Source organism: Amphiura filiformis, chromosome 10 (genome assembly GCF_039555335.1).
Source record: "Amphiura filiformis chromosome 10, Afil_fr2py, whole genome shotgun sequence".
Lineage (NCBI taxonomy): Eukaryota > Metazoa > Echinodermata > Ophiuroidea > Amphilepidida > Amphiuridae > Amphiura > Amphiura filiformis.
Genome location: NC_092637.1, coordinates 5,435,453 through 5,557,348, shown reverse-complemented (window position 1 = coordinate 5,557,348; position 121,896 = coordinate 5,435,453). Strand labels below are relative to the sequence as shown.

The window sequence follows — 121,896 nt, the reverse complement described above, 5'->3', positions numbered from 1 at the left end:
TTGATTCAGTTTAGTTAAATCCAGGTGCACATTTGAAGTAATATATTTTAGGTGGCAGAATTATTGGTTTGGAGTTACTTTATAAAAAATCTAAATACTGAAGAATATGGTTTTAAGGGAAGAGTTTCAAGAAATATATGATGTTGAAATATAGAAGTGTTTTGCCGAGTAGAATTTAACTACAGGGTGGACAAAATCAAGTTGAATCTCATCCGAAGGTTGATTCAGTTTAATCCAGTTTGATATATATTCTGATTCAAACCAGCGTGCACTAACGATTACATGTTGCATAGCTCACCACCACACGCCACAACAGCTCATGGCGGATGTACCGGCGAATTAAACATGTAATGATTTTATTCTCTCAAAAATGTCTCACGCCAATGTAATTTTCATTATAATTAGAGAGGGCGGCCTTGAATTAATCTAAGTCAATCTGGTTGTGAAAGCATTATTAAATTACCCCAATATATAGTAGGTTACCATGACAACAAATTGTTTTTTGTACTTGTTTATTGATAATAATAAATAAGAAAATATATAGTGGTGCTGACTGCAGTAGAAATGAAGAGTTTGATATCATGTGATTGTCATTTGTCTGTAGATATATAAACTCATCCCAAAAAGATAGTATCCAGTTTGATTTTGGTCCATATATCAAAGATGGGGTCTTAAATCAAGACCTACCAGAAGTATGTTACAGATCAATTTATTTCACACAGTTTGATACCTCATTTGTCCAAATCGATGTAGAATTAATGACACAGTGACCTTTTAAATGCAGTAATTCCTATTGATGTAGTTTTCCTGCTTCTCAAGATTCTTCATAAAGGTACACAATAACAGTAGGCATGTCCACTAAAAATTGAAGTACTTTTAAATTGATTCAGACTTACTTATTGGCTGGGAATTGATGAAAGAAACATTTTGGCGTTTAAATAATTTTAATCGGACCTTTCATTCCAGAGATATGGCCTTTCGAGTGTCATGCTTTTATATAGGGCTGCTAGAACATGTTAAAAAGTTTAAGTCCATAATGGAATACTAACGGAAAGTACAATTTTAAGGTGCTTTTTCTTAATGTATTTATTAACTAGCGTTATCTAGAACATTATATTTGCTTATAACCACATGAATTAAGATCATCCTGAAAATTTAAACGATTTTGTTGACATACAACAAAAAATATAAGACCTCAAAACCCATGGTTTGTTTGGTGGAACCTCAAGTATGATCATAGATGGCTGCCATGGAAAATATCTCCATAGAGGAGCTGAACAATAAGTGCCTTTTTTCAAATGAATAGCGGCAGTCTTAAACATTGTTCAATCTTTTAATGTCAGGACATTTTATCTTCAAAAATGATTATATTTCATCATGATATAAGTTTGGTAACATTAATCACTACCAATTTTGAGACATTTGCTCCAACTCAAAGGTTATCTTTACTACATTGAGCAATATACTGTATGTGCATGGAAGCCATGCTGTAGCATATCTAAAATGGACATGGTGGTCAGGAGTGCATAATTTGAGATGGGTTTCGGCAGGCCTAAACATTCTTTAATTTCTTAACATCCTGTACATTTTGTCTTCAAAAATAGTTACATTTTATGACTATATAAGTTTGCTTGTCTGAATCAATCCAAAATCGGAGATAATTGCGTTTGAACACCTGATGCACGGAATGGTGTCACTTAAACCTGTTGTAGTTCTCTTCTTATTAAATTTTTCTTTAAAAAACGTTGATCTCTTCATGAAGGAAGGTCCTCTCTATTTACTGACCAATCAGGAAAAAGTTTGGTTAATGTTTTCTGGTGGAATCAGGAATTTCTTGAAACACCCTGATATAGGCCTACATTTGGATCAAAACAAGTATGTACGCCATTTAACAGGCCTGGGATTTCTTGTATCGATCAGTTTCTCCATAGATAATACGTGTGTGAGTGCACGCACACAGTAAATGAAAAATCGTTCTAGTGGCAACTGTATTGACAGTGGGCATCCCTAATAACAGAGACTTCACTTCATGTGTTTTATATACTCTTTTACTCCTTCCTGAATGTTTTACCCTTCACTCTTCACAGTCAATATCTGGTATGTCCTCCTGCTGCATCAAAAACTGCCAGACATCTGCAGCGCATGCTCTCAGGGCGGAAATAACCTCAGTAATTTGAAAGGTCAAATTACCCTAAAATTCCCTGGACTTTTTTGTCTTGCTTCAGTTGTCATTCCCACCAAATTTCATGAACCTGCGACAATCTATGGCGATTTGACCCCGAATAACCCTAATATGACCTTAACATTCTTTGTCTCACTTAGGTGGTCATTCCCACCAAATTTCATGAACCTGTGACAATCTATGGTGATTTGACCTTGGATGACCATAACATTTTTACCTTGCTTCTAATAGCATGAATCTATAATCTATGGAGATTTACCTTGATTTCCCCAGATAACCCAAAATATGATAAATTTTTTTTATCTTGCTTCATGATCATAGGTTCATACCAAATATCATGAACCTATGATCATGAATCTATGGTGATTTGACCTTGGATGACCACAAAATGACTCGAAATTTTGGTGGTTGTTTGCACTAAATTTCTAAAGGCCTTATCACGGTGTCAAAGCAATACAAAAACAGTGCAAAAGAGTTTAGTTTCGTTTAATCTTTATTAATGTCACACTCTCTTAGAGCCCAGCCAATTCTGGCTTACGAGTGACATAACAATGATATTATACAATAAAATATAGCACACAATACATATAAACATATTATAGTCAAGGTTTTTTTAAAACAACTACATATGCATATACATTTTCTTTAAAATAAACACAAGGAAATGTTAGCTGAAACCTCATCAAACGCCCATCATGCCATGGCCTAAGCCAAGAGGGTCTATTGCCATTTGGTCTAATACCATCTCGTCTAATTCCCGTTTAGTCTATATTCAATTGGTCTATTACCAGAAAGGCTAATTGCCACGTAGTCTAATAATCATATAGTCTAATGTCCATTTAGTCTAATATTGTTTGGTCTAATAACCGTATGTCTACTAACCATATAGTCTAATAACCATTTGGTCTAATATTTCTTTAATAACTATTTGGTATAATACCCATTTGGTCTAATAACCGTTAAGTCTAATTCTCGTATGGTCTAATAACCAGTTAGCCTAATACCATTTCGTCTATTTATTAATAAACTAAATGCTTGTAAGAGTAAATGGGTTTGTAGATCAAATGAGTATTAGACCAAATGGCTATTAGACCTATTGGTTATAGACCAAATGGGTATTAGACTAAATGGTTGTTAGACTAAATGGTTTTATACTTATTGATTAGTAGACTAAATGGTTATTGGACCAAATGGTTATAGAACCAAATGATTATTGGACGTAGTGGATATAGACCAAATGGGTTCAGACGAAATGGATGTAGACAAAATGAATATTAGACCAAATGACATTAGACCAAATGGCAAATCCCTGCCAAAAGAACAAAATAATTGCAAAAAGCCGCAAGTGCGCAATATGACAGATGATGTGTACATGAGAAGACAGCTAAGGAATTTACAATTTATCCCTTAAGGGGGGGATCATTTTCTTCAGAAGGGGGGTCCCAAATATACAGGGGGGTCATAAAATTTTTGAAAGAAAATAGGGAGGGTCATACAATTTTTGATGGCCAAAATGTAGGGAGTCACAAGATGACCACAGATAGTGTGTTTATTTTATTCAAAAAGACAAGTTCCACAATAATAAAATACCATGATATAGGGAATGTGTTTCTGCCGATGACCCCATGTTGACAATGGTTAAATATGCTGTATTAATTCTGGAAGGGGTCCTGCGATTTGTCTGCCATTTTTATTTTTCAGATGACTAGTAGATTTAGTAGACTTGCTTATCAGTTGTTTTTGTTATACTAACTACAGTTCGCACATTGAAAAGTGAACTTCGATGTATGTGGTGCAAAAATTCTTGCCGTACCTTTTTTGATCCATTTACATGCATGTTTTAGCTGGGACGGTTATAAAGATGACCAGCTCTAGCTGTATATAAAATGTCTTTGCTGATTATACAGAACCACCCAGCAAATCCAGACGCGTATACAGAACTTCTGCAACTGGGGGGGCCCAAATTTCTTGCTGAGCTAAGAAAGGATCATGAAACACAAAACAAATTGAAGTTTAAATTGTCGAATATGGTTTAATATGGAACAAATTCGTGCGAAGCACGACTAAATTTGCTTTTTAAAAAGCGGAAATAGTCAAATAATTGTGATGCGATCAAGCAAAATGAGTCTGATGTCAGGAATATTGATTTTGAGATATAATCAATAATAGTATTCAACTTCCTTTGTATTTGGTTGTTGTGAGCAACACTAAAATGGCTATATCTCTGGAACCATAAGTCTAATTATGATGGGGTTTTCAGCAAAATAAAACTCTGAGAATGGCACATAAAATTATAATGAGATTGAAAACTGAATTTTGATTTTGATCGTCATCGGATTCATTTTGCTCGATTTTGTCAAAATCAAATGCACACAGACGTTTCTCATCTCTTTTTCTCTAATTTCTATTCTCTTTGTTTTTGATACCAGGGGGCACACACACATTTAAAAAGGGCTGTATACGCTACTGAAATCCAATTTCATATAGCTAAGGGCACCAGATTCTGGTGCAAAACATTTTGTTCTTGACTTGATGTTGTGACTACCACAGACATACTCATTGCATTTTTAATGCTTTTACTTTACATTACATGTACATTGTCCAATTGTATAAATGACATAACATTGTTTGTACCAAATTCACAATTTAAGGTACAGTTTCTAAAAAAGATTCCGCAATGTTACAGACAAGGCACAGAGGGGTGTCTTTAGGGTGTCCAAAATGGTCAAGGGGTGTCTTTAGGGTGTCCAAAATGGTCAAGGGGTGTCTTTAGGGTGTCCAAAATGGTCAAGGGGTGTCTTTAGGGTGTCCAAAATGGTCAAGGAGTGTCTTAAGGATGTCCAAAATGGTCAAAAATACCTTGTTCTACAAAATCAAGGTATCCATTTCCTATTCACTCCATTATAAAAATCAGAATTTTAGGGTGTCCAAATTGAAAACAGGGTGTCCAAATGACACCTGGACACCCCTCTGACTAATGCCTTGGTTACAGGTACAGCATCATCATAGTGTTAATGATGGATGTGGCTCTTCTGAAGATTTCAATGAAGATTTGGTTTCCTTCAATTGCGACTGGAAAAAGAAAAGAAGATAAATAATGAAAAAATGATGTAGTAATGCTGATAATGACAATGCTGATCATGATGATGGCAATGACATTGGGCTATTCCATTTAATATCCACACTACCCTTGTGGAAGATTTAGCTAAAGATTAACACAGAGGGAGTATGAGTTTTGAATACAAGAGACAATTGGGTAACTTCCATTTGAAGTACTTACTTTAGTTGTGGATATAAGATTTAGGTAAAGCTATAATATAGGGGGAGTGTGGGTTTCAAAATGATTAACCCTGACCAATAAAAAATTGCAAATTATATCAATTTATTTTAAAAATAAATAAATATATCCGGAGATCTCCAGATTTAATATAAGATCTTATATTAAATTAAAGCACTTCAGTCTTAGTCTTTCACATGGTATTTTAGTACTCCACTGGGCATTATAATCATACATAAATGAGAAATTTGAGAAAAATTGAGGGCGTCGCTGTGGAGCAAATCACACATAATTTATGGCTTTAAACTTGGTCATGTACAAGTAACTGCTCACTCGGGGGGCACTCATTAAAAATGGATGACAGGGATATGTGGCCACATTGGCCCCCATTTTTCAACTCCCTCTCATCCAATGATCCCTTTTTTGTTTTCCTGTCACCAAAAGACCCCTTTTTTCAAAATAATCTTTAACAGAATGACCCCATTTTGCCATTATTTTTCTTCAAATTTTTTTTCTTGTCAAATTTCAAAAAATTTTGTATCAAATTTTATATCTTGACCCAAAATGTTTCCAAGTCTCACTGAATGACCCCCTTTTTTGGTCAGATTTTCCCCAGTCTCACAAAAAGACCCCCTTTTGTTGGACCTTATCACTAAAAGACCTCTAGTTTGAACTGCTAGCTGTCACAACATCCCCGAAGAGTGCCTCCCCCGGTAACTACTCACCACAAGATTTCTGCCTTTAGTCTCAATAGGAAGGAACATAATAGCCACAGCAGCAGCAAACCCAAAACCTGCATACACAGCTATGGTAGCTGAAGGAGATATATCTAGAAACACCTAGCAAAATAATAAAAACAGTGTCATGGATTATTAGTTATTAGGTGAGGTTTTGGGGGTGAGACTAGATGTAATCCGTATCACCCCTAAACCTCACCTGATAACGATTTTATCATACCGTCCAAATAAGCTCACATAACAAAAAAAAAATTGTGAGCGTAATTCTGGGCTAGAACAATTTTACTGAAACCCGTCTACACGGGTTACCTCGTAAAGTAGGCCTAATTCTCCAGTAAAGTTTGAGAGCTCAACCAGCACTGTCATCTTCCACACCAACTCAACTGTGAGTTGGACACAAGTGAGACCACTGAAACCTGCTTTTCGTTGCAAATTTCGTTCAGAAAATCTCTCTGTATTATTTGGAGTCGCAAATCTCAGTGTAATCTGTGTTTCAATACAGACACACTGACTTTGTGCAGCCTATTATTGAAGCACGATGATTGTTATGAAACAATCTTTGCTGTGCGAGTTGTCATGCAGAGCCGTGCATGCATGTATTCTTACTAACATGATACTGTGCGTCGATACACGCATCTGCAGGTATGAGGCCAGATTTTGCTATTTTTTAGAGACAAATCAAACGTTTTGCAGATTTATGGGGGGTGTATCACCCCACCCGCACCCCCATGTCTACGGGCCTGAACAGTGCTACCCTCCTGCACCCAACAACCCCCAGTCTGAAATGTTCCAGTTGAAATCCACACCCCTATAGAAGACATGACCTTAATCTTCCACACAGGGAGTGTGAATTACAAATGGGGTTACCTGAATGGGTGAATCCATTTGAAATTCACACTCCCTGTGAGGGAGATTAAGGTCATGTCTTCCATAGGGGGTGTATGGATATCAACTGGAATAGCCCATGCACCTTGTACCCCTAAATGGCATAATACATGAAAAAGCTACCATCAGTAGCGGCTCCAGGAATTTTTTCAGGGGGGAGGCAAAGTGAATTTCAGGGGGAAAATCAACAAATTTTGCGCAAAATTACCACAAAAAGTTGAAATGTTTGTAAATTTGGGTTTAACTGGAGGGGGGAAACAGGGGGGAAAGTTTGGACTGGGGGCATTTGCCACCCCCCTTGCCCCCTGTGGTGCCACCACTGGCTACCATAGAAAATAACATGCTTTGATTCTGAACTTCCAGTGTCCCCTGCAAAAGATAAAGAGAACCAATAGCAAGAAAAACACTATTTTTCTTACACAAAATATTGAAATAAGCAACCCTAAAATGTGTACTGTTAAAGCAAGTTCCCCAAAAGCGAGATGCCTTCTCAAAACACCCATTTATGAAAAGTTGGTGTTGCCACCCTACAATAAGACTTTTTTTAAATACGGGTGCATAGCAAATTACATAGTGAGTGACCCCCAAGGATTGCATAGGCAGTTGGCCTGTAACAATAAATACATACATTGTAAAAGATTTTTTACCCCCATGTAAATGATTTTTTTTTTTGGGGGGGGGGGGAGGGGGAGGGAATCAACCAATTTTGTGCAAAATTGCTGCAAAAAGTGGACATTTTGTAATTTTATTTTTTACTGGGAGGGGCAAGAGTTCTGACTAGGGGGCATTTGCACCCCCCCTGTGGTGCTGCCACTGAAGATCAAACATTAATACATAACAGTAATACTCACCTGAGCTACAAATGGAGTTATAATGCACGCGATTCTGGAAATAGATCCACAGGTTCCGAGACCTATACCTCTAACATGGGTTGGGTATACCTGATAAGAGGGCAAAATAAACCTACAGATTTATGGATAATAATTATTGTATATGTCGTTTTTTGCATCACATACTGACGTATCTCAAAAGGCTGCCTGTGTGAATTTTATTATCATTGCTGTATTTCATATTGTTATTTTATATTTCAGCATGCTTCTTTCTTTTTTTGAATGGACATGAGATTGTAATATTGTGATAATGCCTCAAAATTAATATATTAAGTTAATTTTACAGTATCTCATCACAATTAGATGACAATAATATAAAAACCCAGTAAAAACTCAAATTACAAAAATCACTTTTTGCGGCAATTTTGTTCAAAATTTGTTGATTTTGCCAACCTGAAAATAATTCCTGGCGCCGCCACTACTCCCCTTCAAATCTCAAATCTGCAAAATTCAGCCTTTTTTAGCAAAAAATTACACTTTTTGCAGCAATTTTGCGCAAAATTTGTTCCCCCACCCCACCCAAAATTCCTGGCGCTGCCACTGCTCCCCCTAAATCTGCAAAAGTCACACTATTTTAGCCAATAATTTAATCATTTTTAAAATCCTGTATTCAACCTGAAAAACATCACCATCTTCATTTCTGATCATTGTTAAACCAATCCAATCAATTATTCAAAATTAATATCCCTGATATATATTGCTCTAAAATTGGGCTATTCCAGTTGAAATCCATACACCCCCTGTGGAAGACATGACCTTGATCTTCTCCACAGGGAGTGTAGATTTCAAATGGAGTCACCCATTCAGCTCAATGGGCTATTCCATTTAAAATCCACACTCAAGATTTTGGAAATATCTTCTATAGAAGGAATATGAATTTCAAATGGAACCTATTAGCAGCTCCATTTGAAACTCACTCTCCCTCAGGGAAAGATTCAGGTTGAATCTTTATCAGCAGGTGTATGTAATTCAAATGGAGTTACCTAATGTGCTCATGCATTCCATTTGAAATTCATACTCCCCCTGTGGCAGATATTTCCAAAATCTTCCACAGGGGGAGTGTGGATTTTAAATGGAATAGCGCCATCCACCTACCTCAGGTGTATAGATATATATAGCTGCAAATGCACCAGCTATGTGTCCCCTTGCAAGAAATAGAAACACTGTCAACATCATTTGACTGTAGAGAAAAAAATGAAATGTATCTATAATGAAAGACAGAGATAAAAAGACTTTATCGCATCTGATGTCACTGTCAATCAAATTCCCTACGATCCTTGATTAGTTAATAGCGTGTAAAAGGAAGGCTGATTTATCTGGTGCCGATCAGAGAAAAGGAATAGCAGAAAATGGCGAAAAATTACATACTTTTACAAGGCAATTAAAAAGCATCTTTTCGGGCATTGTTGACATGGTGCCTTTGGAAAGAAAGTTTCCTACTATAAAGACCTAACTTTTGAGATGGTTTGTAAAATTAACAATAAGGCGCTCGGTTATCATCACAACACTTGTTGTCGTCAGACGCGATAAAGTCTTTTTATCTCTGTCTTTTATTGTAGGCCTATGTATATCAAGCACACATCTTGTCCCATATTCTATGTGTGATATGCTTGTAAGGCCAAAAAAAAGTATTTGTTTCAAACCATTGAAAAAAAATTGGGTCAACCTTTTCGGGATGTTGAAGGGGGCGGCAAACTTGCACCTTTTCTCCAGCCTCCCGGATAGGAGCAGCCACGGAACGCCACTGTTAAGCATAAATTTGGCTCCCCCACACAATCAAGACAAAGGACACCAATGTGCTCTGTTTACTTAACCATGAACATTACTTTATTTTACTCCGTCGACTTCCAACTTCAAAGCAAAGCTAATACGGCAATCAAGCCTGACACCACCTTAGAAGGCCTTCGGCGCATCCTGCGCAGGAAATGGCGAGACACTGACTAAGGAAAGATAAGTCATCTTGTTCAGAGCATGCGACAAAGAATCCAGGCAGTGACAGACAGTGATGGTGGGCACACCAAGTATTGAGATGTCAGCAGAAAGAGTTCATGAGATAAGTCAGAGATAAGTAAAGGGTAGCAAGTATTGAAACTGGAAGTCGAAGGAGTAACTGGGCGCCCATAACTCGACCAAATGATATCGTAGAGCAATGAAAGAGGTATCAAAATGCGCAGGAGAAAGCTGCGCTTTATATACATTAACTATGTTTTTGCTATATATTTCAGTTCCCGATAAATCTGACCATCTATAATCGTTTTGATACTTTATTGGTTGAGTTTATCTTCCAATTGGTCAGAGCTAATAATTTTGAAACCCATACTCTTATACTCCCCCTGTATTATGGAACAACTGGAGTGAGTATTTCAAATGGAAGTTACCCAATTGTCTATTCTATTCAAAACATATACTCCCTCTGTGGAAGACTTTAGCTAAATCTCCCACAGGGGTAGTGTGGATATTAAATGGAATAGCCCATTTTTATGTAAAAGACGTACCTTTTTGTGCAAATTAATAACAAGAGTATTGATCCTGCACATAGCATGTTGTGAATTGACATAGTCTTTTTACGCCCAGCAAAGTCTATGATGCCCAATGTGATGAGGTGACCTGCAAATAAAGAGGAATTTTTTGGCATAAAAATATTATCCTGTTTTGCCAAATGAAACATAGCTAAATCCCGATCCTTTAGTTAGTCCTAACTGGCAATAAAAGCAAAATTTTAATATAATTTGCAAATTTTTTGGAAATAGGCATTTTGGAGGTGATTTTCTCAAAAACTGCTAATTTTTACTGGAATCTGTTATGCTAGTTGGATTACCCTAAGACAGAGAAATTTAAGAAAAACAATCGGACGCAAAAATTGCATGCATATTGGCAATCGGACACGACAACCATTTATTGACTTTTGTTTAGGACCCGCACCAAGTACCTACACTCTCAGCCGTACTATAGCAAAAGATATAATAGGAGATTCTCTAATCGAGCGAACAATACCCAACCCAAGACTCTAGCGATACAACGACCAAAGGCGCAGAGAAATCTTGTTTTGGATAAACCAACACGTGATCCAAACTTGCATTCGGGTAGCCGCCACCCGAAGCTCAAATTCTGAGCGTTTGACCCCGAACCCTTGGATCATTAAATCAAATATAATGGCTGGAAACTCAACAATAAATTACGGTACTGGTGCATACAGGTCAGACGCTCCCGAGTGTACCAATTCTCGAGACTCTCAACAGGTGATCGACCTGAAGTTACAAAGGATAAAGTATTAATGTTAGCATTCTATGACATGTACATATATCATAATAAATAAATACAGAAAAGATAATTCAAAACCCCACCTTATTTTATTTTGCTTACTGTGTGAAGTCTTTGACCCTATAAAAGAAAGCATATTCTATTAACACCGTCTTTGAAGACACCTGTGCTTGCGTGTAACAATATGATTCTCAATTCCTGTACATATTAAGAAATATATAATTTCGGTGACTTACTTCCCTCTTGAACTGTTATCCTACATCGGTTAATACAGAACAAATATATAAAAAAATTTGTAGTAACATATTGAACACATGATCTATTAGACAGTGTACATTGTACCTTTGAAGATCTGAGAAAGGGAAAATAATTGGCGTCAACACTCCATTCCTTCCTCCTTATCTACATGAATCATAATTCTTGATTTTTAAACTTGCAGACAGTTGAATGCTTTACTTAGCTATTTAACACACTACTATGTAGTAGATGACTGTACCTAAGTAGATAATTTTTTCTGCTGTTAAACGGGTCATTACTTATGACTGTCACACACAATTATATTTTAACTCCTTCTCACACGCCCATATAAGGAGCGGTGGGTGGGAAAATTTGTGTTGTTGTCGAGTCCGATACAAAACCAACAGTGAATAAATCACCACCTAATCACGCCCGAAACCCGCGAAGGTGACAAATCCCATTGGTTCCCGATAGAGCCAATCAACACAAATATCGGCATGACAATGATTGACCTCTGACCCGGTAAACAATAACATGGATCGCCCAATTTCTCAGCGATGGTAAATGAGTTTAACTGGTTGCACGGTGTTAAACTTTATTCCCATACTTTTATATACTTATCATCATTACATTTATAGATACAATGAAAAACAATATCTAAATTACTGCCTCGAGGAAGACATATGGACTTATAATAGCTACTTCATCAATACCAATATCAAGAGTAGATAGCTACTTCATCAATACCAATATCAGCAATAGATAGCTACTTCATCAATACTAATATCAGTAGTAGATAGCTACTGCATTGATACCAATATCAGTAGTAGATAGCTACTTCATCAACACCAATATCAGCAGTAGATAGCTACATCATCAATAACAAAACCAGCAGAGTGTTGCTCACACCAAGTAACTGCATGCACAATTCTCTTCAATGCTCATACTTGTGGAACCCATTATTCACATTTTGACCTTTGCTGATAGATGCAAGAGATACACTGCTTTAGTTCCCATTGAAACAATGAGCTATTCCATTTAAAATCCACACTCCCCCTGTGGAAGATTTTGGTAATATCTTCCACAGAGGGAGTATGTTTTTCAGATGTAATTGGTCAGGGTTAATCATTTTGAAACTCATGCTCCCCATGTATTATGGCTTTACCTATATTTTCCACAACTGGAGTGAGTATTTCAAATGGGAAGTTCTCCAATTGTCTATTTGATTCGAAATTCATACTCCCTCTGTGGTAGACTTTAGCTAAATCTTCTACAGGGGTAGTGTGGATTTTAAATGGAATAGCCCAATCCAATAACCTCCCTATAAAACAACCATGTACATGTACACACTTACCAGGAAATTCAGCCAGTGTTGTGATGATAATTTTACTGTAATCCTTTTTGGTTAATAATTGGCAGCTGTCAAAACAAGTTTCATCTGCATTTGCTGGGGTTGCTGCAAGAAGAAAATTAGACATGAGAATGTGACACATATAACCAGGGTTCAACGATTTTTTTTGCGGTGCGAAATCGCGCTGCAAAATTTTCCTTACTCCGTGCAATTTCATTTGCTCTGCGAAATTCAATTTTTTCCGCTCAATTCACTATGAAATGTGAACAAAAAGGGTCTTATGTTTGTCTATTTTTTTTGAGCATTTTTTGAAGTATCACAGTAATGTAATCATTTGCTAATCTGTCTGTGTTGCTTACTTTTGCGTATTTATCATGTATCATAAAGGTTGTGTGTGAAGAAACATTGAGGCATAATATTTAGGCTATATTGGAAAATCAATGCATCTTTCCTGCCATAACATATGGAAGTGAAACTTGGACATTAAACAAAGATATGGAAAGGAAACATCAGACTACACAACAAAGTATGGAAAGGATGATGCTGGGGTATACAAGGAGAGATCGGAAAAAGAACAGCTGGATGAGGGAACAAACAAGAGTAAAGGATGTGTTAACAACAGCAAAAAGAATTAAATGGAGGTGGGCTGGACATCTGAGTAGGATAACAGATGAAAGATGGAGTCAGCTCACAACAGAGTGGCAACCGTTGTATGGAGTAAGGAAAAGAGGAAGACCTCGAGCTAGATGGAGAGACGAGCTGGTCAGCTACCTGGGAACAACAGCCTGGACAGGAATTGCAGGAGACAGGAGACATTGGCAGAATTTGGGAGAGGCTTTTATCCAGCAGTGGGATGACATGGGCTGATGATGATGATGATGATGATGATGATGATGATGATGATGATGATTGGAAAAGCACACACATGCATTTAATAGTTGGGGATGTATAGTAGGGGTAAAAATAGTGATTCTGTGACCAAATCACAGGGAATATGACTTGAAAGTGTGCTTTTTTTTTGTACTTTGAAGCTTGAAAAAAGTATGAAATGGTCAACTGGTGGGAAAGTCCAGATAGAGGGTGCTGTTCAAAATGGCCACCAAAATGCTTAAAATGGTCAAAAATTGCCATAAATTGTGTGATTTAGATATCATAATGCTAAAAATATATCCTACATGACACAGTGTATAATTTCATATTTTGACATGGTTTTTTTTCTTCCTGTGTTTTTTATATGTGGGCTGTATGTAAAAAACTGTCATTTATAGTAATTTCAGGAAAACAGTGCAAGAAAAAAACTGACAGACCTACTTTTTAGGTCTGCTTTTGTTAACAAACAATATTTTAGGCCAATAATGTTAGTGTATCTATAGTCTATATATCTACCTTAAGTTACCGGCACTAGCTTCGAAGTTCAGCGTGTTCTGTGTTAGCTTAGCGTTACTTGGTGCGTATATATACATACTTTTACGCGCGCGGTGCAACGTGCCACATATGTACACGTAAGGAACCATGCTAAGCCAACGCAACACATGCGAACTTCAAAGCTAGTGCCAGTGACTCGAGGTAGATGTATAGACTATAACACATATTACAATCACACCTTACCTGCACATGAGTGTCCTTTAGAAAACATTTCTGTTGTAAGTAAGACTACACCATAATATATAAAAGCCATTGCAAACCTGGGAGTAATAAAAACATATTTTGACAATTTAACATGCCACATTGTCAACACCCTGTATTATAAATATTTTTTTCCATAAAGATCCATACTCCGTTGAAATCAATATTCTATTATTGACACAGATAAAGAAAGTTTACATATGCATTGTGTTATAGGACTTGCACCTGGAACTTAACTGAATGGGCTAAACGTGTTCCTTTATACCTATAAAGTATAATTGTAATTCTCAAATTTAAATATATCACAATTTTTACGGGCGATTTAAAAATCTTTACGGACAAAATGCAGTAAAACATATACACAACAAACAGCAGTCGCCGCTAATTAGTGTATTGCATTTCAAGTTAGTGTACTGGAAACAAAACCCTGGTTTTACCTGAAAACAAATAGATTTTTCTTGTAATAGCAACTCATATGGGGTACTAGAGCATGCACAAATCGTAATAATGTGTAGAATATAGAAACTCTGTCGTATCTCATATGATAGTCATGGTATGCTTAGCCTGAGTCGCTCGGCCTATCTCGAACAAAATCGCCATGCGTAGCTATTGAAAAACGAGAGGATTCGCTGTACTATCACAGCAATTTTTGACACGAAGATATAGGGATGATGACGATGTGCATGCAAGACAAGCATCAAACTTTTAGTCAATCTCATGACCATTAATTGGGCTATTCCATTTAAAATCCACACTACCCCTGTGGAAGATTTTTGACATATCTGCCACTGGGGGAGTATTAATTTCAAATGGAATGAGCACATTAGGCAGCTCCATTTGAATTTCATACACCTTCTGAGAAAGATGCAACTTGAAACTTCCCCTGAGGGATAGTGAGTTTAAAATGGAGCTGATTCCATTTGAAATTCATACGCCCTCTGTGGAAGTTAGTGTGGATTTTAGGTGGAATAGCCCATTTAAAGTTTAGGTTTCTGACCCATGTCTCAAGACGCACAATAACTAATAAACTTCAAAACTTCTAAGAGGGATTTTGTGGTAATTCATTATGTGGTTATTGGTCTTTTTAAAAAGCATTTCTTGTACATCATACAAGAGGATTTTGCGTTGAATAGACCTTTTCAAATCAAGATCGGAAAAGATTGGAAAACCACAGTATTTATTCAGTAAGCTAGGGGGCCAAATTGGCTCACAATGAATGAAGCGGAATCATGTACCCTTTCGAGTGAAAATACAACATACAGGGTGTCCAAATAAAAACAGAACCCTCATTGCGCCCTCTTTTTCTCCTATTTCTGACAAGTTGATCAAATATATTTTGGTATGTAAAGAAACCCTAAAAATCGTTAGCTTTAATAAACCAACCAAAACAATTATTTCAATTGGCTCACAATATTTGAAGATATGCCCCCTTTAAGAAATGTACCTGTTGTCCACAGATGAGGTTTGGCTACATCAAAGATTAAAATGAAACACACGGTTAATGACATGATAGATAATAGCATTAGGCTTTGGAACACATTCACTATGAGCGAGGATCACCAGCTAGCCTCCAACATCTTCGCAACCGTATTACTGCTGTATTTGCAAGTATACGGCACACAAGGAGGGTACGCAATGCAATTGATGCAATGATGACCAGGGCTGAAATCTGTATTAGTCAAGGAGGCAACCAGGTAGAGGGAAAAGCAGCACAGTAAACTCACTTCAGAAGAACCAAGGACATACCAAACAGCCCTTTTCAGGCTACCTTTTATCCCAAAAAGAAAAAATGACATGTTGTAAATAAAAAGCAAGCAAGAAACAACAAAGTAAGAAACATAATAAAACAAAAAGGCATATATTACCAAGAAAAAAAATAGCTGTAATTGGAAGTATAGCAAGAGAATTAGAATCCCACATCAATTTTGCCGACAAGTTAATGACACTCAACACAATCCATAGCCCATAGGCCCACCGGTAAAGCCCATTCCCTACATAAAGTTACTTTATAAAGTTATCATTGAGGAATGTTTGATATTCATCCATGGACAGAGTGAAACATGGGTACATTTCTTAAAGAGAGCATATCTTCACAAATTGTGAGCTGATTGAAATATTTCTTTCGGTTTATTAAAGCTAACGAGTTTCTTTACATACCAAAATACATTTGATCAACTTTTCAGAAATAGGAGAAAAAGAGGGCGCAATGAGGGTTCTGTTTTTATTGGGACACCCTGTATTTAGCCAAAATCAACATGAGTCATCATACACGCAGAAATATTTTCTAAAGGTATTGTACTGCACTTCACAATGTGACAGTAAATGAAAGAAAAATGCGAATGTTTGTCGTCTGCGGCACATTTGATTTGGTCTTTGTGTGGTCTTCGCAATATAAATATCAATCTCTTGCACAAACCATACCCAACGCTTGATCGTGTCTTTCACGCAGATTTGTGTTCAGATGTAATAGTTGCGTTTGCTTTAGTGTCAATGACCTGGAATTGTAAACAGGGTCATCCATAACAAACTTCGGAAAACTTTGATTTGAAAAGGTCTATTAACACATATTTCAAACACAATAGAGTGCATCTTTATTAGTATCATATACTAGATTTCGCAGTTCTCAGGTTGGGCGGTTCTCGTGATATCAATAATTACCCAACACCTGTTACCATATACCTGCCCTGACCTTTTAAACTACTATATGAGACGTCTCTTAAAGATCAAGACCCAACTTGACACCCTTTAATCCACTCTGTTGCGCAGTTATTTGTCTTTTTAAAAAACTATAAAAAAACTTACTTATTTCTACTAAAGTATAATTATTACTTGCATTTTTTCTTATCGCACAACAAAGGCTACCCAATTTGGCATGGTACATAACTGCACTAGAAGTGCACACAGAGTATACTGTTTACACTTACAAAGTAGGTTATTTACATGTTTTATATTGTTCATATTTGATAGAAATGTCAACTCTACCTACCATATAAACAGAAGTAGTGATGTTGTTATGGAAGTTTTTCTATCACTGTACAAGTCAACAAATGTTCCTCTATCACCCTGAGGGGAAAACATATGAAAATACACATTAATGTGTTACATGTTCCTTACTGATTCAATTCAACAGATACTGAGATTATGGATGTATAGGATAGTACTAACCAATCACGTCGCGCCTTTGCCCTGACGTAAGATGCAAAATAGTCTTTTTAATATGGTCTTCAATTATACAATGTATTTGAGATTGATTTGAACTCACACATTTCGTCGCTGTTTTGACAAACTGTCGTATGACGAAAATGCAGTTTTGAGAAAATCGCATTTAAAGTTTTTCCAATTTTTGAAGACCCACTGGACAGCACCAAAGTAAAATATGTTTATTATTATCAAAGAATATAATCAATAATATATCTGTCTTTGTTCTCAACATATTACAAACTTTTATTCATTCACTAATTAGAAGTAATTAATCTGCAAACTCATACGACAGTAGGCCAAAACATGCACAATTTTAAAACCTATGTATTAATAATGATACGTCATGTGATACGACAGTATGTCAAAACAATAGGCAACTGCAGTTACACGGTGGTCTATGGCAACGTATCATGATACGACTGTATGTCAAAATGTCAGAATGACGTTTGGGGGGGGTTTACATAAAAACCATGTCGTATCACACTAATTAGTGCCATATCTCATTAACTAATTACATTTAGGTCTCAAAACTTTGTGAATATATAGAGTATCATTCACAGATTTTGAAACTCATTTTGCCCAAGAATCGCTCTTACGACAGTATGTCAAAACAGCAACAATTTGTATGCTGCAATTCCATAAAGGGAATTTAAGAGTGATATGCATCATAAATAATACATTGCTCAAACTCAGTACATGATCAAATGGATTCCATGGTGAATTCTAACCGAGATAGTTATCAACGGGTGGTATATTGTTGGTTAAGTACTACTCGTGTTGATATTGATCATAAAAACTATTGGTGTTGATGAGTGGCTATCTACTGCTGACAATGACATTGATGAAGTAACTACCTCCTGCTGATATTGGTGTTGATGAAGTAGCTATCTACTGCTGATATTGGTGTTGGTGAAGTAGCTATCTACTGCTGATATAAGTGTTGATGAAGTAGCTACCTACTGCTGATATTGGTGTTGATGAAGTAGCTATCTACTGCTGATATTGGTATTGATGAAGTAGCTATCTACTGCTGATATTGGTGTTAATGAAGTAGCTATCTACTACTGATATAAGTGTTGATGAAGTAGCTACCTACTGCTGATATTGGTGTTGATGAAGTAGCTATCTACTGCTGATATAAGTGTTGATGAAGTAGCTATATACTGCTGATATAAGTGTTGATGAAGTAGCTATATACTGCTGATATAAGTGTTGATGAAGTAGCTATATACTGCTGATATAAGTGTTGATGAAGTAGCTATATACTGCTGATATAAGTGTTGATGAAGTAGCTATCTACTGCTGTTATAAGATGGCTACATGCAGGTCAAGCAAGGGAATCTATACCAAGTTCCTATCTACCTTATATATCTTAGGTGTGTATACTTACAGAGCCACTGCCTACTTTGAGATCTCCCGGTGGCAATGACTTTCCATTTGTTTTGGCAACAAGTTTCAAGATGTCTAAGGCAGCTTCTTTATTCCCACAGGCAACATGGTAATAGGGACTTTCTGGTAAAAACTACAATGATAACAAAGAGGTATTGGAGAGTGTTCATAATGCTTTAGCATATCAATTTGTAAGCGCTCTTTAGCAAAGTCATTGTTCATTTTGCACAAGATTTGCAATTTAAAGATAATTGTCCATTAAAATGAGGCTAGCATATGGACAATATTGCAAAAATATTGCAAGGAACACTTGAGGTTTTGACTTTTAAAACATACATTTTGGTCAAAAATTGTGCTGGGATAGGTTGTTTTCAACAGATTTACCAAAATTGTTGTGGACAAATTTTATGTAATTAGTAACTACTATAACATTCACAATAGGTCCATTACGTAACAACAGCACAATTTCATAACACATTAATCTTTTATATGACTCTTGCAATTTGCCGACAATCACATAGCTTTGACTACATTTGTCGACAATCACATGGTTTTGACAACAACTTCCCCCCCTAGCATCACCCCTGTATATAGTCCAATTCAAAATATATAATTACAAATATGGGTTTGAGGGCACAAAATGACAAGAATCCATATGTTACATGCCGAAAAAAAACTTTGTCAACTTACATAACAGCAGGCAATGAATATAATCAGTGGCAATGCTGCTATCACCAGTAACCATCTCCAGCCTAGAGTTGGCATGACAAAATATCCTACGGCCACTACCCATACTATACCAATAATCCAGGAAAACTGATAAAGTAAACATGAATAAAATATATTCAAAATAGAACAGAAGAGAATAAAAGAGAACAGAATAGTATACAAATATTGACTGCTATGAGGGGCACAGTTAAAATTATAGGCCCGAGGTGATGTCAAAACCATGACTATGCCCGAAGTGACATCACCGAGGGCCTATAATTTTAAACTGTGCCCGAATATTAAGCAGTCAATATTTGTTTTATATACCGAATAATATAGATTCTTCTCATTTGATTGGTTAAAAGATTTCCTGAGCTGATACAAGCATGCAAGAGCAAGGGTGCAGAATTTGGACCGATATCTACCGATAACATATCTAAAACCCTACCGTTTCTGTGCTAACATCACACAATGCCAAGTCTTCAGGTCATAGTAATTTGTCTAAAAAGTGACATTTGGCAGGTGTAAATCCTTGACATGTAACAGATTGTAAACAAATCACTGCATGTACTCACTATGGCAGTGAAAGGTCGTCGTCTGCAAGGAGAGGTCAAATTCATCGCGAACTGTGACTGCTATAGTCTCTTTTACAACACTGTAATCAACGTCGACCGTATAGTGGGTGCGTAATGTTTACGAGTGATCTGTGTATTCGGGGTTGTGACTATTCAATTATTTATCGGGCACAGTTGAATCTATGCCCCCGGGATAGTTGCTTATGACGTCATCTTGATAAAAAAAAGAGGGCACAGCTATTTTAATGACTCCACTTTTGACCAATCAGATGAGAGGAATCTATATATGAGGTATATAACACAATATACAGGATAGCATAGAGAAAAAATTGTTTAATTATTACGATGGAAACATTGGTCGACCGCGTACACGATTGATTTATAACACAGAGTCACAGTGACGTACATAGTGCGGGATACACACATCAAATGATCGTGCCGTAGCACAACTGACAGAGTGACATGCATTGGCAACATCATTGCTGGGAGTAAATTCCAATTTTCTTTGCTTTACCTCAGTTGTTTGACTCAATATTAAAAAGGGACATACAGGCTGTATCAAAATGATTGGTACCCATCAATGTTCAGTGATATAAATATCACTGCCACATCAAAATGCAACGTAGGATCAACATAATTTGTTGATGAATGTGATAAACAGTTATATTACAACAAATTATGGTCATTTCAAGAAGATCCTACTTTGCATTTGGAAGAGGCAAGCTTTTCAATAACCACCAATTCTGATGGGTACCAATCATTTTGATACAGCCTGTATCTGACAGTAAAAGCTAACCCAGGAAGCTAACATTTTATGGAAAAGAAAGACTAATCTATTTTTATGGATATGTTGCAATATGGCTTTAATAGAATAGAATACAACAGAACACTGAACATAATATCATATAAACACATCACAAGAAATAAGTCCCTCTCTGAAAATTTCATCATAACATCATAAAGTAAAACTTTGTTCCAATAAAACTTACTTAGAAATAATTATATGATTGTTTACTAGGTGTTGTGTGAAAATAAAAGATGTCCATGACTTCATGGCTGAATGAACCCAAATTGAAGATAAAAACTGCTCTTTCCAAAAGTCACAAAGTAGGCCTATGCTTGTTAACTGCAAGGCGTACTGGGACAAGGAATGGAACTTGCCATCTTACAACTCACTGTGCTGAACTCTGCTGTACCAAGGGGATTTGCATGGCTAAATGATCAAGAATCGATACACATTACAGTAAATGTTCACTTAGTGAGGATTTTAAACTTCACTCAACCACATGGGTTTTTCCATTAGTAACAAGCCATGAATCAACTTTTGTGACAAGCATAATTAGCTTACTTTGTGACTTTTGAAAAGGGCAGTTTTTGTCTTCAATTTAGGCTCATTCAGTCATGGAAATCTCTTATTTTCACACAACACTTAGTAAACAGTCATTTAATTATTTCAATGTTAGTTTTATTGGTACAAAATGAACCCTTACAATGTTATATGACAAAATGTTGAGAGGGGGACATATTTCTTGTGCTGTGTTTAGTAGAGAACATAACAGAATGGAACAGAGCAGTAATACAATGGAAGAAATTTAGAACATAACATAAGAATAGAATAGAATGCAATAAAATAATAAAATAGAATAGAATGCAATAAAATAATAAAACTGAGTCTTACCCCAACAAAAGTCATCCAAAATCCACGCACAGTGGAAGGATAAAACTCTGAACTGAGGACCGCTCTGTAAATAAAAACAATTTACAGTAATAAGATCAAATGCAACTTAATCCATTGTTATGAAAAAAAGATAAATCCAAATTGTAGGTTTCTGTTTAGGATAAAAACTCTCACCTGGGACAAATATTCATGTACAGTTATGTAGGTTCATACGTGCAGGTAGTAAACAAGAAGTGAAAAGATTAAAACTTTCAACTGCACTCACCAGGTTATTTTCCCAAATATTTCAGAACCAACTGGTTCCTTCCTCAGTGGGTGATGGTGTGTAAGAAGCTGCTGAGATCAGTGTTTCTAGAAGATCTTCTACTAGAGTTGCCAGTTGGTTTCACTGATTTCAGCAAGCTTCATGTGTTTTGTGACTGTGAAGTTGTTAAACCTATTTGGGACGAGCTTATTTAACTATTGAGAATCGTTGAACAGATGATAATTTACAAAACGGTGCTGCTTCTGCTTTTCACATACCTTCTTTAAGAAACAGGTCTTGTTCCACACTATTCCACTTACTCTTTGGGAATTATCATCTGTGCAAGGACTTTGTTCACATTCTCACAGAATTCTTGTGCTAGATGCCAATTATTGGACTGTGAATGTGGTCCAGGAGGCTGTTCCATGTCAGTGCATTTTGCTGTTGTGTCAGGATTTAAGATATGACCTTGTGAAAAATTATAAGTTTTTTTTTTTTTTGCTTAGTGTAAAAGCTTACGTTTGTGCTAGACCTCCAATACCAAATCCTACCAGACCTCGTAACGACAATATCCATATATAGTTGGGTGAGAAACTGGTGAGAAGACCAAACACAAAAAGCCAAAGTCCTATCATGATCAAAGCCTGTATGGAATTGGAAAAATTGAATGAAATCACTGCAAACATTCCAAAATGGGAATATATCAGAGCTTCTCAGGGGTGTGTAGTGAGCCCACAGAGTGCGCCTCATATAATTATGAGACAGAGATAAAAACAATTTATCGCATCTGACGTCATCTGTCAATCAAATTCGAGCACGGTTTGTTTACAAGTGTCGTGATGATGACTTGCTGAACGCGGATTTATAACCGGGCGCCTTATTGTTAATTTTGCACCTTTCGACATGCAAACCATCTCAAAAGTTAGGTATTTATAGTAGGAAACTTTCTTTGGCGAAGGCACCATGTCCACAATGCTTAGAAAAGCTGCTTTTTGCCTTGTAAAAGTACGTAATTTTTCGCCATTTGCTGCTATTCCTTTTCTCCGATCAGCACCAGATAGATCGGTCTTCCTTTTTTACGCGCTGATTTTAACCTGTGTAAACCAATCAAGGATCGTAATTGACAGTGACATCAGACGCGATAAATTCTTTTTATCTCTGTCTTTAATTATAGTGAGCCCACAGAGTGAGTCTTATAGTTTGGATGGACAAAGCATTGCTTTAGGAATATTTTCAACATTGGGTGCTACTGGCTATTGGGGGGTTATTACTTGAACGCAGAGCATGGAAGCGATGCAGCCGGTAGAAGTCGCTGTAGTGTTCCAGGCCTACGCGATGGCAGGGCAATGGCGGCTTCCATCGTTTTATTACTTTTATCATAGAGTGACACTTCCCAATCTTTATATTACCTGCTTTGGATTAGTGCTGGGGGGGGGGGGGTGCAAAGCAGGTGGTCCTAGCTCCCCAAGTACTTTGATTTTAGAACAGAATTTAATTTTTACAGAAATATATTAATTTCCTATTACCGTTTTCCGTCCATAAAGATCAGCAAATTTTCCCCACAGCGGTGAGCCGAAAAGATATCCAACAAACACTATTGTAGTTATGAGAGCTTGTTGCCATTTTGCCAGATGCCACTTGCATTCTAGTTCAGGACCCAGAATACTCAGCAACATCCATATCCCTGCGGAGCATATCTAAGGAGAGAAATAAAACAAATCAAACCATATAAAATTTAATCAAATCAAATTCAGTGGCAGTGCCAGGAATTTTTTTCCGGGGGGGGGGAGGGGGGGACATTGAGGGGGCAAAGTGAATTTCTGGGGGATCAACAAATTTTGTGCAAAATTGCTTGAAAAAGGTGGAAAAAAATTAATTTTGGGTTTTTACTGGGGGGGCAACAGGGAGGGCAAGAGTTCTGATTGGGGGCATTTCAAATCAAACCAATATATGTCTGATCTTGGTAAATACTGGCATGTTTTTATATCTTGTGAAGAAGATATTTTTGGTGTAGAATGGACAAAGTTACCAAATAAATACATCATTTTCAACCAAATCTCATGAAGATAACACACCAAATAAACGATACAAGAGGATACCTTGAATATAATTGGAAAGAAAAAGAGCAAGGTACACCAACATGATGTGGGAAAACAAGTAAAATACAGACTAGACGGTACGCAGAGGGGAGACAAAACATAGACCCTGGGTCTATGGACAAAAACAGCAAATGTGGGCATTAGAAGTAGGTAAAGTTTGAAAGCCAAAAATTACTAGTTGCATAATTATTTTTATTTTTTTGCCAGTCTATATTTATAACTTACAAAGCAGCAGTAATAAGTTATAATTTATTTATTTATAACAATCGGCTAGAAAGCCTGGACAAATCCAATAGTGAAAACGCTAAATGAAACACCAAAAACAAAAGGTGCCAAGGCAAACAAAAGGACAAGGACAGGTGGAATGGAGAAATAAAAGGAGATTAAACAAAATGGATAAAAAGAAGGAAACCTGACTACACGAGGTGGAGACTAAAGGCTGGTAGGGAAGTACATTTAACAACGTCTTCAAGCAGGTAGTTCCACAAGGTGGGAACATGGGTAAAAAGACCTTGAGGCAGAGCGTGAGGCTTCGGAGAGAGGCTATTGAGATTGCGGAGCAGTGGCGTAACTAGGTTGGTAGCACCCGGGGCAAGAAATAAAATTGGTGCCCCTACCCCCCACCCGAGAATATCTTAGACGCGGAGGTGTGGGAATGGCATCGGCATATTTTTTTAAGTGAGGCCGATTTGACGCTCCCCTAGTAGTAGCACCCGGGGCACGTTGCCCCCCTAGTTACGCCACTGTTGCAGAGAGTGGTCTTGGGGTGAGGCTTGAATGGATTGGGAGAAGAGCAGAGATGGTTGAGGATCTTGAAAAGATGGTTTAAGGCAGCAATGTCACAATGCTTTGACAGGCTTGGGAGATTGCATTTACGGAGGTCTGCATGCACTAGGATCCACAACATGCTCATCTATTAGGGGCACATTTCTTTAACCTTAATACATTTGCACATTCATTGAATGACCTTTGAAAATTTGGGTACAAAAACTCATGCTCTGCAACTTGAGGTCAAATTTTGTACTATGATTGTTTAATTGAGGTTATTGAACTATGCCATTGGGATGAGGCCATTGCGGTCCATAGTGATGAGAGAGATTCTGGATTTATTTCAGGGTTCATAGATTCATGCTGATCTATATTATTTTGTAACTAACCGTCAGTGCAGCATTGATAAGAGCTATTTTCACATGGAATCGTCCAAATCCCATATGATCTATGGCTTGCTCTACAGTAAATTCATCTGTGATTAGGAAAGCAAATTCATCTTCTGTGAATAATAAAGTAATTGGATTGATTGAACTATTAAATAAATAAAATAATTACATGCATTCAAAGGGTAGTGCCTATAGTTCAATTAAGTTCAGTTTTATTGTATCAAAAAAAAAAAAAACATATTTGGGACTATGTAATAATTATAAGCCCGGGGGCGGGGGGAATTTCCAAAAATCGCTTAAAGGGGCTGTGCAATAATTATGAGCCCCCCCCTGGAGGGGGGGATAAAATTTCAAAACAGCTTGTCAAAAATCGCTTGCCCCTCTCGGCCTGCCAAAAATCGCTTGCCCCCCCTCTCAGCATGCCAAAAAATCTTTACCCCCTTTAAATATGCCAAATTTTTAGGATCCCAATTTGCAAAGCTTAAATGGTCTACATGTAGATATATGTGACATGATCAAGGGGAATGAGTCGGACGTCGCTATAAATATTGTTTTTGAGATATTGGCAAAAACGGTGCCGGTGTTCAAATCCTTTTGTTTTATATTGTTTTCAGCCATTGATAAATTGCTCCTAACTCGGTAACCAAATGTCCGATTTTAATGGGGTTTGCATCAAAATGCAGCATTTGTAAACTGCCAGAAAATGATGTAAAAATCTTCAAATTGAAAATTGCCGACATGTGACTCATTCCCTTGATCATGTCACATATGTTGCAAGCGCAGTGAGCAGGAAAATTTGCATTTTAAAGCATTTGCGTACTGTTTTTCTTTTATTTAAAAGGTGCTCCATGAATGTGTGCCAAAACTTAGCCCCCTCTCAGCTGGCCAAAAATTGCTTGCCCTTTTTCCCCCAATTTTACCCCCCCCCCTCAGGGCTCATAAATATTGCACATGCCCTTATGCAATATAAATAATTAATTGAAGGAGGATTTTGTGATCCTAGCATCCTCTTTTTATGACAGTGTTCAGTAGATATCCACGAAAAAAGCTTATTCCCAAATTTTCAGTGGATTCCGATTTTGCGTTTGCGAATTATGCATGATTATGTGTATTACACTGTTCCATAGGCCACTGTTGTAATTTCATTCTGGTATACCAGAACGAAATTCCAATTTGACGATATTTTTGCTAAACGAATTAATCTGCAAGAAATTTTGGTACATAAACATTATGTAGCCAGAGGTTTCAGTGGTATAAAAATTTCAACTTTTTTTGAGAAAAGTAGGGGGATAAGGCTGTGGATCACGAAATGCCCTTTTAATAGATGCAAGGTACATTATGGTTCAAAATGACATGTTGGACGAAGGCTATTCCACTTGAAATCCACACTACCCCTGTGGAAGATTTTGGAAATATCTTCCATAGGGGAATAAGGTTTTCAAATGTTTTCATTTTGCCCTCCAATGTTCATTATTATTTGATCATTCAGCTTAAAATTGGCAATTGTTCCGATAACTTTCTCGCACTTCGCATTTGTCAAATTCATTGGTTCATACTTGATCAAATTTAGCTTCAAATTGGCACTTTGCGCGGAACTTAATCTGGGAGCAAATTTGTGCACGCTTCGCATGCATTTGTCTCCTTCAATGTTCATATTTGATTATTTGCAGCTAGACACGCTACTTTGAACATATATTCAAGGATTTTACACCAACCTTCTTCTCCCATGTCTCAAAGAAATTTACACCACTGTTGTTGCCACCCCCATACACACACACACACAACTATGAAGTCCTACACCATCATCGCTTGGATCCACAAGGGGCCTGTGCATTCATTTTATACCCCAAGGCCCGTAATGGCTCTCGGCGGCACTGCAACATAGATTGATTACCGGTAATGAACAAATGAATGAACGGATGGATGGACGGACAGAATCGGAATGAATGAATGAGTGAATGAATGAATGAACGAAAGAATGAATGAATGAATGAACATATCTTACCATCACTGCTGCCACTATTTATTTCAGTCATTCCAATCATTTTATTATCAGTTGTTGCCATGGTTTATGTCCATTTCTGTAATATATAATAAAAGCAATAATGTCCAATTTCCATAATGAGAATTTTAAATGTTTTCCACAAAATGTTCACTATCAGATACAGATATTATTTATATATCTCCCTTCAATCTCAAGCCAATGAGGTAAAACAGAGAAAATTGCTACTTCGGCCTTAAATTAATATTGCCAATGCATGTGGTCAGCTCGCCTATTGTTTAAAAGTGGAGCTTCAAATAGCTTCACGCAGGAACAAAAAAAATAAGAAAACACAAATCATACAGTATACACACATGACACACGCAGTTTATATGCCGGGTTTATATTCACGTAAGCAAAATATTTCAGCCATCACTATTTAAATATTTCAAATGATGAACATCTGGTGAATTATTCCCAGGATTTAATAAAAAAATTGTATGCAGGCTTTAATAATATAGTCTTTCATAGAGTTTTACTGCACCTGTGAATTACAATCGTGCAATAGTAGAAATTCGAGAAAAACTGAGGTGTCACTAGTGTGAGCACTCACACATTGCTAAGTTCAAGTTCAACCACAAACCTTGACTGAAAACAAACAGACTAATCAGATATCTACACCCAGCATCTGCACTTCCATGATGAGATATCTGAGTACCTGCATACTGGTGTAGATTTGAGCTATATACATAATTTTGTAGGCATACAGTCTAACCTCTCTTATCCGAACCTCTTGATCTCTCTGCACAATGAATTTCCAGTCTGTTCGGGACTGTACCCGGAAGTAAACATAGTAAAGATTAGTCTCCTACACAGCCAGTTTGCGTCAGTCTGACACCACACGTCGGTCTGACAGCTGACACTCGTCGATCGTATAGCCACATACAGTCTGGCCCGAGACTAAGTAAAGATCAAAGATCACAAATTCGCAATAAAAATAGTTTGCCACTCTCTTTCGTTCGCCGACTAGCCTATCCTTACATCTGGATCTGGATCCCCGGGGTGGGGGGGCACTTCAATATAAAATGGATATAGGTGTAGGGCTGGCATTTTCGCACTAAGGGGCATTCGGTGAGAGCAAAATGTAAAACTCTTGGGTAAAAGGGTGAGAGCATGATTTTTGGCATTCGGTGAGAGCAAAATGTAAAAAATATGGGGTCATAGGTATGGGTGAGAACATGTTTTTTTTTTAAATGGAATCTTTGGGTGAGAGCCGAAACAGCGCCAAAGAAACCTCGAAAATCGAATTTCTAGTTCTAAATGGCTTCAAATTTCTGTGTTTTTTCAAAATAAAATCAGTGATAAATGAAAGCTGCTGTTCAAATTGAACTTGGGTCTTTGGGTGACAGATCAAATGGACTTCGGGTGACAGAGCATGTGTTCGTAAAAAAATATGGGGTCTTTGGGTGACAGCGATGCTAAAAAAGGGGGTCTACATACGCGTCACCTCCAAAGTTGGAGTGCCCCCCCGGGTCTGGATCATGGTCGTCAGTCAGCTTCAACTGGTTAAAGTCGGACGGGATATGTTCAGAACTGAAAAAACATAATTTTGCACAAAATTTGTTGATTTGCCCCCCCTGAAATTCACTTTTTCCCTAATGCCCCCCAAATAAATTACTGGCGTCGCCACTGGTTGATATCAGTAGGGCTACTGATGAAGCGCCTATCTGCTGATATCAGTAGGCCTATTGATGAAGTATAGCTAACTGCTGCTGATATCAGTATTGATGAAGTAGCTATCTGCTGCTGATATCAGTATTGATGAAGTAGCTATCTGCTGCTGATATCACTGAGTATTGATCAAGTAGCTGTCTTGATCAAGTAGCTGTCTGCTGCTGATATCAGTCATGAAGTAGCTATCTGCTGTTGATATCAGTATAGATGAAGTAGCTATGTACGCTGTTGATATTAGTTTTGATGAAGTGGCTATCTGCTGCTGATAGCAGTGTTGATGAAGTGGTTATCTGCTGCTGATATCAGTTTTGATGAAGTGGCTATCTGCTGCTGATATCAGTTTTGATGAAGTGGCTATCTGCTGCTGATATCAGTATTGATGAAGTAGCTATCTGCTGCTGATATCAGTATTGATGAAGTAGCTATACGCTGCTGATCAGTGTTGATGAAGTGGCTATAGACACCTATGGTTAAGGGGAAAATTGGGGAATTTTTCGATGATTTGGGCTGTAAGTTGTTGGCAACCCTGATTGAAATACTTTTGTATCAGATCAGCAAAATGAACTTTCATTCTATGTAATGCCATTAGGCTATTCCACTTGTAATCTGTACACCCTCTGTGGAAGACATGTCTATAATCTTTTGTACGTGGGGTGTAGATTTACCCCATTACCAGTCACACTCCCTGTCCCGGTTCCCTGTATGGGAGATTAAGGTTACGTCTTCCATAGGGGGTGTATGGATTTCAACTGGAATAGTCTTATTATGTTTGTAAAATAATCCAAAAACTTGTGTACATAAATAATAATAAACTATATATTTTGTATTTGTTTTATAAAATTTCCTATTGTTAGCATGTTATTATTTTATAAATTTATTGGCTAAACACGGAGCAGTTGAAAGAAAGGTGATGACGAGATGGGGTTTGTATAGGATGCTTTTGGAACCAGATTGATTCAGTTTAATTAAATCAAGATTAGGTACACATTTGAAGCAATATATTTTAGGTGGCAGAATTATCGGTTTGCATGGAGTTACTTTACAAAAAATCTAAATACTGAAGAATATGGTTTTAGGGAGAGTTTCAAGAAATATATGATGCTGAAATATAGAAGTGTTTTGCCGAGTAGAATTTAACTACAAGGTGGACAAAATCAAGTTGAATCTCATCAGGTTGATTCAGTTTAATCCAGTTTGATATATAAAACTGGTGGTAGCTTTTTTATTTTAAAGAAACTAGTTCTCCTCTCATCTCCTCTGACAATCCTGTCAATCAAATTCCCTATTTATCTGGAACCTCCTTTGGGGAAAGGAATCACAGACAAATTGAATTAATCTAAGTCAATCTGGTTTTGAAAGCATTATTAAATTGCCCTAATATATAGTAGGTAACCATGACAACAAATTGTTTTTTGTACTTGTTTATTGATGATAATAAATAAGAAAATATATAGTGGTGCTGACTGCAGTAGAAATGAAAGAGTTATATCATGTGCTAGTCATTTGTCTGTAGATATATAAACTCATCCCAAAAAGAAAGTATCCAGTTTGATTTTGGTCCATATATCAAAGATGGGGTCTTCAAGACCTACCAAAAGTATGTTACAGATAAATTTATTTCACACAGTTTGATACCTCGTTTGTCCAAATCGATGTAGAATTAATGACACGGTGACCTTTTAAATGCAGCAATTCCTATTGACGTAGTTTTCCTGTTTACAATAACAGAGATGGACTTCACTTCATGTGTTTTATTGAATACATATACTCTTTTACTCCTTCCTCAATGTTTTACCCTTCACTCTTCACAGTCAATATCTGGTATGTTCTCCTGCTGCACCAATGACTGCCAGACATCTGCAGCGCATGCTCTCAGTGAGACGTCTGATGCGCCCTTCATCTATCGCTGCCCATATTGAGTAGCAGGACCAAATCAATAGGAATTACTGGAACTTTTAAAATTGAGGTGATTGCATTCAAAGGTCATTGTGTGAACAATTCTGCATCGATTTGGACAAAAGAGGTATCAAATTGTGCGGAATAAATTTATCTGTAACATACTTTTGGTATGTCTTGATTTAAGACCCCATGATCTTATGGACCAAAATCAAACTGGATATTTTCTTTTTGGGATGGGTTTATAAATAAAATATGAAAACCTGTTATACAGTAGGGTCAGTCGAGATTTTTGTGGTTGTTGTTTTTTGAAGAGGTTAAATGACCCCAAGAAATCATAGAAAGCTTGAAAATTCTGAACAAAAATCCCCAAAATGCAAATCTGGCTTAGTTGGACTCATAGTAGAACAGGTTGTTGCTTTTTTCTCTTTTTTGTTGTTGCCTATAAAAAAAGTCCAGTTATGTAATGTTCTGGGAGAAAAAAAACCATCAAGGTCAAATTACACTAAAATTCCCTGGATTTATTTTGTCTTGCTTCAGTGGTCATTCCCACCAAATTTCATGAACCTGCAACAATCTATGGCGATTTGACCCCGAATGACCCTAAAATGACCTTGACATTCTTTGTCTCACATTGGTGGTCATTCCCACTAAGTATCATGAATCTGTGACAATCTATGGCGATTTGACATTGGATGACCCCAACATGACCTTGACATTTTTTGCTTCGGTGGTCGTTCATACCAAATAGCATGAATCTATGATAATCTATGGAGATTTACCTTTATTACCCCAGATGACCCAAAAAATGATTGACTCTTTTTTATCTTGCTTCAGTGGTCATTCATACCAAATATCATGAACCTATCACAATTTATGGTGATTTGACCTTGGATGACCCCAAAATGACTTGACATTTGTCGTCTTGCTTAGGTGGTTGTTCATACTAAATTTCAAAAGGCCTTATCATGGTGTCAAAGCAATAAAAAACGGTGCAGTTTAGTTTAATCTTTATTAACGTCACACTCTCACATAGAGACCAGCCAATTCTGGCTTATGAGTGACAAATCAATGATAATATACAATATTGAAATGTAGCACACAATAACACCTCAAATAAAGAAAGTCTGCAGTCATTTAACCCGTCCTACACCAAAAGCTGATCTTGTTATGACAATTTGATTGAAAAGGTCGTGTGCAGAATCTTGTTAGCGGCAATTTGATACCAAATTTGATACCGAAGACTCCAAATTCACAGGGATTGACACCAGTATATGAAATTTGGTCCATTTTCAAGTTGCAAGTTAAAAACGGACCACGCGACCATTGTGTCCTAGTATTCATCAGTGAAGCACTGTAGCAATCCATGCATTTTAAATTAACAATTGAATAAAGCGCACTTGGGATAGTCGACAGGGGCCCATCGTGGGCAAGCAAGCTTGACCATATTGCCACGCTAAGCAATTTCGACCGCGTGCTTCGTTTTGATTTGCAACTTTTGAAAATGCACCAAATGCCATAAACTGGTATCAATCTTTGTCAACTTTGAGTGTTTGGTAGCAAATTTGGTATCAAATTGGAGCTAACAAGATTCTGCACACGACCGAAATTGTCATAATAAGATCAGATTTTGGTGTAGCACATGTTACATGACTGCGGACTTTCTTTATTTGAGCAGTTTAATATGGTTTATACACCCAGTGTTAAAACATGGTGTTTCATGCTCAGCAATCCTCAGGTGGCTGATTTATACCAAGCTCACAATACATATAAACATATTTCAGTCAAGGTTTTTTAAAAACAATTTCATGCATATACATTTGTTTTTAAAATAAACACAAGGAAATGTTAGCTGAAACCGCATCAAACGCCAATCATGCCATGGCCTAAGCCAAAAGAACAAAATAATTGCGAAAAGCCGCAAATGCGCAATATGACAGAAGCAAGCATGATGTTGATGTGTACATGAGAAGACAGCTAAGAAATTTACCATTTATCCCCCTTAAGGGGGGGGGGGGCGGGGCATCATTTTCTTCGTAAGGGGGGTCCCAAATATATGTGGGGGGTCATAAAATTTTGAAAGAAAATAGGGAGGGTCGTATAATTTTTGATGACCAAAATGTAGGGAGTCACAAGATGACCACAGATAGTGTGTTTATTTTATTCAAAAAGACAAGTTCCATTTAATAATGTTATATCATGAAATACCATATGATATAGCTAACATGTTAGTTTTTTTTTATTAGGAAAATATTTCTGCCGATGACCCCATGTTGACAATGGCTAAATATGCTGGATTAATTCTGTAAAGGGTCCGGCGATTTGTCTGCCATTTTTATTTTTCAGATGACTTGACCCTTTGAGGTCATTTAGTAGACTTGCTTACCAGTTGTTTTTGTTATCCGAACTAAAGTTCGCACATTGAAAAGTAAACTTTGATGTACGTGGTGCGAAAATTCTTGCCGTACCTTTTTTGATTCATTTACATGCATGATTTAGCTGGGACAGTTATAAAGATGACCAGTTCTAGCTGTATATAAAATTTCTTTGCTGATTATACAGAACCACCAAGCAAATCCAGGCGCAAATTTCTTGGTGAGCTAAGAAAGGATCATGAAACACATAACATATTGAAGTTTTTAAAAATGGTCAAATATGGTTCAAATTGGAATAAATTTGTGTGAAGCATGCCTCAATTTGCTTTTTAAAAAGCCGAAATGGTCAAATAATTGTGATGCAATCAAGCAAAATGAGTCGATGTCAGGAATATTGATTTTGAGATATAATCAATAATAGTATTCAACTTCCTTTGTATTTTATTGTTCTGAGCAACACTAAAATTGCCATATCTCTGGAACCATAAGTCTGATTATGATGGGGTTTTCAGTGAAATAAAACTCTGAGAATAGCACATATAATGAGATTGAAAACTGAATTTTGATTTTGATCTACATCAGACTCATTTTGCTTGATTTCTTCAAAATCAAATGCACACAGGCGTTTCTCATCTCTTTTTCTCTAATTTTTTTTTTTTTTTTTGATACCCGGGGGCACACGCACATTTAAAAAGTGCTGTATCTGAAATCCAATTTCATATATGGCTAAGTGCACCAGATTCTGGTGCAAAACATTTTTTTCTTGACCCGATGTTGTGACCACAGACATACTCATTGCATTTTGAATGCTTTTGCTTTATATTACGGTACATGTACATTGTCCCATTTTATAAATGGCATAACATTGTTTGTATCAAATTTACAGTTTAGGGTACAGTTTCTAAAAAAGATTCTACAGTGTTGCAGGTACAGCATCATCACATTGTTAATGATCGATGTGGCTCTTCTGATGATTTCAATGAAGATTTGGTTTCCTTCAATTGTGACTGGAAAAAGAAAAAAAAGAAAAATTATGAACAAATGATGATGATCGTGTAGTATAATGCTGATAATGACAAATGTTGATCATGATGATGGCAATGACAATGGGCTATTCCATTTTAAATCTACAAATGGAATGAACACATTAGGCAGCTCCATTTGAATTTCATACACTATCTGAGAAAGATTTAAACTGAATCTTCGGCTGAGGGAGGGCGAGTTACAAACAGAGCTGCTAATGTGTCATTTGATCTCAAATTCATACTCCCCCTGTGGCAGATATTTCCAAAATCTTCCACAGGGGGGATTTTAAATGGAATAGCCCATTATGACATGATCTGATCCATTGAGGCCAAAGGCAAATTTAAAATTGAGATAATGAAGGCACAGGTATGAGGTACAAAACAATCAAATAGACATCAAAAAAACTTCACACTTTTACAACCAAGTATATGCTAGTATACCTTTGGTGTTTTCAGTATTGATATAGCCTAATTTTTGTATAAGGTAATAATTATAGTAATTCAATTTTTTTTAATGCCTCCTTTGGCCCCCATGGAGCAGATTGTGTCACAATTTAAATGATTTATATAAATATTTTTTAAGGGCCTTGTAAAAATTTGCATAAAGAAAAGATTCCTCTTTAAATGTTACTTTTCACTGATAGTTACTGATTACATTGTCCCTTTTAATTTTGAGTCAAACAAATGAGGTAAAATGAAGAAAATTTCATTCCAGTGCCTAGAATGCATGTGTGTATCAGCTCTCCGATATTGTATTATTAAAATGATTATTGGCGGAGTGCACACACTTTATAAGTCACTAATTCAATGATGTATGCGATGTGTTTAGCCATCACTCAATCTGTGCAACTCTGAATAAAACCGGAGATCTACAGATTTAATATAAAATCTTAAATTTTACTGTAATTAAAGCACTTCAGGCTCAGTTTTTCACATAGTATTTTATTACACCACTGGGCATTATAATCATGCAAAAAGTAGAAATTTGAAAAAAAGTAGAAAATTGAGGGCGTTGCTTTAAACTTGGTCATGTACAAGTAACTACTCACCACAAGATTTCTGCCTTTAGTCTCAATAGGAAGGAACATAATAGCCACAGCAGCAGCAAACCCAAAACCTGCATACACAGCTATGGTAGCTGAAGGAGATATATCTAGAAACACCTATCAAAATATAAATAAAATAGTGTCATGGATACGGGTATATACAATACAGTCAGACAAATTTTGGTACAATTTAGGGTTTATTCAAATATTTTCATGACTAAATGGTTGTTTCAAAAATAGTCATTTCAAAGTGAATTTCAGGGGGCAAAATCGTTCGTAAATTTGGGTTTAACTGGAGGGAGCAACAGGGGGACAAGAGTTTTCCCCCCATGCCCCCCGTGGTGCCACCACTGGCTACCATAGCAAGGATTCTCGAGTACTAATATACTATAGGATAAGCCAGTCGTTTGCGCAAATGAAGTCAGTCATTCAGCCTATGCGCGATATAATGCATGTGATGGCATAGTACCCCTGTACGTGTAGGAGTGTATTACCTGTGGAAGAGATGATGCAATGTTTACGTCATCGTTTCCAAAAAAATTAAATGGCGAAAAACGGCGAACATTTGGTCGAATATTTCTATTACTATCATATCGTGAAAAACCAAATAGCTGAGGAGTTAGCTCAATATGCTAGGAAAATATTCTGTTCGATGACCCTATGACGAGACTGGCTAAATAAGCTGTATTTTTTGCTGGAAAGGGTCCGAAAAATTGGCAGTCGATGGGCGCCATCTTGGATAAATTTGGTGTACTGAAAATGCCCAGCAACTGTCAATCAATTACGAACTAGTCAAACGAATATAGGATAAGTCTGTTCCACCGTGGCAGAAGTACGCACAACGTTGTTGTGCGAACCGTGCGTAAATTTTAGGCTAAAGTGCCTGAGCGTTACCAGGACGTTACTAGGTGTACTGAAAAAGCCTAGCAACTGTCACTCAAACTGATGTGTCAATTAAGTTGCCGTAAAGTGACTTCAATTTTTATACAGGGTTTGAATCACGAGTGTCACAGCCCTGACCATAGCAAATAACATGCTTTGCTTCTGAACTTCCAGTGTCCCTTGCAAAAGATAAAGAGAACCAATAGGAAGACAAAAAACACTATTTTTCTTACACAAAATATTAAATAGGCTGATTTGATACGTCCAAAGTAACCAGTGCAATAAGCAACCCTAAAATGTGTACCGTTTACAGTGGTGTGTCCAGGGGGGTGCTTTAGGGGCTGAAGCCCCCTGCACTTTCTTAAAAATCGTGTAATATCAGCCAATTTTTTGGCAATTTTAGCCATTAAGCCCCCCCCCCCCCCATAACCCTGAAAGCCCCTCTGAGCCCCCCGCAGGAACAAATCCTGGACACGCCGCGCCGGTGGTTTATGCAAGTCCCCGAAAGCGAGATGCCTTCTCAAAACACCCATTTATGAAAAGATGGCAATGCCACCCTACAATAAGACACTTTTTTTAAAATACGGGTGCATAGCAAGTTACATATTGAGTGACCCCCAAGGATTGCATAGGCAGTTGGCCTGTACAGCTCTTTGTTCACATTACGAACAAAGAGCTGTATGGTGACCTACCGAAACTTTCACAGAAGATCAGAGAGAGAAGGACTTGTTTTGCTGGGCACGCATACAGAAGCAAAAATGAACCTGTAGCTAAGCTGATCCATTGGACACCAAAACATGGAAACAGAAAACCTGGTAGACCCCCTCTGACATACGTGGATGTATTGAAACAGGACACTGGACTGGATGTTATGGATTTAGGAATGGCCATGCAGGACAGTGCTGTTGTAGTTTGAGGACACCACTCATCTTAAGCAAGTAAGTAACCAAGTTGGCCTGTACCAATAAATACGAACATGGTAAAAGATCAATAGTGGCGGCGCCAGGATTTTTTCCGGGGCATGGGGGTAGAGTGAATTTGGGGGGCAAAATCAACAAATTTTTGCGCAAAATTGCTGCAATAAGTGGAGATTTTTGTAATTGTGAGTTTTTACTGGGGAGCAAGAGTTCTGACTATACTTTGAACAGCTCGTAATAGGCGGAAATGTTAGGTTTTTAGCAATACGCGGAAAAGTAGACCCACGTTAAGAGAGCTATTAGTTGACTGTCTGGTCTTTATTTTGTGTGCTAAAGAAAGTAGACAAAGTAATGAAAGTATAGGACTTGCATTGATAATTTGTGATGCTTCTAGAGAGATGTGCCAAGAAAATTCTCAAAATAAAATATTTTGATATTGATCCGCCATGTTATAAGGCCCGCCGACACGAGCTGATCAAAGTATAGGGGCATTTTCCTCCCCCCCCCTGTGGCACTGCCACTGAAGATCAAACATAATACATGACAGCAATACTTACCTGCGCTACAAATGGAGTTATAATGCACGCAATTCTAGAAATAGATCCACAGGTTCCAAGACCTATACCTCTAACATGGGTTGGGTAGACCTAATAAGAGGGCAAAATAAAGTTACACATTTATAGCTACTAGAGAGATTGCGAAATTTACGTGAAACGTGACACGGGAACGCGAACAGCAAGCTACATTAGTCGAAAATCGGTTATTATGCCCTCTAGAGAGTGAAATCTATTGTGAATTGGTCAATCGTGGAATTACCGTAAGGCGATTGCGGTTGGTAGCAAAAAATGACGTTCCAAAATGACAAAAAAACGCATTATAAAATGCAGAAAAATGTTATGTTTATCATGTTATGAAACGAATCAAAGTATCCTAATAGAACAAGTAGAGTCCGACATGTAATAAAATCCATTTTGGGGTTAAAATTTGATCTCAGTATAGACAAGAAGAAGTGAACAAATTTCGATTTTTTTTTTTTTCGACGCTGAATTCGAACGGGCAGATTGCCTATTCATTTGTGTGTGGAAAATGCCGTCCAAAAATCAGCTTGCGAAGAGGCGTTTTAGCCAAGATTGTGTCGTGTTACGGCATAAATGCGGTATAATTGTCTGTTTGGGATGGGGAACAGAAGTTCGTGGCAACGCTATTTTTCGCTTTGCTTTTTTAGTTGTGCATTAAACAACTGTCAAGTGTTTTGCTTATGGATACTATTCAGCAAACTCCAAAATGTTTTTAAAACATGATAATGCATGTGTTTTTGGTTTTAGTTAAAATGTTTTGATAACATATCGATGTATGTTTATATAAAAATCATGAAAACTCGTGTTATACTGAAAAAATAATACAACAACATTTTAAGCCAAAATTCGAAATGCTTGAGTCAAATATCATTTGGCAAACATATTTAAGTGTCTATTGTGTTAGAACGTTTATCAGCAAGTTTAGAACAAAGGGTTTTTTGAATGTTATTAAAACTTTTAATGCCCTTGACCCTCACATAACCTTTAACCCGACATTTAACGTTTTCTGTAATATATTTGTGTTTGCTGGGTAGTAATCGAACTAGGCATATTAGATTATCTATTTTCATTTTGCTTTAGAAAGTAAACAGGGTATTAATTATATGATAATGGAGTTTGTTTCTTGTTATTCGAATAATATACACCAAGACTTCCTAGGCATCCAACACCAAACTCTGTTTAGATTATTTAGACAAATAGCATACACGTGTGAACATAGGCCTATACTCATTTTCCAATAGCCCGCAAAACTCAAATATCGCTAATCTGGACTGAATGCTTAGAGCATTATAGATACAGCCAGTCGTATTTGCATATCAATACCGAGGAAAGCAGTTCGATGAAAGAAGATAATCTTCTCTGGTTCGATGCACCCAAGGTGAATCAATGGGTGCTTCATATTACCTTTAGATTATTTGTCTCAGCATAGCGCCATCATGATTGCAATTGCGTTTACACATATAGTCTTGGTTCAGACTCTATGCGGCTATCACGAACATACTAGGAACGACGAGCGTTAGGACCGACACAAACTGGCTGTGTAGGAGGCTAGTTTGGATGTGAACGGGACTATGACGTTCTACCGCAAAATGCAGAAATCCGTAACCCGTATGGCGTTTGCAGTGAACGCCTCTCCGCAATCTCTCTAATAATTTTGACCGGTTCTGACAAAACCAGGAACAAGTCGCATTTTTGACATTGCTGTATTGCATATTGTTATTTTATATTTCAGTATGCTTCTGCCTTTTTTAATGGACATAAGATTGTAATATTGTGATAATACCTCAAAATTAATTATGTGACACGATCTTGTTCATGGGGGCCAAAGGATCGGGCAAAGGATACATTTTTGGAAATTGTGTTACTGTAATTCTTACTTGGTTCTGAATACCAAAGGATGCACTTTTGGAAATTGCGTTACTGTTACTAAATACTTGGTTCTAAAGTTATGAAGTTTTTTGATGTATATTTTCTTATGTATTTTGTTGTTGTTTTTTACTCCATTATTTTTACCTTTATCTCAGTTTCAAATTTGCTGCCTTTGGCCATGCATGTGTTATGAACATCACATATGAATTTCAGGGGGGCGAAATAAACAAAAGTGGAAATTTTCGTAATTTTGGGTTTTTACTGGGGGGGGGGCAAGAGTTCTGACTGGGGTGCATTTTCCCCCATGCTGCCACCCACCTGTCCCAGTGGTGCCGCCACTGGTGCCAGTCCTCCCCTCAAATCTGCAAAAGTCAGCCTATTTTAGCCAATAATTTGATCATTTTTTAAATCCTGTATCCAAGTTGGGATACATCACCATCATCATATTCTGATCATTGTTAAACAAATCCAATTAAATTGTATGAAATTCAAATAGAGCTGCTTAAGGTTAGCCGAGAGTTTTTCATGCGCTTGATTTCAGAGGGGCGTAAGTTCATAACAGAAACAGCCATGCAGAAAATGAACAAGCGTGCATCGGGACGTGAGGCCTACTTACAATAGAATATCGATCCACGGTCAAGACATGAAAAGGCTATGAAACTTGGCTTAGCTCGTGCCCGAGCTCGGATGACGGGGTGGGGTTTGGTGGCACAAGCCGTTTTCGGCAATTTTCACAAGGATTTTATAAATTTTAAAATTGATTGGGGGCACTTCGTCAAGCTACGCCCTGGAAAATGTGTTGATTTTGAATTTATAGCCTTGATATCTTTGATGAAATAAATGCTGCTATTCCCCTGATTACAATGTAAGGGTAGGCAACAACAACAATATCAAAAAGCAATTATTTGTAAATCGAATTTGGGATAAAAATCAACAAGACAGACTTAGCAGGCCTACAAATTTCTGAATTATATAAAGTGAAAAACCGGGGTGAAAAACAATCAATCACGATTCACTGCACTCAGCGAATCAATCAAATAAAACTAAAAAAGAAAGGAGCAAGAAAGAATAAAGAAATAGTGAAAAAGAGAAAGAAAGAAAGAGAGAGAAAGAAAAATGAACGAAAAAGAAAGAAAGAAAGAAATGAAAAAAAAAGAAATGAAAAAAGAAAGGGAGAAAGAAAAGAGGAAAGAAAGGAAAAAAAAATGAGAAAAGAAAAAAAAGAAAATTCAGCCACACGGAGACTCGAACCCACAAAAATAGTTCATATTAGATTCCCAGTCCAACGCTCTATCCACTCGGCCATAGATCAGCTTACACAATTGTCTGTTCTCAAAGCGGATGATATAACTATAATTAGATGCAATTTACATGATTACAATCGCGTCCGCATTATGGCTCTTAGAATAAACACGCATGTCGGCGCTGAAATTTTGAACGAACTGATGGAGGAAAACCTCGTTTTTTGCAAAACTAGCTTCAATTTGGAGTGAAAATCAAATGGAATATCAATTGGCAGAATGTTGAGAAATAATGTAGGTATTCAGATGTCTAAATTAACGCCTCAGTAATCAAGATATCGATAATTTCACAAACCAGCTTTTTCTCAAGCAAATTCTCCAAAATTTTCCCCCAAAACGGGCTTTTAAAATTTAATCGGTACTGTATTTGGTTCTTCCCCATGGCAACATTATTTCTTTGATCGATTTGTAATACAATACTAAAAAAGAAGAAAACAATCGCCGGTGTGGATTTATACGGGAGCGCACATTTGAAAAAAAAACCTCATGGAACGTGTTTTTGATCTTGTGAACATGGTGGGTAAAAATGCTTTAAACGAAGGATTTTCAAATTTATTCTAATAATTTGTATATAACACACACAAAATGTTAAGCTACATCCAATGCACCAACATTTCACTCGCTGCGATATTTGATTACTGAGAAAACTCTGTTTTAGAGAACAACTTTATACGTCTTTTATACGTTTTTTATACGTCTCTTTGTGTAACCTTAATGTGCTCATTCCATTTGAAATTCATACTCCCCCTGTGGCAGATATTTCCAAAAGCTTCAACAGAAGGAGTGTGGATTTTAAATGGAATAGTGCAATCCACCTACCTCAGGTGTATAGATATATATAGCTGCAAATGCACCAGCTATGTGTCCCCTTGCAAGAAATAGAAACACTGTCAACATCATTTGACTGTAGAGAAAAAATGAAATGTATCTATAATGAAAGACAGAGATAAAAAGACTTTATCGCATCTGACGTCACTGTCAATCAAATTCCCTACGATCCTTGATTGGTTATTAGGACGTAAAAGGAAGGCCGATTTATCTGGTGCTGATCGGAGAAAAGGAATAGCAGAAATGGCAAAAAATTACATACTTTTACAAGGCAATTAAAAGGCATCTTTTCAAGGCATTGTTGACATGGTGCATTCGGGAAAGAAACTTTCTTACTATAAAGACCTAACTTTTGAGATGGTTTGTATGTTTGAAGGTGCAAAATTAACAATAAGGTTGGAGAAAAGGTTGACCCAATTTTTTTCAATGGTTTGAAACAGACACTTTTTTGGCCTTTACAAGCATATCATCTGACGCCGAATATGGGCAGGATTTGCTTTTACAAGTGTCTAGATTGAACGCCAGACGTGATAAAGTCTTTTTATCTCTGTATTTCATTATAGGCCTATGCATATCAAGCACACATCTTGTCCCATATTCTATGTGTGATATGCTTGTAAGGCCAAAAAAAGTGTCTGTTTCAAACCATTGAAAAAAATTGGGTCAACCTTTTCGGGATGTTGAAGGGGGTGGCAACATTGCACCTTTTCTCCAGCCTCACGGATAGGAGCGGCCATGGAACGCCACTGTTAAGCATAAATTTGACTCTACTTTTTCAAAATAAGGCAGCCTTTTTCAGTCCTTCCTCCCTACTGTGGGATAAAACATATCAATGACATTGGGCTATTCCAGTTGAAATCCACACTCCCCCTGTGGAAGATTTTGAAAATATCTTCCACAGGGGGAGTATGTTTTTCAAATGAAATTGGTCAGAGCTAATAATTTTGAAACCCGTACTCCCCATGTATTATGGCTTTACCTATATCTTCCACAACTGGAGTGAGTATTTAAAATGGAAGTGACCCAATTGTCTATTCTATTCAAAACTCATACTCCCTCTGTGGCAGACTTTAGCTATATCTTCCACAGGGGTAGTGTGGATATTCAATGGAATAGCCCATTTTTATGTAAAAGACATACCTTTTTGTGCAAATTAATAACAAGAGTATTGATCCTGCACATAGCATGTTGTGAATTGACATGGTCTTTTTACGCCCAGCAAAGTCTATGATGCCCATTGTGATAAGGTGACCTGCAAATAAAGAGGTTTTTTTTTTTTTAAAAAAATATTATCCTGTTTTGCCAAATGAAACATAGCTAAATCCTAATCCTTTAAGCAAAATTTTAATATAATTTGCCAAATTGTTGGAAATAGGCATTTTGGATGTGATTTTCTCAAAAACTGCTAATTTTTACTGGAATCTGTTATGCTAGTTGGATTCCCATACTTTTATATACTTATCATTACATTTACATATACAATGAAAAACAATATCTAAATTACTGCTTCGAGGAAGTCATATGGACTATAGTAAGCCAAAAAATTAAGGTACCAGTTGTGTTCCCTCCTGTATATCCTAAATAAAGACAAATATATCCAAATTAAAACAAGCAGCCAATACCTGTATTCTTTAGCTCTGATTTAAGACCTTATTTGTTGAACTTGGTTGAGAATTAAAGAAACGGTGATCTAAAACCTAATGAAGAAACAAAATCAAAAGTTGCATTTTGTGTTCTAATCAATGAAAGCACGATGCTAGTTTTAACGTGCTATCAATGGAAGCACAGCGCCAGTTCTCTTGTTTCGTAACGCTTTGTGTACAAATCAATAGGGCATGCAATGTGGCAAACTACAACTTTTAAATTGGCATCTTCCTTGGGTTTTTGGATTGTTGTGTCTTTATTTCTTAAACAATTCCAATAAATGAGGTCTTAAATTTGAGCTAAAAGATGCTGCTACTGCTGGTTCCAACTATGACATATCTGTCTTTGTTTAGGATATACAGGGGGTGAACATAACTGGTACCTTAATTTTTTGGCTTATTGTATTATAATAACTACTTAATCAATACCAATATCAGTAGTAGATCTAGCTATTTCATCAATACCAATATCAGCAGTAGATAGCTACTTCATCAATACCAATATCAGTAGTAGACAGCTACTTCATCAATACTAATATCAGTAGTAGATAGCTACTTCATCAATACCAATATCAGCAGTAGATAGCTACTTCATCAATACCAATATCAGTAGTAGATAGCTACTTCATCAATACCAATATCAGAAGTAGATAGCTACTTCATCAATACCAATATCAGTAGTAGATAGCTACTTCATCAATACCAATATCAGTAGTAGATAGCTACTTCATCAATACCAATATCAGAAGTAGATAGCTACTTCATCAATACCAATATCAGTAGTAGATAGCTACTTCATCAATACCAATATCAGTAGTAGCTACTTCATCAATACCAATATCAGTAGTAGATAGCTACTTCATCAATACTAATATCAGTAGTAGATAGCTACTTCATCGACACTAATATCAGTAGTAAATAGCTACTTCATCGACACCAATATCATTTAGTAGTTACATCATCAATATCAAAACCAGCAGAATGTTGCTTAATCACACCAAGTAACTGCATGCACAATTCTGTGCAATGCTCATACTCTTGGAACACATTATTCAAATTTTGGCCTTTGCTGAAAAATCCATACTCCCCTTGTGGAAGAGTTTGGAAATATCTTCCATAGGGGGGAGTATGAATTTTAAATGCAATGAACATATTAGGCAGCTCCATTAGAATTTCATACACCTTCTGAGAAAGATTCAACCTGTATCTTCAAGAGAGGGAGGGCGAGTTTCAAATGGAGCTGCCTAATGTGTTCATTCCATTTGAAATTCATACTCCCTTTGTGAAAGATATTTCCAAAATCTTCCACAGGGGTAGTGTGGATTTTAAATGGAATAGCCCATTCCAATAACCTCCAATAACTCAGTTTTCCCTATAAAACAACCATGTACATATACACATACTTACCAGGAAATTCAGCCAGTGTTGTGATGATAATTTTAGTGTAATCCTTTTTGTCTAATAATTGGCAACTGTCAAAACAAGTTTCATCTGCATTTGCTGGGGTTGCTGCAAGAAGAAAATTAAACATGAAAATGTGACACATATAACCAGGGTCCAACAATATTTTTGCAGTGCGAAATTGCGCCGCAAAATTTTCCTTCCTCCATGCAATTTCATTTGCTCTGCGAAATTCAAATTTTTCCGTGCAATTCACTATGAAATGTTAACAAAAATGGTCTTTTGTTGTCTTTGTTTGAAGCGTCACAGTAATGTAACCGCATTTGCTAATCTGTCTGTGTTGCTTACTTTGCAGTATTTATCATATATTCAGGTTGCATGTGAAGAAACTTTGAGGCATAATATTTAGGCTATGTTGGATAAGTACACACTTGCATTTAATAGTTCTTGAATGTATAGTAGGGTGAGCAAACTTGACTGCTCCATTCAACTGTATTCTTACATGTATAAACACATAATATTATTAATCATTTTGTTAAGTTTCTTCGCAGCAATATTCGGTAGCACAAACTGTCATATGTAGTAATTTTAGGAAGACAGTACAAGAAAAAAAACCTGACAGATCTATTTTTTCTGGTCTGCTTTTGTTAACAAACAATATTTTAGGCCAATAATGTTGATGTATCTATATAGTCTATATATATACCTCAAGTTCAACGTGTTCTGTGTTAGCTTTATGTTACTTAAGTGCATATACATACTTTTACGCGCACAATCAACATGCCGCATATGTACACACAAGGAACCACGCTAAGCCAACGCAGCACATGCAAACTTCAAAGCTAGTGCCAGTGACTCGAGGTAGATATATAGACTATAACACATATTACCATCACACCTTACCTGCACATGAGTGTCCTTTAGAAAACAGTTCTGTTGTAAGTAAGACTACACCATAATATATAAAAGCCATTGCAAACCTGGGAGTAATAAAACATCATATTTTGACAATTTAACATGCAAGACAAGCATCAAACTTTTAGTCAATTTCATGACAATAATTTATTACTTGAGCTATTCGATTTAAAATCCACACATCCACACATTTTGGAAATATCTGCCACTGGGGGAATATTAATTTCAAATGGAATGAGCACATTAGGCAGCTCCATTTGAATTTCATACACCCTCTAAGAAAGATTCAACCTGAATCTTCCCCTGAGTGAAAGTGAGTTTCAAATGGAGCTGCTAATGTGTTAATTCCATTTGAAATTCATTCTTAAGGACCCTGAAAATACAGAAATAGTCTTGTTCTGTTGAAATATGCACCAAAGCCATTAGTAAGGGTATGGATACGGGTCCCAGACCATGGGTACGGGTATGGGTATGGGTCCCTGGCCATGGATACAGGTACGGGACCGAAGCCATAAGTACGGGTCCGAACCCAAAATAGGGTGCGAGTACGGGTACGGGTATGGAGCCATGAGTATGGTTACGGGTACGGAAATTGGGAGTTGAGTACGGGTACGGGTCCCAGTATGGGAACGGGTACAGGCCATGGGTACGGGATATATCCGGGGATATATCTGATAGTAAACGTTAACATTTTACAGCAAACAAATACTAATCTATTTTGTATGAAAATGTTATAATGTGGCTTTAAGTGTAAAACAAAGTGAATGTTCATATTTGATAGAAATGTCAACTCTACATACCATATAAACAGAAGCAGTGATGTTGTTATGGAAGTTTTTCTATCACTGTAAAGGTCAACAAATGTTCCTCTATCACCCTGCAGGGAAAACACATGAAAATATACTGATGTGTTACATGTTCTTTGCTGATTCAGACAATTCAGCAGATACTGACATTATGAAAGGATAGGATATTACTTCGAGAATAAACGATATGAATTTTTGTTTTACTGTCCTCTACCGTGTGATAGAGCGACAGGCAGGTCTAATGATGTGGGGCCGTAGTGGTCAGTGACAACCTGTAAAGTGTGCTGAGGCTTGTGGATCAACGTCTAGGCGTTGTGCCTGTGCGTAGCGCACTATAAATCACTGCGCTTTTTTTCTAATATTTTGAGTAGTGGATGCCGGTGCAACTACGATAAAAATATTTGACCTGCCTGTCATCTATCATAGGTAGGGGATAGTAAAAACAAAAATTCCTATAGTTTATTCTCATTCTTAGTCAGTTAAATATTATTTTAATAACTGTAAACTATTTTTTAAGCAAAAACTAAGTTACCTTCATGAAAACTCCCCTTATTATAAAATGAACGAAACTTGTTTACAACTTCACATATTCTGTTCTGCGTACTGCTAGCATGTGCGTGTATTCCGCACTAGTCTACGCACACCACGCAATACATGCGTGTACCTCTACAAACATGTTACACATTATCAACACTCATGATAACACAGGGTCGTCTATGGCCTGATAGACAGCACCCGAAATCATGCGATTGTCCAATCAGATTATGTGTCTACGAACTATACCACTCCCACTAACTAAGAATAACATTTACAATGTATGTAAGATCGATTTGAACTCACACATTTGTATGCTGCAATTCCATAAAGGAAATTCAAGAGTGATATATACACATTTATAACAGAATTGCATTGCTCAAACTCAGTACACAATCATATGGATACCCTGGTGAATTGACCTTTTTGGTAAATCCCATAAGCCTTTGGGAGTAGCTGCGAGTACACCTGAGATGTCATCATTTGATGTCACATGGACTTGCAATGCGCAGTAACGATATTTGCTAAATGATGTGTGCATTGGCGCAGATCTTCGTGATGTCAAATGACAACATCTTGCAAAGGCTTATGGGATTTACCGAAAAGGTCCATTCTAACAGAGATACGGATGGTATATTTTTGGTTAAGTACTACTCATGTTGATATTGATCATAAAAACTATTGCTGTTATTGGTGTTGATGAGTGGCTATCTACTGCTGACAATGACATTGATGAAGTAACTACCTCTTGCTGATATTGGTGTTGATGAATTAGCTATCTACTGCTGATATTGGTGTTGATGAAGTAGCTATCTACTGCTGATATAGGTATTGATGAAGTAGCTATCTACTGCTGATATTGGTGTTGATGAAGTAGCTATCTACTGCTGACAATGACATTGATGAAGTAACTACCTCTTGCTGATATTGGTGTTGGTGAAGTAGCTATCTACTGCTGATATTTGTGTTGATGAAGTAGCTATCTACTGCTGATATAGGTATTGATGAAGTAGCTATCTACTGCTGATATTGGTGTTGATGAAGTAGCTATCTACTGCTGATATTGGTGTTAGTGAAGTAGCTATCTACTGCTGATATTGGTGTTGGTGAAGTAGCTATCTACTGCTGGAATTGGTGTTGATGAAGTAGCTATCTACCGCTGATTGGTGTTGGTGAAGTAGCTATCTACTGCTGATATTGGTGTTGAAGAAATATTATCTACTGCTGACAAAGATATTGATGAGGTAACTACCTTCTGCTGATATTAGTGTTGATGAAGTAGCTATCTTCTGTTGATATTGGTATTGATGAAGTAGCTATCTACTGCTGATATTGATGCTTATGAAGTAGCTATGTATTGCTGATATTGGTGTTGATGAAATATTATCCACTGCTGACAATGACATTATGAAGTAACTACTGCCTGCTGATATTAGTGTTGATGAAGTACCTATATCTGTTGATATTAAGGGTGTGAGCGAGTCCCGGGAATTCGAGTCCCTACCGATAATCCTATTACCCGCAGGAAATTCCCTGCCCGGTACCAAATTAAAAAAAAAAAAAAAAATTCAATGCATTTTGATATCATTAATAGAGTATGACATGAAAACTTTGTATCAATTTTCATATTAAAATTACAAAACAATGTGCAAAATTCAATTTTTTAAATTTTTTTTTTAGGTCAACCATGATCCTAGCATTTAGGTCTAGGTCCAGAGACACTACAAAACCGAAAAAAAACTTTGAAAAAAAAATTGGAAGAAAAAAAAAAAAAAAAAAAAAAAAAAAAATGCGCTGGTGCCGGGCACAAAATTACCGAAAATCACACCCTAGTTGATATTGGTATTTATGAAATCAGGGCTCAGGCTCACTATATTGCTGATAACTAGATGGATAAAAGTGTAGCATTTAAGTAATTTGGGTGAAAAAATAGGTTCCTGATGAGACTTTTCTCAAAATTAATCAATCAATAACTATTGTATGGCAAATAAGTTACTGCTCTGATCGGTAGACACTGATCATCGCCAAAATTCACCCAAATCAATTAATATACCCTATAATTTTGATGGCTACATGCAGATCAAGCAAGGGAGTTTATACCAAGTTCCTACAATGTATCCACCTTATAAACAGTGGCAGCACCTTTTTTGGGGGTATTAGGGAAAAAAATGAATTTCAGGGGGGGCTAAAAAGTGGAAATTTACATAATTTTTGGGATTTTTGCCTCAAAAGTGAGGGGGGGGGGGGCAAACTGGGGGGCAAGAAAAATATTGGGGGGATGCCACCCTTGCTCCCCCCATAGCGCAGCCACAGCTTATAAAATGTCTTGGTGTGTATACTTACAGAGCCACCTCCTACTTTGAGATCCCCTGATGGCAAAGACTTTCCATTTGTTTTGGCAACAAGTTTCAAGATATCCAAGGCAGCTTCTTTATTCCCACAGGCAACATGGTAATAGGCACTCTCTGGTAAAAACTGCAATGATAACAAAGAGGTATTCAGCGTAGAAGTGACGTAATTAATCGGATTAAAGTCATAATGTACGATCTTATAATATGAATTTGGTTAATTTTTTTCAAACCTGATTTTTTGGCATATTTGTAATGTTTACACATGTCACAACTTGCACCTAAATGGAATCAGCCAAATTTGTTGTGTTTGTAGGTAAACAGAGCAAAGTTCGACATAAAGTCATAATTCAAGAAATTATGACTTTATGTCCGCCCATAGAACTGCGTGTTAAACGGCCAAAATAACAAGCAGTGTTTCTTTCATATTACCTCGTTATTTCAGCTCAAAATGGACAGAAACCATTCCCGATCATTATTACTAGTATTATTTCAGCATTTTGAGTATATAATGACAAATTTAAAATTTGAAGGAAATCGTACATCAAGGCTTTAACTACCATAGCAATAGAGGAATACAATTTCGAATATATCGCACTGCACTACAACGTTCATGCGATACATATGAATAAAGACCTGGATCGTATATCTATAGAATATTCATATCACATTAATCACTTGCAACTCTAAGATAAGTAGCTTTGAAAAGAGTGGTATTGTATTGCTACGGTAGTTATAGGGGGTAACCCTATTGGTTTTGGAAATGGATTGTCTTTAAAATTACATAATAATATCAAATATCGTCCCCTTTATGCTGCTTTGTGGAAAAAACAAGAGCATTTTCAGCGTAATGTGAATAAATAGCCAAATTTGCAATCCAATACCTTGGTATACGTGAATTGCATTATGGGCAGGCAAGCAACAACAACAATTCCCGTTCGTATGACGAATGCTGACATGCTGTAAATGCCCGGCCCGTATTGAACGGAAAATATTAGGGTTTTTTTTCGTACCGTTTCAGAAAAAAAGGAAACAAAATTAATCACACGAAAATTTCCACTTTTAGAGTATGCAATATTGGATTTTCACAATGGGGACAGAAATAGTGTACTATTTTCTGAGCCTAAACCATAGTTTATTGTCCATTCTTAAACACTTGAGAACGTTCCTGCAATCTTATTGGTTCTTACCTGTGTGATATGACACAATATCACACGGGTCAGCTCTGTGCATCAACGCGACACGCTGTATTTTGCTATTTGAACCAATCGGAGGCGCACTGGTCGATTTTAAGCCCTAGGTAGTTTCTGGGTAAATGTAGGATTTTATTTGATTAAAATTTACTGTCTAAGAATCAGAATCAAGGTATTGTTTGTAGCCGCTGTCGTGCATCTATCCTCTCATATAACACGGGCGACATCATTATTTTTGCCGTAAAACAACTCAGCTTTGCCTCTTTTTACTTAAAATAATGACGTCGCCCGTGTTATTTAAGACGATAGATGCACTCCAGTGGCTAAAACCAATACCTTTATTCTCTAAATTTAAAACATATACCGTAATTACAATTCTGGGTTTGAGGGCTCAAAATGACAATAATCCATGTTGCATGTCAAAAAAAAACCCAAAAGACCTAGGGTCCGTATGCACAAAAGAATTAGACTGGTTCTAAAGTTAAACCTGGTCGAAGTGGAATTTAGTCCCAGGAGAAAGTATGTTTAGAATTTGCTAGCTACTCTAGGAAGGAAATACGAGTAAAGGACAATTCCTAATAGAACTAAATTCCAGTTAGACCCAGTTTAACTCTTTTGTGCAAACAAACGCTAGGGTCCAGATGCAAAAAAAACAAGTTAGAACAGATCCAACTTGGGGAAGACCTGGTCTAACTATGGAGGACGTTAAACTTATGATCCATTTCCATTTGGCAATTCCATTTAAAATCAACACATCTCCTGTGGAAGATTTTGGAAATATCTTCCACAGCGGGAGTATGTATTTCAAATGGAATGAACACATTAGGCAGCAACATTTGAATTTCATACATCTTTTAACCTGAATCTTCCACAGGCTAGAGGGAGGGTGAGTTTCAAATGGAGCTGCAAATGTGTTTATTACATTGGAAATTCATACTCCCCCTTTGGAAGAACAGGGGTAGTGTGGATTTTAAATGGAATAGCCCATTAGCCTATGCATTTTACATGCACCAGTAGAATAAAAAAAACCTCACACAGCCATCTAAAGTCTGCACAAAAAGTAACTCAGCTGTTATAAATACGCCTTAGATTCAGAACTAATAATTGTTTTCACAATATTTCAACACAAAAAGAAGGATGATTGATTTACACACATTTTGATACCCCATTTGTCCAATTTTGTTCAATATTGACAATACAGCTGTGTTTTGAAAGAAAAATACCCAAATTTAAAAGTTGCAGTTATTTGTATTGATTTGAAGTAAGCGCAAAGATAATGGCGGGCTTTACGTGTTACAGTGCTGGCATTATAACCATTGATCGCTGTAAACTGCAACATTTAAATTCGGGTATTTTTCTGTAAAAGCACTACTGTGTTGTTAATATTGAATGACATTTGACGAATGGGGTATCAAAATGCATGTAAATAAATCATCCTTCTTTTTATGTTGAAATATTGTGAAAACAATTATTAGTTCTGAATCTATAGGTGTATTTATAACAGCTGAGTTACTTTTTGTGCAGACTTTATCTGAGTATGCACTGGTCTTTACATTCATCTGAAAAGAAACTCTTCAATTGTCAACTTACATAACAGCAGGCAATGAATATAATCAGTGGCAATGCTACTATCACCAGTAACCACCTCCAGCCTAGAGTTGGCATGACAAAATATCCAACTGCAACTACCCATACTATCCCCAGGATCCAGGAAAACTGATAAAGTAATAATGAATAAAATATATTTAAAATAGAACAGAGAGAATAAAATAAAATAGAATAGAATAGAAAAATACATAATAAATGTAAGCGCTACACAATATGCTTTAAAATGATATAAATACAATTAATACATGAATATTTTACACAAGATATGTATAATTTTGTAAATAACCCCTTGATATTTTGCTCCATTAATATTTGGAGAAATGGAACAATATATATGTGACCATCCACCACGAAGTGGTAGTAAAGTCGGCTCTAGATCATTTTTTGTTTATTACATCTTTTGAAAGAATGCACTTTCAGCTTCAAAACGACACCACAACCAGCTTCATTGGACACCTGGAAGTGCAATCATGGTTCAACAAAGGTGAAATTGCTGGTATACTTTACATAGAAATCCGTATACTGTTTTTGATTGTATCTCAAAATGGAAAATGCCGACTTTTACGACCAGTTTGTGGTGGATGGGCACATATGTGATTTCATGCCTATTAGCAAAAAAAAAAAAAAGTTTAGTCTCAAAGCTTGCGGCGCGTTTGTAAAATACCACGATTTGACAAAAAACAAATGCAGAATTTTTTTTTTATTTCAAAAACAAATTTTTTTATAGTTTTTCCAGAAAAAATCGGCGAAAATCAGACTTTTTTCTCAAAATACCATGAAAAAAAGTCGGGAAAAAAAAAAAAAAAAATCGCATTTCGCATTTGTTTTTAAATTTCCCGTGAGCTTTGAGACAAACCTTTTTTTTTTTTGGCCTTATCATGTTGCCTGTGGGAATAAAGAAGCTGCCTTGGACATCTTAAAACTTGTTGCCAAAACAAATAATGGAACAATTAATTTTCTGCTTTACACAAGATCAAATTCACCGTAGAAGTGATGATGTAACAGGATTAACTACCATAGCAATAGGTTAAAACAATTTTTGAATATATTGCCCTGCACTACAAACAGGTTGCACTCATCACATAATCATGGATTGAATACAATATCGTTTTTTTTCTTCAAAAGTGCTATTATGGGACTGTGATCTTTATAAGCCTATAACTCAAAAACATGTCTGGCAAGTTCCATGTTTTTGGTGGGCATAGGTCACATTAAAGCCATATTGTTACATTTGTTGAGGAGGATACCCTCAATATTTTTAAAAATTCTATTTTTTACACGATTGTAATGTACTTTACAACTAGCTAACATACCCTCCAAAAATCAAGACTTTAGGTGCTGTAGCTTTGTCAAAATCTGAGATTTTGAATAAAACGCAGGAAACACCGTTTAATTATTACGATGGAAACATTAGTCAAATGCGTACATGATTGATTTATAACATAGAGTCACAGTGACGTACATTGTGCGGGATACACACATCAAAGGATCTTGCTGTAGCACAACTGATGGAGGGCATGCATTGGCAACATCGGCGCTGGTAGTAAATTCCAATTTTCTTTGCTTGACCTCGGTTGTTCGACTCAATATTAAAAAGGGACATATCTGACAGTAAAAGCTAACCTGGGAAGCTAACATTTTATGGAAAAGAAAGACTAATCTATTTTTATGGGTAGCCCTATGTTACAATTTATGGCTTTAAGGGATGGGGTATGAATGTTTGGACAGTATTTATTGTGGGACATTAGAGCACATCAGACATATCGAATTGCATTCTGAATACGAAGAATGTCCTTCTGATATCAAATAATTTTATTTTTTTGAAATTTGCAATTTAATACACATTTTATGGCAAATGATTAAAAATTGATATTTTTGATATTTAACAGTACTGAAGTAAACTTTATAAATCTGATGATTTATACTTAAAGTGTATGTAGGTGGGATGAAAAGCCGATGATCAATTGAAAATTTTGACCTTTCGTATTAAAGATATGGTTTCCCAAAACACCGAAAAAAATTAAGTCTTTTAGATTTATAGATTTATAAATATTTTAGATTTATAATTTTTAGATTTATAAAATTTACTTCGAGGACTGTTATATATCAAAAATGCGAAAAATATCAAATTGTAATAATTTGTCATATATTTTGTATTATATTGTGAATTTCAAAAAATGAAAATTATTTGATATCAGAAAGATATTCTTCGTTTTCAGAATGCGATTCGATATTTATGATGTGCTCTCATGTCCCACAAAAAATACTGTCGAAACGCTCAAAACGCTCATTCCAGATCCCTTAATAGAATAGAATACAACAAAACACTGAACACAATATCATAATATAGAACATAGTGAACAGAATGGAACAGAGCAGTAATACAATGGAAAAAATTTAGAACGTAGCATAAGAATAGAATAGAATGCAATAAAATAATAAAACTGAGTCTTACCCCAACAAGAGTCATCCAAAATCCACGCACACTGGAAGGATAAAACTCTGAACTGAGCACTGCTCTGTAAATAAAAAGAATTGACAGCAATTACATCAAATGCAGTTTATATATTGTTTTAATCCATTGTTATGAAAAAAGGATAAATCCAAATTGTAGGTTTATGTTTAGGGTAAAAACTCTCACCTGTGTTTTGTGACTGTGAAGTTGTTAAACTTATTTGGGACAAGCTTATTTAACGATAGAGAATTGTTGAACAGATGATAATTTACAAAACGGTGCTACTTTCTGCTTTTCACCCACTTAAGAAACAGGTCTTGTTCCACACTATTCCACTTACTCTTTGGGAATTATCATCTGTGCATGGACCTTGTTCACATTCTCACAGATTTCTTGTTCTGGATGCCTATTATTGGACTGTGAATGTAGTCCAGGAGGCTGTTCCATGTCAGTGCATTTTGCTGTTGTGTCAGTTCGACAACTGCTTGGTTACTGACATGTGTTTAGAGTAGAGTATCATAAACAATCCTGTTAATTTTGATGGACAGGATTTTAAGATATGACCTTGTGAAAAAGTTTTTTTGTGGCTTAGGTGACAAAAAAAGAAAACCTTGTTCTACAGGCCCCACCGACCCAGATTTAGAAATTGGGAAAAAAAATTTCCTGTACAAATGAATGCCGACCCAAATTTCGGAAATTTCAGAAACAATTTTTTTTGTATTTTCTCACATTGCAAATAATTTATGGATTTTGGTTATTTTTTGGGTCATTTCTGCCCGTAGAACAGGGTTTCTTTTTTCGTGGCCTTAGTGTAAAAGCTTACTTTTGTGCCAGACCCCCAATACCAAATCCTACCAGACATCGTAATGACAGTATCCATACATAGTTGGGTGAGAAACTGCTGAGAAGACCAAACACAAAAAGCCAAAACCCCATCATAATCAGAGCCTGTATGGATTGGGAAAAATTGAACAAAGAATGAAATCACTGCAAACATTCTGCGGCGGAAATCCCGGGCGGAAATCTATCTGGTATAACAAGCGTCTAAGGCAACTTGTGGCATATGGCGTGGGCGTGCGGCCAATCCGCACAGTCTTACGAATACTGGTCACACTAATGAGTCAGGCAGGCAGTCGGATCTCTGTTATTGTTCTTGAACATTTATTGGGAGTATGGGCAGATCCAAATGATCGGACCAGAGCGGTTGTAGTAGTGGAATTGATGCTAGAGGCAGAGCTTCACAGGAATCAATCAAAATTGTACATTTTCATGACCATATTTGGAATCAGCATGAAAAATGCATTAAAATGAGTACAAACAAGCCCAGTATTGGTTCAGTGGTTCTTGAGATAACTCTTTTTTTTTCTTTTTTTTTTATTCCCTGTGCTTGGAACTGATGGAGGGAGAAAAGACATACATAATGAGTCATCAGTTCCCAACGATCATGAACAATAATTACATAATCAAAATATTCTTTTTGAGCAACAGGTACAAAGAGAGACAGACGAGGCAAAGACTATGGACGAAGACTCTTGAGATAACTCTTGGTAATTTGAGAAAATATTTCAAAACTTGGACTTTTTATGTTGAAGCCTATCGCCAGCAAGCAGAGCATTAAGCCCAGCATTAAGCTTCAACAAAACTACATTTCTACCTCTAAATAGTGCACTCCAGTACCCCAGTTCATCCTTTTCCTTTCTAAAGAACTGCAAGAGCTATTGTACTGAAAGTGAAATATTTTGGTTCCATATATAATTGAAATTATAAACTGCATGCATATAATACTTCAACTCCTTTGATTTTAGAACAGAGTAAAATTTTTACAGAAATATATTAACTTTCCGTACCGTTTTCCTTCCATAAACATCAGCAAATTTTCCCCACAGCGGTGAGCTGATAAAATATCCAACAAAAAATATTGTGGTTATGAGAGCTTGTTGCCATTTTGCCAGATGCCACTTGCATTCTAGTTCAGGACCCAGAAGACTAAGCACCATCCATACCCCTGCATCACACAGCTACGGTGAGAAACAAAACAAATCAAACCATATAAAATCTAATCGGGGGGGGGGGCATTGAGGAGGCAAAGTGAATTTCAGAGGGGGGGACTAAATCAACAAATTTTGTGCAAAATTGCTGCAAAAAGTGGAAATTTTTTAATTTTGGGTTTTTACTGGGGGAGGGCAAGAATTCTGACTGGGGGCATTTCCCCTTCATGCCCCCCATGGCACCGCCACTGATCAAATTAAATCAAAGCAGAGCAAACAAATTTAACCAAATTATATCAAATCAAACCAATGCGTGTGACCTTGGTTGTTGCAGAAAGATGTAAACTTTTATTAATTTTTTAAATGCAAACCATTTAAATACTGGCATGTTTTTATATCTTGTGAAGAAGATATTTTTGGTGAAGAATGGACAAAGTTACCAAATAAATACATCATTTTCAACCAAATCTCATGAAGATAACACACCAAATAAACGATACAAAAGGACACCTTGAATATAATTGGAAAGAAAAAGAGCAAGGTACACCAACTTGTCGTGGGGATACAAGTAAAATACAGACTAGACGGTACGCAGGGGGGGGGGACAAAAACAGCAAATGTGGCCAAAAATTACTAGTTGCATAATTATTTTTATTTTTTGCCAGTCTATATTTATAACTTACAAAGCAGCAGTAATAAGTTATAATTTATTTATTTATAACAACGCTAAATGAAAGGGATGCCCATTACATCAAAAACAAAAGGTGCCAAGGCAAACAAAAGGACAAGGACAGGTGGAATGGAGAAATAAAAGGAGATTCAACAAAATGGATAAAAAGAAGGAAACCTGACTACACGAGGTGGAGACTAAAGGCTGCTAGGGAGGTACATTTAACAACGTCTTCAAGCAGGTAGTTCCACAAGGTGGGAACATGGCACAGTGTCAACACACTATATTATAAATATTTTTTTCATACAGCTCCATACTCTGTTGGTGAATCAATATTCTATTATTGACATAGATAAAGAAAGTTTACATATGCATTGTGATATACACATGTGATCGAATATTCTATTATACAAGCACCTGGATCTTAAATGTGTTTCTTTATATAATTGTAATTCTCAAAATTAAATATATCACAATTTTAACTTACGATTTAAAAATTGTTACGCTAAAAATGCAGTAAAAATGTATCCAGAGCAAACAGCAATGGTCTCTAATTAGTGTATTTAATTTCAAGTTAGTGTATTTAAAACAAAACCTGTGTTTTACCTGAAAACAAATTGAATTTCCTTGTAAAAGCAACACATGGGATACTAGAGCATGCGCAAATCGTAATAATGTGTAGAATAGAAGTTGGTGTCCTGGGAGTTGGTGGTATCTCATATGATAGTCGTACTATGCTTAGCCTGAGTCGCTCGGCATATCTCGAACAAAATCGCCATGCGTAGCTATTGAAAAACGAGAGGATTCGCCGTACCATCACAGCAATCTTTGACACGAAGATATAGGGATGATGACGCTGTGCTACACGAGGTGGAGACTAAAGGCTGGTAGGGAGGTACATTTAACAACATCTTCAAGCAGGTAATTCCACAAGGTGGGAACATGGGTAAAATGACCTTTGGCAGAGCGTGAGGCTTCGGAAAGGTGTATCAAGAGAGAGGCTATTGAGATTGCGGAGCAGTGGCGTAACTAGGGTTGGTAGCACCCGGGACAAGAAACAAAATTGGTGCCCCTACCCCCCACCCGAGAATATCTTAGACGCGGAAGTGTGGGAATGGCATCGGCATATTTTTTTAAGTGAGGCTGATTTGGCGCCCCCTAATAGTAGCACCCGGGGCACGTTGCCCCCTTATATAAGTTATGCCACTGTTGCGGAGAATGCACTGCAAAAATTGTGTCTAGCATGGAGACATGTCTTAAGTTAGCGTCTTTGTGCAAGTCACATATCATAACCACATATCTTGTGGTTAGTCATGACTTTATGCATATGAGTCATGTCTAGTTTAAGTTTAGAGACATAGGAAATTGTGATAAGACACAACTCGAAGCATTAGTGACTTGTTAGAAGTCACTTATTCAATAATGTGTCTTTAATTTGGCCATGAAGTAATTAAGACATGTCCCATTCTGATCCTGTAATTAAGACATGACTTAAGGCTAGCTACATACTTTGTTGATGTCTTGTAGCTAGTCATGTCTTGGATAAGGACATAGCTCAAAGTCCTGTCTTTCCACAAGCCATGTCTCCATGCAAGACATGACTTGCATAAGAACATGGCTAAAGAGTGGCTTCAAAGTAGCGTCTTAAAATAGTGTCCTCAGGTAAGACACAATTTTTGCAGTGTGGTCTTGGGATGAGGCTTGAATGGATTGGGAGAAGAGCAGAGATGGTTGAGGATCTTGAAAAGATGGTTTAAGGCAGCAATGTCACAATGCTTTGACAGGTTTGGGAGATTGCATTTACGGAGGTCTGCATGCACTAGGATCCACAACATGCTCATCTATCAAGGGCACAGTTCTTTAACCTCAATACATTTGCACATTCATTTAATGACCTTTGAAAATTTGGGTACAAAAACTCATGCTCTACAACTTGAGGTCAAATTTTGTACTATGATTGTTTAATTGAGGTTATTGAACTATATATGCCATTGGGATGAGGCCATTGCGGTCCATAGTGATGAGAGAGATTCAGGATTTATTCCAGGATTCAGATTTAAGCTGATTTATATTATTTTGTAACTAACCGACAGTGCAGCATTGATAAGAGCTATTTTCACTTGGAATCGTCCAAATCCTATATGATCAATGGCTTGCTCTACAGTAAATTCATCTGTGATTAGGAAAGTAAATTCATCTTCTGTGAATAGTAAAGTAATTGGATTGATTGAACTAATAAATAAAATAATTACATGAATTCAAAGGGTAATGCCTAGTTCAGTTCAGTTTTATTGTATCCAAACATAAAAATGCACAACATATTTGGGACTATGTAATAATTATAAGCCTGGGGGGAATTTCCAAAAATCGCTTGCCCCTCCTCTCGGCCTGCCAAAAATTGCTTGCCCCCCGCCCTCTCGGCATGCCAAAATATCTTTGCTCCCACCTTTGAATATGCCAAATTTTTGGGATCCCAATATGCGAACCTTAAATAGTCTAGATATTTTGCAAGCACAGCGAGCAAGAAAATTTGCATTTTAAAGCGTTTCCGTACTATTTTCCCAAGCCTTTTTAAAGCATTTAATTAAAAAGGTGCCCCATGCATGTGTGCCAAAAATCACTTACCCCCCCTTCTCGGCTGGCCATCAATTTCTTGCCCCCCCAATTTTACCCTCCCCAGGGCTCATAATTATTGCACAGCCCTTATATGCAATATATAAATAATTAATTAACTGATATGCAAGGTACATTATATGGTTCAAAGTACATGTATGGCGAAGGCTATACCACTTGAAATCCACACTACCCTTGTGGAAGATTTTGGAAATATCTTCCACAGTTCCACAGGGGGAATAAGGTTTTCAACTTTTGATTTTTTTCATTTTGCCCTACAATGGCATTATTATTTGATCATTCAGCTTAAAATTGGCAATTGTTCCAATAACTTCAGTCTGGGAGATTAAAAACTCGTTGTTTTCGAATTGCAAATTTTCTCGCACTTCGCGCGCATTTGTCAAATTCATTGGTTCATATATACTTGATCAAATTTAGCTTCAAATTGGCATTGAAATTGGCACATGCATTTTCTGCACTTTGCGCGGAAGTTGTTCAGAGAAACTTAATCTGGGAGCAATATGTAAATTTTAAATTGCAAATATGTGTGCGCTTTAATTGCGTGCATTTTGTCTCCATCAATGTTCTTATTTGATTATTTGCAGCTAGACACGCTAATTTGAACATGTGTTCAAGCATTTTATACCAACCTCCTTCCCCAATGTCACAAAGAAATTTACACCACATACACACACACACACAACTATGAAGTCCTACACCATCATCGCTCGGATCCGCAAGGGGCCCGTGCATTCATTTTATACCCCCAGGCCCATAATGGCTCTCGGTGGCAGGCTGCCTATAAGTTCCACAACTGGAGTGTGTATGAACATAGATTGATTGATGAACAAATGAATGAACAGGTGGATGGACGGACAGAATCGGAATGAATGAATGAATGAATGAATGAATGAATGAATGAATGAACGTATCTTACCATCACTGCTGCCACTATTTATTTCAGTCATTCCAATCATTTTATTATCAGTTGTTGCCATGGTTTATGTCCATTTCTGTAATATATAATAAAAGCAATAATGTCCAATTTCCATAATTATTAGACTTTTAAATGTTTTCCACAAAATGTTCACTATCAGATACAGATATATTTTATATCTCCCTTCATCTCAAGCCAATGACGCGAAGAAAGCAGAGGGTTGTGATTGGAGGTGATGCTTCGGACTGGGTACGTGTCAAATCAGGCGTTCCGCAGGGCACTGTACTCGGTCCGTTGCTCTTTCTTTTGTATATCAATGACTTGCCCGACCATATCACCTCCACCGTCCGACTTTTTGCTGATGACTGTGTCATGTACAGAACCATCAGCAATGACGCTGACGCTGACCTTCTCCAATCTGACCTTGACAGACTTAGTAGCTGGCAACACACATGGCTCATGTCTTTTAATACAGACAAATGTTTTATGTTACGGATAACAAACTCCCAAAATCCAAAGAAACACAATTACAAACTCAACAACCAAATTCTACAAGAAACAACATCACATCCCTACCTGGGAGTTAACATAGCACACAACATGAAATGGAACAGCCATATCAATACAATCTCCGCTAAAGGTAATAGAAATTTGGGTTTCATCAAAAGAAACCTCAGGGCTTGCACAAAAGACATCAAAGAACTAGCATATTTCTCACTTGTAAGACCATCATTAGAGTACTGCAGTGCAGTATGGGACCCATACACATCAGAGCTTATAAATAAGCTAGAGGCTGTCCAACGCCGAGCTGCCCGTTTTGTACTCAATAAATACGAACGGCAGAGCAGTGTCACCAAGATGTTACAGGACTTAGACTGGCAACCCCTTACCACCAGGAGAAAAATCACCAGATTATCTGTGTTCCAGAAAGCCTAGCTGTCAGGGTCACCTCGCCATCCCAGTTGAAAGCCTGCTGCACGCGGTAACTCGTCCTACCAGGAAGTCTCACAGCAAATCATTCATAAACATCACTCCGTCCACAGACACTTATAAATATTCCTTTGTTCCAAGAACTGCCACTGAGTGGAACCTACTGACAGAATCACTTGTATCAATAGAAGATCCAAAAGCCTTCAAAAGCCAGCTGTAACAGCACTTCATCTAGCACACTTAAAGGTCCACAAACGTTGGCCTGGTCAACTGGCCAGTTGGTAGACGACCTTGTCCTTATAGATCACACTCCTGTATACTTGTATACTTGTCTGGACTTAGGTGGTGTCTGGACTGCCATGCCCTGGGCCACATAACTCAATTATGTAGTTCATTATTCCAGATGTGCTGGTGGACCTTTAAATAGCACACACACACGTTCCGGTTCATCTTTCCCCACTAGGGGTGTTGAACTGTATTATCCAGATCCAGAATGAGGTAAAACAGAAAATTGCTACTTCAGTGCCTATAATTATCGTTGTCAACTTGCATGTGGTCAGCTCGCCTATTGTTTAAAAGTGGAGCTTCACATAGCTTCACGCAGGAACAAAAAAAAATAAGAAAACAAATCATACACACATGTCACACGCAGTTTATATGCCGGGTTTATATTCACGTAAGCAAAATATTTCAGCCATCACTAATAGGCTTATTACAAATGATCAACATCTGGTGAATTATTCCCAGGATTTAATAGAGTTTTACTGCACCTGGGAATTACAATCGTGCAATAAAAAATTCGATAAAATTGAGGTGTCACTGTGAGCAAGTGCTGTCACATGTCTGAGTGATAGCTTTATTAAACCACAAACCTTGACTGAAAACAAGCAAACTAATCAGATATCTGCACCCAGCATCTGCACTTCCATGATGAGATCTCTGAGTACCTGCATACTGTTGTAGAGTTGTGCTATATACATTTTGTAGGCATACAGTCTAACCTCTCTTATTCGAACCTCTTGATCTCTCTGCACAATGAATTTCCAGTCTGTTCGGGACTGTACCCGGAAGTAAACATAGTAAAGATTGGTCTCCTGCACAGCCAGTTTGGGTCAGTCTGACTGGTCTGACACTCATCGATCGTACAGCCACATACAGTCTGGCCCGAGACTAAGTAAAGATCAAAGATCACAAATTCGCAATAAAAATAGATTGCCACTCTCTTTCGTTCGCCGACTAGCCTATGTTGACTATCCTTGCATATCGCATCTGGATCTGGATCCGGGGTGGGGGTGGGGGCACTGATAAAGGTGTAGGGCTGGCACTTTCGCACTAAGGGGCATTTGGTGAGAGCAAAATGTAAAAAATATGGGGTCATTGGGTGAGAGCATGATTTTTGGCATTCGGTGAGAGCAAAATGTAAAAAATATGGGGTCATTGGGGTGAGAACATGACCTTTTTTTAAAATGGAATCTTTGGGTGAGAGCCGAAACAGCGCCAAAGAAACCTCGAAAATCGAATTTCTAGTTCTAAATGGCTTCAAATTTCTGTGTTTTTTCAAAATAAGTAACAAAATCAGTGATAAATGAAAGTTGCTGTTCAAATTCAACTTTTTTTAGGGTCTTTGGGCCTGGGTGACAGATCAAATGGAAAAATAAGGGGTCTTCGGGTGACAGAGCATGTGTTCGTCAAAAAAATATGGGGTCTTTGGGTGACAAAAAGGGGGTCTTAACAGCCCTACATACGCGTCACCTCAAAAGTTGGAGTGCCCCCCCAGGTCTGAATCATGGTCGGCCCCCTGAAATTCACTTTTTCCCTAATGCCCCCCAAATAAATTACTGGCGCCACCACTGGTTGATATCAGTAGGGCTACTGATGAAGCGCCTATCTACTGATATCAGTATTGATGAAGTATAGCTAACTGCTGCTGATATCAGTATTGATGAAGTAGCTATCTGCTGCCGATACCAGTATTGATGAAGTAGCTATCTGCTACTGATATCAGTATTGATGCAGTAGTAGCTGTCTGCTGCTGATATCAACATTGATGAAGTAGCTATACGCTGTTAATGTCAGTATTGATGAAGTAGCTATCAGCTGCTGATAGCAGTGTTTATGAAGTACCTGTCTACTGCTGATATCAGTATTGATGAAGTGGCTATCTGCTGCTGATATCAGTATTGATGAAGTGGCTATCTGCTGCTGATATCAGTATTGATGAAGTAGCTATCAGCTGCTGATCAGTGTTGATGAAGTAGCTATATATCTGCTGCTGATATCAGTAATGATGAAGTAGCTATCTGCTGCGGATATCAATGTTGATGAAGTAGCTATCAGCTGCTGATATCAATGTTGATGAAGTACGGTAGCTAGCTGCTGCTAATATCAGTATTGATGAAGTAGCTATCTGCTGCTAGTGATATCAGTATTGATGAAGTAGCTATCAGCTGCTGATAGCAGTGTTGATGAAGTAGTTATCAGCTGCTGATAGCAGTGTTTATGAAGTAGCTATCTGCTGCTGATATCAGTATTGATGAAGTGGCTACCTGCTGCTGATATCAGTATTGATGAAGTAGTTATCAGCTGCTGATAGCAGTGTTTATGAAGTAGCTATCTACTGCTGATATCAGTATTGATGAAGTAGCTATACGCTGTTGATATCAGTATTGATGAAGTAGCTATCAGCTGCTGATAGCAGTGTTGATGAAGTAGTTATCAGCTGCTGATAGCAGTGTTTATGAAGTAGCTATCAGCTGCTGATATCAGTATTGATGAAGTAGCTATCTGCTGCCAGTGATATCAGTATTGATGAAGTAGCTATCAGCTGCTGATAGCAGTGTTGATGAAGTAGCTATCAGCTGCTGATATCAGTATTGATGAAGTAGCTATCTGCTGCTGATACCAGTATTGACGAAGTAGCTATCTGCTGCTGATATCAGTATTGATGAAGTAGCTATCTGCTGCCAGTGATATCAGTATTGATGAAGTAGCTATCAGCTGCTGATAGCAGTGTTGATGAAGTAGCTATCAGCTGCTGATATCAGTACTGATGAAGTAGCTGTCTGCTGCTGATATCAGCATTGCTGAAGTAGCTATATCTGCTGCCGATGCAGTATAGATGAAGTATAGCTATACGCTGTTGATACAAGTATTGATGAAGTAGCTATCAGCTGCATGCTGATAGCAGTGTTTATGAAGTAGCTATCTACTGCTGATATCAATATTGATGAAGTGGCTATCTGCTGCTGATATCAGTGTTGATGAAGTAGCTATCTGCTGTTGATATCAGTATTGATGAAGTGGCTATCTGCTGCTGATATCAGTGTTGATGAAGTAGCTATACGTTGTTGATATCAGTATTGATGAAGTAGCTATCAGCTGCATGCTGATAGCAGTGTTTATGAAGTAGCTATCTGCTGCTGATATCAGTATTGATGAAGTGGCTATCTGCTGCTGATATCAGTGTTGATGAAGTAGCTATCTGCTGTTGATATCAGTGTTGATGAAGTAGCTATACGTTGTTGATATCAGTAGGCCTATTGATGAAGTAGCTATCAGCTGCATGCTGATAGCAGTGTTTATGAAGTAGCTATCTGCTGCTGATATCAGTATTGATGAAGTGGCTATCTGCTGCTGATATCAGTGTTGATGAAGTAGCTATCTGCTGCTGATATCAGTATTGATGAATGGCTATCTGCTGCTGATATCAGTATTGATGAAGTAGCTATCTGCTGCTGATATCAGTATTGATGAAGTAGCTATCTGCTGCTGATATCAGTGTTGATGAAGTAGCTATCTGTTGCTGATATCAATGTTGATGAAGTAGCTAGCTGCTGCTGATATCAGTATTGATGAAGTAGATGTCTCCTGCTGACATCAACATTGATGAAGTAGCTACGCTGTTGGTATCAGTATTGATGAAGTAGCTATCAGCTGCTGATAGCAGTGTTTATGAAGTAGCTATCTACTGCTGATATCAGTATTGATGAAGTGGCTATCTGCTGCTGATATCAGTATTGATGAAGTAGCCATATGCTGTTGATATCAGTATTGATGAAGTAGCTATCAGCTGCTGATAACAGTGTTTATGAAGTAGCTATCTGCTGCTGATATCAGCATTGATGAAGTAGGCTATGAAGTAGCTATATCTATATCTACTGTTGATATCAGTATAGATGAAGTAGCTATACGCTGTTGGTATCAGTATTGATGAAGTAGCTATCTGCTGCTGATAGCAGTGTTGATGAAGTGGCTATCTGCTGCTGATATCAGTATTGATGAAGTAGCTATATCTGCTGCTGATATCAGTATTGATGAAGTAGCTATCAGCTGCTGATAGCAGTGTTGATGAAGTAGCTATCTGCTGCTGATACCAGCATTGATGAAGTATAGCTATATCTGCTGCTGATATCAGTATTGATTAAGAATCTATCGGCTGCTGATATCAGTATTATACCCAAAAGACTAGAGCAAATATTGTACCGTCGCGTCCAAAAAGATTGTCAAGATGCAAGTCTTATACGAAATGACATTTCCTGAAGACGTACAAGGTTTATAGCAATTATCCTAGTTGGGACAGTTTGGCGTAGACCGGGGATGTGGGTAGTGAGAGCCGTAACTCTCTTCTATTATGGGTCGTTGTCATACGGGAAGATAATTTAAGTAGCTATCTGCTATTGATATCAGTGTTGGTGTCTGATGAAGTGGCTATCTAGTGCTGCTGATATCAGTATTGATGAAGTAGCTATCTGCTGCTGATATCAATATTGATGAAGTAGCTATTTGCTGATGATATCAGTGTTGACGAAGTAGCCTTCTGCTGCTGATATCAGTATTGATGAAGTAGCTTTCGGCTGCTGATATCAATATTGATGAAGTAGCTACATGCGGATATCGGTATTGATAAAGTAGTTATCTGCCATATCAGTATTGATGGAGTATCTGCTGTTGATATCAGTATTGATGAAGTAGCTATCGGTTGCTGATACCAGTACCGGTATTGAATGTAGGCCTACTCATTGATGAGTAGCGGAGGCTGCTGATATCAGTGTTGATGAAGCAGCAATAAAATCTAATAGGATTCTCTTCTGAGGAGAATACTTTCTTGTTAATGCGAGCGAGTCGGAGCGGTGCTTCAACTAGCGGCATTTGGGCTCAAAGATGATAGAGGATGGAGAGAAAAACTACACGTGTGAAATTTAAAACGACTGCATGCGCAAAACCGACGTCCATGAACAAAATTATATTAATAACATAAAATGCAAATCAATGATACAAAGATGCAACAAATTATTAAATTATTATAATAGAAAAATTATAATAACAATTCAATAATTGTAAAGCAATTGAAAAAAAAACCCGACAAAAATAATAACGATGGCATGGCATAATAATATAAGATTCTTAAAAACAAATTAAATTATACAACGATATACAACTCTTAAGCCAAAATCGGGGATCAGTCCATTTTTTTTTCAATTTTCATATTCAATTTTTTAATACTTTAGTATAATGTTTATAAAGTTTATTAGTTAGCATGAATCACTATAAGGGGGTCTAACCCCTACAAATAAAAAAGGGCCTCATCGTTTTCCTGGCAGATGTGGACTGCTAGCAATGTCAATACGTGAAAACTGCTGTATTTAGGGGGGCCTAGTAGATTTAGCACAAAAAGCAAACAAACTAGAGCGATAACCGCACCATAGCTGAACCATGTGGCTTTGGCAGTAGGCCTATATTGTGGTAGGCCTATACCACTGTCACCCGGAGTCTGTAATGGACATAATCTCGAAATGCTACGAAGGTATGACCGCCCGAGTGGTGTTAATTAAAGAGGAAAAGTAAAGAATATAATAGAGCAACTGTGCCCTTTGCAAGGGCACGAGGTAAGTTAGGCAAATGACTGCGATGATCTGATCAAGCAGCAATACTGTGCTGGATAGTATTAATTTTAATAAGACTGTTTCATTAATTGCCGTTTTAATATACCTTGATCGTGGAAAGCTGGCATTTTGAAAACTTGACTTTTGACCTCTGTATGACCTTAATGACCTTAAATGAATTTTAAAATATTTAAAACATGTTAAGAATGTCATAAGGATCATTGCATTTAAATGTCAGCTCAATTGAAGCATTTTGAAAACTTGACCTTTGACCCCTTTATTGCCCCTTAATGACCTTAAGGGTGCATGCCACTAAATCCGCGTGTGAAGCGGTTTCCGGTAAAAGTTTATCACGACTATAGTCCCAACTTTGCATAAAAAATGTGCAAAATCGGTACAATATTAACAATTTTAGTGTTGCAAATCGTGTTTTGCTAGAACTTGTGAATGTGATCTCTACTAATTTGAACAGAAAACGCGAAAATTTGAGTGATGTTTACGATGATGAGCGCATGAACACACGAGGTCAAAACGCGGTTAGCAGTCGGACGTAAACACGGGAAAATCGGGTCTTTTTATATAGCGCTATTTTTCTCAAAAAGTAGACCTAAAATATGGTGTCATTTTCAGATATGTTATGCAGAATTTTGTTCTGATTAAGATGATATCAAATATATATTTCAAAGTAAGACGTAACTCGACTTATAGCCTAAAACGTGACCCCTATTTTGCACGTAAAGTCTATGGGAAGCTATTTTGTGGCATGTACCCTTAAATGAATCTGAAAATGTTTTTAAAATGTTTAGAATGTCATAAGGATCATTGCATATAAATTTCAGCTCAATTGGAGCATTTTGAAAAACTTGACCTTTGACCCCTTTATGACCCCTTAATGACCTTAAATGAATTTTAACTGTTTAGAATGTCATAAGGATCATTACATTTAAATTTAAGCTCAATCTGAGCATTTTCGGTTAAACTGACCTTTTTTGACCCCTGTGACCCCTGGATGACCTCTGACGTTTGGAAATATTTTTATTATATTCTTTACATTTTTCTCTTTCATATGACACCACTTGGGGGTCATACCTTCGTGGTATTTAGAGATATGTCCATTTTAGACCAAATGGTTAGTCAGTTAGTAAGCTAGTAAGCTAGTAAATAAGTAAGTAACCTAGTAACAAACACTAATATAGGCTGATACCATTTCATGGTTCAGCAAAAAACAAAGCAAAAAAACAAACACTCCTCACTTTTCCAAAAAGGGGTCGTGAAACGAATTTTTAATTTTATGTGGCCTTGTATAGGCTTACCACAAACTACAGGCTCACGCTTTGAACAATTCAGTATTTTGAAATGATTAAATTAGACATAGGAAACTGTTATAATTTTCTTTTTATATTTATAGTATGAAATACAGTGTGTCCAATGACCGGATGCTTTTATTTGAACTCTAATAGTACAATGAATCACAAAGGAACTCGAATTTGTACAGTTAGGGCGAGTTTGCACCTGGGGCAAGTGGTTTTGAATCCCTTTAAATTTGGGCGCTTTGTAAGGGCGCACATCACTAAATCACTCCGAGCATTTTATGTGTAGGAACACTGTGACCTCTAGCCTCTTCCTCTTTGAAGAGAAGGTTCATTCACAAACATCAACTAAAAATGCAGATCTTCCTACCCCCGCATGAAAGTCATGCGTACGGGCCTGGACATATCAATGCATCGTGCACCGACCAACTGAGACAGCATGGTGTTTAGGGTTTAATCATTGCATTTTCCCCTATTTCAATACATCAGTTTTTATGACATAAAATAAAACAATTGCTAATAGGAGGTGCTTGAATCCGTGTACTCTGCACTGTGGGATTTTGGAAACAAGGGGTCTGCCGGGCAGTGGCGTAGCCAGCATTTTTTCAGAGGGGGGGCGAAGGGGGCAAGACAAATTTATTTTAAGGGGGCACCTTTTGGCGACAAATTCAGTTACAAATGCGCGCGAAGTTAAACTGGTGAAATATGGTACAGAAAGTGAATAAATTTGCACGAAGCGCGCAAAAATTGGCACTTTTTAGGTTAAAATGGCAAAATATAACATCAATTTGGTCAGAAACACAAAAAAGTCTTAAATGTCGAGGCGGTCATCATCCCACGGGGGGGCAAGACTTTTCACAGGGGGGGCAGCTTCCCCCTTGGCTACCGCCACTGCCTCCCGGGATGCGGGAACCGTAAAATAGGTCTTGTTTTGGCGATTTGAATTTAGCCAAAAGACTCCGAACTTCAAATGAGGGAGCTCGAGGGGGGATGCATGCATGTATTTTGGGAAAAAGCAAAAAGGGCGGGCGCGGCTGCAAGAAGAACTATTAAGGATAAAGGGCAGAGAAATTATGGTGGCCAGGGCGGCAATCCAGTGGCGTACCGTGGCCGCTCCTACCCTGAAGAAAATTCAATTTTGCCGCCCCTTCCTCAACAGCTCGAAAAGGTTGACCCAATTTTTTTTCGGTGGTTTGAAAAAGTGATGAGCAAGGATTATAGGTGCTAGCGCCCTAAAAGCAACACATTGTACAATTTTTTTACAATTTTTAATATACGTTTCCAAATTTTTCCGCCCGATAATGAAACAAATTTTGATCCTTACCCCCCCCCCACACACACACATATTTTATATTTTTTAGCGCCCTGGCTAAAAAAAAAAAAAATGAAGGAGGCAGCAAAATTTACATTTTCTGCAGCCCCACGATGTTGGAGATGCCACAGGGGGGGGGGGCTCAAAGGGCTTGCAAGCCTACATAGTGTGGTCTTTGCGGGGGTTGGCCCCAATGAGTTGGTTTGCAATTAACCCCCAAAAGAATTTTTTTTTGACCTTTATTATTGGGCAAAAATAGTATAACATTGAAAATAAGTTGGCTTGGCAAACACAACTATATGGCCCGGCCTCCACCCCACATTCAGGTTGAACATCTCTGCATCTACATTTATGCAAAAAGGGGGTCTTTTGGTGCAGGAAAACAAAAAAGGGGTTAAAGCAATATACAAAATAGATTAGCATTTCTTTGCCATAAAATGTTAGCTTTTACTGTCAGATATATCCCTTTTATTTTTGAGCCGAACAACTACGGCAAAGCAAAGAAAATTGGAATTTACTACCAGCGCACATGTCGCCAATACGTACCACTCCTTCGGTCATGTTGTGGTACGACCCTTTGTTGTGTATCACCGTCCCGCACGCCGTGACGTACTGTGTGTTATGAACATCGTGTATGCGTTCGACTAATAATTCCATTGTAATAATAAAGCGCTGAATCAGCCTTTAATTCAAAATAACGGATTTTGACAAAACTACAGCACTTAGAGTCTTGATTTTTGCAGGGTATATTGGTTTAATAAAGTACAATTTAATCGTGTAAAAAAAGGAATTTTAAAAATTCAGTGAGGGCGTCATCCTCAGCAAATGTTATAGGCCTAATATGGCTTTAAGGGTGAGAGGGAGTTCAGCAGTGGCGGCGTCACGGCCGGGGAGGGGCATGAGGGGTTGTTGCCCCCGGAATTCACTTTTCCCCCCATAAAATACCTGGCACCGCCAATGGAGTTCAGTAAAACAAAAAGGTCGTCATTGGGTGAGAGGGAGTTGAAAAATGGGGGTCCATGGTCGTACATCCCCCGCCCATTTTTAGTGAGTCCCCCCCGGCCTGAGCTGGAACTGAGGAGGAGAGAAAGACCTTTTTATTTTTGGTGGTGTGCGCCCTTATTATTGACACGGATTTACTTGTCAAGGTCAACAACGGGTCAGCTGGTTAAATGTCAATTTGCATAAATCTCTACGATATCAACAGCAGTGAAAGTTGACAGATGATTTCGTTATGAATTTGAAGATTTTAACGCCGATTTTGTGTCGATTTTTATTTTGATTGCAATGGGAATATCTACGAGAGTTCACCTTCACCTAGCCATCATCATAATCGGGATAATGGCGTTGGAAGGGCGAGTTTCCCACCCAAATGTCAGCCTCCGGTGGGGAGACTTTGATCCGAGTCTTACTGTCATACACAGAAACCCATTCAGTTTTGGTAAAGATGGGACGCTAGAATTATCGCTCAGTTGTCCTCCGAAGGTGGGTATAAAATATGTTTAAATAATTATGTTATCTTTAGACTGTAGGACGATCATGTAAAGCTTAAATATTATTTCATACAGCTCCACCTACCCCATGTGTGTCATCTGATTGTCCTCAGACAACAAAGAGGCACAGGTGTTTTGTATTTCTGCAGCAAGAGTGTTTTGTTTTATGACATTTATTTAACAGTTTACTTTCATTTGACAGAAGCTTAACAATTGACAGTAGTACCCTGTCACTGTTTGACAGCAGTACAATTAAAATACTGTGTCAGTTGACAAACTCCATTTTATTGTTTGGTATTAAAAGCTTGCTTTACAAATACAACCATTATCATGGTCACACGATGCATGGATGAGCAGAAGATCAGTGAGGCATGCCCATCATAACAAACCATATTGATTACCTCAAGTGGCCTGGAACCATATAGCCTGGTATGTCATGTATGTGGCCTATACACAATCAATTTGATTGATCAATATCAAAGACCCTCGAGATAGAGTGGATACAAAATTAATCTGCCATTGTGCACTAGCTTTCATGCTTTGCGCACTGCACACACGAAAAACAACAGTGATTTTATTGTCCAACCATCAATAAAATCAAACTAGATTAATATAAATCTCTTTAATAATATTATTTTGTATTCAATCATGCATCTATGTCCTCAAATATTGATCAATCAAATTGATCGTGTAAGGGTTGAAATTACATAAACATGCATGTACTTAGGCCTACTTGAGAACTTTGGCTTCTTCTTACTTGAGAATGCTAGCTTCGAATTTGCACACGATAGTTACGCATTCGATGCTACAGTGCTTTGCTATGGTTTTTCGGTCGGACAGTGGTGTCATTCTGTTAATTTTGAAATGTGGATGAAAGTTATTTCGATGAGTCAACTGTATCTTTTGAGCAAGATTTGGCTATTTTGGACAGTCCAAAATCTTGCTGAAGTGTAATTTTAGCAATATTTTTGATGCGATCGCCTGTCTTGATCGGCTGTGTTTACTTTTCTTCTTCTTCTTCCTATATATACGTGCATACCTCAAATTGAGTATTGTCGCACGGGCTTAACGTGCACAGTTTTTTACCTATGCACGATCCTGGAACCTAGGATTGATTGCAGCCAGAACCAGGGATGGTCCCCCTTCTCTTTTCGAATAGCTCTGACACTTAACGTGCACAGGGTTTGACTCGTCCTGTGCATGGGACCAACGGCTTTACGTGACTTCCGAATCATGGACGAAGCACATACACTACCTAATATATCTGCACGTGCTAAGCAGTGTATGGGGGCGAGAAGAAATTCTTCAATTAAATTCTGAAATTTTTTGGGAGGGAAGAGAATTTTCACCTAAGGCAAGCCCAAGGCTCGAACCCTTGTCGATCGTATCTCCCGGCCGTCAGCGCAACGCCTTAACCACTCGGCCATCTCGCCCTCCAACTTCCATTGAACCTGTATTTTACAGGATGGATGGAGTGTCCATCACTCTTTTCTGGCCATTAGGCCAGACGTCCACCATGAAATGTAGCTGTAGGGGGATCGCCACACCGCCTCCACAGCGAGTCTGTTACCTTCCCAGCATTTAGGAATACCGGTACCCATTACACCTGGGTGGAGGAGAGTGGAGATTTAAAAGTGCCTTACTCAAGACAACACAACATGATGGCGTTGCCGGGGCTCAAACCTGCAGCCTTCCGATTGTATTGGCTGTGTTTACTTCTGAACTTCCATTGCTTTACTCAGTGTCATGCTTCAGTGAATCCATCTAGATTTCAAATGCAACAGTCTCTATAGCCTCAAATGTGAAGCTCATCGGTGAGCAAATTTGTGGCTAAACTTCTGGAACAAATTTTGTTGTGATTTTCAATGTTACATATGTACGTTGCAATACACAATTTACTTTTTCCTTGATTTTGTTCATGAAATAATTGGTTTAGCATGATGATGCATCCGAGATAGGATGTGAAATATTGCCACTCACAAAAACGTAAGTCCAGTAGATCAGATTATAATAATTTCATAGTTATTTATACCTGGATGAATGATAATCTTCATAATCGGGTTTAGCAAATAGATTTCAGTGAATCCGTGTCATATTGTCTCAGCCATCAGGCGTAAAAGTATCATAGCGCTGTCTTTCCTTCCTTCCTTAAAAGTGCTGCCCCAGATGGCTTAGGATTGATGAAAAATGCACTGCATGTGTGCATAGGCAGGAACAATTAACATGAAAATGAAGACTTTGAGCCAGGGTTCGATTTAGAAAATAAAATTTACATGCACAACTCTGATTTTTTCCTCACAATGGGCTGAATAACACAAAATTTTGCATTCACAGGCAAAATTCTACATGCACAGAGCTAAAGTTACATGCATTTGTGCATGTAAAACCCCTCTAAATCGAACACTGCAGTTGAGCCCATCTCCGAGTCACTTGGTCCTGCCGAGCCTCAAACCCACTATCCTGTGGTGAAAAGCAGGGCTGTCTACTCTCACGCATTGGGCGTGAGTCTCACTTTCTCATGGTCTCGCGCCAATGTAGTAGGCCTAATCTCATGCCTAGGTAGTAAATCTCATGTAAAGAGCTGTCAAATTAGTAAAATCTCATGCATTTGTCTCTTTAAAAGCAATTTAAATAGTGTAAATATGATGTACATTGTACCAAATGGCTTCAATTGGACCTTCAATTTGTAAAATATTCCAACTTCACAGGGGGCAATATCCTCCCTCAGACACCCCCTGCATAGTGAATAAACAAGTGGCCATTTTTGCTTCTGTTTTCAACATTTGCCAATTTATATTTCAATAAAACACAATAGGCCTACAATAATAGGGAAAACTTGTCCACTAATAGTCTCGGTCCCAGCCGATTTGTGTTCCTTCGTCACTAAACAACTGTCTGGTGACCACCTGTGAAATGACAATCGCTGATTGGTTAATGAATTTACAAATAAAACTGTTTTCAATGGCTTTAGGACGTGACTTTTGTAAGTGACACTAAACATCATACATGTAGGCCCTCCACTATTTGTAGATACCACAAACGAAAAATGTACACTAGCTTTGGCAGCCACTGAGGTGCTGATCGTCTGATATCACCTTTCATGTACGCGACTTACAGCGCGTACTCATGTACATTGTGTAGATTATAACCATATACATGTAGCTGTCCATCAACCGCTGCATGCGCTGAAGCCCAGCGCTGATTGACAGCAAAATTTAACACCAGTATTTAGGGAGTTGATGTTCAGCCAATCAGAAAAGACGTACTATGAGGTTGTCGCCAAACAGTTTGTTTAGTGACGGTGGAACACAAACAAGCTGGGACCGAGACAAGTCCACTAAGGCTTCATGGATCGTAATTTCATAAACATCATAAAACATCCCCCTCAAACACCCTTGCGCTACGCGGCCATTTTTTAATGCTCTAGATCCGCCACTGGTGTTGCACACCAAGCAATTCCAAAAAGTTGACAGCCCTGGTGAAAAGGCGAGTGCACAAGTGCATAGACCAAAACAGGACTTCCCTGTTTGGTCGATTATATGACGCATACATGTATACCTCAGTGACTAAGCTCCCTCTCCTGGAAATGCACGTTTTTGTGCAAATCATGATCATCCTTGATACAAGGCATACCCGGCCAGACATTTTTATATATTGTATATATGCAGAAAAGGATTTCTTCAAATATTGCTCCTGGTGCTTGTAAAATCCCATGAACCAGGAGCAATGTTCTAAAACAAATTGCTCCTGGTTCCAGTCTGCTTATTTTCAGGCTTGCAGTTAACATTTTTATGTTCGAGTGACCCCTAGGACATTTGCTATTGTTAATGTGTACACCTTAATTTTACATGTGATATGTATTATGTTGCTTCAAATGAATAATGAATGTTTTTTCTATGTTTCTTCCCACTACCTAGATCAATGATGTAGCCATACCCATGGTTTGGTTGTTGGCATGTACAACACTTGAAGCCAAGGATGTAAGTATTATACGAAAGAAAGAACAGTTTACCAACCCAAAGTGTTACAATTAATAAACAAGACAACATATAAACACAAATCCCGACCGACACACAACCCAACTTGAAAAAAAAAGCAAGGGACTGTGCTGGCATGGGAATCGAACCCACAACCTTCCAATCACGATGGGCGCTCTATCCATTAGGCTACCAGCTCCCACTTTCAAATGGTGGTTAAAACTGGGTATAATATGAGCATTTGGGGTATACAATACACACAAACAAATATTACGCAAGTACACAAGTGAAGGAGGTCATTACTGATGCTTTTAACGATCGTTTCCCCAGTATAATATAAGTAAAGTAGGTAATGGGGCTATGCATCCTGCAGAAGAACATAAACAATGGGGAACAAGAGGAAACGGTTTCCTCTTGTAGCGAGCAATCGTTCCCCATTGTGTTTATGTTCTTGTACAGGATGCATAGTCCCATAAGTATTATACACCTTATTATATCACACCCCTTGTACACACACACTTTTGGGAGTGATCATAAATACTTTAGTGGGGAGTTGGAAAAGTTGGAACCACCAACATCAAAAATCTTTAGATCCCCTAAAAAAGGTGGACTTGATCCCATCAATTTTTTAAACAAACAGGACATCATCAAAGTTTGTTTGTCCCCCATGTACCTAAGGGAACAAACCAAAAGATCGATGAAGTCCTATAAACGAAACTAGTTTCGTTTAGGGGGGAGGGGTAAAAATACTCGATTACGTTGTACAAAAACATCGGTGTGAAGAATGTGTCTTTATTATGATTATGTTCAACATTTCATTAATTACTTTTCTGGCAGGGAGGGAGGGGGTCGGCTGAGAAACTAAACTAGTTACGTTTATAGGACGCCATCAATCTTTTGGTTTGTTCCCTAAAGGGCAAGGATGGAATTTTGAACAGCAAGTGTCTAGACAGAAAAACTATTTTCATCAAAAATCATGAATTATTCTGTTAAAAAATTGCTCTGCATTTCCAAATCATGAATATTATGTGACTGTAGCGTCTACATGTACATATCTTCAAATTCAACTTCAATCTTAATGTATACTGCATACAAAAAAATATCTGTACACTAAAAAAAGGAATGCAATTTCTTTAACCCCCTGAGCACTACCTGTTGATCTAACATTTCCTCTGATTGGTCAATTACATAATATCTTCATTTTAATCACAAATCAGAATGGAGCTTTGCAAATAATTCACCCCAATTTTTTTCTGTGGTGAAATTATTTTAACAATGTTGCTGATTGGTCCAATTGATAATGAAAACTTCTTTTTGGCCAATCGGCAGGTAGTTCTCATGCGGTTAAAAGACACTAATTAAATTACAAAATAAAGTGGTTGATAGATTGAAAATTTTGTTCTGCATATTTTGGTACCTCATCCAGCCATATTATTATTATTATGATTATTAAGGTTATTTTTTTACAGTATTAAAAGCATTTTACTTGACTACTTCCACAGTCAGTTAATGTCCAGGATTGACAACTGAGAAACTGTGTTGTAAAAAAAAGTGTTGGAATTTCACACAGTATCTGGGCAACAGAGACTTATGCAGTTGTGTCAAATTGATATTTTGACTGTGTTTGTTTTCGAATATCAGAATATCAGAGCCACGATTCAGTTATGATAGGAGGTTGCTCTATAGCACAAACCAAAGTTGTGCTAGAAAATTTGTACAAGTCCGACACCATACGAACAGTAAGTTTTTCCATCATCATTACAAGCATAACACATCTACATATGCAGTTGTAGTCGAAGAAGGACTTGCTTGTTATTTTTCTCCCTGACAGGTTATGAGCTCTAATGAGCCTTAAGGTCCGTTCATACTACGCTGCAGGCCCGTACGCAGGATTTCATTGGGGGGGGGGGTGCTGATTTTGAAAAGGTGGACCTTTTTCCAAGGGGGGGGCAATTTTGTGAAAAGTGGACCAAATTTGGACCTTTTTTGTCCAAAAAAGCGTAAAAACCCCCATTTTTTTTGCTCGCTACGCTTGCAAATTCTGACATTTTGGGACTTTTTGTACACTTTTCCGCACCCCCACCCCCCTGCATACGGGCCTGCAGTACGCTGCAATTACTTTGTGGTGCGGTGCGTTGCCGATATATTGATTACTTTTTGTCGCAACTCACCACAACTCATCGCATTTCCAAGTTAAAATGTTTTAACTTTATTGCGAAACCGCAATACAGTATTTTGCAGTATGATGCAGTGCGGCAACGCAAAGCAAAGCAATTGTGGCAGAGTATGAACCTTTACACTAGGGCTTGCGACCTTAAGCAATCCAGTACACCACAAGCCCTGTGCAATTCATTTCCCATCAACTTACTATATTTTTATTTTTCTCCCTAACAGGTCATGAGCTCTAATGAGCCTTACAGTCAGGCTTGCGACCATAAGCAATCCAATGGACCACGAGCCCTGTGCAATTCATTCCCCATCAACTTAATGTATTCATCAACAAATGAATCGTATTGGCGCACTCAGTATAACTTTGAAGAGTCCACAAATAAATTCTTTGAGTTCTACATGCTGCAGTGTCCAGGAACTAACGATGGGAATTCTTCAAATAAGTTTGTAGACGTGCCCTTCAATTGTAAGGTGAGTGAGAAAGAGAGAAATATAGGCTCTGCATGTTGGCCATAGACTTCAACATAAAAAGGCCCAAGTTTTGATATATTTTCCCAAAATATCAAAAGCTATCTCAAGAATCACAGAACCAATACTAGACTTGTTTGTACTCAGTTGTTGCATTTTTCATGCTGCTTCCAAATATGGTCATGAAAATTTAGAATTCTGAAATTTTTGAATTAAAAAAAAAACTTGTCGTCTGCAGTCGACACCCATACATGTGCAACCTCGTATTACACCAGATGTGACATCATACTTTGGGAACTTCGCTGATGTAGCACAGTACTGGGTCAATGCTGGGCAACATATGGTGGTACAGAATGGGCCAGACGAAAAGGCTTTTGTATGGTCCAGCCAAAGTGACACTTTAACTTACTACCACAAAATGAGCAGTTGCAAGTTGGTTTGGTAGTTTAGAAACATCCTTGCTGCTGAGTTGATGTTCTTTGTTTGCCAGGCTCTTGTTCAAGCCAGTTTATAGCATGTCCTTCATGAATGGCCCATTATGCCCTTATCCATAAAGGATATATATAGACAAACTCTTGGCTTGAACAGGTGTGTGTGAAACAAAGAACTTCAACGCAGCAGCCAGGATATCTCAAAACTATCAACTTACGACTTAACATTCATTTCATGGTAGCAGGTCAGTGAGTAGTTCCTTTGCAATGGGTCACATCAAGCCGGTTAAAGATAAGGCCAGCTAAAAGAACTAACATACATATCGTCCCAGCCCTCGCAGATTTTTGGAGTTTTTCAAATATGTTTCTTATTTTTCTTATTTGCTCCCTTTAATACTTTGTTTCTAAAATTGTTGTGATGAAAAGACATGTTAGGAAGTTCTTGGTTATCATAATATCATTTATAAACACATTGCAAACACTTTCTTCAAACTAGGTGTAGGGCTTTGGAGAAAAGACAAAAATATTAGGGGCTTTTTTTTTATGATGTGTTGACAAAGCCTTTGCAACTGCAATGTTACACAGGAATGAATAGTAAGTTTGTAACAAATTAACAAATAATTAGGGCCTTCCTCACCAAATTTTGAGAAAGTCCGGATGATATACATGTTATTTTTTTCATTTGGCCTAAAGTGAGCACCAGCACTTGATAACATGTAAGTCTGGCCAGAACTGGCCAAAGTCATAAGTGCCACACCACATTGGATCATATAAGAATCTATGATTGGACCAGTAGTGGCCAACTTTCAGTACTGGTTGAGATTTGCTGTATACAGTTTCAGAGTTTATCGTAACATTTGTGTATATTTTGCTGTCACAGATGGTATAAGACAAGATTGCCGAAATGTTTTTGAATTAAGACAAAAACATGTTGTGTTGTATTTGACCTCAGTGACTGGCCCTTGTGTGTTCTATCTCTTACATAACACAGAACACTCCTTTTACTTAGGCCTACACTGTACATACCAGTACTGTGTTTTACCCTGCCAATGCATTTTTGTTGTTGAGCCTCAAGCGTAACGACAAACCACTCTTGTACGCATACTGTAGGCTTTGGGCAATAACCTTTACATGCCTGGTACACAGTGGCGGCACCAGGAATTTTTTCGGGGGGGGGGGGAGGGGTTGAGGGGGCAATGTGAATTTCAGGAGGGGGCAAAATCAGCAAATTTTGCGGAAAATTGCCGCAAAAAGTGGAAATTTTCATAATTTTGGGTTTTTACTGGGGGGGGGGGGCAACGGGGGAAGAGTTCTGACTGAGGGGCATTTGCCCCCCCCGTGGCACCGCCACTGCTGGTACGATACTGCACTCTGTACCACACTATAATACTGTGAAATACACACCTAATTCACTACTGAACTTTGTACCACACTATAACATGCATTAACTCAAATATTATTGAAAAAGCCAGTTAAAATGAAAATTCTGACGTGCAACTTGGTCCAGTGGCATAACCAGGGGGGGCAAAAGGGGGAAGCTTTCCCCTGTGAGAAGTCTTGCTGCCACCCCACCCCATGCTGGCTGGCCTGATATTTAAGGTTTTTAGGCTTTTTTTGTATTTTTTTTACCATTTTTGTCAAACTTAGCTCCCTTAAAAGTTGTCTCGCATCCTGCTTGCCCACGCTCCGAAAAAATTGCTGGCTACATAGCCACTGATTCGGTCTGCCACACAAGATCATTTCTCCCAGACTCTTCAGGCATTTTAAATGCCCTGCCAGCACATGTAGCCCCCCATAATTTTCTCCCCCAGTTTGCCTCCCCAGTTTTGAGGCAAAAACCCTCAAATTACGTAAATTTCCGCTTGTTGCGGCAATTTTGCACAACATTGGTCGATTTTGCCGCCCCTGCCACTGCATGTAGCTTCAAATCAGGATTTGTCGAGCTTCAAGCAGGAGGTTAATACTAGCTATCTAGTCCCAACTTGTCTAATCAGATAACTGCTATTAATGCCTAGATTCGCCTTGATATAAAGAAAAAGAGAAATTAAATTATCGATAAAACATAATAAAAAACATTAAAAAAATGAAATATTGCACCTTACAGAGATTGTTTTATTCATTGTAAATAAATTACACACACCGTAAAGTCAATATCAACATCAATGAGGTACTAACCCCATGAGAATTGCCTGCCTATTGGCCATAAAGAAGTTTTCATTATCAATTGGACCAATCAGCAACATTGTTAGAATAATTTTACCATGCAAAAAAATTAGGTGAATTATTTGCAAAGCTCCATTCTGATTGGTGATAAAAATGAAGATATCATGTAATTGACCAATCAGAGGCAATGGTAGATCGACAGGTAGTGCTCAGGGTTTTAAAGCACTCTAAACATAGTAATCATAAAAAAGCAGTTCTGACCATTTATCTGATTACATTTCATATACAATGTACATAAATTGATATCAATTGACAATTTGAATGTTTACTGTGCACTGCAAGGATATCTTTTTATGGATACAACCAATGGGCTATTCAGTTAAAATCCACACTACCCCTGTGGAAGATTTTGGAAATATCGTTCACAGGGGGAGTATGTGTTTCAAATGTAATTGGTCAGAGTTAATCATTTTGAAACCCATACTCCCCCTGTATTATGGCTTTACCTATATCTTCCACAACTGGAGTGCATGAGTATTTCAAATGGAAGTTACCCAATTGTCTATTTGATTCAAAACTCATACTCCCTCTGTGGAAGACTTTAGTTAAATCTTCCACAGGGGTAGTATGGATTTTAAATGGAATAGCCCAATGAAGCCTGCAGTAATCTGAAAAATCTCTGGGCTGTATAAACCAAACATTTCATCCCGATCATTGGGAATATTGATGTCAGGGTTGCAAAACAATATCAGTCCATTCAGTGCGCAACTCTTCAGATGTCGCACAAACAAACCACAGAAGTCACCCAAAATATATCGACATTTCAAGACAAAATTATTTTCCTTGAATTTGATGCAAAAAATCATGATTTCTTGCATTTATATAGCAAAATTTTATTGAAATGGGGTAAAAATTAATATTTTTTAAAGCTCTGAAGTCAAATCACACAATTGTTGCAGAATCCGGGTGGCCATTTTTAAGTCGCTATAGCTCAGAGTCGACTAATTGGGCTACCAAATTACGGACTTGGCAACCTGTTTATTGATTTGCCAATTATTTAATTGCCCTGACCATGACATTTGAATACATGCGATTCAAGCAATTTCTACAAAGCAATATTTATTAGAGCAGGGACTTTAACGATTTTATGTTCCTTGTACAATGTGCTTTATTCAACCTACATGTATTATAAGTACCCCTCCCCTAATTAGCATCGATATAACTTACATCTGTTTAAAGTGGGCCATGAGGCATTTACTGGCAATTAGGAAATGCTCTGAGCATATAAAGATACACTGATCAAGTACCTATCGAAAGATCAAAAAAAAATTGAAAATTAAAAAAACAAATTTCTTGTTTAAAACATTTTGATAGTGTTCACTGCATTTGTCACTAGGTCCTACTTTTTTGGACACCCTGAGTATTTATATAATTAATATTGAATGCCTTTGAGTGTGTATGTCAGAGTCAAATACCGAGTGCAATATTTTTCTAACTATTGCAATATATTTGTATCACATTTAATCCATTTAAATTATTTTTTATAAGGCAAAAAAACCACACCATGTTTGTTTCCTGTAGCCGGTCAAAAAAGTCAAATGCGAAATGCGTTTTTTTTAGATCCATGTCGTCAAACAAACACACACAAAATCATATTTCTGCATATTCAAGAATATCTATATTGATTCCCTTTCAACCTGCAGATTAAAAAAGGTATTAAAAATGTGTGATATTTTCTCCAGTAGTTTTTCACTACGCTTGTTTGTTGTGTAATGTGTAAATGTTGACTCCAGTAGAGTTTCATATTATTTTTTGTGATTTTTCCGGTTTTTTTTGGTTTTTTTTCTTTGAAAAAAAAAAAAAAAAAATTAGAATACCAGGCAAAATAAGCTATCAAAAATGTAATGCTCGCGCTACAGGAAACAAACTTGTTTTTTTTGCCTTATCAGACTGACTTTGTAAAAATAAAATAAATTGGACTGATTTGAACTAAATGTGCAATGTAATATGTAATTTTTGATACATATTCTAGTCATCTGGGATGATCTGGGACACTTTTGCAATACCGCTCCACTCAAAAGGCTGATATAAATAATATTGATACATATGGAGTGGACATTATTTATGCCAGGGGAAATATGGAATGGGGGAGGACACTGAAACAATGGGGGAACATGAAATAATTTCCTGGAAATAATGAAAACAAAGACATTTTTAAGATTGAGGGGGAATATGAATTAGAGAATAAAGGTATTGTTTTTAGCAGCTGGAGTGTATCTATCGTCTCATATAACACGGGCGACATCATTATTTTAAGTAAAACAACGAGGCGGCCGAGTTGTTTTACGCCATAAAAATAATGATCTCGTCCGTGTTATATGAGACGATAGATGCACGGCAGCGGCTAAAAACAATACCTTTATTCTCATTCTTAAACACTTCAATTCAAATAAAAATAATATACAAGTTTTAATCAAATTAAATCCTACATTTTACATGGAATTACCTAGGGCTTAAAATCGATCAGTCCCGTTGTTGCTGTGCGCCTCCGATTGGTCCAAATAGCGACACAGACGCGCTGACCCATGTGATATCGTTTCTTATACATTGGTATGCGGTGTTCTGTGATATGAACGGAGGAAATTCACTCAAAGAATGTGCTGAAAGTGGAGGGAATATATCTGATATCATACCATCCACTCCAGCAATGAGAATCCTTGGGAGCACACAACAGTGAACACACAGAACTGTCAGACCACCTGTGAATATAACACCAATAAGTGTGTTATCAGACCACCTGTCAAGTTGATAACCTACTGAACTCATGTTACTCTACATCCATTTATTAATAACAAGTAATAGCTGCCCTGTGTTGGATTTTCAATTACAATGTAGGCCTACTATTAAATACTTGATAAAGGAAGCAGAGGTCAAAAGACATGAGACAGCTATTACTATTAAAGCTTGTTTTTCTAATTACTGTCCAGACCACTGTCTGGCCAACACCTGTTGCTTTATGTTGTCAATCTATGTTTACAAACATACTGAGGTCATCACAGGACAGGGAACACACAGAACTGTCAGACCACCTGTATGATAACGCTGGGGTACAAGTTGATATCGTTTGTAACAATGTATAAGTGAGTTATCACACTCGATGGGCTGCGCCCAACTCGTGTGATAACATACACATATCACACGGGTAAAACTGGGTAAGAACCAATAAGATTGCAGGAACATTCGCAAGTGTTTAAGAATTTTTTTACATATTGCTAATTCTACAAAATCGGGTGCCAATCCACTGTAAAAATTGAAAAAATAAAAGTTGTTCAAAAAGACCTGCTTTTTGTGTTTTTTAAGAGTAAATATATCACTACTCTCATATGTAGAAGATTGCCAACACCACTTGCATATTTTTCTTTCAGGAGGTCATGATGTTTTTTAACACTAAAACTCAATGTAATGTGAGCTACGTTACCGGCTACAAAATGGGCTGGTTTTACTCAATCCAAGGTCATAAAAAGCAAACTAAAGATCACTTGAGTGAAATGTAAACCCGAATTCACCATTTCATAGAAGTTTTAAAGATGCGTAAATGAGTGTGTAACGTAGCTCACAGTAACATAGTTCACAGGTTTTTAATGTTTTTGATGTGATTTGCGAACGTTAGAACGTTATGTCGGTTAATTCTAATATAAATGGGGTTCGACCACTGGCAGCTTTCACATATTATTAGGAAGTACATGTAATATAAGTGCATACTATAGAATCCTGGTAACGTAGCTCACCAATCTTAACATGGTCGGTCGAAATTTCAATGTTGACAACATTTCTATGCCAAAAATGCTACAGCATCACGATTTTCACTGTGATTTTTAAAAACCTATGAGTGTTTCCTTTCAAAAACCGCAAATTACATTGATACCTCTGTTTTACTTCTTTCCAATAACGTGTGTTAAAAAGGGGTAACGTAGCTCACAGCGTTTTGGTGGAAAGTGCAATTTATTTTAGAATTACACAAAGACGTTTTAATCACTACAAAATAATGTTGATAAACAATATGATGGTGCGTTATCTAATTAAAAAGCAACAAATATGTAAAGAAATTGCATTTATTCAAAGAAAATATTCAGGGTTAGATGTGACACTTGAGCAGTGGAAACGCATTTTTAGCGATTTTTGAGCCTTTGCAAGGGTTAATCAGGCTGAAGAAAGCATTTAAAGTATGGAAAACTATATCTGTCCGTGTAGATCTCGTTGAGTTCTACCAGAAAAAAACAACATATTTGATGCCCTAAATGCTCGACAAAGTGTTTGTGGACCAAAGAATGGAAAAAAGGCTATTGGCACCGGATTTTGTAGAATGAGCGATATCATCTTGCAGGGGGATCTGAAAAAAGATGCCAAAACATTCCTCCTGATGTAAATAATGACCGCTCCCTTATTGAAATCAAAAATCTTGTATGACTTATGATTGGCAGGTCGTCTAGAAAGCAATTAAAGTATATTGAATACTAAGGGAAAAAGTTATGCATTATCTAAAAATAAATATCAATTGTGCAGATTCACTAAAAAAGTATACATGCATCTTTTTTATTTCAATAAAATACTTCCGTAGATTCATTTTCTCTAAAGACATTCCTTATGGGTGCAGAAACGTTAAGATGCTCCATATCATGCATGGTTTCTATAGTTTTGTTCACTACACACAAAGGCTTAGGAACCGGGGAGTCAGTCCCCTCAATAATTTTGGTGTGGGTAATTCAGTAATTCCAGTAATTCCAGATGAAGAAAAAAAAATGTCACCAGATACCGGCAAAATGTGTGTTTCTTACCTATTTTTCATAAAATTTCCTGACACCGAGTGGGGAGACCCCCTTCGGACAACCCCCAGAATGGGTCACCAAAATTTTTTGCTTGGTCAGGCTCCCCTCATGTTATAATAATAATAATAATAATAATATTTATTTCAATTGCCATAAATTACAAACATGAAAAAAAAACCATTAAAAGCAATTTAAATGACAATCCAGGAAAGAAGAAATAGACTAAACAGTCCAAGCACAGTGTGTTCTTCTTTCCTGATTATATTAAAGTACATAATAATAATAATAATGTTGAAAATCTTCCTAAGCCAATGACACATACATTTCACTTTGTTGATGTACTTTTGAATATTATTTTATATGCCTTTTTAGTTCAATGATTCTTTTTGTCTCTTGCTCCTTAAGAATACTTCCTTTTTTATGACAAATATTCATCATTCCTTTAAATATACCTGGCTCAAATCCTAATATATTCCACAGTATTGCAAAGCCCTTTTGCACTGGTCCACTTGTCTTGATCATTGTGTAAAACAACTAGGTCACACCTTCGTCACACGATGGTCCCGACGATGGTATGCAGCTTATTCAGCGAATGACTTGCTGATGATGATGTAATTCAATTTCTGTTTTATTACACCATAAACATTGGGCAGTGTAAAAGATCTGAACAAGCGTATGTGAGAGCATGATTTTTGGCGTGAGAGCAAAATGTTAACAATATTGGACGAGAGATAGACCATTTGGGCCAAAAAAGTTCCACAAAAGCACAGAACATCAAATTTCTAGTACTAAATGGCTTCAAATGGATTTTTTTTTTAAATAATACATTTTTGTAACAAAAGTAGTTATAAAAGTCAATGGCTGTTCAAAATTAATTGAACAATAGGGGTCTTTGGTTGGCAGATCAAATAGAAGGGGTCTTTGGGTGACAGAGCATGTATTTGAAAACAAATATGGGGTCTTTGGGTTACAGTGATATTAAAAAAGGGGTCACCTCCCATACATAGTACATACGCGTCACCTCCAAAGTGGGAGTGCCCTACTGTCTCGGGTTGGCCTCCTGGGGGTCCTACCAACAAATTACATGTAATGTCCTCTCAAACGGTACAACTGTTGCACCGAGCAACCTGCAAAGGTTTTGTCTCATATCAAAGCGTGACGAAAAGCAGAGCTGGATAGACAGACAGAGCTCCTTATTTTTAGTAGTCTCCTAAAATAATCATACTGGTCTATTATACATGTATATCCATGGGACATGTATTTTACTAGGATTAAAAAAAATCTGTTATTTCATAACTGAAAAACGTACGTAGTATAATATATAATTCTAGCACACTGCAGACAGTTACCAAGGAATTTTACAAAATTTGTAAGTGTTTTCCAAGGTATTAAAAGCTAAAAATATACACTGCTAAACACTATTATTTTCATAAACCTCTTTTTCATTACCTCAAAAAGCTCATTTCCAGCAGCTGGAAATAATTAAAGTAGCAAGAAATTTGTTCTTTTTTTGTTTCATCTTATAAATGATAAGTATTTTTATGACAACAACCTGTGTGATAATATGTCATCTTTGTGAATACAAAAAAAAAAAAAGAATTCTAGATTAAATTGAGACCTGTTCCCTAAAATGAGAGGAAAGTTGCAAATTCTTATTTTGAGTCATGTCTAGATTTATGTTCTCTGCATGGGTCATAAGCTATAAAATGGTATCTAACTTGTTGTTCCCTCACTTGGTCTTCAAAAGTCAACATATCATTGTTGAATTCTTTTGTTTTGTATTGTTTTCCGACACGTACAATGAACCATTATCTTCTTTTCTTCCCTGGCGACTTTCCATTCATTTTGTGACTATATAACAAGTCTCAATTGTTTATGAAATTGATTTTAGTTTTACCAAGTCGAGTGCTACTGGGCGTAGCTCTGTGTTCTTAACAGTATATTATAGTAGTGGAAATTTTTGCGGAGCATTAATTTTCACACAGTTCACACTCAACTCAGCTGCTGCGAAAATAAAAACATGCAAATATGTTCTTTTATGCATAGGTTAAAATCACAAATTTAAGAATGAGCAAAGGAATTCAAAGTCGGCAAAGCACGAAAAAAGGCATACACAAAAATATGGCACACATGAAAAATGCCGCTTTTACAGTTTATTAATAGCTTTATAGTGCGTTGTATTCGTCATATTACATACTCTTGTACTCAAAGTGTTGGATTTTTATTCTCACATTATGATATGAAAGTGAGTTAATTAAATCATATTTCGTCATCATGTTTATGGATTCCTTCTTTAATTGGACTACTTCTCTCTTAACACAGAGTAACTTCACACTACTGAACTTTGGTAACAACCATCTGAGCAAAGACGAGGGACCACTGCTGTATATCTACAAGGTGTTGACTGGGGTGTGGTGCATCTTGCTATTGGTGTGGATATGTAACTGGATACAACATAGACAGGTAGGTGACAGGGGTGTACACGTGACATGTCACATTTGTCATGCTTGAGTCACATGTACTAATCATCTGAGTAAGGATGAGGGACCACTATTGTATATCTACAAGGTGTTGACTGGGGTGTGGTGCATCTTGCTATTGGTGTGGATATGTAACTGTGGATACAACATAGACAGGTAGGTGACAGGGGTGTACACATGACATGTCACACTTGTCATGCTTGAGTCATGTGTACTAATCATCTGAGTAATGATGAGGGACCACTATTGTATATCTACAAGGTGTTGACTGGGGTGTGGTGCATCTTGCTATTGGTGTGGATATGTAACTGGATACAACATAGACAGGTAGGTGACAGGGGTATACACGTGACATGTCACACTTGTCATGCTTGAGTCACATGTACTAATCATCTGAGTAAGGATGAGGGACCACTATTGTATATCTACAAGGTGTTGACTGGGGTGTGGTGCATCTTGCTATTGGTATGGATATGTAACTGGATACAACATAGACAGGTAGGTGACAGGGGTGTACACGTGACATGTCACACTTGTCATGCTTGAGTCACATGTACTAATCATCTGAGTAAGGATGAGGGACCACTATTGTATATCTACAAGGTGTTGACTGGGGTGTGGTGTATCTTGCTATTGGTGTGGATATGTAACTGGATACAACATAGACAGGTAGGTCATAGGGGTGTACACGTGACATGTCACACTTGTCATGCTTGAGTCATGTGTACTAATCATCAGAGCACGAATGAGGGACTACTATTGTATATCTACAAGGTGTTGACTGGGGTGTGGTGCATCTTGCTATTGGTGTGGATATGTAACTGGATACAATATAGACAGGTAGGTCATAGGGGTGTACACGTGACATGTCACACTTGTCATGCTTGAGTCACATGTACTAATCATCTGAGTAAGGATGAGGGACCACTATTGTATATCTACAAGGTGTTGACTAGGGTGTGGTGCATCTTGCTATTGGTGTGGATATGTAACTGGATACAATATAGACAGGTAGGTGACAGGGGTTTACATGTGACATGTCACACTTGTCATGCTTGAGTCACGTGTACTAATCATCTGAGTAAGGATGAGGGACTACTATTGTATATCTACAAGGTGTTGACTGGGGTGTGGTGCATCTTGCTATTGGTGTGGATATGTAACTGGATACAATATAGACAGGTAGGTGACAGGGGTTTACACGTGACATGTCACACTTGTCATGCTTGAGTCACATGTACTAATCATCTGAGTAAGGATGAGGGACCACTATTGTATATCTACAAGGTGTTGACTGGGGTGTGGTGCATCTTGCTATTGGTGTGGATATGTAACTGGATACAATATAGACAGGTAGGTGATAGGGGTGTACATGTGACATGTCACACTTGTCATGCTTGAGTCACGTGTACTAATCATCTGAGTAAGGATGAGGGACTACTATTGTATATCTACAAGGTGTTGACTGGGGTGTGGTGCATCTTGCTATTGGTGTGGATATGTAACTGGATACAACATAGACAGGTAGGTGACAGGGGTGTACACGTGACATGTCACACTTGTCATGCTTGAGTCACATGTACTAATCATCTGAGTAAGGACGAGGGACCACTATTATATATCTACAAGGTGTTGACAGGGGTTTGTGCATTACATGGGATTGTGGACATAAACGGTTCTGGCTCTTAGCCCTCAAATTATATGTACATGTAGGGGATCATGTGATTCCAACATTTTATATACTTACATTTGCTTATGAATAATAATAACCTTATTTTCATATTCTGCTGGACTAACTTGTTAGGGTGACAGAGTATCATCACCTCATCTGCTGTATAGTTTTTGTCATGTTATTTGTACATGGATATCAATCACCTTATTTGCAAATTCTTGACAAACCTTTGTTATTTACTAACTGTTGTTGTGGGAGCCAGGACCATCATCACCTCCACTTAATTCTACTTATTCCTGATATTTTGTTAGTACCTTCCATGTTTAAAAATACATTTTATAATAATAATAATAAAAAAGAGTTATCACCCATCCCTATTGTCATACTTGAGTGGCATGTACTTATCTCACTTTTTTCACACCTTTTCGTCCGAGACCAACAAGTGAAAAATATAAATTTTTCCATTCTGTTAAAAAATAATAAAAAATCCACCTCATACAGAGAGTGAAAGAAATAGACATGTCAAAAATATATAGCTGCATATATGTGATGCGATCATGCAAAATCAGTCGGAACTCGGAAATATTAAATTTTCAGTTTCTTATAGGATAGTAAAAGCATTTACAAAGCTGCATTTTGCAGAAACCCCCATTGAAATTGAACAATCAGTTCCAAAGATTAGGAAACAATTTACTTCCTTTGTCTGACTATATCTCAAAATCAATATTTCCAAATTTCAACTGATTTTGCTTGATCGCATCACAAATATTTATTTATTATTATATTTTATACCAAGGTCAGGGTTGTTGTTGTTGTGTATTAAATTGTACTTTATTTTGTTATTCATTGTAGCATAAGATTTTTCTCTGGTTGACCTCACACTAGTCAAATGCCTAAGAGTCCACCTGGAACGTTGTGTACATTAATACCCTCTGGTATATATTTTTGCTCTGTCTTAGGGAGTGTTCATAAATACTCGGAAAAAGTTGGAATTAAAATTTTTTAGATCCCCCTGAAAAACTGTGGATTTTTTTATCCCCTTTTATGGTCTGAAATGTTTTTGATCCCCATTTTGATCAGTGTTGCCAGCGCTGTGCCTTATGCACACAATTGGGCTAATTGGTGATCACTTGCCGCTAGTGTAGCGCGAGTTGCCTAAGATTGGGCTATTTTAGCCAGTGTCAGGCCATCTTAGTAATTTGATGTAGTTTCCTTTCAATTTAGCCAATGTATAAAGGTTTTGAGTCTCTGAAGCTCCAAATTGCAATTACAACAGGTTTTGTGACCATATATTGATATAGAATGGGAATATACTAAATAATGGTGACATGTTACATCCAATATTGTATGTCGAGTACTCGGAGTCTGTAGTGGCCCTAAAACTCTTCAGTTCTATGACCATACAAATACAAAATGATATGCTACATATGGCTGCAAGCTTTTATTTTAAACCATGCATATATTAAAGCTGCTTTGATCTTGTAAGGTTTCAGACTTGTTAACCTTGTCGATCAGAGGGCATGATTGCCATGAGTAAAAGGATTCAAATTGCTTAATTGCACATCAAAAGTGGCTATTTTCCATAAGTAAGGATATCTATCTATCATTATACAAACCTTAAGGTACCAGTTATTTTATACCCCTGTATATCATAAACGAAGACAGATATGGCATAATTAGAGCAAGTAGCCAATAGCTGCATCTTTTAGCGTGGATTTAAGCGGGCATCTCCCCCAGCACCCCGGTTGCAGGCCTTGATTTAAGACCTTGTTTGTTAATTCTAAATAAAGACACACTGATCCACAAACCAAAAAAGATGCAAATTCAAAAGTTACAGTTTTCTCTGTTGCACGTCCTATTGATTTGTAGGCTAGCTAACAGGCACTGGCTGTTGCTTTTAATTTTGACACATTTGTTGTTGTTTAACATATACAGGGGTGAACAATAAATGGTACCTTAATTCTTATGCAGTCTGTATTATAGTAATACTAGAGATGCCTGACAATGTTGATTTGCCAGACTTAGACTTGTATGCAGGATTTAATTTGGAGGGCCCATACTTCTAAAAAGGTGACCCTTTAAACTCTAATACATTCTTTTACCAATATTTTTGTTACAAAAATAAAAAACCAACCAATTGTGGAAAACAAAATTATGTTGGCTTATTTCTTCAAGGCATGTGCGGCAAGCTCTATGACGTATAATTTTATATTTCTGGCCTTATTCAGGAATGAAATTAGTATTGCATGGAACTTGCTTTACAGAAGTACCTGTAACAGAGCTTGATTCCTCAGGGTAACTATATATAGTATTTTCGCAGCTTGTAAAATTTTGAAGTATTATGTATGAGATACATAATTTACAAAATTGACAGAACTTAAAGGGGTGTGACGGGATCAACAGCATCATCCCACATTTTCTTCATCAAAACCAAGATTTTGGTATTAGGAGAAACGGGAGAGCGTTGCCTAATGGTTAGAGTACTTGCCTTTAGTGCATGAGGTCCCAGGTTCAATTCCCAGTGGTGTAGATTTGCTAGAAAATATGTCTGAAATTAATTTGTAACATCTGTAGATTAAATTCAGACTTCTGCTCTCCCCATGGTTCATTTAGAATGGGGTAAATGAATCATGAAAGTACTCCGTCCTTTTGGAGGGAACATTAAGCTGTCGTTCCCGTGTACAGAGAGCCATACCTATACATGTATCTCGCAGCCAGTTTTGAAAAGAGTAGGGTGTTAAATCCTGACTGTTCCCAACCCGTCCCGGTGTTCAAATAGACTCCAATGGAAATCAGCTTCATCTTGGGTTATCCAGGGTTGTCAAAACCTGAACAAATCAAACCTCTATTTGTCTCATATTACTTTAGTAAAATTTAATGCCCGAGATATGTTTTGCTTTAATGGTGTGACCAAAATGTGGTGAATTGTGTTATGTACTACAACTGGTAGTATGTACTCTTCCTGTTGGCACATTGTTATACTCATTTTTGCTTCTCATATCAAAACCTCTGGAGCAATACAACATAGGCCTCAATGTAAGTTAGAAAACAGAACATATAAAAATTGGACTATGCCCCTTTAACATAATATGCGATCTGTTCCCACACAACCTGGAACATGTCAACATTTTATTTTAGGCTATTCCAAATGAAACCCATACACCCCCTGTAGAAGACTTGACCTTAATCTTACACACAGGGGTGTAGATTTCAAATGGAACCACCCATTCAGGTAACCCATTTGAAATTCACACTCCCTGTGTGGAACATCAAGGTTATATCTTCCACAGAGGACATGTATTTTAAATGGAAAGCCTATTTTGAGATTTTGGTGTAACTGTAAGGATTAGAAAATAACCTTTAAAATGGCATCATATTTGCTTTTGTATCATATATACTCTTGTAGAATATAAACTTTGTCATGTGATCTGTAGATAAATAGTATTATTGTAATTCTGAGAAATATAACAGTGTAATTTGCACCTATTATGTACTGAGAAGTTGATGTGTCTATTGGGCGTCTATTGCACACACCCCTTGGAACTCGTACATTAGACCCATCAACATCTCAGTATGTTGTGTGCACTATTTTGTCAAATTTCATCTCAACAAGTGATACACATATCGTTATGAACACGGCAGAGTGCCGAATACGCAAAATTGCTGTTCTGAGTAAACGGCGTTTGAAAATCTTTGTACCATTCCATTGGTTCTTCTAAAAATTGGAAACATTCGTGAGCACTCATTTGAAATGTATATTATAGAAGTGAATGTACACGAATTTTGGCAATACTTGCATGTTCTGAAATAATCGATATATCCCACAAAACACGTTTTAACAGCTATTCGGCTTTATGATGTATCCAAAATGTCTCTACCACTGCGTAGAGAGAGGTCGAATACGCATTCAACTACGTGTAAACCATAGCACGCATTCTTGATTTAGGCCTTTTTGTAGAAATTACTGGTTATCCTAAGGCTATGTAGACTTAACTTGCTATGTAAGTTATAAATAGTCAACCCTGTAATATTTAGTAAAAACTCGAGGATTTTAAAGCAAAAATAACAATATTGGCTTATATTTTGCGTATGATTTTCCGTGATTTTCCAATTTCACGGGCGCGCACTCACATTATTAAACCACGGCAATATCATGTGAGGAATGTTTGTACTTATTTTGATATCACTGGATAGAAGAAACCTACAGCTATAAGTTGGTATCAAATACATTAGTATAGGACATGTAATATAGAAAATTCCGGGTTTCCCGCTATACAATACTATAGATCAACATGACTTGTACAGCTAAGTATACGATTCGTCTCTCTGCCAAATTCATTTATCGCACTTAGGCACGATTCGTCCAATTCAAAATTTCAATAACTACGTCGGTGAGTAAGATTTACCAAAAAGTTTTGGTGGAAATAAAAGATAACCTGAATCATAATCATAAGCATACAAAAACTCAATTTGCTCAAAATTCTTGATTCGTCACTCTGCCGAATTCATAACGATATAATCTATAGGCTAAGTAATTGGGGATTGATAAAAGTCCACAGGCAATAGTATGGAGAAAATAATCCTCTTTTTCTGAAATATATGTGCTTTGATATGTACTTTGTGTATCACAACCAGGCAGTTACCAGGGCTCGAAAAGTGTTTATTTTCCTGGGAAGGTGATTCTGATTTCACATGATTTCCTGTGAGTTGAGGGAGGCTTACCCAGAGTTTTTCGGAACTAGAGATAGATGCCGTTGGTGGCGTCTGGCCAGATGAAGGGGGCTATACCCGGCTACCTGTACATGTATAGACCCGTGACGTCATGCAGACGTCACCGGTCTATTAGATCTGTCGATTAAATGCACTTTTTTGGCCCAGATCTAGATGCTGTTTTGTATATTTATCAGCATTTCCAACCCTTTTGAAACCATTCTAAGGCATTCCATGCACTACAATGTCAAAATTGTGGCTACATCATAGATATCTTGGGCATCTCAGAGCATTACCTGGTTTTTCCATATGAAAGTAATTAAGGTGTTCCATCAAAGCTTTCGTCGTGTGCTGCCACCTAGCGGTGGTTCTGGGAACGTTGCGTCAAGTCATATAACCAAAATATCCATTCAAAACTAAGTACTACAATGGATTGGGTCGGGTGTTGAACAGTGTATTGACACTCATCATGTTATGTCTTAGCATACAGGCCATCAAGTGTAGAAATAAAACCATGTATTTAAAAAAAATAATAATTTCTCAAAAAAATCCATAATTAAAACTGTTAAAACCTGATCTAAGGTAGGTGTACCAGTAATATGTTTATCAATAACCTGAGCTATGTGAGATATACCAGGTAATTTATCAATAGCCTGATCAAATTAGATGTATCAGCAATATGTTTATCAATAACCTGATCTAAGGTAGATACATCAGCTGGTATATCAATAGCCTATTCTAAGGTAGGTACACCAGGTTGTTTATCAGCAGCCTGATCTAAGGTAGATATACCAGGTAGTTTATCAATAGCCTGATCCAAGGTAGATATACCAGGTAGTTTATCAATAGCCTGATCCAAGGTATATACCAGGTAGTTTATCAATAGCCTGATCTAAGGTAGATATACCAGGTAGTTTATCAATAGCCTGATCCAAGGTAGATATACCAGGTAGTTTATCAGCAGCCTGATCTAAGGTAGATATACCAGGTAGTTTATCAATAGCCTGATCTAAGGTAGATATACCAGGTAGTTTATCAATAGCCTGATCTAAGGTAGATATACCAGGTAGTTTATCAATAGCCTGATCCAAGGTAGATATACCAGGTAGTTTATCAATAGCCTGATCCAAGGTAGATAAACCAGGTAGTTTATCAATAGCCTGATCTAAGGTAGATATACCAGGTAGTTTATCAATCAATAGCCTGATCCAAGGTAGATATACCAGGTAGTTTATCAATAGCCTGATCCAAGGTAGATATACCAGGTAGTTTATCAATAGCCTGATCCAAGGTAGATATACCAGGTAGTTTATCAATAGCCTGATCCAAGGTATATACCAGGTAGTTTATCAATAGCCTGATCCAAGGTAGATATACCAGGTAGTTTATCAATAGCCTGATCCAAGGTAGATATACCAGGTAGTTTATCAATAGCCTGATCCAAGGTAGATATACCAGGTAGTTTATCAATAGCCTGATCCAAGGTAGATATACCAGGTAGTTTATCAATAGCCTGATCCAAGGTAGATATACCAGGTAGTTTATCAATAGCCTGATCCAAGGTAGATATACCAGGTAGTTTATCAATAGCCTGATCTAAGGTAGATATACCAGGTAGTTTATCAATAGCATGATCTAATAATACCAATAGGCTGATCTAAGGTACATATTACCAGGTAGTTTATCAATAGCCTAGGGGATGATAAATGTACCGTACCATGCTGTGCAAGCTAGATGCTACAGGCAGTTCATTGATAATAAATTTAATCTTAAAGGAGCATATAAAAATAACAGATGTGGAAATAGGAGTATAAACTGACCAGTAGATGCCAGTTGTAGTCCTACTGTATATGGCATATTGGATGGCCTAGGGGAAAGTTAGCCCATATTTTCAAGACTATCCTTGCCTTCAACGTGTAACAAACCTACTCATGTTACCCTCTGGTCATGGGCTGGCCTTGTGTCAGATCTTACCCAGGGAAAGATGACATTCCAATATGCGCCTTTAAAGTTTGATTATACCCGATATGATTTAATGTACCAGTAATCCAAATAAAAAAAGGTAATATAAACAGTTTATTTCATTAAATTCCCTTTAATAGGCATTGACAATATGTAAGACATATTACATGCTAGCTACATGGAAGATCTTCAAGCCATTATTCATAATAAATGATGACATAATCTCTGAGTCAGCCAGTATATTGCCACAAGTACAACTACCATCCCGCTTGACCAGACTATAATGTTACAGATTGCATTGACATGTAGATTGGACTTTTCCATTTGAAATCCTTACACCCCCTGGAAGATAGACAACCTTAATCTTCCACACAGGGAGTGTGATTTTAAGTAGGGTTACCTGGGTTACTCCATTTGAAATCTACACTGTGTGGGAGATTAAGGTTATGTCTGACATGGGGGGTGTATGGGTTTCAATTTGAATTGCCCAGTGCATCCTCATCAACATGTAGTGGTCCTTCCTTACATGTTGTATGGTAAACCATTGTATGTTGTAATGCATGTGTGCCTTTCATATAGCATTAACAATTAAGGAAAATTGTCTGGCCCAGTAATGAAATAACATTGTTGGTCCTACTGATTGTGTTATTATATGAGAAAGCTTTTCAAACATTACAGCCTGTTCCTATATAAATATTGTAAAAAGGTAGTGGATGCTGGCTATTATAGAATACTCAATATATTGGCCAGCTCATCCATTATAAGTTACACATTATTATGATTTGATGAATCCAATTGTGTGAAAATATTGGATCCAAAGCATGATAATTATAAAATTGGCTGCTTTACGCCCAATATTAATTGGTCTCGCTATGAGTTTAAAAAAATACTATACTCGACAAAGTCTCGTTCAATATTTTAAAACTCATAGCTCGTACAATAAATTTGGGCTCAATTTTACCAATTTTATATCAATATTGGACAGTCAAAAGACAAATTCCTATCTTTTCTTCTCCAATAGAGGTTGTGCGTGAAATTATTGATTGGCTCCAAACAAAGGATTTGAACCGGTGTCCTTCACTGTAATCATGTCGGCGTTAATGCAGTCCATTCAATCAAATGTTGTCATCAACCTATTTGATCGTAGTGCATTTGTTATGTGTGTGAAATGAACTGTCGCGGTAGCTTGCAATGGCTTGCAATCATGCTTTTGTTGAATGCATTTGAGTAGTCTCCCATACTTGCGGTATGATACGTCATATGCACAACCTCTATTAACCCTAACCCTACCCGTGGTTTTTGTGCTATCAGAAGGGAAAGAAGGAACGAAAAAGGAGAGAAGATGAAGAAGAAAGTCACTTGCTTTTGGATTGAACCTCGGACCCCTCGCATGCCACGCAGAAGATCCCCAGCATGTAGCTACACAGGTGACGTTGGCCCGCCAGCGATTCCCTGGGTATATATGACTTGGTCTGATTGCGTCATCAAGTCCCGTGGAATGCATGCACGCAGAGTGGTTTTAATAGTGAGCTTTAGTGAGTCCTAGTTGGGTTAGGGTTAAAAATATTCTTAAAGACTTTTCTAAAACATGAAGGAATTTATTATTTTCTGTATTATCAGGTCCATAATCTATTCTTCAGTATATAGCAAAAAGGTTTTAAGCATCAGCATATACCAAAAGACTTTACCAATACACGTTTAGCCGGGCACACCGATAAAAATTAAAAATGCTAAATGTATAATATCTTTTTTATATATACCCTCCGTGCTGAAAATACTATCTTGAATAGATAGCAAAAGGAAAATCAGAATATACCAAAAGATTTTCCTAACACATGTTCTGCTTTAATAATTGTTTTCTGTATTATTACGTTAGGCTCGCAGTGCTATTTTCAGGAGATAGCGAAAAAGCATAAAACATCATCAACGAATGCCAAAACACTTCCCAAACACGCATATAGCTGGGCGCGCAATCAGAGATGAAGCAGACAGTAATAGGGATATGGTACATGTCGTAACGGGCCTCCCACCAATTTTATCTTCCCACCAATTTTACCCTCCCGCAAGGGCTCATAATTATTGCACAGCCCCTCATCAGCCAGTGAAAAATATGTGACGGTAAACTCAATATCAACATTCATTTATAGCCTTATCAAGACACTGAAAATGGAGAGTTGCACGATATTTGATAATCATCAATTTGAGATGTTGCTGACTGAAATTGATGGCAAAACTGGAGATATGAATAAAAAGAACCATTGTCATTAAAGACCTAAAAATTATATTTTTGTATATTTATTGCTTTTAGGACATTGTGTGGATTTGTAAATGACAGTGCAAAAGGATAGTGTTCATTGAGTGAGCAAATCCATTCAAATTGGTCTTTATGTGCATTTTCCTTACAAATATCGGAAAATCTGATTCAATAGGCATAGGAAGCTATAGACATACACATTGTTAGAATTGACAAAAAGCAGAAACAATGGTTAAAATGATCATATATTTTAGCATTATAACAAGCGGAAAAATTGTAATGCAAATGTGTGTATTTCTTAGGTTATGTGACTTTTAACTACCTTCTATACAAGTGCTGTATGGGGAGTAAATCAGGTGATAAACTACCTGGTGTTCTACATTTGTTCAGGCTATTGATAAACTACCTGGTATATCTACCTTGGATCAGGCTATTGATAAACTACCTGGTATATCTACCTTGGATCAGGCTATTGATAAACTACCTGGTATATCTACCTTGGATCAGGCTATTGATAAACTACTTGGTATATCTACCTTGGATCAGGCTATTGATAAACTACCTGGTATATCTACCTTAGATCAGGCTATTGATAAACTACCTGGTATATCTACCTTGGATCAGGCTATTGATAAACTACCTGGTATATCTACCTTGGATCAGGCTATTGATAAACTACTTGGTATATCTACCTTAGATCAGGCTATTGATAAACTACCTGGTATATCTACCTTGGATCAGGCTATTGATAAACTACTTGGTATATCTACCTTGGATCAGGCTATTGATAAACTACCTGGTATATCTACCTTGGATCAGGCTATTGATAAACTACCTGGTATATACCTTTGATCAGGCTATTGATAAACTACCTGGTATATCTACCTTAGATCAGGCTATTGATAAACTACCTGGTATATCTACCTTGGATCAGGCTATTGATAAACTACCTGGTATATCTACCTTGGATCAGGCTATTGATAAACTACCTGGTATATCTACCTTAGATCAGGCTATTGATAAACTACCTGGTATATCTATCTTAGATCAATCTATTGATAAACTACCTGGTATATCTACCTTAGATCAAACTATTGATAAACTACCTGGTATATCTACCTTAGATCAGGCTATTGATAAACTACCTGGTATATCTACCTTAGATCAGGCTATTGATAAAGTACCTGGTATATCTACCTTGGATCAGGCTATTGATAAACTACCTGCTATATCTACCTTGGATCAGGCTATTGATAAACTACCTGGTATATCTATCTTAGATCAGGCTATTGATAAACTACCTGGTATATCTACCTTGGATCAGGCTATTGATAAACTACCTGGTATATACCTTGGATCAGGCTATTGTTAAACTACCTGGTATATCTACCTTAGATCAATCTATTGATAAACTACCTGGTATATCTACCTTAGATCAAACTATTGATAAACTACCTGGTATATCTACCTTAGATCAGGCTATTGATAAACTACCTGGTATATCTACCTTAGATCAGGCTATTGATAAACTACCTGGTATATACCTTGGATCAGGCTATTGATAAACTACCTGGTATATCTACCTTAGATCAGGCTATTGATAAACTACCTGGTATATCTACCTTAGATCAGGCTATTGATAAACTACCTGGTATATCTACCTTAGATCAGGCTATTGATAAACTACCTGGTATATCTACCTTGGATCAGGCTATTGATAAACTACCTGGTATATCTACCTTGGATCAGGTTATTGATAAACTACCTGGTATATACCTTGGATCAGGCTATTGATAAACTACTTGGTATATCTACCTTAGATCAGGCTATTGACAAACTACCTGGTATATCTACCTTAGATCAGGCTATTGATAAACTACCTGGTATATCTACCTTGGATCAGGCTATTGATAAAGTACCTGGTATATCTACCTTGGATCAGGCTATTGATAAACTACCTGGTATATACCTTTGATCAGGCTATTGATAAACTACCTGGTATATCTACCTTAGATCAGGCTATTGATAAACTACCTGGTATATCTACCTTAGATCAGGCTATTGATAAACTACCTGGTATATCTACCTTAGATCAGGCTATTGATAAACTACTTGGTATATCTACCTTAGATCAGGCTATTGATAAACTACCTGGTATATCTACCTTAGATCAGGCTATTGATGAACTACCTGGTATATCTACCTTAGATCAGGCTATTGATAAACTACTTGGTATATCTACCTTAGATCAGGCTATTGATAAACTACTTGGTATATCTACCTTGGATCAGGCTATTGATAAACTACCTGGTATATCTACCTTGGATCAGGCTATTGATAAAGTACCTGGTATATCTACCTTGGATCAGGCTATTGATAAACTACCTGGTATATACCTTTGATCAGGCTATTGATAAACTACCTGGTATATCTACCTTAGATCAGGCTATTGATAAACTACCTGGTATATCTACCTTAGATCAGGCTATTGATAAACTACCTGGTATATCTACCTTAGATCAGGCTATTGACAAACTACCTGGTATATCTACCTTAGATCAGGCTATTGATAAACTACCTGGTATATCTACCTTGGATCAGGCTATTGATAAAGTACCTGGTATATCTACCTTGGATCAGGCTATTGATAAACTACCTGGTATATACCTTTGATCAGGCTATTGATAAACTACCTGGTATATCTACCTTAGATCAGGCTATTGATAAACTACCTGGTATATCTACCTTAGATCAGGCTATTGATAAACTACCTGGTATATCTACCTTAGATCAGGCTATTGATAAACTACCTGGTATATCTACCTTAGATCAGGCTATTGATAAACTACTTGGTATATCTACCTTAGATCAGGCTATTGATAAACTACCTGGTATATCTACCTTAGATCAGGCTATTGATGAACTACCTGGTATATCTACCTTAGATCAGGCTATTGATAAACTACTTGGTATATCTACCTTAGATCAGGCTATTGATAAACTACCTGGTATATCTACCTTGGATCAGGCTATTGATAAAGTACCTGGTATATCTACCTTGGATCAGGCTATTGATAAACTACCTGGTATATACCTTTGATCAGGCTATTGATAAACTACCTGGTATATCTACCTTAGATCAGGCTATTGATAAACTACCTGGTATATCTACCTTAGATCAGGCTATTGATAAACTACCTGGTATATCTACCTTAGATCAGGCTATTGATAAACTACTTGGTATATCTACCTTAGATCAGGCTATTGATAAACTACCTGGTATATCTACCTTAGATCAGGCTATTGATGAACTACCTGGTATATCTACCTTAGATCAGGCTATTGATAAACTACTTGGTATATCTACCTTAGATCAGGCTATTGATAAACTACCTGGTATATCTACCTTAGATCAGGCTATTGATAAACTACCTGGTATATCTACCTTAGATCAGGCTATTGATAAACTACCTGGTATATCTACCTTAGATCAGGCTATTGATAAACTACTTGGTATATCTACCTTAGATCAGGCTATTGATAAACTACCTGGTATATCTACCTTAGATCAGGCTATTGATGAACTACCTGGTATATCTACTTTAGATCAGGCTATTGATAAACTACCAGATATATACTTAGATCAAGCTATTGATAAACTACCTGATATATCTACCTTGGATCAGGCTATTGATGAACTACCTGGTATATCTACCTTAGACCAGGCTATTGATAAACTACTTGGTATATCTACCTTAGATCAAGCTGCTGATAAACTATGTGGTGTATCTACCTTAAATCAGTTTATTGATAAATTACTTAGTATATGTACCTTAGATCAGGTGTATCTACCAGAGAAATTGTCATTTATATTCGCTGTCATAGTGTGACATCAAAATCGATCATTATCAGGTAAACTGGTGCATGCTATCTGGGTTCTGAACCACAATCAAAATGATCACAACACAAAGTCAATGTGTTGCTAACAGATGTGTAATATGATATATTCTCTACAACAGCGAATACCCACATTTTTGGCTCTTGTATCAAAAAAGATTGGAATACTGGCTTGAAACTCAATAGGTGGGGTGAGGCTGTCAAGGTCATCATTCAACCAAGGCAGAAATAACTCGGACCATCCTCCATCCATACCATTTTACTTCGCAAAACTTGACTGTTTGTAGCTAGCTAAATATTAACTATTGTTATTTCACTTCAGAAAATTGATTTCAATTCTATTCAAATTCAATTCTTTCTGCACCTGGAGTCTTTCTATTCAATTCCAATTCAATCCACCTTGCTTTAGAATTAATTCAATTCGATTCCAATTCAATTTTTCAATTTCAAAATCATTTCATTTCAATTCCAATCCAATGCAGTGAAATTAACAGCTAATCAATTTCAATTCAATTCTGAGCATTCATTTCAATTCCAATTCAATTCCAATTCCAATACAGTTGCAGTTTGTGTTACAATGTAATTGACCAAAGGCACACTGCAAAAACTGTGTCTAGAGATTGAACACTTTTTTTTGTCTTTGATGTGTAAACACATGTAAAATCTAAACACAAATGTCAAACTTCAAAACATCAAAACACAATATCTAAACACAAGGCATCAAATTACTAAACATGTTAGCATTTAGACATGTTTACAAATTGAGGACAAGATGGTGTCTAGAAGAGTGTTTAATATCTAGACACTGTTTTTGCAGTACATGTTTTAAATTTTATAACACTTGAGTCAGCAACACAAAGTCAATACCAAGTACACTACTTGTCACAAAAGCATTTCAACAGAAGATACTTTATTGTTATGTTAACTCACTTTTCACATTCAAACAATGCGAGTGATCCTTGACCTCTGGGTCCTATTTTATGAAACTTTGGAACTTCTTAGGTGACTAACTTCCTAATAATGTCTTAACTTCTTGTCCACCTTGCACACTATTTGCTATACTTAAGGTGTGTCAGTGGTACATCGATAATGGGACCCTGCCCCTACACTGACCTCAAAGATGTCGAAAATCAACGTTTTGATACTATTAAAGCCCCTACTTGTTTTCTGCTCCTAAGATTTTACACCCAAAATCCTTGTACTTTTGAAAAAGTGTGAAAAAAGCTGTCAAATGTACAATGACTTTTATTTTTAAGCATAAAATTAGAAGCTTGAGGAAAAATAGGGGCTTTATGATTAGTGCCAAAAGTTTCAGATCTTCGGCAAGTTGGGGGGATCTCATACTCACATTATCGATCAAATCAAGCAATTTAAAACATTGGAAATGCTAAGAATCAATTTGCATCATATTAGAAGATATGAGTGTCTTTATGAACATAGAACCTATAATTTTTCCACATGACAAGAGAGACAGTAGATATTCTTCTAAAGAAAGATTAAGATCTCCAAAAAGTCTTAAATGATATCATACTTTTAATTTTCTTCAATTTTATGCTAACATTTTTAAATGAAAGCTTTCCAGAATACTTAGTTGCAATATGTTTTGTAATATGTTCATGTTTTGTACCAGTTTATGGTGATCTGTTTCTTTTTTATTTATCATGTTTAGGGAAATGCTAAATTTTTAATGTGTGTCTTTTGTGTGAATAGACCTGGAAGTGTATCAGAATTAAGAACGGGGAAAGGGCACTTTTTACAGGTGGAATGATCTGGAATCACAGACATCTGCTTGTGAATTGAAATGCTGAATTGAAATCAAAGCTGAATTTCATTTCAATTCCACTTCTTTCTTCATCACTCAACATGATTTCAATTCCAATCCAATTCAATTCTTCATTGGTCACGATGATTTCAATTCCAATCCAATTCAATTCATGCCCAAGTCCACTCATTTCGATTCCAATTCAATTCCAATGCATTGAAATCAAAATCCCCCAAAATTCATTTCAATTCAATTCGATTTCAATGCATTGAATTAACATTAATATTAACTATAATAGCTACACATACACAACTCACATACACTTCAACAGATCCATTAAAAATGTACAAATTCCCAGATATGTCGTATTTACGAGGTATGTCTATAAGTGGACAAAATATGCATGAAATAATTCCCAGTTCAGGCACGTGTATACAACGATATTATTCCACTTCAATTTTGCAAGCGACAATTACATGTAAATACATGTTCAGACTTCTCAATGATAAATACTGTACTTTACTTAAGAGTTAACTTTTTCACCTGTTTTCACAGTCAGGGCTATTCCATTTGAATTCCTTACACCCCCTATAGATATAACCTTGAATTTCAAATGGCATGTGATGACTCGGACCTGAATGGGCGACTCCATATGAAATCTACATCCCCTGTGTAGAAGATTAAGTTCATGTCTTCCATAGGGGGAGTATGGATTTCAACTGGAATAGCTCATTTTGCCTTATTGTATATTTCTTTAAAAATATTTTAAGTTTAATTTTATAAAAAAGGCTTTTTACTGTCAATGTGCTCTATTAATTTTGAGCCAAACAACTGAGTGAAATGAAATAAAAATAGCTATTTTGTTCCAGCTGCTGGAATGTGATTGCTTGTATTGGTCATAGATCCTGGGTGAAGAATGCCAATTTTTGTGCGCTTTGCACAAAATTATTTCACATTTGTACCAAATTTCACTAGTTTAGCTTCAATATGGCAAAAAAGTTTTCTTGCGCTTCGTGCGCATTTGTACAATAAGCTTATTTTGTTGTCAAAAGGGGCTGGATTCACTTTGCTAGAAGAAAATTTTCCAACCCCATCCCCAATGTCAAAAAGAAATCTACGACACTGGTATTGATGAATCTGATTGACTGAACTAAATCTTGGAATGTTTTTTTAAAATATGATTAGAATCAGGATTTATGGTAACTAGCATATTAAGCAGCTCCATTTGAATTTCATACACACTAAGAAAGATTCAACCTGAATCTTCAATTGAGGGAGGGTGAGTTACAAATGGAGCTGTGTGTTCATTCCATTTAAAATTCATACTCCCCCTGTGGAAGATATTACCACAATGTTCCACAGGGGTAGTGTAGATTTTAAATGGAATAGCCCATTATTTATTGATTTCATATTGCTTGTAAAAAATATATGAAAAAAAGATCGTTTGTCATTTATTTACTTTTTGCTGTTAATTCCTCCCAAAAATAAGATACGTATGGCCTACGTAAAGTAAGGGACATAATCATTAACCAAAGGGACATAATGTTTCAGTGAAAACTAACATCTTATGTTTCGGTGAAAACTAACATATTATGTTTCGGTGAAAACTAACATCTTATGGAAAACAAAATAAGAATCTGTTCCTTATTGAATTTGCACATTATTGCTTTAATTAATACAGTCATGTCTTGTTTTATCACCTGTTTCTGTCTTACAGTATTCCAATGGGTTACATAAGCTTCTGTGCATCGCACCTGTCTTCAAGTTTGTACAGCTTATTTTAACATTAGTCGTGTGGGAAAGAGTCAGATATACAGGTAATTAAAATTGGGCTGTTCTGGTTGAAATCCATGCACCTCATGGAAGGCATGACCTTAATGTCCTTCAAAGGGGATGTAGATCAGGGCTGTCAACTTTTGTAATTGCTTGGCGTGAGACAAGCGGCGTACCGGGATTTGACGACTCCAATGTTAATTTTGTACCATGCTCGAGAATGTGAATAGCTGGGGGAGGGGGGGGGGGAACAAATTATTCATGACGATGCATGAGATTTTGCTCATTTTCCAGCTTTTAGCGTGAGATTTACTACCTAAGCGTGAGATTATACTACCTTGGCGTGAGACCGTGAGAAAGTGACCCAATGCGTGAGACTCACGGCCAATGCGTGAGAGTTGACAGCCCTGATGTAGATTTCAAATAGAGTCACCCATTCAGGTAACCCTATTTTGAAATTCACACTCCCTGTATGGAAGAATAATGTCATCATGTCTTCAACTGGAGGTGTATGGATTTCAACTGGAATAGTCCATTTACCCAGGAGGCATTTTGTTTTTATTAATCTATAAAGTAAGGGTCCGGTCATATTTTACATTAGCTGCTGTGCATCATGCCAGTCTTCAAGTTTCTATAGCTTGTTTTAACATTTGATGAGAAAGAGCCAGACATATTAATTAAAATTTTCCCCAGGAGTCATTTCATTTTTATTAATCTATATAGTAAGGGGCTGGTCATAATCTATATCGGCTGCTGTTTTTTATTTAGAGAATAAAGGAATTGTTTTTGGCTGCTGGAGTTCATCTATTGTCTCATATAACACAGTTGACATCATTATTTTAAGTAAAACAACGAGGTGAAGCTGAGTTTTTTACGCCAAAAATAATGATGTCGCGTGTTATATGAGACGATAGATGCATGACAGTGGCTAAAAACAGTACCTTTATTCTAATTCTTAAACACCTGAATTCAAATAAATATATTAATCATAAGTATACCAAATTTTAATCAAATTAAATCCTACATTATACAAGGAATTACCTAGTGCTTGGAATCGATCAGTACCGTTGTTGCTATATACGCACCTCCGATTGGTTCAAATAGCATTTGCACCAACATTCTCAAGTGTTTAAGAATGTTGTTTCTAGTTGCCTGTTTGGAAAGGGAAATATAAACTGAGTTCTGATGTATAGCTGTTTGTGAAGAAAATGTTAACCTTTTTCTTTTAACCCTGGCTTTATTTGTTGATTTCATCCACATGATTTGATGGATTTCAGTGGGACTTGACCCTTTTGTACATTGATATGTGTGATGGCAACATGTGTGAGATCAAATGTCATTTGAGGTCATTTTGCAAATGTGCAATTTTTTGGGACCCACACATATGTAGGGCTAATATGTTATCATCCAAATGGTTGCCTGCCTGCCTGGTTGTTTGGCTGTCCGTTTCTTTGTTTGGCTGTCCGGGCAGTAAGCAAATCCATTAATCCACTTTACAGCACCAACGCAATAACCGACCAACTTCTAATTTGTTATAGTGATAGGATATGGTGGCCTGATCTGCTGTATAGTTTTGTATCATGTTATTTGCATATTAATGAATATTAATGAGCTGATTTGTATAATGCATATTATTTGTATTTACAAACCTTCGTTATTTACACACCTTTGTGGGGGACCACCTTAATTATGAACTGTAATTATAATTTTATGAACCATGAAAGCCTAAGAACCCAGGACACCATGTAATTTACTAATTTTCTAGGTTTTTTTTCCATTCAATACACCCCATAGTATGGCCCTCTATAACAATACACATACTGTGTGGAATAAAGAGTAGTATCATTTGCAACATGGGGGAAATGACCCCCAGTCAGAACTCTTGCTCCCCCCAGTAAAAACCCAAAAATATGAAAATGTCCACGTTTTGCGACACTTTTACTCAAAGTTTGTTGATTTTGCCCTCCCCCCCCCCCCGATTCACTTTGCCCCCAATGCCCTCACCAAAAAATATTCCCGGTGTTGCCACTGGTGGTTATTCCAGACACCTCTCCATGGTATATTTTATAAATAGAAATGCTTGTTTTAATATTTTTTATCTCAGGAGTAGAAGATGTTCCATTGCAATATTTATCAGATGTGGTCGAGTTTTCAGAGAGGGCAATGCTATTCATGACTATGATGCTGGCATCAGAAGGATGGTGTGTCCTCAGACCACATATCAAAAATATACGCTGTGCGCTCATTCCTGGTAAGTATATGTGTCACCTAGGAGTGTAAAGAAACTTTTCAAAAACAGCATTGGTCTGCTACAGGAAATAATCGTACGAGTATCATACTGGGTGAAGCCGAAGGTTGAACCCATTATCACACTGAGCACACAATAATTTCCCGTACCATACCGATGCTGAAGCTTATAATGAATTTATCATACCACTAAGTCATTCTAAATATTAAAGTAATTAATTTTGTTAACATTCTAATTGTTCCAAAAAAGGAAAAACATTACAAAACTTAGATGACTGTTCCGTGTATTATGTACGAGTATCGTACTTATGCAACAGGCTCATTGATTGGATGTAAAGTTTAAGTACGTATTCACTGACTATATACGAAATGATCTGGTTAGTGGTGTTCTTTGATGTTTCCCTTAGTGGTATGATAAAAGTATATACAAAATACTGAAAGAAACTTCCCTCTTCCAAAATGAAAATATAAATAAAAATAAACACATTTGTATTTCCTGTCCCATAGGAACAGATTGTTAGGAAAAAATTGGGTGACTTTTCAGCAATGCAGTTGCAAGTCTGGTAAGGCTAAGCATTTGGATGTCTTGAAGGCCTATATTTATTCAACTAAGGGACTGTGCAATAATTAATTATAAACCCTGCTCAGACCCTGGGTCCGACAGGGTTTGTCTGATATTGGGTCACTCATACAGGAGTAGCTGACAGGTAATCTGTGTCTGTGCAAAATATTTAGGCCTATGTTGAATGTAAGTGTCCTACAAAATTGTAAATTTATTTTGATTGTCCTGAGACTGTACTTCAAATTGCGCTGCATCAGGTGAAATTACACCACAACTTTCAAAATGGGGTGCACCCAAAGGTAAAAAAATTAACTCAAACACTGAAATTGCTAAATAACAATATCCTCTCACCTCACTAATCACATTTAATAGAACATTAAGAAAAATATCCTCTCACCTCACTAATCACATTTAATAGAACATTAAAAAAAAATCAGTACCGCAAGAGAAGATGATGTTGACCGCTAATGACAGGTGACTGCTAGTTTGTATTAATTTTCAAAATTATTGTAAGTATTCATTTGCATCGAAAATCTATTTTTTCCTAGTTTTCAAAATTTATCTGACAAACATCTTTTATCCCCAAGATCTTCAGATTACCGTATTCATTCCAATAAGCGTCCAGGTCGCTTAACAAAGTCATTTTGGGTGGGCGCTTATTAATTTATAAGCTCTAAAAGAATAACTATCTTGTGTGACTTTTCTTTTGCAGTTCTGTTTGTGGTGTTTCTGGGGTCTGTCATATGTGTAGTATGGGTACACAATTACTTCATGGTAAGTTGTTCAACTTTTCTTATTTCTCACAAACTTAAAATTGCTTACCGAGAGGAAGCTTTCATCCAGTATTCTCTTGGGCGTCTTCAGCCCCAATATTTGTACGTGGGGCGCTGTTGGCTATTCTGAGCCACCGACACCAGAGGGTGTCAGTCGGCTCAGAAGAGAGTTGTACATGGCGGGCAGGTAAGTTGTTTGGTCATCTTTTTCCAGCCTATGACTGCAACCACTAAGTTTGTGTTGCAGAGTCCTTTGTGTTCCCCCCTCCCCCCCCCTACCAAAAAAAAGAAGTCCTAAATGGCTGTATTTCTCTGTGAAGATGATAAAAGGTCGCAACAAAAACCCACTCACTTGATGCATAATCAGTCTGTGTTCCAAAAGTTTTGGCATTTTTTAAAAAGATTTTGGTTTAAAAACTTGGTGGGCATTTATCAGAGGGGATAGTTTATAAAAGAATATAATACCTTTGTTACATGCATTTCCAGTGTACAGTATTGTATTGTATTTCACTGATCTACTTACTTACATACAAGGCATTTATAGGGTGCCATTTCATAAAGACCATGGAGCCAATTAAGAAGGAAAACAAAACATTTGAAAGACAAAACAAAACAACAAACAAAGCAGAAGATTATTTTGGGAACAGTGAGAGAAACACACTTGTCGAAATCTGATTTCAGACCTTTTAGGGTTGAATTTGAAAGAGATGTAAGGTGTCCGTTGCATACTGCAAGCTGGGACTGGTTTGGTTGTACAAAGAAATTGATTCAACAAGATAATTTGGTCCATATCCATGCTGACATATGAACATGTAAAGCAAGATTTTATATAAAATTCTTTACTTATCTTTTATATCCAATTGTTATTTTTACAGGCGTTTGCAGTGTGTAGTATTGTATTTGTAATCTATCGTGCTCTCAAGTGGTGCTCTTGTAATCTGGACAGCTTACATCGTCAGCTTATTATGACTACGCAATTTATTATGCAAAAAGAAGTCAAATTCAAAGACATAAGCTTACTCACTCAACTCATGCAGAAGAGGCTCATATACCTCAGGTTGAGGCTAGTCTGCGCTGTGTTCACGATGGTGTTCGCTGTCGTCGCAACTATGTCCACATTCCTGGCGGAATTTTCGTGGGTAAGGACTCTAGCCTATGAGATTCCAGAACTTATGGTGTATTTCTGCCTTGGGATGATATTTAGGTTACGAGACTTTGCGCCGTACGAGAATATCGAGGTGATCACGCCAAAGGAGAGATCCGTTATAATTTTGTTGCCGCATCCGGACGTCAGGTGGCCGATGCGACAAAAATTAGTGCTTGGATCACCGATGGAAAAGCCGGTTGATGAGGTAACCGAGGAAGATGAGCTTCTTAAAGAGCCGTAACTTGCACAGCTTATAGCACTTGTACATGCATTTTATTTTCCTACCATAACGTAATATATATATTGAAAATGTAATATAGAGAGAACAACTCATGCTAATATAATTCTATATATAAATATGTATGCTAGCTTGTCTAGGCTACTGACAATCCTTGGCATGTAACCATAACGGAATAATTCTGGTATATCCTACGCACAAGTATAACCCTAATCCTATATAACCATAAAAAATAGGGTGTGCAGGGTAAACCAGAATTGTATTGAAAACACAGAGTGCGCAGGGTAAACCAGAATTGTACCATCATAACTATGTATAATAAGCATCATCATAACTATCTATAATAAGCATCATCGTAACTATGTATAATAAACAAAGGTTTTTTTGTTGGATAACAGTTGGTTATACGACCAAAGGAAAAGCAGAAGATGAAAAATGGACAATATCTCATCAAAGATAGACTGGAATTGAGTTAACAAGCTGCTTTGATTTGCAAAATACTATATTCTCTCTCTAATTAACATCCCATTGTCTAAAAATGGGGTATTAATGGTAATTGCACAGATAAGAAATTATAAAGACCATAACCCAACAGGCAAAGTCCCCATGCTTTGTATGCTGTGAATTCTGGCATATTCATGGGGAGGAATTGTTCAATTGTGAGTGTGTATCAAATCTTCCACAGGTGGATTTCAAATTAAATAGCCCAATCAAGTATTCAGCAAACTGGTGATGATGGTGACACTTTGTCCTCTAATTCATATCTGTATGGAGTGCAAAGCTATAGAGTACCGAAGTGATGACGTCAGAATTTTTTTTTTTTTTTTTTGGCATTTCACCGTTTTGAATACCATGTATCGGTGGAGCATGATGAAAAACAGTCCAAATTTGGTGGGAATCGGATCATGAGGGCCCGAGATATGGCCGCATGAATACCTAATTAGCCCCATTGAAATCAGTGTAAATTGGCCTGGTTCCAAACAGTTATGAACATAAAATTTTATGACGTCATGGGCTATTCCAGTTGAAATCCACTACACCCTCTGTGGAAGACATGATCTTAATCTTACTCATAGGGAATATGAATTTCAAATGGGGTTATTCATCAACTCAAATTTCTCGGCCATATTCTGCGTCTTGAAGATGGCGAGCCTGTGAAAGAATATGTGCTTTATATTCCACCACATGGAAAGAGGAAACCGGGACGGCCGCGCACACTGTACTTACAGTATGTCCAGCACCTCCTGGGAGATACTGAGGGGATGCTGCAGCCAAACAAAATTGTTTCGCTTGCCCAAGATCGCATTAGTTGGAGAAAGCTTGTAGTCGCCTGCTCCGCAGCCGACTGATGATGATGATGATGATGATTTTGAAATCTATACACCCTATATGTGGGAGATTTAGGTCATGTGTTCCGTAGGGGGTGTATGGATTTCAAATGTAATAGCCCCTATTATCAGTAGGTCAAGACAATGTAAAATGAAACCTATTCCAGTTGAAATCTATATACATGTACACCCCTATGGAAGACATGATCTTAATCTCCCACCATACACAGGGGGTATAAATTTCAAATGGAGTCGCCCATTCCGGTAACCCCATTAGAAATTCACACTCCCGGATTGAAGACTGAAGTCATATCTTCCATAGGGGGTGTATGAATTTCAACTGGAATAGCCCATTGCCTGTAACACATTAGACTGTAACTAACATTGTATATTACAGATTTTGTCTGCAATTTGTGCTCCAGTACCTCATCTAGTTTGCTAACTTAATGCAGCAGCTATCCATAATAATCAAAGACTGAGAAAAAACAAGACTAGAAATAATGCAATTAACACTTTGCTCTCATAGCCAACCATATTCCAATCCTATAAATTAAAACAAAAAGAGAAAAACAAATTCATCAGAAGTTCCACCAAAACGTACACCAGGGAATGTAGAACAAATTCCAAAAACACAACACCATTGACCAATCTGGCAAAAGATGTATTTTTGCAATGCTTTAGTAGTGATACTTTCAATTCTCAAAAGGCGATTGTGTGATTTTTATCATCATTGTTGAATTTTATATTATTATTTGATATTTCAGCATGCTTTGCTCTTCATGCATGGACAATGGGATTGGGCTATTCCATTTAAAATCCACACTACCCCTGTGGACGATTTTGGAAATACCTTCACCAGGGGGAGTATGAATTTCAAATGAAATTAGTAGCTCCATTTGAAACTTGTTCCCCCTCAGGGGAAGATTCAGGTTGAATCTTTCTCAGATGGTGTATGGAATTCAGATGGAGCTGCCTAATGTGCTCATTCGATTTGAAATTCATACTCCCCCTGTGACAGACATTTCCAAAATCTTCCACAGGGGTAGTGTGGATTTGAAATGGAACAGCCCATTGCGATAATACCTCAATCTCAACATAACGTGACAACAATAATAAAAAGTAACACATGCCAATCTATAGAGATACAACATTAAGGAGTCGTCACTATTTACACCGGGGGGACGGGTTAGAGGATTTTTTATTTATTTTAGCACAAAATGTTTTTGCCCCCTTCATATGGAAGGAAATATTTCACATCCCCCCTCCTAAAATCCTCTGTTCCCCTATGTCACACATAATGAATAGCAATGCAATGAGGTTTACATATTTGAGGGTCTTGTGCCACAAGTTGCAGACAAAAGACAACTTAATTTGTTGCATTATGTGTCCTAGTTCTGATGGTATTAGATCAAATATGGCACCTATTCTCAGATGCATATACATCTGTACTAGTCTTGTTTGAAGGCGGCTTAAGACTCCTTCGTCACATAAACAAACTAATTAGTGAGTGTTATTTCCAGCATATCACCATACCCTTTGTTCAGGTCTGGAATCAAAAGTGATGAACTTCAGGGCTGACATTTATAACAGCATGTCAACAGACTATCCCATGCTCAATGGATTATTCCATTGGGATTGGCTAGGGTTAATTATTTTGAAACTCATAAATCTTCCTCGGGGGAATGTAGATTTCAAATGGAATAGCATCATGTAATGTCAGCCTTGTGTTGATTGCATGATTTTGAGATTTACAAGGTAATTGATATTGTCAAAGATATGCATCTGTTATTAACGATAGACTATTCCAGGTAAAATCCATACACCCCATAAACATGACCTTAATCTACCAAACAGAGGATATAGATGTCAAATGGAGTCACCCATTCAGTAACCCCATTTGTGGGAGATTAAGGTGATATCTTCCATAGGGGGTGTAGGAATTGAAATTGGAACTGCCCAATTATACAGTAATTTGATTAGTATTTGAAGAGAGTTAATGACAAGATAGAATACAGTAATGATGAGATAGAATCCATTAATTGGGGCTTAGGTTTAATTGGAGCAAGTAGTCGTGCTATCAGAAAATATAGCTTGGTATACCATACATTTGTAGATTCAAACCGCATGGGTTATAATCCAGCCAAATAAAACTGCGATATTTGCAGTGAAATGGTAATAATTAATAAACAATGAAATGGGGTAATAGGCACACTGTGATTCATATCAAGTGTAAATATCATAAATCCTTACACTTCTAACAAGTTTGACAAGCCACAACAGTGATTATGAGGAGTGAATGGAATTTTATATGTAGTTGTGATAAACATATGAAAAAAGGAAAATTGCCAAGCTGTTTTCCCCTTCTGTAGGCTGTAGGCTTCAGAACCAAATACTCAGCCGTCCCCCCAATAATTTGGGTATGGGGGCTCAACAATTCCAGGTGAAGCAAAAAACAAAAACAAACTGATCAGATATTGGAAAAAAGATGTTTTTCTATTTTTGCCAAATTTTCGGACTCGGAGGGTGAATGAATGCCCCTCTCTGCCACCCACCAGAACAGTTCTTCAATAAAGTTTGGCTTAGTCAGTTCCCAAAACTTGTACAGATTGCACATGAAATCCTGCGTACGGGCCTGATTATGGTCCATTTGAATTCCTCCAGACAGTACCATATGCATGTGATATATGCTTGATCAAAGGCAGTGTATCTGTAGGGCACAGTAACTTCATGTTGCATTGCGCTCTACAGATAGATCACCTTTGACCGCTTATGTATCACACATGGATGCTACTGTCTTCAGAAAGCCAAATGGACTAATAGGTACCCCATGTTTGCTAACCCTGCTACATGTACTAAGAAGTAAGTTATTGTCGCTAGTACAATACCTGCATGTTTATATACGCCATCATGGGTGTTTGCGCAGTATTGATCCAGATCCAGACTCAGATCCAGACGGTTTGATATTTGTGATACAATCAAGCAAAATCAGTCGGAACTCGGAAATATTAAAATTTCAGTTATAGGACAGTAAAAAGCAGTAACAAACAGGCATGAGAGTGAGGAATTTTAAAAAAGAGGAAAAATGGCGAAAGGAGGGGCGTAGCGACTGGAGTATCGCCCTCACGGCGGGGGGGGTCCAGGGGCCGCTTAAGGGCCCCTGGTGGGGTCCAGGGGCGAAGCCGCGGCGGGGTCGAGGGGCGGAGCCCCCGAAGCCAGAGGGCTTCTACACTGTAAAAACCCTATTGAGGCCCTCTCAGGAGAGCAATTTTACAGGAAAAAAAGACACATAAATGAAGACAAAATGTTTAATTTGAATGAAAAAATAGCACTTTTTAGTACAATGTTACTGGTGCATAAACCATTTGATGGATGGTTTGACCTGTGACCTCACCTAATTTGACCCCTAGATGACCTTTGACCTCAAGACCCTTCACCTCAGCCCTAGTCCCCCATCCACTGATCATTGTTACCAAGTTTGGTTTTAATTGGCATAGCAAATGTATACATAAAAAAATGTGTTGCGTTTGGATGATACAGCGATTTGAAATTTCAACTGCCTATACTTTTTACATGCGGGCGGCCATCTTAAATTGGCCATATTTACTTAACAACATGACCGATGAAGCCGATTCTTGGATATGTGATGCACAATTAAAATTCGATTATTTTTGACCTTTGACCCCTACATACCCTTTGGCCTATAACCCCAACTTAAATCAACCCTAGACTTTGGCACAACCATGTGAGAAACGAAATGAGGTATGTGCCTCCTAAATGATAGTCAACAAATTCAACAATACAATGAATGACATGCATGCATCAGTGCATGAAGATACAAAAATGACAAAGAGTTTTAAGCTACGGAAGAACAGTGTTACTCTTCCTCATCTTCAATATCTTCTTGTGGCTATCATTTCCCACGTGGTCAACTAGAGCCACGCGTCCCCTCATTGCGTATTTGATCTCCTTATCACAAACAATGCAGAAAGCAAAACCAGGTTTCTTGATCAATCTTATGCAATGCGACAACTTCTGCCCGGTTGCACTGTGTGTATGATCCAGCCATTCCCACCGCCATAAGGTCTTCACCAGGGGGTCTTTTCGATCTTCTTGAATAGCTAGCTTGCTTGCAGAAGTGCCCTTTCTAGGAAATCACAATCCCTCGACGCCATACTAACTCTTTGGTAATGTTTTTTAGTTCAAATATTTCGCTTTCGGACACGATTGTTTGGATTTTATTCACCCGATCGGGCGGTCGCATCTCTTTACAGACGAAATTCATGACATGAACCATCTTTAAAAAAGTTTACTATCGTCGGGTCAAAGGTCTTTTGCTATATAGCCTCATCCCCAAGTTTGTGGGTAGCCCAAGTGCACGTATATGTTAATCTTTAGCGTCATCAAGAGTCTGATGGTGAGACTACTTTTGCTAATATTCGATTCCAGTCGTTTATCGCGAGTAAAACATGTACAATTCAGACGGGGATTTCCGCGATTTACCTAATACTTGAAAAACGCGGAAAGCAGTTATTCTCATGATTTGGGTCATTGAAAGCGAGGAAAATCGCGGAAAGCGGAGATTTCTCATGCCTGAACAAAGCTGCATTTTGCAGAAAACCCCATTGAAATTGAACAACTAGTTCCAAAGATATGAGCAATTAAAGAGTTTACAAAACAGGAAACAAAAAGAAATATTTCCTTTGTTTGGGTATATCTCAAAATCAATATTTCCGAGTTCCGACTGGTTTTGCTTGATCGCATCACATTTATGATCTTGTGGTGTATCCCATGAAACATGAAACAATAAGGCTAAATGGAATATGGCACCAGACCATAGATATTACACCATATTTTGTGAGAATAAGCAGCAAGTAACAACTTTATCCTTCAGTGAACATGAATTTTATATCCTCAGACTTGTTGGTAAACTTTAGTGAAGGATTTTAGTATGGTAATCTTACTGAAAAAATGTTTGGTAATCTGACTAATGCTAGTCCAATATCATCATTGCTTTGAACAAGAGTGCCAGTTAAGCCATGCGTGAAGTATGCATGCATTATTCCGTTATTCCTTACATAACATTGAGAATATAAGCATGTAATACAGATTTAATAATAATAATAATAATTTTTGGATTTATAAAGCGCCTTTCTCCAGATCTTAGAGGACTCAAAGCGCTGTAATTTCGCTGCAATGGTGAATCATCACAATCAGATTGCATCAACTAGGTTGCTGCCGAACGGCGCACACCTATCCGCATTTAGATTGTAACATCCACCAATTATTGTGCAGCTCCCCAAATTCCATTGGGTGAAGGAAGTTTTTGATAACCAAACAACTAATCATCGATTTTTGCGATACAGGAGGAAACCGGAGATCCCGGAGAAAACCTGCGAGAGCGAGCATGGAATCAGGATAAACCAAGTGCACATGAGTCCTTGGGCGCGCCGGGCTTGAACCCGGGACCTCAGTGGTGCAAAGCGAGGGAACTACCGCTGCGCTAACTCGCCCTCCCTAAATTTGTTATTATTAGATTTGTTATTATTTAAGTGTGATTACAGGATTCGGGGTCACTAAAGGATAAAACTTTTAATGTATACAAACCTAGAACCTATAAATTTGGTTTATGTATGTATGTATGTATTTAGACCCACAACAGCTGAATGGAGTATCCCATGGTCCTTTGTGGTACTATACTAGAACTACATGTGCCATTGAAAATGTACACAAAATCCCTCATTTCACCTTTCAATTACTCACTTCCCTGAGGGGTGCTTAAGACTTAAGTTTGGGAAAAATATGATCCCTAAAGTATTGTGCAACTTATCCAGGTCTTAATACTTCAGCAGCTCTTACACATTTTTTGTATACATTTGATATGGAGTATACCAGTCTGTTGCAATGCATGATGGGATGGGCCATTCAGCTGCTGTGATGTAGACCTAGTGACTTCACATTATTGCATGTTGTGGCATTTGAACTTCTTAAGCAAATCAAATATATCTTAATGGCCTATTCAGCGACACTCTGTACAAAATATTAATTATCTACCTGCACCACCAAAAAGTCAAGGATTATATAGGCAAATTTGATTACAATAATAATACCATGTCTATTTTGTAAAGCATGTAAATAATCCACTTTGAAAGTGTAACTTGCTATCCTCTGTGTTGACTGGTAGCGCCGTACCATGTCATATATCGCCTTGTTGTTTGATAAGAAAAACAAGTATAGACATGCTTTTATTCCATCATAATTGTCTTGTCTTTATCAGATTGCTTTCAGGTTTGACATTTGTCCATTTCAGTAGCACATCTATGAGAACTACCTACTGATTGGTCAAAATGAATACTGCGTCCAATTTTGAACCAATCAAGGATGATATTAATAAGATCCTCTGCAAATGCAAGTTTAACCATACATAGTTTAAAGTTTAGTTATAATTGGCAATTGAAATGAGCATTTCAAGTTATCAACCAATCAGAAATGCTGTTAGATGACCAGTAGTGTCCAGGGAGTTAATTGTTCCACAAATGGTGTGTGGTTCAGCAAATCCCTGAATGTCACTTATGTACAGGCTGTATCAAAATGATTGTTCTCGATATGTTTTTGGTGTTTTTGAATTACCTGCATCTTCCAAAGTATAGAGTTTAGTAATATCAAGTTATTTTGATGGTGCGGTTGGAAGAGCCAGACTTTTCAAAAACGCAGCAAACCAGGGGAGAACAATCATTTTGATCTGTATCATAAGAAGAGTACAGAAAAGGAAAAAGTTTTGATTATGCTGCCCTCTACAGTCAGTATAATAAGCTATTCCATTTAAAGTCCACACTACTCCTGGGGAAGATGTTAGAAATATGTTCCACAGCAGGAGTATGAATTTCAACTGGAATGAACATATTAGGCAGCCCCATTTGAATTTCATACACCCTCAGAGAAGGATTCAACCTGATTCTTCCACAGGGGTAGTGTGGATTTTAAACGAAATAGCCCAATACAGGTGGGACTTTATGATTACCGTATATTCTTTAATAATTGCCCCCACCATTTTTTTTTAACCAAACCATTCCATATGTACCATACAGTACCTGTTTTTTGTAGTTGCGATCATTGAATTTACGATATCCATGTGTGCGGCCATTATTATCAACAGTGTTTGCAGTATTTGTAGAAATTTCTTATTGTTTGTGGAGCAGCACAACACTGCCAGATGGTACTAGCAATGTTTTTAATCGGAATTATCATTGTAAAAAAGATCTCTAACTAACGCTCACCTTTTGAAAATGTTACGCCCCTGGAGGTGTTTATTAGAGAATATACGATATGTAAATTTAACTGCTAGTTATTCCATTTGTGTATATTCTTCACAAATCTTCATTTCAGCTTATAATTGTTTTGAATACTGTACATAAGTGTGAAATAGAATTGATTTTTCATAAGAATATCCATTCTGATATTATCTTTGTAATGTAACATTGTCGTTCATTTTATCAATAGCTGTATTTACCAACAAATATATTGTAGTGGAATACGTTCCAGTCCATGTGGCTATTTCAGAAACTAATGGTACCCCCTATGGAATGCAAACAGATTTTTACAGCAAATATTGGATTCCTATGGCAAAGTTAAAAAAAAAAAATTGGGAATTACGAAAAGTGCTTGCAAAAATTCCAAAAACTGACAATTGTTTTTTTGAAATTCCCAGGTCTTATATAAGGGTTGTACCATTCATTTCTGGAATAACCAATTTGGCTTCCTCTAGAGAGAGATGTCAGTACTTCGTCAGAGTTACATCGCATGTTTACAGGTATAACGCCTTTGATCGCATGTGTACATGTAAACAAGTTTATTTAGTCATTCGTTCATTGATGTCTGAGTTCTTGTTTTATTTAATACTATGCAGACGTCACTCTCTCAAGGAAGCCAAAAGGATTCACTATAGTCTATTCAGTATAAGATGGCACATGACCATGACCATGTTCATTTTAATGTATTCATAGTATTTTATCACGAAAGGACATGTTCAAGTTGTAGCAACATTCAGTTAAGCTACCGCACATTTTCCAAACGTTTTATACCATTTGACCTTTGTCGACTCTGTGTACTTTTCCAAAGTCCATGTGCCATCTTATAGTGAACGGACTATAGTGGCTTTGAAGTGTGGGAGATTGAAGCAAAGTATACTCATATTATGTACAAATTTACCATAATTTGTGATTTTAAATACTTTCATATTCTTTTCAAGCACAAGAAATCATTGTCATAAATTTTACACAGCGACACCCTCAATTTTGCTCCAGCATTTTGGCACATTAATTTTGTAATACGCAATGAAGTACTTAATTACTCTATGAAATACTAAGCCTGAAATGTTTTAATTACAGTGAAATTGACCAATCAAATGACAAGAATCTTTCATGAGTTATATAATATACATTGAATGGATACAGTTTAGATGCAGCGTTAGAAATATGCCTCAAAAAGTTACAGGCCAGCCGGGCCTGTAACTAAAAAGTTACCGGCCAGCCGGGCCTGCAGCTACACTGCTAATCAGAAAAGTTACCGGCCAAGCCAAAAGGTTACAGGCCAATGGCCGGCTGACCGGCCCTATTTCGAACGCTGTTTAGATGTGTGTAATAACATGTGTTTACTAGCTGTGTCCTGTAACCTCCGTATAATGTGGGCACTGTATGGTTGAGTCATGGGAATGCAGCCATCTGCCATGTTTTGTTCATAGAACTCTGACTCGTAATCGGAAGGTTGCGGGTTCGAGCCCCGACAATGCCATTGTATTGTGCCCTTGATTAAGGCACTTTATCTCAATTACTCCTCTCCACCCAGGTGTATAAATGGGTACCAGCATCCTTAAATGCTGGAAGGGTAACAGACTCGCTGTGGAGGAGGTGTGGTGATCCCCACACAGCAACAGTTCACAGTGTAGTCTGGCCTAATTACTAACGAAAGAGAGATGGGTACTCTGTCCTGTAAAAAATACAGATTTGACTCCTTCACTTTTTTCCCTTATGAGTACCAGTGCAGCCAACCCCTGTGTAAGTGGGCGAGCTTTCGTCAGATGTGTATCTGACTTCA

The 121,896-nt window shown here is 37.3% G+C and overlaps 3 protein-coding genes across 7 annotated transcripts; 1 reads left to right on the top strand and 2 right to left on the bottom strand.

Moving 5' to 3' along the window:
* Positions 1–4,594: 4,594 nt before the first annotated feature.
* LOC140162435 (synaptic vesicle 2-related protein-like) lies at positions 4,595–28,338 on the bottom strand. Of its 3 annotated transcripts, none has more exons than XM_072185670.1 (16): positions 28,122–28,338; positions 27,503–27,578; positions 25,498–25,610; positions 23,768–23,938; positions 22,761–22,885; positions 21,998–22,061; positions 19,727–19,852; positions 19,038–19,169; positions 17,433–17,509; positions 14,429–14,505; positions 12,824–12,925; positions 10,467–10,578; positions 9,067–9,151; positions 7,933–8,022; positions 6,185–6,298; positions 4,595–5,254 (listed from the first exon to the last, which is right to left on the bottom strand). In XM_072185670.1, exons 2-16 carry the CDS (start codon positions 27,561–27,563, stop codon positions 5,186–5,188), a joined length of 1,518 nt encoding a protein of 505 aa, XP_072041771.1. In that variant the 5' UTR covers positions 27,564–27,578; positions 28,122–28,338; the 3' UTR covers positions 4,595–5,185. The 3 variants fall into 3 exon arrangements, with proteins under 3 accessions (XP_072041771.1, XP_072041772.1, XP_072041773.1); XM_072185671.1 differs by having other exon boundaries at positions 25,498–25,583; XM_072185672.1 differs by lacking the exons at positions 25,498–25,610; positions 28,122–28,338.
* Positions 28,339–32,104: 3,766 nt separating this feature from the next.
* Positions 32,105–63,029, bottom strand: LOC140162434 (synaptic vesicle 2-related protein-like). 3 transcript variants are annotated; one of them, XM_072185667.1, is made up of 16 exons: positions 62,843–63,029; positions 61,041–61,116; positions 59,578–59,690; positions 56,680–56,850; positions 55,656–55,780; positions 54,833–54,896; positions 52,360–52,485; positions 49,572–49,703; positions 46,689–46,765; positions 45,877–45,953; positions 44,980–45,081; positions 43,070–43,181; positions 41,921–42,005; positions 37,911–38,000; positions 35,558–35,671; positions 32,105–34,490 (listed from the first exon to the last, which is right to left on the bottom strand). In XM_072185667.1, the coding sequence occupies exons 2-16, from the start codon at positions 61,099–61,101 to the stop codon at positions 34,422–34,424; spliced, it is 1,518 nt and encodes a 505-aa protein (XP_072041768.1). In that variant the 5' UTR covers positions 61,102–61,116; positions 62,843–63,029; the 3' UTR covers positions 32,105–34,421. The 3 variants fall into 3 exon arrangements, with proteins under 3 accessions (XP_072041768.1, XP_072041769.1, XP_072041770.1); XM_072185668.1 differs by having other exon boundaries at positions 59,578–59,663; XM_072185669.1 differs by lacking the exon at positions 59,578–59,690.
* Positions 63,030–71,677: 8,648 nt separating this feature from the next.
* Positions 71,678–112,211, top strand: LOC140162097 (uncharacterized). The gene is made up of 8 exons (XM_072185381.1): positions 71,678–71,959; positions 75,885–75,947; positions 78,339–78,584; positions 88,324–88,464; positions 106,456–106,555; positions 108,616–108,762; positions 110,033–110,094; positions 110,969–112,211. Exons 1-8 carry the CDS (start codon positions 71,762–71,764, stop codon positions 111,479–111,481), a joined length of 1,470 nt encoding a protein of 489 aa, XP_072041482.1. The 5' UTR covers positions 71,678–71,761; the 3' UTR covers positions 111,482–112,211.
* Positions 112,212–121,896: the final 9,685 nt, after the last annotated feature.

Coding starts and splice junctions, on each gene's coding strand:
- LOC140162435 (XM_072185670.1), bottom strand. CDS start 27,563: ATGGCAACAACTGATAATAAAATGATTGGAATGACTGAAATAAATAGT. Junction 23,939..25,497: donor TTATCAATGCTGCACTGACG/GTTAGTTACAAA, acceptor TTCTCTCCTTAG/ATATGCTCCGCAGGGATATG. Junction 12,926..14,428: donor TAAAGGACACTCATGTGCAG/GTAAGGTGTGAT, acceptor TTCTTCTTGCAG/CAACCCCAGCAAATGCAGAT.
- LOC140162434 (XM_072185667.1), bottom strand. CDS start 61,101: ATGGCAACAACTGATAATAAAATGATTGGAATGACTGAAATAAATAGT. Junction 56,851..59,577: donor TTATCAATGCTGCACTGTCG/GTTAGTTACAAA, acceptor TTCTCACCGTAG/CTGTGTGATGCAGGGGTATG. Junction 46,766..49,571: donor TCAAAGTAGGAGGTGGCTCT/GTAAGTATACAC, acceptor TTTTCCCTGCAG/GGTGATAGAGGAACATTTGT.
- LOC140162097 (XM_072185381.1), top strand. CDS start 71,762: ATGGGAATATCTACGAGAGTTCACCTTCACCTAGCCATCATCATAATC. Junction 88,465..106,455: donor ACTGGATACAACATAGACAG/GTAGGTGACAGG, acceptor TCTGTCTTACAG/TATTCCAATGGGTTACATAA. Junction 108,763..110,032: donor ACGCTGTGCGCTCATTCCTG/GTAAGTATATGT, acceptor TTTCTTTTGCAG/TTCTGTTTGTGGTGTTTCTG.